The 128,475-nt window shown below is 43.8% G+C and overlaps 1 protein-coding gene across 2 annotated transcripts; it reads left to right on the plus strand.

Annotated features, from left to right (window-relative positions):
* Nucleotides 1-32,210: 32,210 nt before the first annotated feature.
* On the plus strand, nucleotides 32,211-118,270 carry LOC145360053 (NAD kinase-like). Of its 2 annotated transcripts, XM_080214966.1 has the most exons (12): nucleotides 32,211-32,248; nucleotides 34,101-34,322; nucleotides 68,283-68,366; nucleotides 98,994-99,123; nucleotides 100,095-100,200; nucleotides 103,157-103,242; nucleotides 104,319-104,421; nucleotides 105,948-106,105; nucleotides 107,592-107,691; nucleotides 110,092-110,249; nucleotides 111,731-111,813; nucleotides 112,704-118,270. In XM_080214966.1, the coding sequence occupies exons 2-12, from the start codon at nucleotides 34,135-34,137 to the stop codon at nucleotides 112,846-112,848; spliced, it is 1,341 nt and encodes a 446-aa protein (XP_080071092.1). In that variant the 5' UTR covers nucleotides 32,211-32,248; nucleotides 34,101-34,134; the 3' UTR covers nucleotides 112,849-118,270. The 2 variants fall into 2 exon arrangements, with proteins under 2 accessions (XP_080071092.1, XP_080071093.1); XM_080214967.1 differs by lacking the exons at nucleotides 32,211-32,248; nucleotides 34,101-34,322; nucleotides 68,283-68,366 and adding an exon at nucleotides 91,257-91,490.
* The last annotated feature ends 10,205 nt before the right edge of the window (nucleotides 118,271-128,475 follow it).

Consider the following 128,475-nt stretch of genomic DNA (forward strand, 5'->3'; position numbering starts at 1 on the left):
GCATACACAATAACATCACTCCCCAAAGCCTGTCCCCAGTGTTGCCTTCTGACCCTTTTGCAAGGCTTTTACTTGCTACTGCACAATATCATGTACACTGTACTTTGTTTGTTGCATGCTATGAATGTATTGTATGATTTCTAGCCAAAGAAAAATTGGACTAATAAAACAAATACTAACCTTAAGCTGTCAGTGTCAGAAATTCTACCATCGTTTTTTCTCTCATGCAATGGATTGTAGTTATTTTGTGTATCATTAAGTTTATTTGTTCCCTTCCACTCTTGGAAAATGGGTGATTCCTACTGAAATGTAGACTTAAGACGTGGTTGCCTAAATCATAGCCAGGCTCAGTCTTGTCTGCACAAGGGAGTCTCCTGGAGGTCATTCTGAAACTGACCTATTTGCATCTGTTTTCCCATTCTGTGTTTATCGAAGCAACTTCAGAAATTAATTGAACATAAATATTAAGCCACTTGTAATGTTTTTAATATTCTGTCGAACGAACATTTCATTTCCATTATTGTGAGCTTAATATTTCACTCTGGTGAGACATTCATTTGTCCAAGTTGAAAAAGTGGATGATTTGAATATATTTTTCTACTGAAAATTTGAACTGCCATCCAGAATTTGAGATCTCGTTTAGAAATATCTCAAAGCCATCACTCCTACTCTTGTGCCGAAATCTTAATGAGTAAAGATGCCAGCTTAAATCACTGAAATAACAATTGGTCTAAATGAAATCCAATGTCTTAAATAACAGTTGTAACTGTAGTGTGTACCAGTATTATAAGGGTGAAGTTCAGTAGTCATCCAGTGAGGTATTCTGGGTTTACTGGTAAAAATGCACCAATCTTGTTCAGTGTGAAGATTTCATTAAAGCTCTGCTTTGTTCTTCCTGGTTGTACACTTTGTAACATTTCCAGAAAAAATCAAGCTTTATACTTAAATATACAGTCTTACATTCGAAAGAGAATTGCAGAAAAACTTGCAGGTAACTGCAACATTGCATGTTCTTTGGTCTCTTGCTGGTTATGCAATTTAATATTTTTCCAAATTAAAATGGGTAAGTTGAAAACAGATTTCCTAGGTAAACAATTTAATTTTGTTTTTTTAAAAAAAACTAATTAACCCGTGGCTCAAAACAAGATTTCAGATGTTTTTGTATTGGATCCACTTGGCAATGTCATTGGGGGGGGCACTATTTCACCTGACGGCAATCCATTTCTTCCACAAGTCATTCAGTTTCCATTGTCACAAGCTTTTAAAACATGGGGGGAAAAAAACTTCAGCACAAACAGGCCCTTCGGCCCACAAGTTGTGCTGATCATATCTCAACCTACTAGGCTTATCTATAACCCTCAATCCTATTAAGTCCCCTGTACTCATCCAGAAGTATCTTAAAAGACACTATTGAATTTGCTTCCACCACCACCGACGGCAGCTGATTCCACTCACCCACCACCCTTTGCGTGAAAAACTTACCCCTGCTTTGTACCTACTCCGCAGCACCTTAAACCTGTGTCCTCTTGTGGCAGCCATTTCAGCCCAGGGGAAAAGCCTCTTAAGAATCCACCCGATCAGTACCTCTCAACATCTTATACACCTCTATCAGGTCATCTCTCATTCTTTGTCTCTCCAAGGAAAAAAGACCAAGCTCTCTCAACCTTTCCTCGTAAGGCACGCCACCCAATCCAGGCAACATCCTTGTAAATCTCCTCTGCACCCTCTCAATGGCTTCCACGTACTTCCTGTAATGAGGCAACCAGAACTGAGCACAGTAGTCCCAAGGGGTCTGACCAGGGTCTTATACAGCTGCAGCATTACCTCCCGACTCCTAAACTCAATTGCGCGATCTGATGAAGGCCAGTATACCATTCGCCTTCTTAACCACATCCTCTACCTGTGAAGCCAATTTGAGAGTCCTATGAAGCCGGACCCCAAGATCCTTCTGATCTTGCCCACTGCTGAGAGTCTTACCCCTAATATTCCTTCATCCCATTTGACCTGCCAAGATGTACCACCACACATTTATCCGGGTTGAAGTCCACCTGCCACTTTTCCGCCCAGTCTTGCATCCTATATATGTCACGCTGCAGCTTCTGACATCCCTCCAAACTATCCACAACACCCCTGACCTTCATGTCATTGGAAAACTTACCAACCCATCCCTCCACTTCCTCATCCAGGTCATTTATAAAAATCACAAACAGCAAGGGTGCCAGAACAGATCCCTGGGGCACTCCATTGGTGACTGACCTCCATGCAGAAAAAGACCCATCTACAACCACTCTCTGCCTTCTGTGGGCAAACCAGTTCTGGATCCACAAAGCAATGTCCCCTTGGATCCCATGCCCTCTCACTTTTTCAATAAGTCTTGCATGGGGGACCTTATCGAACGCCTTGCTGAAGTCCATATAAACCATATCTATTGCTCTTTCATCAACACGTTCAGTCACATTTTCAAAAAAACTCTAAGGCAAAAAAGCTCGTGAGGCACGATCTGCCTTTGACAAAGCCATGCTGACTACTTTTGATCACACTATACTTCTTTAAATGTTCATAAATTCTGTCTCAAGATCTTCTCCATCAACTTACCAACCACTGAGGTTAGACTCACCAGTCAATAAGGAACCACATCCACAATTACCGTTCATCTTTTTAGGCACATAAAATTTCCAAAAATTGGGAGCTCATTTATGTTGCTTACCAACAGCCTGGTTCCTTGTCAAGTCATTTGTGCTTAACTTCTTTCATAAAGTAAGTTTACTCATGGTGGGGAGTTGATTTTAATTATGATTGCCTTGGCTTTTGAGCTTCAAGGTAAATTCAGAATCATATGCATTTTACAGCATAAACAGATTCTATTCTGGTGGTTATGCTCCTCAGGAACGTAATCCCTGTCCAGTTATCTAATGCCCACTATTTCCTTCCATTTGTTTCTCATTTGTGTATTTAGTTAGTATTCTCTTGAATGCATCAAGTTATTCACTGTAAGTGCTTACTGTGATGGCATGTTACACCTTCTAACCAATCCGGTACAGAAGGTTCTCCTGAATTCTTTTAGTTCCTAGCTTTGCACACCACGCACAAGGGGGAAATCATCTCCCAAAGAGCCTTGGTAATTTTCAGTATTAGATTTTCCTGGCAAAACAGCAGGTGACACTTGAGTGTAAGAAAATAACAATCAATGTTGACTGAATTCTTTTAAATGTGAGGCCCTTTGGATTTTATAGACAGAAATTCACGTCACGTAGCAAGACAGCAATGACACGATGCACCAGCATTTTTAGATAACCATTTGCACTATTCAATTAGAAAACCCCCAGCATTTGGCCTCTGTTCTGAGTACTGTACAAGGAGTGCCATTTTGCCCAGTTTAATGTTTCTTAGGCAGTAGCTAGGAAAGTTTGCAGAGGCTTATTTTTTTTCACCTCAAGTTTTTTGAAGGCAAAAGTGAGGTGAATTTTGAGAGTTTAGAAACAGAAAATATGGGGCATTTCCATTGGTCAGAAGCACATGGAACAACCCTGCCATTACAAAGGGTTTTGCCCTTTCAATCAAAACGCTGCTGAACTGGAGGTGATGCTCGTCCATTCCCTAGCTTGGGCATCAGTTACACTGATTCACTCCCTGGAAGCATACGCCTTTATTGGGAATGGTCACTCATGCTTTCTCAAGCAGTGGTTTTGAATTTCACCTGTTTATACTGATTGTATCTTGTTCCACCACTGGAAATGATGAGAAGAATCATTTGTAGGCTCTGGTGATGTGCAGGCAAAATCCTATTGGTCAAGAAATTCTTTAAAATTATTGGGAAGGCCAAAGAGCAAATTTCTGCTAAATAGGAAACTCAATTTCACCCCTTTTCGTAATCTCTTTTAAAAAAAGGTATCTAAATTTACAGCCAATTCTAAATCTCTGTCAAAGACTATCTGAATCAAGTGCAAGTTGATTTTCAAGTGATGCAGCAAGGAAACATGGCCTGTGTTGAGTCAGAAATATGGAATCCCTACAGTGCTAAAGGAGGCCATTTGGCCTATCGAGACTGCACTGACTGACAAGTTTTTTTTAATCTAGGCTCTCTCCTCTGCTCCATCTCCGTAACCTTGCACATTCACCATGGCTAATCCATCTAACCAATACATCTTGGGACACTAAGGGGCAACTTAGCATACCTAATCCACCTATACTGCACATCTTTGGTGTGTGGGAGGAAACCCACGCAGACATGGAAAATGTGCAAACTCCACACAGTCACCCGTGGTTGTAATTGAACCTGGGTCCCTGGTGCAGTGAGGCAGTGGTGCTTACATATGATGAGATCAGAGTATGTCCACAAGAAAGGTTTAGTGTTGAAAGAGAAAAATATCTTGTATTTGTGAGCACTCCCCAAGGAACTTTACAAAAGGAACCACCATTATAGGAAACTGGTCAATTTACACAAACATCCACTACCCAAACACAAAGACACCGTCTTGGTTTCTGTTGATCCAAATACTTGGTGGTTATTTATGACATGGGAGGGGTTGTTAATGAGTTAATTACTTGATCAGCTGGAACTGCTAAAGCAATGATGGGCAGGTTGAATGCAGCCCGACAGGTTTCTGAATGGCCCATGAGACATTTTGCCCACACAAAGGCTTGCCAGACTCTGCTGCTTTTTACATACTAGTATTAATGAAGTGATGCAGATGGAAAGTGAGGTGCATGTCATTGTGAATGGTGACTGAGTCAGCTGTACACTCCCTCTGTGTCCAATCAAAACACTGCCACGGTTTAATTGGCACATTCCAGGTACACGAGCAGTTAGCAAAATTACACCCCCTCCCCTCCCAGACCATTTTGGTTACATTAGTGGATGTGGGAGTTTGCACATTTTAAGGTTATTTTTTGTACTTTAAGGTAAAGGTAAACAGATATAGGAATTAGGAGCAGAAATTGGCAAATTCAATCTCGAGCCTGTTCCGCCATTCAATCAGATTATGGTTGCTTGTGCCTGTTCCAACGAATCAATTATTTACCATTTGAAGTTGATGACCACTCTAACGATATAGTGTAACTCATTATGAAATGTTAGGCATGTATTAAATGAACTTAATCTTATTTATGAGGTCATTGTTATTTCACAAGCCCAATTTCAATCCTGCAACCCATTGAGATTAAGGAGGACCACCCGTGTAACCCACACGCTAGCCCAGATTGCCCATCATTGTACAAGTGTGTCTGACAAACACTTTGGATCAGCAGAAACCGAGACAGTGTCTTTGTATTTGGGTAGTGGATGTTTGTGTAAATTGACCAGAGCTTCCTTCAACAGTGGTTGCTTTTAACTCAGCTGGCTGTAAAGTGCCTTGGAGAGTGCTTACAATTGCAAGATATGTTTTCTACGTTGAACCTTTCTTGTGGACTTACTCTGATCTCATTAGTTGCAAGGAGGGTGGCACAGTGGTTAGCACTGCTGCCTCACAGCGCCAGGGACTCTGGTTCAATTCCAGCCTCAGGTGACTATTTGTGTGGAGTCTGTACATTTTCCGTGTCTGCTTGGATATACCAACTGTGGCACAGGCAATCTATTTGCCAGAATTTACTTCCTTGTAGGACAGTTAATGCTATTTGTTCCTTGAGATAGATTTACTGTAATAACTAGCTGAATGTCATAATCCATATGACATCTGAGCTGCCGACAATAATATATTCTGGGTGATAGCAGTCCACATAATGACCTATTCGTTATGCAAGCTCTTCACTGTACATTTCACTATCTCAATACCTTACTGTCAATGAGGGACTCCAGCCAAACCTGTAGATATGCCTGTGACTCCAAGCATCTCCTTGGTCTTATGATGCAATGACAGATACATCTTCCAAGATGGAGCCCCATCTGCAGGAAGTATAGATACAAATTCTTTTGAGTTTATTATCTAATGTTCTGTACGTAAAGAGGCTTCAGATTGAGTCTGAATGATTAGTGCTGGATCCACTGAGAGAAAATTGTCCCAATTAAGGTTATGAAGGTATGGCCTGACAGTATCGCTGGGATCTGCCATGTCGGTTGACAAGATGCAACCTCCAATCCATACACTAATATATCTGTAGAAAGTAATGGATATGTGCAGCAGATCTGGCAGCCTCTGTGCAGAGAGAAACAGAATTAATATTTCCAATCATAAACTTGAATTTCTCTTCACAGTTGCTGCCAAACCTGAGTATTTACAGCATTGTTGTTTCAAGTTGTCAGCACCTACAATATTTTGCTTTTATTATCATTTCTGCATTGTATTAAGGCTGTGTCAAACACTATCAGTATAAAACTTAGCAGCCAAACGGAACAAAATAACAATCCTGCTAACAAAGACAAAATGCATCTCAACAAGTACCCTGTTCAGAGATTGATTGTCAATAAAATATTTCCAGTCATTTTTTTAAATCCCTCTTGGCACAATAACAATAAATGGGTTACCATTCTTTAAGGGGAAATTCCTGAAAAAATATTTTCTCTTTTCCCTTAATATTCCTGATTACTGAAAGGATCTGGGGGGGAGGGAGATGACTAAATTCCTTGGGACTTCTGCATCTGCTATAGAAAATTTGTCTCTTGGAACCTCTAGTCAATGAACATCAAGAACTGTAAATATCTGAAGTTTTGGAGGACAAACAACTTCCATCCAGTCTGTTGGGGAATTCAAACAAAAACTTTTATCTAGAGGGAAACTTGGCGAGATGAATCTGAAACTGGCTTAGTAAAAGAACACAAAGAGTGCTGGTAGTAGACTGAGTGACTGGAAGCTGGTGTCCAATGGTGTCACACAAGGTTCAGTGCTGGGATCTTTATTATTTGTTATGTACATAAATGATACAGATGATAATGTGGGGGGAATGATAAACATGTTTGCAGATGCAGGGTTGTTTTAACGTTTATTTACTAGTGTCATAAGTCGGCTTATATCAACACTGCAATGAAGTTACTATGAAAACCCCTAGTCGCCATACCCTAGCACCTGTTCAGGTAAACACAGTAAGGTTAAACAGCCTGGCGTTGTGAGACTTCTTACTGTGTTTACTCCAGTCCAATGCCGGCATCCCCACATCATGACTACCTGTTCAGGTATACAGAGAGAATTTAGCATAACCAATGCATCTAATCAGCACATCTTTTGGATGCTGGGAGGAAACTGGAGCACCCGAAGGAAATCCACACAGACACAGGGAGAGCATTTAGACTCCACACAGACAGTGACTCAAGCTGGGAATCAAACCTGCATCCCTGGTGCTGTGAGGCAGCAGTGTGAACCACTGTGCCACGAATGGTTAAAAGGGAAGAAGGTTGTAGGTTGTGGGGAAGTATAGGTGAGTTGAGCAGTGACAGATGGTATTTAACCTGATAAGTGTGTGGTGATGTACTTTGGAAGAAGTTAAAAAACGTGGGAGTATTTAATGAATGGCAGGAGACTCGGAAACTCAGAGCATCAAATGGATCTTGGGTTAATTATTTACAGGTTTCTGAAGGTGGCAGAGCAATAAGGCCTAAGGGACACTTGCTTTCATCAGCTGTGGTACAGAGTATAAGAGCAAGGAGGTAATGTAGGAGCTGTCCAGGACATGGGTTACACACAGCTGGAGCACTGTGTGCAGCTCTGGTCATCTCACTACAGGAAAATGTGATCACACTGGAGGGGGTACAGAGGAGATTCACTGGGGTGTTGTCTGTGACAGAGAATTTTCACTACAGGGAGGGATTGAAAGACTTTCAATTTAGAGCAGAAAAGGCTGATGGGGAATATGATTGCGGTGTATATAATTATGAGGGGTATGGACAGAGTGAGTAGGGAGCTGCTGTTCTTCTTGGTTAAGGGGCCATTCACGTGGGGGCATAGTTCAGGGCAGGGGGGGGAGATTCGGGGGGGGGTGGGATCTGGACTGCACTGACTGGGAAGATAGTGGGAGCCAGAAACCTTACATGCTTTAAAAGTATTTGGATGAGAACTTGAAACATCATCACATTCAAGGATACGGGACAAGTGCAGGTAAATGGGCTTAAGGTGAATTTAAAGTAGTTATTGTTGGTGCAGACTCGATGGGCCAAAGGGCCTTTTCTGTACAGGATAACTCTCTGTGACAGAGCATGGTGGGAATGTGAAACTTGCGACTGCGTATGAGGTGAAAAATATTAATGCTTCGGGAGACAATGTAAACACGAGTGAGAAAGGAATAGAAGAATATGTTGATGGGGTTAAACAAAGAAAGATAAGAGGCCCATGTCAAGCATGGACAGCAGTATAGGCTTGTTGGACCGAATGGCCTCTTTCTGTGCTGCAAGTACTTTGTAATCTAGCATTGCAGAGGAGAAAAATATTTCCACAATTTATGCATGCTATGTTAGAATATGTCATTTTGTTTTGTACACATTGCAATGGCAGTGCTTAATAATTGCTTACTTACAACAGAATATCTAATATACCATTCCCTAATGTTCACCTGCTGTCTGAAGACCTTGTGTGACGATACTGTGCTTTTAAGAGATATATTTATATCATGTTTCTTGTAAGGGGTGTATTTAGGATTCAGATCTGTTTTGAAGAACGCCAATTTGTCTATCAAGACCTTTAACTTGGTAGTTGGGAAGATAGGAAGTACTAGTTTTAGACATGGAGTGTTTGTTTTAAGCAGAGCTAATGCATTTGTATTTACTTGGGTCTCACCTGGGGGTTTCAGCATAGACTTTTGATCAGGCTGATTGACAGGAATGGAGTCATGTGCTTAATGGGAGGAGCTAAGCTTTCAGGGAAGAAACACTTTCAGTTTCACTTTTAAAAATACAAGCAGTTGCTGTTTGGATTACCAAAAGAAACTGGTGTCTCTCTCTGCCTTTCTCTTTCCAGAGGTGTTCTGAAAACTCCAAGACTGTTAACCTGAGACAATCAAGTATGTCTGTGTTTAGCTAACTAATCTTAAAGCCAGATTTAAGTCTATAAGAGGAATATTGCTTGAATTGAAACTCAGTAATGTATTAGCAGTTAAGAATTGTATCTTGTCATTGTTCAACTATTAAATGTTAAACTAATTAATTTGTTATAGTTAAACTGTGTTGTTAAATTATGTTTGCTTTGATAAAATCTCCCTGGTCTGTCTGTAGAATTGCGCTTGGAGTGAAACATCACATCCTCGCATTAATACCAAAATAGTAAACTGTTGGAGCCTAGTCTGACTTCATAACATATCTCGGGGTTTCTGATCTGCCATCCTAACACTTGTTATAAATCTGGGGTGGTTCTTACCTCGAGTGAACCAGCGAAACAAACACATTAGCTCATCATCATTTATCTGGTTGCTATTTGTCAAATGTTGATGTTGCGAATTAGCTGCCCACGAAACAATGGCCATTGGGTCCCAGTGCACTGCTTCACTGTGAGCTCTTTCTGTTGTGTGATATCACAGGATAAACATGAGAAAATCAGAGTTTATTGGTGTGATTGGTATACGTGTGACGATTATTCAGAAGGTGTCAATTTTCCGTAATGGGTGTCAAACTATTAAACGGCGATTTATGGAAATTGGACTATTCTGATGTTGCATCATTTATTGGAATTTTGTATTTCACAGAATCCCTACAGAGCAGAAGGAGGCTATTCGGCCCATCAAATCTGCATCAACCACAATCCAACCCAGGCCCTATCCCCCTAACCCCACATGTTCACCCTGCTAATCCCCCTAAACTAAGGGTCAATTTAGCGTGGCCAATCCACCTAACCAGCACATCTTTCAGACTGTGGGAGGAAACCGGAGCACCCGGAGGAAACCCACACAGACATGGGGAGAATGTGCAGTCTCCACACAGACAGTGACCCGAGGCTGGAATTGAACTCAGGACCCTAGCACTGTGAGGCAGCAGTGCTAATCACTGCACCACCGTGCCACTCCATTAAGATAGCTAACTCTATTGTAACTGTCCAAAACATTTTAGGAATATGTAGCGTTTTGTCATTCGGCACATTGATATGTCACTTTGAGAAAAAAAAATTCCTTTCAGGACCTTAGTACATCCCAAAACATTTTACACCCAATTCTCTGTATCTGAAATATCGTCCCTGTTGTGATGTAGATAATCTAACAGTCGATAGACCCACAGCAACACCCCATGATAACGTGTTCATGTGTTTCAGTGTAGCTAGTTGAGGGATATATGTTGGCAAGGACAGCAGGGAGAATCATCTTTCAAATAATCTGCACCGTCCACCTGTGAAGAGGGATAGGCATTTCAATTTAACATCTCATTTGATAGGACGCGCCTCTGACAGTGCAGCAGTCCCCCAGTACCGCACCTAAGTGTCAGCCTAGATTACATAGTCCAAGTCTCTGGAATGGGGATTGTACCAATGACTTTCTGAGTCAGAGGCAGAGAACGTTAACCATTGAAACACGGCTGATAATCTGAGCTTTGTGTTATCTCTAAACCCTGTTACAAACTACTTAATTTCCTCATTTAAAAAAACCATAGGAAAATGTGCCATTTTAGGTAAATTACTGCCTACAGAATAATATTATTTCACCACTTATTTACTTATTACATTGTTGGCTAGGTGCATGAATATGGAGAAAAAGTAAATATGAATTTTAAGTAAGATTTATTAATTAGTCACAATCAGGCTTACATTCACACTGCAATGAAGTTACTGTGTAAATCCCCTTGTTGCCACACTCCAGCATCTGTTCAGAGACACTGAGGGAGAATTTAGCATGGCCAGTGCACCTAACCTGCACATCTTTCAGACTGTGGGAGGAAACCCACACAGATACGGGGAGAATGTGCAAACTCCATACAGACGGTGACCCAAGCCAGGGATTGAACCTGGGTCCCTGGCGCTGTAAGGCAGCAGAGCCTGCCACTGTGCCACCGTGCTGCCCCAGAATTTCACAACCTATTGGCAACACTGGCATGTCCCAGCAATCTGATTTAAATGGGACTGTGTGTGTTCTAGATGAAGAACAGTTGCCTCCATTTGAGGTGAAATGTCCTCAGAAAAGATTCACTGATGTCATTCCAAGCTGTGTGCAGAGCTGTAACGTGAATTCTGCAGCAATGCTGCTACATATCACACACTGAGGGCAGCTACTTCAGAGTTACACATTCACATTTCTGAACAAATATAGACTTTCCTGTGTTCTGCTCCTGTTACTTCAGCAGAAACAGGTTCAGTTTTTATACCAATTATTTCCTACAATTTATGTAGAGCGGAGAATGAGTTATTTTACACCTGGAGATAATGACACTGTCACCCTGGTCAGTGTGGAGGTGAGTGGGTTATTCCCCATCAGTCTCACTGGGAGACGACACTCCTGGAAGTGGCTTTACTGTTTGTATGAAAGTGCTACACACATCAAAGGCAGCAAATTTTCTTGGAGTCCTCACCAACTTCAACCAACTGATCATTCATCTTGCTGTGTTTGTGAAATCTTGCTGTGCATAAACAGAATATAAACTCTGACTACTGAGCAGTGATGTTATAGAGTCACAGAGGTTTACAGCATCGAAACAGACCCTTCGGCCCAACTTGTCCATGCCGACCCTTTCTTTAACCCCTAAGCTAGTCCCAATTGTCCGCGTTTGGCTCATATCCCTCTATAGCCATTGTACCCATGTAACTGTCTAAATGATTTTTAAAAGACAAAATTGTACCCACCTCTACCACTGCTGATTCCAGACACTTTCAAAGTAATTCTGACTGTGAGGCACTCTGGCACAGACTCTGTGAATGATGCTGAGGAACTGCACACACTTTCTCTTTGGGACACAGACTGAGATAAACATTAACCACAGCTGGAGAACCATCAACCTGGTGAAAGATGCTCTTTGGTTTGCCCGACACTTGTTGGTTTTTCCAGTGGAAGGATTGTTGCAGACTGGCACATTCCAAAGCTCAGGACTATGTGTGAAGGGACGCACTAAAGCTTGGGACAGCTGCCACAGAGACACAATGGGGAAAGTCACTGTCTAAGATGGATAAGGGGCAGCTGTTCCCCCTGGTTGAAGGGTCACGAAGGACATAGGTTCAAGGTAAAGGGCAGAGGGTTTAGGAGGGATGTGAGGGAAAACCTTTTTACTCAGAGGGTGGTGACGGTCTGGAATGCGCTGCCGGGGAGGGTGGTGGAAGTGGGTTGCCTCACAGCCTTTAAAAAATGCTTAGATCAGCACTTGGCACATCTTAACATTGAAGGCTATGGGCCAAGAGCTGGTGGATGGGATTAGGTGGGAGGTCAGGTGTTTCTCAGGTGCAGACTCGATGGGCAGTATAATTCTATGAATGTGCCACAAATATAGGTGTGCAGGATACTAAACACAAGTTTATTTTAACTGTGACAAGCAAAGCTGGTTTACCAATAAAAGAATATCACCAATAATGGTTACTAGCTTTTATATTTTGAGAAACTCCATTTGATAGAATGTTGATCAAGGAAAGCAAAATTTATAACTCAGCTGATTCTTGCACTGGGAATATTTGCATAGCAACAACAGCAACAACAACTTATGTTTATATAGCATCAATAATGTAAATAAATGTCCCAAGCTGCTTCATAAATAGACAGAAGGAAAACATGTTCAATTGACAAGGGACATGAGGACACAAACATCAAATGAAGTGATTTGTATGAGTCATGTGCATCATAAATGGTTCAAACCTGTTCTGAGTCTCAATGACAGGAAATTTAAGGATATTTCTTGCCAGTGGAGGTTACAATCAGAAGTTCTGAAAATATTCCAATTTATAACATGTCGGGTTCAGAATAAATGTGCAGAATTTCAACCACTTTATTTCAATCCCAGATTTTTATTTGTATTTAAAAATAAACCACTGTTGCTGAGGAGCTAAAACAAACTTTATAAAGCTGGCATTGGATTGCTTTTGTGTTTTGAGAAGGATTAGGGATTCCTGGGCACTGATCGCCAACAGGTTCTGCCAATGGGGCCTGAGCGCCACCTGGAGGTGAAAGAAATCACAATCGCTTCTTGCTCATTCCATGAACCAGAGCAGACACTAAATGAGAGTCTGAGGCCGAATTCGCTGCCCAAAATTAAGTGGCACGAACACCTTTCAGAAAAACAATGACATTTAACTTGGCCTACAATTTACTATCGTGCAAATAAACAAAACCAAAGAATTATTTGCAAATAACAACCCCAGTGTCTGAAGGTCTAATTCTCCAAGGGTTGTGATGAATTGGTGTAGGGCACACCATTGGGTTGCCATTATCGGTGACAATGGGTAACTGCCTTTTGTCCCCCTATGCATGAGAAGGCCAGACCGGTTCAACTGATTAGATTTGATTTATTATTGTCACGCCTTTTAGGATACAGTGAAAAATCTTGTTTCTAGGGTGCTACGCAGGCAAAGCATATAATTCATAAAGTACCCGGGGGGAAAGGAAAAGCGAGGATGCAGAATGTAGTGCTGCAGTTACAGATAAGGTGAAGAGAAAGATCAGCTGAATATATAATAAGTTCACAGGGGCGGCGCAGTGGTTAGCACTGCTCCAGAAACGTGGGTTTAATTCTGGCCTTAGGTCACTCTCTGTGTGTGGCATTTGTACATTCTCCCCATGTCTGCGTGGGTTTCCTCTGGGTGCTCCGGTTTCTGCCCACAGTCCAAAGATGTGTGGGTTAGGTGGATCGGCCATGCATGGTTAGGGTAAATGCATGGGGTTATGTGACAGGGCTTGGGGGGGGACTGTGGTCAATGCAGAGTCGATGGGCTGAATGCCCTTCTTCTGCACTGTAGGATTCTGCGATTCTATTCAAAAACATTGGTGAAGGAAATTAATTGGTTTAATTTTCTACACTGCCTACAAACCAATCTTGATCCAACAATGTAGGCTGGAAAAGGTTTGAGGTCCTAAAGTAGATTTTAGGGTGTTGGAAAGAGGTTAAGAAGCAGGACCTCAGAAGCAGTAATCTCGAGATTACTCGCAGTGCTTAAGTGCAGCGAGAATGGGAGTAGGAGGATTGAGCGACTGAAAACACGGCTGGAGGATAGGAAGGAGAGTACCAGATTTCTGAGGCATTGGCTTAGGTTCTGGGTCGGGTGAGACCCAGACAAGATCAATGAGTTGCAGTTTAACAGGACTGGGACTAATATCCTGACAGGAAGATTTGCTCGTGTTGTTGGAGCTGGTTTAAATTAGATCGGTGAGGGGACCGGGACCTGAGAGGGAACTCAGTTTCGAGGGAAGCAAAACTCGTAACAGGAAGTAGAAAAACAGTAAGCAAAATTCAAAGGCGGACAAAATGAAGGCAAGATTCGAATAGGATCAGAATGAGGAACTCCATCTGAATTCCTGCAGCATTCACAACAAGGTCAGTGATTTGAAGATTATTTTAGATTTAGTCCTATGTAATAAGAAAGGGCTTATCAATAACTTTGCTGCAAAGGAACCTTTAGGAAATAGTGATCATAATATGATAGAGTTTTACATTACGTTTGGAAGTGATATAGTTCATTCTGAAATCCGATCTTAAATCTGAACAAAAGAAATTATGAAGGATGAAGGTTGACTACAGTGGATTGGGAAAATACACTCAAATACTTGACAGTAGATAGGCAATGGCTAGTATTTAAACAAATATTACAACGTCTACAATAAATAAACATTCCTCTAACACACTAAAGTCAGCAGGAAAGGTGAATCGACTGTAGCTAACTGAAGGGTGGCACAGTGGTTAGCACTGCTGCTTCACAATGCCAGGGATTCAGGTTCGATTCCTGGCTTGGGTCACTGTCTGTGTGGAGTCTGCATGTTCTCCCCATGTCTGTGTGGGTTTCCTCCAGTTTCCCCCTACACTCTGAAAGATGTGCTGGTTCGCTGCATTGACCCGAACAGGCGCTGGATTGTGGTGACTAGGAGAATTACACAGTAATTTCATTGCAATGTTAATGTCAGCCTTACTTGTGACTAATAAATAAACTTTAAACTTTACTTTAAGAAGTTAAAGAAAATATTAGATCAAAGGAAGTGGTTTATAAAGTTGCCAGAAAAAGTGATAAACCTGAGGACTGGGAGCAATTTAGAATCCAAAAAGGACCAAGAAACTGATAGAGAAAAGAGAATACGGATACCAGCTCAATGAGAAACATAAAGATGGACAGTAAAAGTTTATTTAGATGTGTGAAAAGGAAAAGGTTAGCAAAGACAAATTGTGGGTCTACTACTGGCAGAGACAGGAGAATTTATAACGGGGAATCAGGAAACGGTGGAAAAACTAAACAATTATTTAGTGTTTGTCTCCACAGAGGAAGATACACAAAATCTCCCAGAAATACTCGGGAACCGAGGGGCTTGTGAAAATAGAAACTGAAAGGTATTGGTATTAATAAAGAGATAGTATTTAAAATACCATGAGATTGAAGGCTGCTAAACCCCTTGGACCTGAACAGCTCCATCCCAGAGTGTTTTTGGAGGTGGCTGCACAGATAGTGGCTACATCGGTGATTACCTTTCAACAGTTTTAGATCTGAAAAGTATCCGGCAGATTGGAAAGTAACAAATGTAACATCACCGGAGAGGGTGTCTCTGCAAGGTGGGGATGTGCAGGGGGGGCTATGGAGGAGGGAGGATATGCAAGGTGCAAGGGGGGGGGTTATGCACAGGGGTGGGTGGGCAAGGGGAGGGGGAGGGGGGAGGGGAGGGGGTGAAGAGAGTAGACGGGAATCACTGCTCTGTCAGACCTGTGCTTGTACGTATAGAAATAATATTAGTAACAAATCAATGATCACCTGGAGCCTCAACAGGTCACCTTTAAAGTTACTGCATCTATAATGTGGCGTTTTATTCAATATCTTTTGAAACTCTCTGCACACAACACCTGTCATCTCCATTAGTTCATTCAATCGCTCAATTAAGTTAATCAAATATTATTTGCTTTTAACGAATCTGTGCCTGGCTGTTATTTATTAACTTTTGTTCTTCCGAGTGATGATGATATTTTCCTTGGATTATTATCTCTGGATGTTTTCCCATCAGCAGCTTCAGGTTGACTGAGCTGTCGTTACCGGTTACTGGTTACTGACTTGTAGTTACCTGCTACTGATTACTGGTTACTGACCTTCTGTTACTGGTTATTGACCTGTATTTGCTGGTTACTGACCTGTAGTTACTGGTTACTGGTTACTGACCTGTAGTTACTGGTTATTGACCTGTAGTTACTGGTTACTGACCTGTAGTTACTGGTTATTGGTTATTGACCTGTAGTTACTGGTTACTGACCTGTAGTTACTGGTTATTGGTTACTGACCTGTAGTTACTGGTTATTGACCTGTAGTTACTGGTTACTGACCTGTAGTTACTGGTTTATTTCTCTTCCCCTCTTTCTGGAACAACAGTTTAACATTTGGAATCCTCCAGCCTTCCAGCGCCATCTCTTAACGAAGGACGTTGGAAAGATTTCCACTTCCCTATTTTGGCCAAGTGACCCTTTCATATTTTGAGTGCCGCTGGCCTTTCTTTGTGCCTCTTTCTCCATTTATTCCCTGTCCAATTTCTCTGTCACCTCGTTCTTCACTGTGGTAGTGTAGATTTATTAAAGACAGAAGATATATGTTTAGTATCTCAGTCAGGCACCACACCCACCGCCACCCCCCCCACCCCCCACCAATTCACAAGGAGATTTCCTGTCTTTGCTTGATATTTACCGAGCGTTATAGACTGCAATACTCTGTGGAATACTCACTCAGTTCCTCCCTCCTGCTGATATTTAGGCAGCTCCATCAACAATTGCCCCATTAACTACCAAACCAACCTGTAACAAGAACCATAAGAACTCGGGGCAGGAGGGGGCCATTCAGCCCCTCGAGCTGTTCTGTCACTCAATACGATCAGGGCAGATCTCATCTCAGCCTCAACTGCACTTTCCTGCCTATTCCCCATAACCCCTTCAAATTAAAAAGCTCTCGATCTCCTCCTTAAATTTACTCAAAGTTTACTCAAATTTATCCATAAGGATTTCTTTTGGGAAATTTGTTAGTAACAAACGTTATCTACTGAGCAGACATCCTCTTTAAGTGACATGTGTTACATTTCCATCTAGAAAGACGAGGGCAGCAGATACTTGGAAACACCAGGTTGTCCTCTCAGCCACTCACCATCTTCACTAGAAATTGTATCTGTTCCTTCACTGTTACTGGGACAAAACCCTGAAACTCCCTCCCTAACAGCACTGTGGGTGTACCTACACCATGCGGGGCTGCAGCTCACCGCCACCTTCTCAAGGACAACCAGGGATGGGCAATAACTCAGCTGCCGTGGAGACGGATTCGATAGGGTCTTTCAAGAGACTTCTGGATGAGTAGATGGGACTTAACAGAATTGAGGGTTATAGGTAAGCCGAGTAGGTAGGGATATCATCAGCGCAACTCGTGGGCCGAAGGGCCTGTTTGTGCTGTCGTTTTTCTACGTTCTATAAACGCTGACCAGTGACACCCACAGCCTGTAAATAAATGTTTTAAATGTATCGATTTATAGAATAAACTAATTTTTGATGCGATTTTATGTTAATTATTAGAAGTGATTTAAATAGTTTAATCAGGAGATTAAGAGAAGTTTAGAGATTATTTATTCTGGGATATCCCGGGGTGTTTAGGGTTCATTCAGCACTACATTAGTGAACAGTAGAGAGAACCTGTGTTTATAAAACACCTTTCCTACTAATGGAACATCCAAGAGCAATTCACAGACAACTGGCTATCTTTGGAATGTAGTCACTCATCTTTTATAGACAAATATCTTGCTCACAGCAAAGTCCGAGTGACAAAATGAACGTGCAGTTTGTCTTGTTTGAGGGAGCTCTGCACGATAGGGTGTGTATATTTAGTTTATTTGTTAGTGGGACATGGGCATCGCTGGCTGGCCAGCATTTATTGCCCATCCCTAGTTGCCCTTGTTCAGAGGGTAGTTGAAAGTCAGCCACATTGCTGTGACTCTGGATTCACGTGTAAGCCAGACCGGGTAAGGGCGGACAATATTTTCTATTAAATTCAAATTCTACCACCTGCCGTGTCAGGATTCGAACCCGGGAAGCCCCAGAACATTAGGTGAGTTTCTGGATTAATATTCCAGCGATAATACCCCTCAGCCACCGGAGAATGTGAAGTGAGTCCGTGGTTCACCACGTGGTAAATTCCCACTTTCTGGAGTTGCGATGCCTGCTGGGAATATCAAATTCAGGAGAACTGAGTGTAGAGATGGCAGGTTAACTCAGATGTGTAGATGCCGGCGATGGACTGGGGTAAACACAGTAAGAAGTCTCTCAGCACCAGGTTAAAGTCCAACAGGTTTATTTGATAGTAAACCCACAAGCTTTCGGGGTTCACCCCTTCGTCAGGTGAGTGGAGAGTTCTGGTCTCTGAATTACATGCTCTGAATTATATGCTTTATCAGAGACCAGAACTCTCCACTCACCTGACGAAGGGGCGAACCCCGAAAGCTTGTGGGTTTACTATCAAATAAACTTGTTGGACTTTAACCCGGCGTTGAGCGATTTCTTACAAGGTTAACTCCCTGCTGCTCCCTCTGCTGGACAATTCAACAATGACAAAACCGACAATTTCCAAACGTCACCTTCTAGTGTTCAAAATGTTCAATTTCCAGATTCTCTGAAAATGAAAATATCTGACGGATAAAAACATCAATTTACCCTAATATTTCTGTTTCTGTTGGTTAATAATAATAATTTAATATGTTTGAATGATTCCTTCATCATAAAATGGATGAAATGCACATTGATGAGGGTGAGCTGGCAACGTGGATACAAAACTGACTCGGTCAAATAAGACAGAGGGTGGCGTTGGAACGGTGCGTTTCCAAATGGAGGGCTGTGACAAGTGGCATTCCTCGGGGATCAGTGCTGGGACCTTTGCTGTTTGTAATATATATATATAAATGATTTGGAGGAAAATGTAACTGGTTTGATTAGTAAGTTTGCGGACGACACAAAGGTTGGTGGATTTGCGGATAGCGATGAGGACCATCAGAGGATACAGCAGGATATAGATCGGTTGGAGACTTGGGCGGAGAGATGGCAGATGGAGTTTAATCTGGACAAATGTGAGGTGATGCATTTTGGAAGGCCTAATAAAGACAGGAAATATACAGTAAATGACAGAACCCTTAAGAGTATTGATAGGCAGAGGGATCTGGGTGTACAGGTACACAGGTCACAGGCAACATATGTGGAGAAGGTGGTCAAGAGGGTTTACGGCATGTTTGTCTTCAACAGCTGGGGTACTGAGTTTAAAAATTGGCAAGTCATGTTGCAGCTTTATAGAACCTTAGTCAGGCTGCATTTGGAATATGGTGTTCAATTCTGGTCGCCACACTACCAGAAGGATGTGGAGGCTTCGGAGAGGGTACAGAAAAGATGTACCAGGATGTTGTCCTGGTATGGAGGGCATTAGCTATGAAGAGAGGTTGGAGAAACTTGGTTTGTTCTCACTGGAACGATGGTGGTTGAGGGGAGACCTGACAGAAGGGGTATGGACAGGGTGGATAGTCAGAAGCTTTTTCCCAGGGTGGAAGAGTCGATTACTCGGGGGCACAGGTTTAAGGTGCGAAGGGCAAGGTTTAAAGGAGATGTACGAGGCATGTTTTTTACACAGAGGGTGGTGATGCCTAGAACCTGCTGCTGGGGGAGGGAGTGAAACAGATACGGGTATGAGCGGATATGAGTTTTAAGGAACGTCTGGACAAATACATGAATAAAATGGGAATAGAGGGATGTGGTCCCCGGAAGGGTAGGGGGTTTTAGTTCAGTGGGGCAGCATGGTCAGTGCAGGCTTGGGGGGCCGAAGGGCCTGTTCCCGTGCTGGAATTTTCTTTATTCTTTGATCATCTTCCTAAACTTATCACCTATAACCAATAAACCAAGCAATCACTTACAAACATCAGATATGAAACTCCCACAAAGGAAATCTGCTTTATTCCAAGTTATTATCAGTGATGATGGAGGCAGAGGCAGGTAGAGTTTGAGGACAGGTATATCTGTATCCGAACCTGATTGCAGGAAATCGACTGAGCAGCGATAAACCAGCAGGATACCAGAAGGGATATTCCTGGATGCGTCATTTGTGGGCGTTTGTAGCTAAAAATAGATCAGGATCATAAATCTTGAAGAACAGAGTGGCACAGAGGCACAGTGGTTAGTGCTGCTGCCTCTCAGCACCAGGGGCCCGGGTTCAATTCCTCGCCTCGACTCACTGAATGTGTGGAGTTTGCACATTCTCCCCGTGTCTGTGTGGGTTTCCTCCGGATGCTCTCGTTTCCTCCCACAGTCCAAAGATGTGCAGATTGGGCGGATTGGCCATGCTGAATTGCCCCTTGGTGTCTCAAAAGATGGAGATTAGGGGGATTTATGGGGTAAATCCACGAGGTTACGGGGATGAGGTGGGATGCTCTGTCAGAGAGTCGGTGCAGACTCGATGGGCCAAATGGCCTCCTTCTCCACTGTAATGATTCCAGGATTCTATTCTATGAAAAGCAGTAGGGGGCACGGCTGGATTGTAGAGTAGTTAATGCGGGGAGGTGAGTGCTTTGTACATTTTGTAATTGAGATAAAGGAGAGAGTTCTCACTGCCCTGAATCATTATCGGGGGGAAGGGAAACATATCATTTCAAAGTTATTATAACAAAAATAAATATTTGGAAATTGTGATTTACTTCTATGTACTTTTAATAAGGAGATCTTTATTGATTAAGAGGATTGTCAATCTTTAGAAATCTTCCCTGCAGAGAGCTGTAACTGCTCCATCACTGAGTGGATTTAAAACCGGAATCAGTGAATGTTTGGACACTGAGAGAATCGGAGAATTTGGAGAAAGTTCAGAAAGGCGTACCCGAGGCTGGAGATTAACCTCGATCCCATTCAACAATGGAACAGACACAATGGGCCAGGTAACCTCCCCCCACCCTCCTGTTCCCTTTATTCAATATGTCTGTGTCAGGATTGAACATCATCAGTGAATGAAATTTAACCCTAACAATAAAATATCATCTTCTCCTGGGACTGAAATCACGAGGGGCCAAGAACAGAAATGATCTGTGAGGGTTTTTCTCTTAATTACACTCCCTGAATATTCGATTTGCACCAAGAGTGCGAAGGAAAGTTGAATCTGTTAAATGTCGCTTTTTATAGGTCATTATAAATATGTAGAAAGCAAGAAATAGGAGCGGGGAGTAGACCATTCAGCCCGTCGAGTCTGTTCCATCATTCAATACTGTCATGGCTGATCCTGGCTTTCAACTCCATTTTCCCACTGGCCTGAACTCCCCAAGAGACCAAACACCTGTCCATCCCAAAGTACCAATCCATTGTCTCTCAGAAATACCTCTTCAATCTAACATTTATTTTGTGTTAGAAGGTCAATCCTGGACCTTTTCTCAGTCACACATTCTGTTAAATGTACATGGAGAAAGATCATCCGTATCATCTTCAACAGGCAAAGCTTTCTCTGAATTCCCTTCCTACAGGATTTCCCTCAAAATGTTTGAAAAGTAAAATCCCAAATCTATCGCTTGTAGAATCTGGAATTCCTACAGTGCAGAAAGAGGCCCATCGAGCCTGCACTGAACACCCAGGCCCTATACCCATAACCCCATGCATTTACCCTAGCTAGTCCCTCTGACACTTAGGGGCAATTTGGCATGGCCAGTCCTCCCAACCTGCACATCTTTGGAGTGTGGGAGGAAACTGGAGCACCCAGAGCAAACCCACGCAGACACGGGGAGAGTGTGCAAACTCCACAGACAGTGACTCAAACCGGGCAATTGAACCCAGGTCCCCAGCACTGTGCAGCAGCAGAGCTAAAACCACTGGGGCATCAAAGCCAATCTTCCTGCAGCTAAGGTGCTTTTAACTATTTTTGTTCTCTTTGTTTCCCAGGCCAGTGGACAACATTTATTATGTGATAAACCCCGCTGTACTGGAATATCCATTTAGAAGATTGGCACATGAAACTTCACTAAAAAAGACTAATTTAACACCTTCTGGAACACCCAAGACTGGGAACCTGAGTGTGTATTTCTCTGAATTTCATTTCTTCAGAATTTTATTTGCTTTCAGAATTTCCTCAACTGCATCATGTTTCATCCTGGTACTCAGTTCCAACATGTTGCAACTGACATCAGCTCCAGTCTGAGTACAGTTCAAATTTCCAATCAGGCTTCATAATTGAGCTTTTATTTCCTTGGATGCAGGAACCAATTTATTGAATTGCGATTGACATTTTCTGAGTAAAATTGTTGATTCAAGTTCACTTCTGATTCCTGTTTAATGTCCAATCCTATGTATCTAAAAGCCTCCAACGTCTGACTTCCAATCTTAAACTCTTTCTTTATTCTTCTACGATGAACAATCCGCTTTCCAGTATGCTTAGGCCCCATCCCCTCCCCCTACTGGCAGGAATCAGATTATGCATCATTTTTGCATAAAGTGACACAAGATTGCATTTTCAAACTTGCCCAAGAAACAGGTCTGAAACTTTCCCGTTTTCACACTTGTTTGATGCTTAGAATTTTTTTGGTAAGATCTCCCCCAAAGTTTTCTATCATTGCTTATAACTTCACCTGAGCCTTTCCACTTTTTATCCTTTTTTGTAATATACTACGTCCCTTGGATTCAAATCTATTTCTGAATATTTACGCAATGCCATAAAACTCAAAAATCTTCTCTGAACCCTCAGTCTTGATAAATGTCCCCCCCCCCCGTGCATACCCGAGCATTGGCACTGTCACGTGAGTGTACCTTTAAGAAAGTTTTATTTTAAAAATCATGCAGCTTACAGCTTCAGCAATGTCATTGGGGGTGGAGCTAAGCTGAGAGAGATAAACATACAGATATTTCCTTAAGAGTTATACATTATTGGGGTTGTTGTGCTTCTTGTTTGTAATTGTTAAAGTTTTTGCTTTAAAGTGACCAGGTAATCCTTCTCTATGAATGGTATGTTTTGTCTGTATCGCATACAAGAAACAATACCTTTCATTGTATGTTAATACATGTGACAATAATAAATCACACACACTGGCACACAATACCAGGTAAACACAACACTGTGTTTACCCCAGTCCAACACCAGCATCTCCACATCACGACTATCATTTTCCCTGGGGAAACATAGAGTCAAATTGCCTGTAATCCCTTTTGGTCTATTCTGAAACAATGAATCTCACAAATCGCTGAGGTGTTGTCGATCTGCTCCTTATTAGTTGGAATTGGCCACACAGTCTATTGTCTAACACACCAAATGCCAAATAACTCACACGGTTTGCTGTAGCCACCTTACATTTTGCATCTAATTTTTTTTAAATAGGGCTTTAAAATAAGTAATCTCTCTCGGCCTGTCCTGGGTGTGACATTGTTACTAACATTATGTATTTAAAAGGTCAGTTAATGTTGCAGTTATGACATCTTCCCAACAGGGAGACCCAGGTGCATAGAAAATTCAATTAATTAAAGATCATAGTGGGTCTAAGTGTGCGGAAACTAGCCCTGAGAAATGAAATTCCCTGGATTTCCACAATTCCCAGACAGATCCCTTCATGAAATTACAATGAACAGAATAGAATATCAAAATTACAGCAACAATAACTGAGTAACAAACATTGCATTTTGCAGGTGTTGTGATTACTGAGGTTATCCCAATTTTGTGAATAACTCCTGCCTGACAGAGGATTTCTCTGCACAGTTCTTTTTCCGAGTATCTTTGTCCCTTTCCCTCCTCTCCATCCTGTGGGTGTCTCCCTGCTGCTGTGTCCTCGGAAGCTGTGTTTCCTCAGACACCTGCGCCCAAAGTGCCGATCTTCACACGTGAATCTAGACATGAGTATTTCCAGCCAGAGTTTTGAGATAATGAGCTGAGGTCACACTGCTCAGTGAACTGCAAAGTTATATATTTTGTTATATTTGCAATTGGAGGCATGAGTCACAAAGTAAGCAAAGGACATGTCTGTCCATGTCAAATCCCAGCCAGACAAGGCTATTACAGACCTGGCAAGGCGGTGTGGACAAAGGCTATTGGCCAACTGAGCTCATCCTTAAACTCACCTCGTATAACTGAGAGCTAAAACCCTGGCATTGGAGGAATCAATCCTTCAATCTTGACTCGAATCCTGAGTCAATACTCGATCTCACCAATGCCAAATTATCAAGATTTTGATTTGATTTTGATTTGATTTATTATTGTCACATGTATTTACAGTGAGAGGTATTGTTTCTCGCACACTATACAGACAACGCATACCGTTCATGGAGAAGGAAACGAGTGCAGAATGTAATGTTACAGTCATAGACTTTAGCACCAATTTTGCATTCTGCATTAATATAAAGACCTGATGATTATTGTACAAAGATATGTCAACAATGTTGTGTTCACCAACTTCAGTTTCAGGGTCCCTAAGGAGATTAGTGAATTTTCCAGAGGATAGCGAGAGGGCACAGATTTAAAATGATTCACAAATGAAGCAATTGCGATGTGAGAAAAACCTTTTTCTCACAGTGAGTGGTTGGGGTCTGGATTGCACTGCCTGGAGGTGTGGTAGATGCAGGTTCAATCGAGGCATTCAAGGGGGCATTAGATCATTATCTGAACAGAAACAATGTGCAAGGATACAGGGAAAAGGCAGGGAAATGGCACAAAGTGTTAATGCTCGTTTAGAGAGCTGGTGCTGACACGATGGGCTGAATGGCCTCCTTCTAACACAGCACAGGGACTGCAACGATTCAAGAAGGCAGCTCGCCACCACCTTCTCAAGGGCAACTAGGGATGGCCAATAAAAGCTGTGATGTGGAGTTGTTTAACAAGGGTGCCAGGCAAAAGGCAGGGAATTATAGGCCGGTTAGTTTAACGTCTGTTGTAGGTAAAATGTTAGAATCCGTCATCAAGGAGGAAATAGCATAAGAACATAAGAACATAAGAACATAAGAACATAAGAACATAAGAAATAGGAGCAGGAGTAGGCCATCTGGCCCTTCGAGCCTGCCCCGCCATTCAATAAGATCATGGCTGATCTGTCGTGGCTGATCTGTCGTGGCTCAGTTCCACTTTCCCGCCTTCTCCCCATAACCCTTAATCCCCTCTCTTATCAAAAACCCATCAACCCGCTTCTTAAAAATATTTAGCGAGGCAGCCTCCACCACTTCAACGGGCAGAGAATTCCAGAGATTCACCACCCTTTGAGTGAAGAAGTTCCTCCTCAACTCCGTTCTGAACCGCCCCCCCTTTATCTTGAGGCTGTGCCGAGGCATCTTGAGGGGAATTGCTTGATAGAGCAGACGCAGCACGGTTTTGTTAAGGGGAAGTCGTGTCTGACGAATTTATTGGAGTTCTATGAGGATGTGTCTAGGGCAGTGGATAGAGGAGAGCCGGTGGATGTGGTCTTTCTTGATTTTCAGAAGGCGTTTGACAAGGTACCTCACAAGAGGTTATTGCAGAAGGTCAGGGGACATGGAGTTGGGGGTAGGGTGTTAGCGTATCTGTATACGTGTGTAGACTATCTGTAACCCCCTTGACTTGCCTGGGTTTGCAAAAACCTCACTTACTGTCCTGTCTGGAGACAATACACATCTCTTTAACCTGGGCTTAATGCTCTTTCCACTCACATTGTCGGCCACTTTAGGATTTGAGCAGCAGGTGAGGTGTAAAGATTTGCATTCTAATCAGTAATCTCTAAACTGTCTGTGCTTTATATGCTCTGTCTGAGACCAGAACTCTCCATTCACCTGATGAAGGGGTAAACCCTGAAAGCTTGTGAGTTTACTATCAAATAAATCGGTTGGACTTAAACCTGGTGTTGTCAGACTTTTTACAATAAAAGCTGGCCAGCCAGCCAGTGACGGCCCTGTCCCCCGAATGAATAAAACAAACTCCTCAGAATTAAGGGGCCTCCTCAGGTGCCAATGAATCTTAGAATCACAGAATCCCTACAGTGCACAGGAGGCCATTCGGCCCAGCATTGACAACAATCCCACCCAGGTCCTATCCCTGTAACCCTGAGTATTTACCCTGTTAGTCCCCTGACACTAAGGGACAATATGGCATGGCCAATCCACCTAACCTGCACATCTTTGGACACCTTCTAATAGTTCAGAACATTACTCCACGTAACAGATGAAGGAAGAGATATACTAAAATCTGGCATCACAGGATACAAATATATAAAAATAATTTGCATTTAAATGACATCTTAAGCAAAGTAAAACATGTCAAGATTCTACACAACACCTTAACCAAACAGCAAGCTACAGAAGGACACCAGGGCAGATGACAAAAATCCCAATGAAAGATAGAGTTTCCGGATGGCTGTTAATAAGGACAAAGGGGACGGAGGTTAAAGAACGTTAGAATGTTTTATTCTTTTGTGAGATGCAGGCATCGCAGGCAAGGTTACCATTTGTTGCCCATCCAGGTTACATTTCAGCTTCATTTGAAGCAATTTTTTCAAGCGGCATCTGGGCCTTTGGGCTAAGATGCAAATGAGATCAAGCCTTGGAGGTGGAGCTACACCTACTCCAATCAGCTTGGATGATGTAGGTCAAGCCCAGGACAGGAGGTGAGAGCCCTGTCTGGTCAGCTCGGATCCCAACTTGTTGGGACTCTGAATTGGCTTTAATTTGAATTGATTGGATTGGAATAAAGTAAACAAAAAAAAATCCCGAATGGCCTTTGGACTGAGTGTTCAGCTAGTTTAGAGGGTACTTAAGTGTCAGCCACACTGCCATGAGTTTGGAGTCACATGTAGACCAGACAAGGTACAGAGGGCAGATTACCTTCCTAAAAGGACATTAGTGAACCAGATGGGTTTTTATGACAATTGATTCGTTGTCATCAGTAGACTTTTAATTTGAGATTTTTTTTATTGAATTCAAATTTCGCCATCTGCCATGGTGAGATTCTAACCCATGTCCCCAGACCTTAACCCTGGGTCGCTGGATTACTAGTGCACTAGTGACAATACCATTATAAGGACATAAGAACATAAGAAATAGGAGCAGGAGTAGGCCATCTGGCCCTTCGAGCCTGCCCCGCCATTCAATAAGATCATGGCTGATCTGAAGTGGCTCAGTTCCACTTTCCCGCTTTCTCCCCATAACCCTTAATCCCTTTGCCTACCAAAAACCTATCAACCCGCGTCTTAAATATATTTAGCGAGGCAGCCTCAACCACTTCAACGGGCAGAGAATTCCAGAGATTCACCACCCTTTGAGTGAAGAAGTTCCTCCTCAACTCCGTTCTAAACTGCCCCCCCCCTTTATCCTGAGGCTGTGCCCCCTAGTCCTACTGTCCTTTCTGAGCGGGAAGAGTCTCTCCACCTCTATCCTATCCATCCCATTCATCATCTTATATGTCTCAATGAGATCTCCCCTCATTCTTCTAAACTCTAACGAGTACAAGCCTAGTTTATTCAGCCTCTCCTCATAGCTCAACCCCCTCAACTCCGGAATCAGCCTAGTAAACCTCCTCTGCACTCCCTCCAAGGCCAAAATATCCTTGCGTAAATGCGGCGACCAAAACTGCACACAGATGTCACCACCTCTCCCATGAGTCACACATAGGCCACAGCAGATTTCCTTCCCTAAAGGACATTGGCTCAAATTGTCATGGTTACCATTACTAAGATTAGTTTCACATCTCACATTTATTCATCGAATTTAAATTGTAACAGCTGCTGCCGTGGTGAGATTTGAACCTATGTCCCCAGAGTAATAGTCTGGATCTCTGGATTACTAGTCCAGCGACAGTAGCACTACGCAACCATCTCATATGGTGGAGGTATAGGCCATTCAGCCCCTTGAGCCTAGTCCTGCTGATTTAATAACATCCGCTTTCCTGCTCTATCCCCATATCCCTCGATTCCATGAGTGTACAAAAATCTATTCATCACAAACTTGCCCAATGATGGAATATTCACTCCTCTGGTGTAGAGAATTCCAAAGATCCATAACCTTCTGGGTAAATATATTTTTATTTATCCCCTTATTTAACAAATGTCAAGATCTTTAAACAGTTGTTTCACATTTCCATCTTGTAAAATATCTCAAATTACAATAGCAAAATATTGGGGATGCTGGAATCTGAAATCTGATGAAGGGTTATCCAGACTCGGAACATTGGCTCTATTCTTCGTCCACAGAGGCTGTCAGACCTGCTGAGATTTTCCAGCATTTTCTGCTTTTGTTAAAATGACAAACTTCAGTTCATCCTGAAGTGACCGAACTTCCAACCAGTTCACCACCATCCTGACTCTCAGGAGTTGATGTGCTTTCAGCCACTGGTCCAAATCCCAGCATCTCCTGGAGCTTACTGAACGTGACAACAAGGGCAAGAGCTTGTTAAAAAACTGAAGTCTTGTAAACCTGAATTGAAGAATGATTTTTCCATCAAGTTCTCAAAAATAAGGCCGTAACAGCATGATACTTCAGAGTCTGCGTTCAGTCCAGAACTTTCCATCTCCTTGTACAATTATTCTTAGACACCCAGTCAGAAAAAGATATATGTTCAAAAGATATGAAGAAGATCCTCGAGCATTGTTTAAGAAGGGAATTCTAGATCTAGGAGCTGAATTAATGGTCACCCGTGGTGAGGCAAAGAAAGTGGTACTTGCATGAGACGCCTCAGTTGGAAGAGAGCCAAGTTTTCGGAGGATTGTACAAAGAAAGCCCACTTCCCTTTATTAATTTTGGAGGCTAACTGTATGTGGGGAAGGAGATGAGGCTCAATTCTTAATTGCGTTTTCACCTCCTGAGACTGGGATGCAAATAGATGGAAAATAAAACAATTCACCTCAAATACAGGCTGAAGTTCTTGCAAAGAACTAAAAACGATTCAACCAAACATCATTAACCTTGAAGTAATTTAATTCCAGAGCCAGTGACAAGAGTGGGGGTTTGTAGACCACATACATTTCAGATCATATTACCAGCCTTCATCAAATATGTATCATACAAGTATTAATATTACATTTATGCGGTGCGTAGTATAACTCAAAGATTGCTGTCGTTTGAAAATTTACACCATCTACTTTTCTTTTTCCATCAGGATTTCAGCTTTAGCTATAAAGGAAGAACAGGGATTTTAACCAGTGTCCAATAACATTCTTGCGATGTCCTAAAGCGTTTGACCACAAATGGATTATCATTTGAAGTACAATTACTCTTGTTATGTAGGTAAATATACCAACAAGCTTGAGCAAATAAGATCCCACAAACAGCAAAAGAATGAATGACCAAATAATCTGTTTTTGAGGGAAATGTTTGAAAGAAGCAAGATAGTCAGGACACCAGCAGGACTAACTGTTCTTTCAGGATAGTATCACAGATCCAACTGAACAGGGGGACTGGGCCTTGGATTAACATGACAGGCAGGATTTTCCAATCATGCCCAATACGAGACTGGAAATTCACACCCAGATGAATCTTTAAATGGTCCATCAAATCTCCCTCCCACCACCAATGATTCCCGTGGTGGGCAGGAATGGATTATCTCTCTGCTCATTCGACAGACAGGCAGCCCTCCCTCAGTATTGCATTGTTAAGATTGTTCTCCTGGTGCAGTTGAAACCCACATCCTTCTCACTCAGTGGTGAAGGGAAGTTGTAGCCTGGTGGTATTGTCACTGGACTATTATTCCAGAGTCCCAGGGTAATGCTCTGGGGTTCCAGGTTTGAATCCTGCCACAGCAGAAGGTGAAATTTGAATTCAATAAAAACCATCCAATGATGGCCATGAAACTACTGTTATAAAAAAGTCATCTGTTTTACTAATGTCCTTTAGGGAAGGAAATCCCCCACCCTTACCCAGTCTGGCCTACATGTGACTCCAGATTCACAGCAACTTAACTTGACTCTTAATGGCCCAGCCAGTGCTGCCCACATACTGTGAATTAATTTTAAAAAAGTACAACAAACTAAGCTGGTGGGAATTGTCATTTCTCATATATGTATAACTTACTGTGAAATAGTACAGTTTTACACAATAATCTTTCATAATATTCCCATTAGTTGTGAGGGGGAAATGATTCATTGCAATCTTACTGTTTTTAATATGAATTTTCCAATACTGACTGGACACTGGAGTAGAGAATAAACTAATATGGCTTGTGATTATGTTCTACTGTTAGACATGATTCTCTGATTGGGCAGCACTTGCTGGGCAATCCTGAGTGCACTAAACAACCTGCTTAAGATAATCTGTCAAGCTCAGAATGTGGCTTATTTATGGAACTCATTCTCTGCAAACATAAAAAACACATTCAAACCTTGCACTGATGTGCTAGCCCCTCCATTATTGGGGATGGGGATATTTGTGGCACCTCCTCCTCTTCTACAAACACAAATTTGAAACCAGGCTGCTGCTAGTCTCTAATGCCATTACATTTCAGTGGCCTGAAGGTCACAAATTAACAATCACCATTAATCTGAAAATAGCAGTCTAATGATCTCCAGTGAGAGATAATGGCAGATCAGTGGAAAAGTCCCAGGAAGTTATAATTAATAAAGTACTGAGGTAGTTAATGGAATCTTTCAATGCAAGCTTTCAGTAAATTGGGCCCATTTAATGGCATTAGTGCTGATCTGACAGTAAAAGCAGAATGTAAACCATTCTGGTGAGATAATGCTCGACGCCTTCAGAGGTACATATGTTACCTGGCTACTTTACAACACAGCCTGGGTGACAAACTGTCGTGTATTTTAAGGGTCTCTTGCTGCTTAAGGGTCACCATTTCTCCCATATTTTTCGGACAGTTTGTGGAAAACAGAAGCCTCCAGGGTGAGATCAGGTGATTCGATCGGAACTGTGAGTGAATGAGGTGATTAGCAGAGAGAGGACGGTGTTGTTGTGAGTCAGTAAGGTAATTTGTAAACTTTAGTTGATTTTGAACCCCATGCCTCCTGCAATTATTGTATCAAGTCCACCATTCTTTTATTAATTATTTTAAATTTGTGCCCCTGGTTCTCGATCCTCTCACCAATTTGGGAACAGTTTCTCCCATTCTACTCTGTCCAGGTCTTGAGTACCTCTATCGGGGTAGCATGGTGGCACAGTTGATAGCACTGCTGCCTCAAGTGCCAGGGACCCAGGTTTGAGTCCCGGCTTGAGTCACTGTCTGTGTAGAATCCGCACCTTCTTCCCATGTCTGGGAGTTTCCTCTGGGTGCTCCAGGTTCCTCCCACAGACTGAAAGACATGCTGGTTAGATGCACTGGCCATGCTAAATTCTCCCTCAGTGTGCCCAAACTGGCACCAATGGTGACTAGGGGATTTTCATAATAACTTCATTGCAGTGTTAATGTAAACCAAGTTGTGACACTGATAAATAAACTTTAAAAACAGATCTCCTCTCAGCCTTTTTTTCTCCAAGGAAAACAGTCCCAACTTAGAATCCCTACTGTGCAGAAGAGGCCATTCAGCCTATCAAGCCTTCACTAACTCTCTGAAAGAGCACTCTACCTAGGCCCATCCTAACCCTATAAACCCATAACCCCGCACATTGATCATGGCCAATCCACCTAACCAGCATATCTTTGGAGTGTGGGAGGAAACCGGAGCACCCGGAGGAAACCCATGCAGACACGGGGAGAATGTGTAAACTCCACAGTTACCCAAGGCTGAAATTGAACCTGGGTCCCTGGCACTGTGAGGCAGCAGTGCTAACCACTGTGCCCCTGACCCAGTCTAGCTTCATAACCTAAGCTCCTTCTGCCAGGAACCATCCTTTTGATTTTTTTCCCCACTCTTTCCAATGTGTTCACAATGCCCCAGCTGAGACTGAACCAGTGTCTTATATACAAGTTCGACATGAACTCCTTGCTCTTGTACTCTATGCTGCTATGAATAAAGCCCAGGATACTGTATGCTTTATTACCCATTCTCTCAACCTGCCCTGTCACCTTCAGTGACTAGTAGACCAATGGATGTCGCGGCTGCAGTGTCCCTGTGCAGGGAGCGGTGGGGGGGGGGAGTATTGGGGGTATTACGGTAGAGCGGCAGTGCGCTGGAGCCGGGCCCGGCCCAGATGCTGCCAGTTGTGGAGAGCGGCCTCGGGGAGCGGCAGCGGCGGCCTCCGCTCTGACGGGCAGATGTATTGGGCCGGAGTGAAGGCGGCGGCGGCGGCGGGTTTGCGGAGGGTGGCGGGCGGCAGCGGCTCGGTGCGGCTCCGGTGTTGATGCGGCGGAAGGCCCGGCCCGGCCCGGCCCCCCGTCAGATACATTGTTACCGAGTAAGTTTCAGCAAAGTAACAACTCGCAGCTTCCCCCTGGATACTGAGCGGATCCAACAGAACTATCGGCAATCCCAACTCACTGCATTGAACTTTGTAAACTAATTTATACATTAATATCTCCTCTCTCTCCCCTTCCTTTCCTCCCCCCCTCCCCCCCCACCCTTTCCTCCCCCACCCCCCACCCCCCCTCCCCCCCCCCTCTTCCCTCTCCCCCCCCTCTCTTCCCTCTCCCCCCCCCTCTTCCCTCTCCCCCCCCCCTCTTCCCTCTCCCCCCCCCTCTCTTCCCTCTCCCCCCCCCTCTCTTCCCTCTCCCCCCCCCTCTCTTCCCTCTCCCCCCCCCTCTCTTCCCTCTCCCCCCCCCTCTCTTCCCTCTCCCCCCCCTCTCTTCCCTCCCCCCCCCCTCTTCCCTCTCCCCCCCCCCTCTTCCCTCTCCCCCCCCTCTTCCCTCTCCCCCCCCCTCTCTTCCCTCTCCCCCCCCCTCTCTTCCCTCTTCCCCCCCCCTCTTCCCTCTCCCCCCCCCTCTCTTCCCTCTCCCCCCCCCTCTCTTCCCTCTCCCCCCCCCTCTCTTCCCTCTCCCCCCCCCCTCTTCCCTCTTCCCCCCCCCCTCTTCCCTCTCCCCCCCCTTCCCTCTCCCCCCCCCCCTTCCCTCTCCCCCCCCTCTCTTCCCTCTCCCCCCCCCTCTCTTCCCTCTCCCCCCCCCTCTCTTCCCTCTCCCCCCCCTCTCTTCCCTCTCCCCCCCCCTCTCTTCCCTCTCCCCCCCCCTCTCTTCCCTCTCCCCCCCCCTCTCTTCCCTCTCCCCCCCCTCTCTTCCCTCTCCCCCCCCTCTCTTCCCTCTCCCCCCCCTCTCTTCCCTCTCCCCCCCCCTCTCTTCCCTCTCCCCCCCCTCTCTTCCCTCTCCCCCCCCTCTCTTCCCTCTCCCCCCCCCTCTCTTCCCTCTCCCCCCCCCTCTCTTCCCTCTCCCCCCCCCTCTCTTCCCTCTCCCCCCCCCTCTCTTCCCTCTCCCCCCCCCTCTCTTCCCTCTCCCCCCCCCTCTCTTCCCTCTCCCCCCCCCTCTCTTCCCTCTCCCCCCCCCTCTCTTCCCTCTCCCCCCCCTCTCTTCCCTCTCCCCCCCTCTCTTCCCTCTCCCCCCCCCTCTCTTCCCTCTCCCCCCCCCTCTCTTCCCTCTCCCCCCCCCTCTCTTCCCTCTCCCCCCCCCTCTCTTCCCTCTCCCCCCCCCCTCTTCCCTCTCCCCCCCCCTCTCTTCCCTCTCCCCCCCCCTCTCTTCCCTCTCCCCCCCCCTCTCTTCCCTCTCCCCCCCCCTCTCTTCCCTCTCCCCCCCCCTCTCTTCCCTCTCCCCCCCCCTCTCTTCCCTCTCCCCCCCCCTCTCTTCCCTCTCCCCCCCCCTCTCTTCCCTCTCCCCCCCCTCTCTTCCCTCTCCCCCCCCCTCTCTTCCCTCTCCCCCCCCTCTCTTCCCTCTCCCCCCCCCTCTCTTCCCTCTCCCCCCCCTCTCTTCCCTCTCCCCCCCCTCTCTTCCCTCTCCCCCCCCTCTCTTCCCTCTCCCCCCCCTCTCTTCCCTCTCCCCCCCCCTCTCTTCCCTCTCCCCCCCCCTCTCTTCCCTCTCCCCCCCCCTCTCTTCCCTCTCCCCCCCCCTCTCTTCCCTCTCCCCCCCCCTCTCTTCCCTCTCCCCCCCCCTCTCTTCCCTCTCCCCCCCCCTCTCTTCCCTCTCCCCCCCCTCTCTTCCCTCTCCCCCCCCCTCTCTTCCCTCTCCCCCCCCCTCTCTTCCCTCTCCCCCCCCCTCTCTTCCCTCTCCCCCCCCCTCTCTTCTCTTCCCTCCCCCCTCTCTTCTCTTCCCTCCCCCCCCCTCTCCCAGGTGGTTTTCCTGTTGACTCTCTCCCTGTGAATCCATGACAGTGACAATGATGGACTGCACCCAGGAATTATCTCTCAGAACAGAGCCCCTGGACACGGAGCGAGAGTTGGGTTGTTACTGCTCCTGCAGCGAGGGCTTCAGTGGGGACTCCCAGCTCAGAGGGAGAGCCAAGTCCAGGAGTCTCTCAGCTTCCCCTGCATTGATCAGTGGAAAGGTGTACAGGTAACTATCATGCCCAGTGCCAACAACCCCTGCCCCTCTGAAATTGGAATTATTTCAAGGAAGTGAGAAGGGCCAGGCTTGTTCCAGCCTTAAAATGTCTTTAATATTTTAGAATGAATGGGACACAATGTTTACCCTGTTAATCCCCCCCGCGAAACTAGGGTCAATTTAGCCATGGCCAATCAACCTAACCTGCACACCTTTGGACTGTGGGAGAAAACTGAAGCACCCAGAGAAAACCCATGCAGACACAGGGAGAACATGCAAACTTCACACAGACAGTGATCCAAGCCAGGAATCAAACCCTGATCCTTGACATTGTGAGGCAGCAGTGCTAACCACTGTGCTGCCATATTTCTATTCAGAAGAACTTAGATTTAGCTCTTGGGGCTAAAGGGATAAGGGGGGAAGGCAGGATCAGGATATTGAATTTGATGATGGTGGAGCAGGCTCGAAGGGCTGAATGGCCTCCTTCTGCTTCCAGTTTTAATAGATCTATGTAGGTGTTTTTGATTTCTAGATTAATCTAGCTGGTTTTGTTTCTCTTTGTATTGACGATCTCTAGTGAGATTGTTATTTGGGGCCTGGGATATTTTACTGTCCCACCTGCCATGGGAATCGGAGCAGACGAGGGGTGGACCATGGAAAGGTCCATTGACCTCGGGCAGAATTTCCTGGTTTCAGAGCAAGCGCAGCTGAAGAATCTCACCCACGATGTTGTTTTGTGACAGAAGGCCTTATTGTGTCATTTGATGGAAATATCCTAATGTCCACCCTCCCACAGACTGCACAGGAGAGGGGATGGTCCAAAGGCTGAGTCGAGATCAGTGCCTTGAAACAACCAGAGTGAAGTTTGCATCCAAAGCACAGATTTGGTCCAGTGGCCAAGCAAGGCTGTTGGTGTCCTCTTCTGAGTCACCCTTAGCCCACATAATTAGAAAGCCGATTAGTTTATTCTCTGGAACGAATGACAGAGCATCCCCTTTGTTACTGGAGTTTACTTTCCAAGGCTCAGTTTGTGAGTTATCACGGAAAGATGCTGTGTGGGATGCAAGTGTATTTTGTTTAACCTGTATTCCAGGTGTTTGTGGTGTTCTTCCGGGTCAGACTTGATGTAAAACTTTTTATCAAATAGTCTCAGTATTGGCAGGGTGGAGGATCGAGCAACTTCCCACTTTTCTTGATGTTTTGGCTCCAGTTGGTCTTTGATGTAATGGAACAAGCTGTATTATTGAGAGACAGTAATGATTCTGTAATTTAATCAGAACTGCAAGGGTTGAGTGGTTTGCAGTTTTCTGAATTGATTTATAGCATTCTGCTAAGAACGGAATCGTAGAAAACTGGCAAAATGACTGAAGGCCATTGTGATTTTTACCAGCGTTGTGGACCTGTACTGATATTCTAATAACCTCATCACATCACCTGAATTCTATCAATTATTTCACCAGTTTTATTGTTCCTAACTATAACTCTTTATTAAATTTCTCATTACAGTTAGAATCTAACCGAGTGTAATTTAATAAAACGTGCAATATGAATGTCTCCATCCAGTAAGACTCCAAATTAGTGAAGAGACTCCTATTGTGTGGCACTTGCTTATGTCTCATAAAGACATTATTTTAGTAGCATTTGACAGTTGTAGAAACTAAAAGCAGGAGGAGGCCATTTGACCCTTCGAGCCTGCTCCACCATTCAGTTTGATCATGGCTGATCATCAAATTCAATGCCCTGATGGCCCCCCCATATCCCGTGATCCCTTTAGCCCCAAAGGCTATATCAAATTTCTTGAAATCAGGCTATGTTTGGTCTCAACTATGTTCTGTGGTAGTGAATTCCACACATTCACCACTGTGTGGGTGAAGAAATTTCTCCTTGTTTCAGTTCTAAAATATTTACCCCTTATCCTCAAACTATGACCCCTAGTTCTGGACTCCCCATCATTGGGAACATTCTTTCTGAATCTACCCTGTTAGAATTTTATAAGTTTCTATGAGATCCCCTCTCACTCTTCTAACCTCCGGTGAATATAATCCTAACTGACTCAGTCTCTCCCCATGACAGACCTGCCATTCCAGGAATCAGCCTGGTAAACCTTCGCTGTGCTCCCTCTATAGCAGGGACATCCTTCCTCAGATAAGGACACCAAAACTGTGCACACTCCTCCAGGTGTGGCCTCACCAATGCCCTGTACAATTGCGACAAAACATCCTTATCCCTACACTCAAATCCTCTCGCTATGAAGGCCTACATACCATTTGCCTTCTTTACTGCCTGCTGTTCCTGTGTGCTTACTTTCAGCGACTGATGTACGAGGACTCCAAGATCTCATTGCGTATCCACCTCTCTCAATTTACACCCATTCAAATAATAATCTGTCTTCATATTATTGCTACCAAAGTGGATAACCTCACATTTATCCACAATATATGGCATCTGCCGTGCAGATACCCACACACTCAGCCTGTCCAAATCACACTGAAGCATCTCTGCATCCTCCTCACAGCTCAACCTCCCATCCAACTTTGTATCGTATGCAAATTTGGAGACAATACATTTGGTTCCCTCTCCCTCCCTCAACTCTGATGCAAATAAATTAAACAGTATTTTGCTCACAGCAATGTTACTTCAACAAAAGCGATGTGAAAGGCCAGTTACTCTGTTTTGGGTGGGGTTGCTTGAAAGAGGAATATTGTCAATGATATCATAAAATTCCTACAGTACGGAAGAAGGCCTTTTGGCCCATTAAGCTAGTACCACAGACAATCCCACCCAGACCCCATAACCCCATGTATTTACCCTTCTAGTGCCCCTGATGCTAAGGGGCAATTTAGCATGGCCAATCAGCATATCCTGCACATCTTTGGGAGGAAACTGGAGCACCTGGAGGCAACCACATGGACACGGAGAGAACAGTGGCACAGTGGCTAGCGCTGCTGCCTCACTGGTCCAAGGACCCGGGTTCAATTTCGGCTTTGGTTCACTGTCTGTGCACATGCTCCTCGTGTCTGCGTGGGTTTCCTCCGGGTGCTCCGGTTTCCTCCCACAGCCCAAAGATGTGTTGGTTAGGTTGATTGGCCGTGCTAAATTGACCTTAGTGTCAGGAGGATTAGTAGGGTAAATATGTGGGGTTATGGGAGTAGGGCCTGGGTGGGATTGGGGTTGGTGCAGGCTCAAGGGGAAGAATGGCCTCGTTCTGCACTCTGGGATTCTATGAACGTGCCAGTTCCACACAGACAGTTACCAAGGCCGGAACGGAACCCCGATCCTTGGCGCAGTGAGGCAGCAGTGCTAACCACTGTGCCACCATGCTGTCCATATCCAACAAGCTGGATTTTTTATTGTGCCTTGAGATACTTGAAAATGGTGGGGTTGGGTTTAACATTTCTTCTGAAAGACACTTTCAGCCTTGAAAGTTCCGACCAGACAGTTTCAAATATAGACGTTTGGAAAAGACAGTCTAACTGATATGTTGTTGGCAGTAGGTTTATTGTAATGGCAGTGGAGTACAGTGTGTGCAGGCAGCAACATCACTTCGTTGACAGCACCCCAGTCCCATCAGTCCCAGTGTGGGAACCAAGGACCTCCTACAGAGAGCAGCAGTATCCTAGTGCAATAAAGACCTTTAGACAGCTGATCGTGGATCTCTGTTTGAAAATCACTATTGATGAAACCAAGCACAATTACGCAAAATTTAAATTCTTTTGTAAGTTCACTTTTTTAAAAACTCCACGGTCCTGAATGACATTTTTTAAAAATATCTTTCAACTTATTCGCATCTAATTTTAAACTGTAAAGCTACCAAAATGTTGGGAAGAGCTTTAATATTACGGTACTAAAATAAACTCAATTTTAAAAATGCCTCAGCCCATCCTGGAACATTTCCCAAGCCCTTTGCATATTTATTTTCATGAAGCAATGATGATTAATTTGTCAAATGCTGCATTAAATCTGCACTAACAATGCCCCTACAAACAGAAATGAGATGACTGGCCAGTTATTTGATTTTGTCAATGGTTCTGTTGTGGTCAAAATGTCTGTTTTCCTTTAGCGCATTGCCAGTTTTTCAAAAAACTCCACTTGGACAAAAAAAAACCTCTGGGTGAAATTAGAAGGCACCGAGACAGAGTCTCAGAACACGAGAGAAAATAGCAAATGACTGGAAGGATGGCAGAGTGGAGAGGGGAACGTAGGCTGCTGCCAGCGGGAGCCTGAGAGATATTTAACAGGAGAAAATCTGTCGGGTGCGGTGGTTTGAGGCCCAGCTGCAATTTAGAAAAGAAGTTAAAGGCATCGCGATCCAGTGGGACACGGCGCGGGGGGGCTGCGTGGGAGTCTCACACGGCAATTGTGGTTAGGAGAGTTAGACATTGTTATCGTTTGTACCACACTTGCAGTGGACGATGAGAACGATACTAGAGAAGTCCTCTCTTTAAGTGATGAACTGAATGAGGGATTTGGAAATAATTAGAAAGATATAATATTGTGTAAGAAAGCAGTCTTCCTCTTGATAATGGATCAACTGTTGGTGAAAAGTTGACCATTATCCTCATTGGTTCCTCAGAATGTTTGATGGGGTTGAGCTCAGAGACTGTTAAGTGCGGGTTAGAGAGTGGGCCTCAGCTTGCCCGGGTTGGGATGGAGGTTATATCACCTTATCCAGGGCTCTATTGGACAAGACAGTCGGGAAGTTTTAACCGAGTCAGCGATGGAGGTGGTCAGGTGACGTACCAGGCCTGAAAATGATTTGTAACAAGCAACATTTACCTTTATTGTCTCAGGCTGTCTCTAAGTAATAGCAGTGTCATGGAAACCAATCTGATTGAAATATTGTCACTTGTCAGTTTACTGTCAGCAACAGTTTTCATCTGTAGGAAGCATCCCAAAATGATTTGCTCATGGGCAGTGGTTAGCATGGCTGCCTCACAGCGCCAGGTTTGATTCCCGGTTTGGGTCGTTGTCTGTGTGAGTCTGCATGTTCTCCTCGTGTCTGCATGGGTTTCCTCCGGGTGCTCCGGTTTTCTCCCTCGGTCCAAAAGTGTGTAGGTTAGGTAGATTGGCCGTGCTAAATTGCCCCTTAGTGTCAGAGGGACTAGCTGGGGTAAATACTTGGGTCTAGGGCCTGAGCGGAAATGTGATCGGTGCAGATTCGATGGGCTGAATGGCCTCCTACGCTATAGCAATTCTATGATGCTAAGCAAGTGGGGGGAATTGTGGGGATGGTGGGATTGGGATGGGGGATTATTGAGGACGGGGTGGGGGGGATTGTGGGGATGGTGGGATTGGGGTGGGGGATTATTGAGGACGGGGTGGGGGGATTGTGGGGTGCAGGGAGCAATGGCTGGAAGATAATTGAGGGAAAGATTAGTTTAATCAAGGTCTGAGAAGCTCTTTGAAGCTGAAGACTTGAAGGGATTTGGGGTTGAGTTTGGATTAGGATCGAGATTTGCGAAGGTTTTAACAGCGATGTTGGGATAAAGCAAGGAGAGTGTGGAAGGAAGATCAGATGCTGTTTTCTTTTACTCTTTTATAGGAAGTGGGCATCACTTGCTGGACCAGCACTTGATGCCCATCCTAATTGCCCTTGAGCCATTTCAGGGCATTGAGAGTTAACCACATTGCTGTGGGCTTGGAGTCCCTGGAAGGGCCAGAGCTGGTGAGGAAGTTGCAAAGACTGGATTTGGGTCATTGAAGGATTTAAAGCTGTGGGTTCTGGAAGTCTGGATAAGTCAGTAAAGTCAAGAGAAAGGGATAAATGTGACTTAGTATTGGACAGGATCCAGTTGGCCTGTTTATCAGGCTGATTAGAGCCTTGTGGGAGGCTGAAGGATGCGCCCATCAATTCGGGTGTTGGAGGAATCCATTTCAGAGCATGGTTCCAGTGATGTGATGATGGAATAAGGAGTTGGTGAGCAGTACAAAGTCGGGTTTGCACTTTGGCTTCGCTGGAACGTGTGATAAGGTTTCAGTAGCGTCGGGGGGTGCGGGGGGAGGTGGGGTGCCCTAGAAGATCTTCAGTTGGAGAGAATTGACTTAATGTGATACTGACTTTGAAATTCAGACAAGGAGTTAGTCTCCGGACGACTTCCTTATGGTATACTGAATTGATGTTAGTGACTGCGGTGCAATAAACGTAATAATCTAAATGAGGAAATTTTCGGCGACCAGTGATAACCATAAACACTTTACAGTGTGGTTTAACTCATTGACGTTTTGGCTATAGGGTGAGGTTTGGATTGTTGAGATTGCTGCTAAAGCTGGAGACATTCCAGCAATGTTAAAGTCCGCTTTTCCGTGTTTGTGTGTTTCCTGGAAGCAGACCTTGTCCCTGTGCTATCTGAAAACTCTTACTTTACACAAACTGCCTTTGCAAACCTTGAGTGATCCAAAGCTAATAATTGCACCAGATGACCCAGAGTCAGTTTAATTCCAGTTAACCCTATACATGGACTTGGGTAAACAAACCTTTGACAAACTGCTTGCCCCAATCAGAGCACTCTCAGGCTAAAGTAACTCTGGTCATTAGTTACAATTCAAAGAGCAAACGAAAGCATTAAAACTTGAATTGTGTGATATTAGATTCATAGACTTTTCCAGCACAGAAGGAAGCCATTCAGCGACACGGTAGCACAGGGGTTAGCACTGCTGCTTCACAGCTCCATGGACCTGGGTTCAGTTCCCGGCTTGGGTCACTGCCTGTGTGGAATTTGCACGTTCTCCTCATGTCTGTGTGTTTCCTCCGAGGGCTCCGATTTCCTCCCACAGTTCAAAGATGTGCGGGTTAGGTTGATTGGCCATGCTAAAATTACCCCTTAGTGTTCTGAGATGCGTAGGTTAGAGGGATTAGTGGGTAAATATGTAGGCATATGTGGGTAGGGCCTGGGTGGGATTGTGGTCGGTGCAGACTTGATGGGCCAAATGGCCTCTCTTTGCACTGTAGGGTTTCTGTGATTCATTCGGCCCATCATGTCCATGATGGTCAACAAAGATCTGACTACACTAATCTCCTTTTCCAGCACTTGGCCCATCACCCTGGAGATTATGGCAGCACAAGTGAATATCTAAATACTCCTTAAATGTTATGAGAGTTTCTGACTCACCCACCCTTTCAGTCAGTCAGTTCCAGACTTCCACCACCCTCTGGGTGAAAAAGACTCTCCTCCACTCCCCCCCTTAGCCTTTTACCTTCAGTCTACACCCCTAAGTTACTGACCCCCGACTAATGAAAAAAGTGCTGCCTTATCCACCATACCTGTGCCCCGATTATCCTGTAAGTCTCTATCAGGTCCCCTCTCCACCTTTGTTGCTCTTAGGAAAACAGCCCAAGCCTACCCAATGTTTTCTCATAGCTCAGACGGGTACAATGGATCAGTACAGTAATCAAACATGATTGTCCTTTGCAATGTCTGCAAGGAATAAATTACTCTTTTGATTTGATTTATTATTGTCACATGTATTAGTGTACAGTGAAAAGTATTGTTTCTTGCGCAGTATAGAGACAGAGCATACTGTACATAGAGTAGGAAAGGAGAGAGTGCAGAATGTAGTGTTACAGTCATGGTTAGGGTGTCGAGAAAGATCAACTTAATGCGAGATAGGTCCATTCAAAACCCTGATGGCAGCAGGGAAGAAGCTGTTCTTGAGTCAGTCGGTACGTGACCTCAAACTTTTGTATTTTTTTCCCGATGGAAGAAGGTGGAAGAGAGAATGTCCAGGGTGTGTGGGGTCCTTAATTATGCTGGCTGCTTTTCCGAGGCAGCGGGAAGTGTAGACAGACTCGATGGATCGGAGGCTGGTTTGCAAGATGGATTGGGTTTCGTTCACAATCCTTTGAATGCTGTGATGAAGCAGTGAAGATGGACAAGTTTTGAACCATGAAAGTTCTTGATGGATGAGTAAATGTGAAGAATCTGTTTTCACTTAATCATATTTCTTTCCTTAAATGAACAGTTTTCTAGAGAATTCACCAGCCATTCAAACTAGAAAACCTCCTTTCAGTTAAAATATATTTTCTTTTTAGTTTCTTGGATACCAAGTCCAATAGCCATAGATCAATTAACAAATTAACCATCAAATTAAAACTTATTGGTTACTGGAGGCAAGTGAAACTTGTGCTGTGTTGAATTTGCTTACGTTCCTGGAATGTTAATAGTTACGGATTTCCCAATAGCCCAGTTCCCTTAATGCCATTTTCTATATTACAGTGTTGAATTGAGTGTTCAAGATACATAGATTGAAGAATATTACCAACTTTTGGATAGACCTGCTGTAATCCTGAGCTGCTTTTTTAATCTTGTATCATTTTTAAGAGTTGTATTTCTGGGAACTTTGTGTTCATTTTCTTTTACGTTCCTGAAAACAGATGTGTTGCTGAAGCTTTTTGTCTTTCACTTATCAGGGCAAACACCATGCCAAATTTCAACCAATCACAATTTATAGTACAGAAGAAAAAGATGTTGATTTGTTGAAAATGTGACTCTGGCCAAAGTGTTGCAATTGAGCAAACAACGGGGAACGACATGGCTCATTGACAGCTGCTAGAAACAACATCCATCCCTACGTGGGGATCTGCTCCCTGTAAACAAAAGGAATATGATCAAGCCTTGTGACTTTTTGAATTAGCCAGGAGCTTGGAAAGCCGGTAGTTCCCTGTTGCTTGCTCAATTGCAACACTTTGGCCAGAGTTGCATTTTTAACAAATCAACATCTTTTTCTTCTATAATATAAATTGTGATTGGTTGAAATTTGGCATGGTGTTTGTCCTGATGAGTGAAAGACAAAAAGCTTCAGCAACACATCTCTTTTCAGGAATGTAAAAGAAAATGAATACAAAGTATCCAGAAATACAACACTTAAAACGATACAAGATTTAAAAAAGCATAGAACGTAGAAAAACTACAGCACAAACAGGCCCTTTGGCCCACAAGTTGCTCTGATGATATCCATACCTACTAGGATTACCTATAACTCTCAATTCTATTAAGTCCCATATACTCATCCAGAAGCCTCTTGAAAGACCCTATCGAATTTGCCTCCATCACCACCAGCAGCCGATTCCACTCACCCACCACCCTCTGAGCGAAAAACGTACCCCTGATATCTCCTCTGTACCTACTTCCCAGCACCTTAAACCTGTGTCCTCTCGTAGCAACCATTCCAGCCCTTGGAAAAAGCCTCTGAGAATCCACCCGATCTATACCTCTCAACATCTTATTAACCTCTATCAGGTCACCTCTCTTCCTTTGTCTCTCTAAGGAGAAAAGACCGAGCTCCCAACGTCCTTATAAATCTCCTCTGCACCCTTTCAGTAGCTTCCACATCCTTCCTGTAATGAGATGACCAGAACTGAGCACAGTATTCCAAGAGAGATCTGACTCGGGTCTTATAAAGCTGCAACATTATCTCCCGACTCCTAAACTCAATCCCTTGATCGAAGGCCAGTTCTATCCAAAAGTTGGTAATTTTCTTCAATCTATGTATCTTGAGCACTCAGTTCAACACTAATATAGAAAATGGCATTAAGGGAACTGGGCTATTGGGAAATCCATAACTATTAACATTCCAGGAACATAAGCAGATTCAACACAATCACAAGTTTCACTTGCCTCCAGTAACCAATAAGTTTTAATTCAATGGTTAATTTGTTAATTGACCTATGGCTAATGGACTTCATATCCAAGAAACTAAAAAGATAATATATATTTTAACAGAAAGAAGGTTTTCTAATTTGAATGGCTGGTGAATTCTCTAGAAAACTGTTCATTTAAGGAAGGAAAAATGATTAAGTGGAAACAGAATTTGACATTCAGGTTGTCAGTGTAGCTATCAGCGCACTCAACATTGTTCAGCAAGTGTTGCCCAATTATGAAATTGCATCAGTGGATGGGAGGCTGGTTTGCATGATGGACTTGGCCATATTCATGACCTTTTGTAGTTTCTTGCGGTCTTAGGCAGAGCAGGAGCCATACCAAGCTGGGATACAACCAGAAAGAATGCTTTCTATGGAGCATCTGTAAAAGTTCAATCAATAATTAAATTTTATCAGGTGTTAGTTCAATTAATGAAACATGCTGTGTCTCTATCAGTGCTGACAAAAAGAGAAAATGCTAGAAAGAGTGTCATGTTTCAGACCAAGCTTTCTGTAGCCATTCACACATTGTGTTCAAGACAGAGTTTTTGAGGGGTTAGATATTACTATCCAGTTGTGATAATTAGTTTAAGTTTATTTATTAATATCACAAGTAGGCTTATGTTAACACTGTGAAAATCCCCTAGTCGCCACACTCTGGTGCCTGTTCGGGTATACCGAGGGTGAATTTAGCGCAGCCAACCAGCACGTCTTTGAGTACCTAGTTTCAAATTTATATTGGCCAAATTATATTAGCACCCATTTTAATTGGAAATCTACAAGTCCTTTTCAATTATTCATATGAAAAACTTGCTAAAATCAGGAGAAATGCTTCTGACATTGAAGTTTTTGCCTTAATGAATTTTGGCTTTGAGTGATTTCTGTGAATGCTTTCACTATTATGGTGAAGAAGGAAGCCATCTGGCCCATCATGTCTCCACCAGCTCTCCGAGTGAGCATCGTGACTTAGTGCCATTCTCCTGTCTTTTCCCTCCTGCGTAATATTTCTATTCAAATAATCACTCAACACCCTCTTGAATGTGATGACGGAACCTGCCTCCACCATACTTCCAAGCAGCACATACCAGATCCCAGTCACTCACTGAGAGACAAAGATTACTCTTACATCAGATTTGCCTCTTTTGTAAACAGCTTTAAATCTGCAGCCTTTCCTTCCTGATCGTTTTCTGAGCGGGGACAGTTTCTCCCTCGCTGCTCTATCCAGTCCCCTCATGAACATCTCCATCAAATCTCCTCTGAGCCACCTTCTCTCCAAGGAGAACAGTCCCATCTTCCACAAGTCCACAACAGAAATAAATGTGATGAATCCAGTCACTATCTCCTTTTCTCAGTCACCCAGTTAAACGCAAGATGCTGGCAATATTTGGAAAGTTGTGCAGCAGCGTTTTAGGTCAAAAGCCTCTTGTTAAAATGAGAAGACGATGGAGGTGGACCAGTTTATAGCAACTGCAGAGACGGGGAGGAAATTAGTTTAATAGAATTTTGAAATAAACCAGTTCCTTAAAATTCAAAGTGAAAGGAAGAGAGAAGTCCGCGCCCAGGTCGATGATGTAGCTCCATGTCCTTTGGGTTTGCGATTAAATCAATACCATGAGTTCAGTTCCCCCTTTCAGCTGTGGTGTTTCCATTTTGGAAACAAATAGATACTTCCCTCTCATTTCAGTGTCACAAAACTGGAAATTCTTGGAGGCTAGTTCAGAATTCTGTGCCTGTGGTTTTCTGGGTGTAAGGTATGTGCTGCTTTCATAGAATTATTAGGAATGGGAGACCATTCAGCCCATCAAGTCTATGCCGCTTATTGAAAGAGGTATTCAAATAATCCTACACTGTCGCTGTTTCCCCAGAAGCTGTGTTCGTATTTTGCTTTGTGTTTTAAGTGGTGACCGTGTGTTTTGTAGGTATCTTTATGTCACTCCATGTAATTTGATTGGGAGGTAGGGGTGGTGGTGTCCTGTCTATTTGTGGAGTGTTCATGTGTTTTAACAAGGTTTGAATTCTTTGGAATCCTACTTCTTTCCTCTGATTACCTCCCAGTTTTTGCCTGCTCATAAAATCAACCCATTGATAACACCCAAATAGTGAGTTTTTAAATTGCCAACAGAAATGTAATAATCCCCTGCCCCCACAGGCCTGCGCTGACATTCGGTGAGAATGTGGCTGATGTGTCTGTGTTTCCACTTCCACTTGCCCAAGACTGTGACCACAGAGGCTGAACAAAGTTCTAAATTGATGCGGAGACTATTTTAGTAAAAATATACCGAAAGTGATCTGAAATCAGTTAGCTGATGTTGCAGCTGAAGAAACTGGGTGGACGAGGAAGTGGTGACTGTTCTCTACAGTGTTGGTTACTGAGCCTTTTTAAGAACTTCTAATTTGGCAACACTCACGCCAAAAGTTGTAAACAAGCCAATTTATACTTTTTCTAAAGCTAATTGTATCGATAAAACTTCCTTAAGTTCAGCCCAGCCCCTGCAATGCTTTTTTGAGATAATCAGGATTTTCAATATCACAATTTCTTGAGGTTTGGCCGTGTGTCAGTGACGTTGCTATTATGCAAATTAAATGTAGTGAGTCAGAGATCTGCATTTAAACAAGGTTGTAAAACCAGGGACAAAGCTTTAAACGTTGCAGTGGTTAAAAACCCCATGATATTAGGAGGAATAAAAACCATAAATGCAGATGCAATGAGAAGGAAGGTGACAGGTGGTGATGTTTTTCACAGAATCCCTATAGTGCAGAAAGTGGCCATTCGGCCCATTGAGTCTGCACTGACTCTCTGACAGAGCACTTTACCCAGGCCATATCCCTGTAGCCCCACATATTTACCCCACTAAACCCCCCCTAACCTATTCATCTTTGGATACCAAGGGGCAATTTAGCATGGCCATCCACCTCAGCTGCACACCTTTGTAGCGTGGGAGGAAACCCACGCAGACACGGGAAGAACATGCAAACTTCACACAGACAGTGACCCAAAGCTGAAATTGGGTCCCTGGCACTGAGAGGCAGCAGTGCTAACCACTGAGCCACCTTTAGTCTGCAGCAGATAATATATGTAAGGGTGAATGAATAATGAGCTACTGGTGGAAAAGGGGTTGCCAGGACCACCTCTGTCTTTGCTAATTAATGAAACCATGATGTGGAGATGGACTGTGGTGGACACGGAAAGAAATCTCTCAACAACAGGTTTATTTGGAATCACGAGCTTTCGGAACGCTGTCCCTTCATCAAGTGAGTAGCACTGCCTGCCTAATGAAGGAGCAGTGCTCTAAAAGCACGTGATTCCAAATAAACCTCTTGGACTTCAAGCTGGTGTTGTGCAATTTCTTACTAATGGGTGGAGAGCAATACACTTCACATTGATATGGTGGGGAATTTGATTGGTTTCTGAGATATTTACCCGGCTGTTTCCGTGTTTTGAGTTCCTGTGAAGTATAAACTGAGTCAGACTTTCTGCCTCACTCAGACGTGCTTACCGAGAGATGAAGGACCACCTTACATTCCTCACCTTTAAACTGAGGTCGGCAGCTCCGGGTCAGAGTGAAAACTGTCCTGGGAAAGTGATGACAGAAGTGCAAGGAATGTGATTGGAGTTGGGATGGAAGCTTTAGAGGAGGATTTTTCCTTTACGTTTGAACTGAGGCACAATGTGTGATGTCTTACCAAGCAGTAGACATTCCTGTAGCTTATTTTTGACATTTGGAGATGAAAATGTGCTACGTGTAAAAGTTGTTTTGTTTCTGGAAATACTTGGCAGCCCTGGGTTCATGAACGCAGTCAATAAAACCCTTTCCATGAAGGTGTTTACCTCCTAATGGTGAGCATATGTTGGCTTATTAGTAATTATAGACTGGATTAACTACATTTTTCTTGTGTCAAAGGACCCACACAGTGCAGGAGGGGCACATTCGGCCCATCGAGTCTGCACCGACCACAATCCCACCCAGGTCCTATTCCCATAACCCCACATATTTACCCTGCTAATCCCCCGACACCAGGGTCAATTTAGCTTGGCCAATCAACCTAACCCACAAATCTTTGAGCTGTGGGAGGAAACCAGAGCACCCGGAGGAAACCCCCACAGACCCAGGGAGAACATGCAAACTCCACACAGACAGTGACGTGAGGCCAGGAATTGAACCCGGGTCCCTGGCACTGAGAGGCAGCAGCGCTAAACATTGTGCCACCGTGCTGCCCCAGGTCCCTGGCGCTGTGAGGCAGCAGTGTTAACCTCATGAAAACAATGTCACCTTGCAGTTGAATGTTGAGAAGTACTTGAGTATCCTGCAGTGAGGTTGGAATTGAAATCGATATTTGCCCCTTCAGACTGGAGACAGAAACCCAGGCGTTCTGATGGTCTGCAGGACTGAACACTGTCCTTGTGCTCTTCCTTTTCAGGCCTTCCTGTCTGACTGAGCAACCCCTAATCTCCAAAAATAAAAGCCAAATAGTGCGGATGCTGGAAATCTGAAACAAAAGCAACAAATACTGGAAAAACCGGGCAGGTCTGGCAGCTGCTGTGGAGCGAGAAACACAGTGAATGTTTTGAGTCAGCATCGTTTGGATTAGGTGGGAGGTCAGGTGTTTCTCATGTTAGTGCTGATGTGATGGGCCGAAGGGCCTCTCCTGACTCTGAGCTGCTGCCAGACCTGCTGAAGTTTTCCATGTTTGTTTTGTTCCTAATATCCCCCTGTGCGTCCCAGTGTCATGATCTGATTGATGACACTCCAGTGAAACACCTCGAGATATTTTGCTACGTTGAAAGCGCTGTTTAAATGCAAGTTGTTGTAGCAATGATCAGAATTTAATAAGCGGCAATGATGATCGATAATAAGAGTGTGAGGACAGTGTTACACTTTGCCCAGGAACTGATACCCAGGTGCCCTGGGGAAATATTTAGTACAACAAATGCATCTCAGTGAAGATTTGTGTGTGTCGGGTGATCAGAGGGTGTGGTGAATTTGAGGCTGTGTGTGCGTGCCTGTAATTGAAAACACCCTTATTTTCAAATCCCTCCACCTTATCTCTGTAATCTCCTTCAGACCCATGGTCCTCCTAGATATCTGCAATGCTCTAACTCTGGCCTCTTGAGAATCCCGATTTCCATTGCTCCATCATAGCTGTTGTACATTCGGCAACCTGGGTCCCAAGCTCTGGAATTCCTTCCCAATTCCTCCCTTGTTCTTTCAGACGCTGCATAAAACTGACCTCTTTGACCCAGCTCTAGGTCGCCTGTCCCAGCTGCTTCGGTGGCTAATGTTCCTGTGAAGCACCTTGGGATGTTTTAATGCACTGAAGGTGCTATATAAGTTGTTATTTCAAAAGATGTCATTAAACGAGGGTAATTACGTCTATACTAACAAACCTTCAAACCTCTAGCAGAGTTTCCAGCTCTGACGAAGGGTCACCCTGACCCTAAATGGTTTTCACTGGAAAGATGGAGGGTGGATAGTCAGAGGCTTTTTGCCAGGGTGGAATTACAAAGGGGCACAGGTTCAAGGTGAGAGGGAGAAAGTTTAAGGGAGATGTGTGAGAGAAGTTTTTCACACAGACTGGTGGATGCCTGGAACGCACTGCCAAAGAAGATGGTGGAAGCAGGCACTTTAGCAACATTTAAGAAACATCTGGATGGGTACAGGGATAGAGGGATACGGACCGAGTAAGGGCAGAAGATTTTTTGAGTTAGGGCAGCATGATTGGTCCAGGCTTGGAGGGCCGAAGGACCTGTTTCTATGCTGTACTTTTCTGTTCTTTGAGATGTTGGCTGTATTCTCTGTCCACAGACACTGACAGACCTGCTGAGATTTTCCAGCGTTTTCTGTTTTTGTTTCAGATTCCAGCATCCACAATATTTTGCTTTTATCTTAGGGTTTATGGAATTGAATTTCACCCACGGCCTTGTTCAGCTCCAGTGACTCCTCATTTGACAATGTAGCCCATCCAGCCTACAGCAGGACCTGGTTAACACTGGGACTTGAGCTGATAAATTGCACGTACCGTTGTGCTGATGGGGATAGCTGAGAGGGTAGGGAGAAGGCTGGTGTAGCACATAGACACTGCCGTGAAGCAGATGGGCCAAATGGCCTCTTTCTGTGATACAACGAGAGAGCAGCCACTGATATTTCATGTCAAATTTTGCATGCATTTCCCATCATCCTTATCCATCTCAAAGGAAACAGCACCACCTCTCTCTGACAACCATTTCAGGTTAGCAATATTAGTCAGATTTTATTTACTAGACTGAAAATTACACAAGTGTTTGAGACAACAAGCAGTGTGTAATGCAATACGTAACGTCAATCTCTGGAGCCTTGCCCGTCTCGCGGAACGTGAAGACAGAGTTATCTCAGGATTTTCGGACAGAATAGGAACAACTGATTTCTAATATTTGGATGAGGGGTAGTGTTTATAGAGAGTGCTGGATATGGGGCGGGGGGGAGGGGGGTTTGAAGAACTTGCTTCCTGCCTCCATAACCCCCTCGACGTAACAGCTCCTCGAAAAAGTATGGAGATGGTTTTGAGAGTTGTATCATGTCGTTCATTGAGAAGTTCAAAGCACTGTCTTCACTTCCTGTTTAGCAAATATTGTGTTTGTGTCGCTGAATCCAAATTCTCCCTCTTTTCGATTCTCCGAGTTGGGCAAGGGTTAAAATTCAAGAGGGTGGTCACTCTGGGGATTAGTTTGGGGATCAGATCTGAAGGGAGGTTTCCTTTTCAAAGGGCATAAGACTGTAAGACACAGGATCAAAATTAGGCCACTCAGCCCATCGACTCTGCTCTGCCATTCAATCATGGCTAATTTTTTTTGTTCATCCCTATTCCCCTATCTTTTCCCCATAACCCCTGATCCCCTTATTAATCAAGAACCTATCTATCTCTGTCTTAAAGACACTCACTGCCCTGGCCTCCACAGCCTTCTGCGGCAAAGGGTTCCACAGACTCACCACTCTCCGGCTGAAGAAATTCCTCCTCATCTCTGTTTTAAGGGATCGTCCCTTCAGCCTGAGGTTGTGCCTCTGGTTCTAGCTTTTCCTGCTAGTGGAAACATCCTCTCCACTTCCACTCTATTCAGGCCTTGCAGTAACTTGTAAGTTTCATCCTTTGAAATCCAACGAGTACAGACCCAGAGTCTTCACTGAGGCTTCTGCTGATGCGTTGCATAATTTACCCCAGTTGTGTACTGGATTTGAGCTCTTGGAGATTAACATAGTTAAATGACACCACCCACCCCCCCAATTTGTCCATCGATGGTATCAACTTTGGGAAATGTCAGCTTCATCCCATCTTCCGATCAGACCAAGAGGAAAGATGGAAAGTCCACACAAACTGCAGTGAGAAGGGAGGAGAAAGTGGCAAGAGGATTGTAGAGTGCCAACTCCAGTAGAGGGGGCATGAGAGCCAGTATAAACTGGGCAGGTGGCAGCCAAGAGGGGGAAGGGAGTTACGCAGGAGCTGTGGGGTGGGGTGGGGGGGGGGGACAAAATGATGAGCGTGAGGAAGGGAGCAACAAGGGGCAGAGAGTGGGGTAAGTTTCTGTCAGCAAAACAATTGAATGATCAGATTCGTAGTCAACAATTTAATTACATTAAAAAACAGGAGAGGAATAACCCCCGCAATCCTACCCCACCTTCAATAAGATCATGTCTGATTGTGGGCTGAACTTGCTGTCCCGCCTGACCCCCTGCACCCTTCAATTATCCACAAAAAAGGGAAAAATTTCTCTCAAACCTTGCTTCATTTTTCCTGCACACAAGCTGTGGAACAGTTGGAATACCTGAAAGTTTTTAGTTCGGATAAATTCCCAACCCCACAACACTCTGTGGAATTCTGTGTTAGGCCAGGACTAGGGACTGTTTGGTCCAATTGTTAATCAGCTTTTGTGTAGTTTTTAGTTGGCGAGCCTAAGGAAGATCTGGGTGAAATGTAGGAGTGCTGCTTAATGGTGAATCATTCTATATTGTGACCATAAGAACCTCAGAAACCTTTCCCATCATTAATTCTGATGTGTCCAAACTCATGGGCACAAAGTTGGATAAAATTGCAGCTAAAATGTGCAAAGTCTGAGACGCCCTAATGGGAATGTAGTTTGTTCGTACCCCCCAGCCAGATGTTTGCTTACTGCAGTGATGGGTGACGAGAACTGATTAGAGCCAGCAGTTTGTTGTAATCGGCATTCCTGGGTGTTTGTGTGAAACCACGAGATGCCAGACATTTTACATGCCACAAAATGCAAAATAATTAAGGTTTTTAAACCTTACAGTTTGTTGTTTTTATCAAGCTTCAGTTAACTTCTCATACAGATGAACTTGAAGGAGCTCCTGGTGATACATAGGAACAGATGTAGGCCATTCAGCCCATCAAGCCTGCTGTGTGACATGATCATGGCTGATTTTTCACTTCAGTGCCTTTTGCACACACTATCTCCACAATCTTTTTCCATTATTGTTATCAGAAATCTAACAACCTCCACCTTAAACATACTCAGTGAATGAATTTCCATAGGTTTCTAGAGAGTGCCAAACATTCACAACACTCTTGTGTTTAGAAATTCCTCCTCTACTCGATCCTAACTGGCTTCCCCCTTTAATTTGAAATTGTGCTCCCTGATTTTAGTCTCCTCAACCAAGGGAAGCATCTACTCTGTATATTTTTTTGGCAGATTTCAATGAGATCACATCTCATTCTTTGAATCTCTAAGATACAGGCCCAGTTTGCCCAATCTCTTTCCACAGGACAGTCCCATCATCCCCGGAAAAAGTGTGGTGTTGTTGTCTGTGGCACTGATATCCTTTCTGAGCTGTGGGAGCAAAACTTTTCACAATATTCCAGATGTGGCCTAACCAAACTTCTATACCGTGCAGCAAGACTAATCCTCTTGTGAAAAGGGCTATCGTTCCATTAGCCGTCCTAACAGCTTGCTGTACCTGCACGCTAGCCTTCAGTGACTTATGGGCAAGGAAGCCCAGGTCCTTTTGTACACCAGTATAATACTGCTTTAAAGGCTTTGACAAGTTCATGTGAAAATGATAGATATGGGAAAGGACTCACTAATTCATCCTGCCTGTCCCATCTAGTTGGGATGTTCTCCCTGACATGGTCCAGGCTTGAGCCACCTACAGCCGTGTGATGACCTCCTGACAGGGGTGAACAATCAGTTACTATAGCCAGGCCAATTTGGGCAGAGAAGTTCTTTGGGAATGTCTCTCTGACCCTTTGAGGTGCTGACCCTGATTTGTATTGGAGGGGCCAACTACTTATGCAGAATAACATTGAAACCAAACCAGAAACTGCTTGCTCGTGGAGAAATATATCAAACACCTTCACCTGCACAAGTTTATAAACCGTTCAGTGACAGTACAGTTCTCCACTAAAAAAATAAGAACATAAGAACATAAGAAATAGGAGCAGGAGTAGGCCATCTAGCCCTTCGAGCCTGCCCCGCCATTCAATAAGATCATGGCTGATCTGCCGTGGCTCAGTTCCACTTTCCCGCCCTCTCCCCATAACCCTTAATCCCCTCTCTTATCAAGAACCCATCAACCCGCTTCTTAAAAATATTTAGCGAGGCAGCCTCCACCACTTCAACGGGCAGAGAATTCCAGAGATTCACCACCCTTTGAGTGAAGAAGTTCCTCCTCAACTCCATTCTAAACCGCCTCCCCTTTATCTTGAGGCTGTGCCCCCTAGTCCTACTGTCTTTTTTGAGCGGGAAGAGTCTCTCCACCTCTATCCTATCCATCCCATTCATCATCTTATACGTCTCAATGAGATCTCCCCTCATTCTTCTAAACTCTAACGAGTACAAGCCTAGTTTATTCAGCCTCTCCTCATAGCTCAATCCCCTCAACTCCGGTATCAGCCTAGTAAACCTCCTCTGCACTCCCTCCAGGGCCAAAATATCCTTGCGCAGGTGCGGCGCCCAAAACTGCACACAGTACTCCAGCTGCGGCCTCACCAATGCCCTATACAGCTGCAGCAAGACCTCCCTACTTTTATATTCAATCCCCCTCGCTATGAAGGCCAGCATCCCATTCGCCTTCCTGACCACCTGCTGCACCTGCAAGCTGGGTTTTTGCGACTCATGCACAAGGACCCCGAGGTCCCTCTGCACCGTCGCCTGCTGCAGTTTTTCGCCACGTAAATAATAGTCCTTCCTACCATTCTTCCTACCAAAGTGGACCACCTCACACTTGCCAACATTAAATTCCATTTGCCATTTCCTGGCCCATTCGCCCAGCCTATCTAGATCCTTCTGCAGACTCTCCACACCCTCCGCACAATTTGCCTTTCCCCCAATCTTGGTGTCATCAGCAAATTTCGACACCCTGCACTCGGTTCCCTCCTCCAGATCATCTATATAAATGGTAAATAGCCGAGGCCCCAGCACCGACCCCTGGGGCACCCCACTAGTCACCAACCGCCAATCCGCCAAATAGAATCACATCATCCAACATTGTCCCTCCCTTGACATGCCTCCTAACCTAATGTGCAGATTCCACATGGTAGGTTGTTGCATAAGGTTAAATCTCACGAGACCCAGGGTGCGGTAGCTAAATGAATACAAAATTGGCTTGATGACAATGTGGAGATGCCGGCGTTGGACTGGGATAAGCACAGTAAGAAGACTAGTAATAACCTGGTAGTGTGAGACTTTTTATTGATGACAGAAGGTGGTTGTCGAGGGTTGTTTTTCAAACTGGAGGCCTGTGACCAGCGGTGTGCTTCAGGGATCAGTGCTGGGTCCACTGTTATTTGTCATTTATATTAATGATTTGGATGAGAATATAGGAAGCATGGTTAGTAAGTTGCAGATGACACCTAGATTGGTGGTGTAGTGGACCGTGCAGAAGGTTATCTCCAATTGTAATGGGATCTTGATCAATTGGGTCACTGTGCTGACGAATGACAGATGGAGTTTAATTTAGATAAATGCGAGGTGATGCATTTTGGTCGATTGAACCAGAGCAGGACTTACTCAGTTAATGGTAGGGCGTTAGGGAGAGTTACAGAACAAAGAGATCGAGGGGTACATGTTCATAGCTCCTTGAAAGTGGAGACAGATGGACAGAGTGAAGGAGGCGTTCAGCATACTTGGTTTCATTGGTTAGAACATTGAATACAGGAGTTGGGACGTCTTGTTGAAGTTGTACAAGGCATTGGTAAGGCCACACTTAGGATACTGTGCACAGTTCTGGTCATCCTATTGTAGAAAGGATATTATTAAACTAGAAAGAGTGCAGAAAAGATTACTAGGATGCCACCAGGACTTAATGGTTTGAGTTATAAGGAGAGGCTGGATAGATTAGGACTTTTTTCTCTGGAGCGTAGGAGGCTGAAGGGTGATCTTATAGAGGTCTGTAAAATAATGAGAGGCACAGATCAGCTACATAATCAAATCTTTTCCCAAAGGTAGGGCAGTCTAAAACTAGAGAGCATAGGTTTAAGGTGAGAGGGGAGAGATACAGAAGTGTCCAGAGGGGGAATTTTTTCACACAAAGGGTGGTGAGTGTCTGGAACAAGCTGCCAGAGGGTGTAGTAGAGGCAGGTACAATTTTGTCTTTTAAAAAGCATTTAGACAGTTAGATGGGTAGGATGGGTATAGAGGGATATGGGCCAAATGCGGGCAATTGGGACTAGCTTTGGAATTTTTTTTTAAAAAGGGGCGACATGGACAAGTTGAGCCGAAGGGCCTGTTTCAGAAGAACATAAGAAATAGGAGCAGGAGTAGGCCATCTGGCCCTTCGAGCCTGCCCCGCCATTCAATAAGATCATGGCTGATCTGTCGTGGCTCAGTTCCACATTCCCGCCCTCTCCCCATAACCCTTAATCCCCTCTCTTATCAAAAATCCATCAACCCGCGTCTTAAAAATATTTAGCGAGGCAGCCTCCACCACTTCAACAGGCAGAGAATTCCAGAGATTCACCACCCTTTAAGTGAAGAAGTTCCTCCGCCTAGTTTATTCAGCCTCTCCTCATAGCTCAACCCTCTCAACTCCGGAATCAGCCTAGTAAACCTCCTCTGCAATCCCTCCAAGGCCAAAATATCCTTGCGTAAGTACGGCAACCAAAACTGCACACAGTACTCCAGCTGCGGCCTCACCAATGCCCTATACAGCTGCAGCAAGACCTCCCTACTTTTATATTCAATCCCCCTCGCTATGAAGGCCAGCATCCCATTTGCCTTCCTGACCACCTGCTGCACCTGCAGGCTGGGTTTTTGCGACTCATGCACAAGGACCCCGAGGTCCCTCTGCACCGTGGCCTGCTGCAGTTTTTCTCCACATAAGTAATAATCCTTCCTACCATTATTCCTACCAAAGTGGACCACCTTGCGCTTGCCAACATTAAATTCCATTTGCCAGTTCCTGGCCCATTCGCCCAGCCTATCTAGATCCTTCTGCAGACTCTCCGCACAATTTGCCTTTCCACCAATCTTGGTGTCATCAGCAAATTTCGACACCATACACTCGGTTCCCTCCTCCAGATCATCTATATAAATGGTAAATAGCTGAGGCCCCAGCACCGACCCCTGAGGCACTCCACTAGTCACCATCCGCCAATCCGAATAGCACCCATTGACCCCCACTCTCTGCCTCCTATTTGACAACCAATCCTCTATCCACGCTAACACCCTACCCCCAACTCCATGCCCCCTGACCTTCTGTAATAACCTCTTGTGAGGTACCTTGTCAAACACCTTCTGAAAATCAAGAAAGACCACATCCACCGGCTCTCCTCTATCCACCGCCCTAGACAATCCTCATAGAACTCCAGTAAATTTGTCAGACACGACTTCCCCTTAATGAAACCGTGCTGCGTCTGCTCTATCAAGCAATTCCCCTCAAGATGCCTCGATATTTCCTCCTTGATGACGGATTCTAACATTTTACCTACAACAGACGTTTAAACTAACCGGCCTATAATTCCCCGCCTTTTGCCTGGCACCCTTCTTAAACAACGGCGTAACATTAGCCGCTTTCCAATCTTCCGGCTGTGACTGTAACTCTATAACCTCTACGTTTGAAATGATTGACAGCACAATCTAGTCCCCTCTTTTAGAAACCTTGTTGAAATATCCCCTGATTCAAAGATTAGTCCAGAAGGTGATTTGGTTAAGGAGCGTCTGAGCTCAGGAGGCTATGTTATACCTATTGTGTTTGGTTAAATTTTACCTTGCCAATTCTCTCTCCAACTGGCTTAATCCTGTTATCTTACTTTTGACAATGTGGCCTCCTTAGCCATGAGACTGCAATGTACAGAGATATCACAGAGTTTAGATTCCAGCAGATTTTGTTCTGCATATTATTATTTCTCAGTATTTTTATAGATTCGTAAGTATTTGCAGCTCAGGCAGAGACCATTTGGCCTATCATGTCCATGCTGGTCTACAAAGATCTGACTGATTACACTGATTCCATTTTCCAACACTTGGCCCATCGCCCTGAAGGTCATGGTAGCACTTGTGTATATCTAAATACTCCCTAAATGTTAGGAGAATTTTTGACAACCATCCTTTCACTCTGAGTGAAAAGGTTTCTCCTCCAATCCCTCTTAGCCTTCTATCTACCTCTTACCTTAACTCTCTGCCCCCTGGTTACTGACCCCTTGACCAGTGGAAAAAGTACCTTCCTGTCCACGCTATTTATGCTCCTCATAATCTTATCCACCTCTGTTGGTCCCTTCTCAACATTCGCTGCTCCAAGAAAAACAGCCCCAGCCTATTCAATCTTTGCGGCACAGTGGTTAGCGCTGCTGCCTCACAGCACCACAGTTCAATTCCCGGCTTGGGTCACTGTCTCTGTGGAGTTTGCACATTCTCCCCATGTCTGTGTGGGTTTCCTCCCACATGTGCAGGTTAAGTGGATTGGCCATGCTAAATTGCCCCTTAATATCAGCGAGCAGGGCCTGGGTGAGCTTGTGGTCGGTGCAGGTTGGATGGGCTGAATGGCCTCCTTCTGCGTGGTAGGGATTCTATCTATTTCCTCATAGTTCAGACCCTCCAGGCCAGGCAGCACCCTGGTAAACCTCCTCTGCACCCACTCCAGCGCAATCCTACCCTTTGTGTGGTGAACTGCCCACTTGGACACGTGGCGGTGCCAGAGGACAGCAAGGGATAAACTCAGCGACGACCAGCCCCTCAGTTTCACCTCAGTGACGTGGGAGCCAAACAATATCTGCAACAAAATCCATTGTCAGAGGAAAGCCAGCGCAGGTTTGTTCAAGGCGAATTTTGCTCAACTTAAGAGTTTTGAAAGGAGGTTAAAAACGGAAGATCAGAGTAATACAGTTAATGTGGTGTACAGAGACTATCAAAAAGCACTCAAAGTTTTACACAACAGACCCGTCAGCAAAGTTCAAAGCAACAGAATAAAAGAGAGAATGACCAGAGGACAGTGTGGTGGTGAATGGCTGATTTTTGGACAGGAGGATAGTATACAATGGTGGATATTATTATTCTGTACTTCCAATCAAGATAAAGGTGGATATCGGCGGAGCCTGAGAGTTCTATACACTGAGTTGTTGTTTAACTGAGTGATTGCAGGTTTCCTGGTATTGAATCCTGAAATGAAAACGCATTGTCCAGAAACAGGATCACTCCATTGTAAATGGATTAGGGAAGGTGAAAGAACTGGATGTGTATCCATTCTGTACGCACCTTATATAATTACTGCTGTTTGAGAGATTCTTCATCAACCTCTGAGTGAATCAAAATGTAAAGAAACTGGGCGGGGTGGGGGAGGAGTGAGTTTAATTTCTGAGCCAATTACATACCTGTTGAAATCTCAGTATTTGAGGCCATTGACCTTGACTGCCAGCAGGTGGATTCTGGCAGGACTTCTGTACATGTGATCCTTAAACAGCTGAATCATTGTGACATGATATAATATCACGCTGAGGTGTAGGAACGTTTGAAAAATGATTAAGTGGTATGAATTAGAATCCCAGTGAGGGCCAGTGTTGATTTGGTAAGAACCAATTGACTTTAATTGGGCGCTTTAGATTGGAAAATAATTTGGTGTGATTGAAAAAGGAACAACATGAAAGGATGATGATTTAATTTATTGTCACGTGTTTGTATACAGTGTATGTATTTGTATACAGCGTATGCATTTGTATATATTGTTTCTTGCGCGCTTTACAGATAAAGTATATCATTCATAGAGAAGGAAAGGAGAGAGTGCAGAATGTAGTGTTACAGCCACAGTGAGGGCGTAGAGAAAGACCAACTTAATGTGAGGTAGGTCCACTCAAAAGTCTGACAGCAGCAGGAAAGAAGCTGTTCTTGAGTCAGTTGGTACATGACCTCAGACTTTTGTATCTTTTCCAGACAGAAGACATGGGGAGAGAGAATGTCCAGGTGGGTGAGTTAGTCAAATTTAGATATAGAAAGAGGAATTGAGAAAGGCAGAATGCTTTAATAACCTGTGAAAGTGACATTCCACGGTTAGTGTTAGTGTTCCAAGTTTGAGAAATGACACCAGGGCAATGAATCACATCATCAAAGTGTTTTGATCACATGAATTACTAACCCTGACTGAGATTAATTCTTGTTATGGTGCAAATCCAGCAATTTTATCTCACGTTGTGGGAGGCGAGATGTATTTCTTTTATTTGTTTAATGGGGGAGCAGTGGATATCATTTAGTAATGTGTGCAGAATCCAAACTTATCCAACAACAGTACGCATTTATTACTGCCTACAACAAGGGAAAGCATCTATTCATGAGAATCATTATTGATGGGAAGACTATGGACAGTTGGTCAAAAACTTGATCAAGGATGTAGGTGCTAAGTAGCATCTTGAAAGAGGGTGGAGAGGTTTTGGGGGAGAATTCTGGAACTTAGCTCCCAGGTTACTGAAGATATGGCCATGTTCATTGGAGTGATTAAAACCAGGGATGCTGAAAAGGCCAGACTTAGAAGAGCGCAGAGATCCGGGAGGGTTGTAGGGCTTCAGGAGATTGAAGCGTTAGGAAGGAGTAGAGCCGGGGAGAGATCTGAAAACAAGGATGAGAATTTTAAAATGAGTATACTGCTTTATCAGGAACCAGTTTGGGTCGGGAAAGGGATTGATGAGAATTTTGCTGAGATGTTGGGATGGTGGTGCAGCCAGAATATGCTACTGGAGTTGGTCGTGGAAGGTCTTGGGTTGGATATGTTTGGCTTCTCTTCTCAGATTGCCTGGTTTTTATAAACAATAATGGCGGGAACCTCAGACTCGTTTTCCAGCAGTTTCTGGACCGTGAGGTCCAGATATTAAAGACTGGGGGTGAATATTGTGCCGTGGGGAGCAGTGGGATCCGTTGAGGTTGGTTTCATTAGAAATGGAACCAAAACAATTTTCAGCAATGGTTGTACCTGTGCAGGTGATAGGTCAGAGGATTTGGGGTTGGAGAAGACACGTGGAAGGGAATAGGGGTTATCGTTTGAGGGACAGAAAGGAAGTGATAAGAGCTACGAGATGTGTGGAAATCTGAAGGAACAGTCAGCTGTTTGATGTACTTGGAAATCTATTGCCGTGTTTGTCTCGTCAAGCTAAAGCCCAGAGAATCCACTTAACTATTTAATTCTGGATGTAATCCAATGCTGCCAATTTCCACCTGTAAAACCTCCAACACGTGTTTTAAATTATCTGGATTAAACTGAGCACAACATCTTTTCACAATTAACATCTCATTGCATATTGAATTACTCTCACTAATCAACATGGCAATAACTGTCAATCTTTGATGTATCTCAGCTTTTATTTCTGATGATTTGGTTTATTTTTGAGTAGTTCTGTTGTCATCTGTGTATTCTGCCTTGGGCACCATTTCTCCATTTATGAAGTGAGGGCATCTCTGTTTATTGCCCATACTTGATTACCCTTGAGAAGATGGTGGTGTGTTGCCTTCTTATCGCGGTGGCCCATGTGATGTTAGGGAGCAAATTCCAGGGTTTTGACCTAGTGACAGTGAAGGAGCAGTGATATAGTTCCAAATCGGAATGGTGTGTGGCCTGGAGGAGAACTTGCAGGTGGTGGTGTTTCATGTGCCTGTAGTCCTTGCCCTTCTGGGTGGTAGAAACTATGGGGTTGGCAAAGAGACCAAGAGGTGGCAGCACACAAACACAGGCTTGTTAGCATGTTGGGCAGATTGATGTGAGGAATGGGAAGGCAGTACTCATGGAGGAAAGTATCAGGGGAAGAGCATTTTTGGATAATGTGTTGAATTGTAAACTTCAGAAAAAGTTACAATCCCAGCTGATCATAGCGAACGTCTCAGATCCCAGAGTTAAACCTGACTTGAATAGATCCTAACTTTGTTTGAGGGGGAAGTTACTGAACAGGTTCACAGGAGTTTACTGATAAATTATTAAAGGGGGTAAAAGGGAACTACATTACCCCAGACATTAAAGTTGGAAAGATCTCAATACAAATGCAGGGAAATGATTTAAATTTACACAATTCCTTTATATCCTAGCAAACTCTTACAGACATGCAACCTCAGTGAAAATTTACCATTATCTAAATGCCAAGGCTTCTTTCTTGGGTTGGCCCAGTTGCAGTGGTTTTCTTTTGGTGGGTATCTGAGCATTCATTATAGGCTTTTTTCCCCAGCTGGTGTATCTCCCTGAGACCCTAAACCTGTAGTCTAAACACACTAACTTCAACTGCAGAGCAAACAGTGACAGGATTTCTAATCAGAACGCTTAAATCCCTGTCTTCCGTCTCTGTGACCAAAAATTCGAGCTACTTTTTTGCCTTTGTCTGTCACTGGAACCCTCGGCAACAGCAGTCTTTTCAACTTTGTTTTTTCCCCAAATCATGAAACTGCTAACCTCTTAATTCATCTTTTCACTTCAGTGGTTGTAAAACCTCGTTAAAATGCATGCACACCAAAAAAACCGGCCCTTCAGACTTCCTGACACCAGGCTAACACAAAATTAAGTGAAAACTTTGTTCCACCTTTCTTACCACATCGATGTAAATGTGAGTTAAATTGAGTTAGACTTTGTTCCTAACAGCGTACACGCATATACTTAATGATGCAGGTATGTTGATCCTTAAATGCCAGAAGCATATTCCTGTTGGGAACTGTATGTAGCTACGTAAAAGCCATGGAGAAGGTGCCAAAGATATTAACTTTGATACTTGGAGAAAATTTGATTACAGCAAAGATTAAGAATAGATTTAATAGTGATTTTGAAATACAACTAATTATAATTTTTAAAAAGTGCTGAGTCCTTGTGTAGAAACAGGAAATGGAACTGTAAACAGCTCTTTGAGAACAATTATGGACTGGATGGCCATCACCTCGAGCAATGTTCCATGATTTACAGATGCGCTGTTTCTCTATATCAAAATTCTTCAGTCTGCTGCTGTCGTCATCAGTTAAATTGCTCTTCAATTATCAAATTTTAATTGAACGTGACACCAGAAGATCTGAATCCTGTGGGAAAATGAATGGTTGGTGTTCTGAGCCTTGTGTTAATTAAAGATACATTCTGTAAATTAAAGCAAGTGTCTGTTATGGTACAATTTCTCAGTGTATTCCTTGATAGAAGTAGCTGTTAGTGGCAAGCATTGAAGTAAATTAGTTAATTTACTTTGCAATAAGCTTCATAAACAATCCACTTCTGATGTTTTATTTTTCTTGCTCTGAACATAGACATTTAGTGTCTCAAACTGGTTCTGTCACACGACACAGTCAAGATTGAATTGTTTCCTAACCTATACCTGAGGGTTGATAAGCCCTCTGGGCCAGATGGGATACATCCTAAGATACTTTGGAAGGCAAGGAATGAGATTGCGGAGCCTTTAGCTTTGATCTTTGGGTCCTCACTGTTCATGGAGATTGTGCCAGAGGACTGGAGAGTGGCAAATGTTGTTCCTCCCTTCAAGAAAGGAAATAGGAATGACCCTGGTAATTATAGGCCAGTTAGTCTTTCTTCAGTGGCCGGTAAGTTAATGGAAAGGGTCCTGAGGGATAGGATTTATGACCATTTGGAAAGATGCAGCTTAATCCAGGATAGTCAGCATAGTTTTGTGAGGGGTAAGTCCTGCCTTACAAATTTGTTGAATTCTTTGAGGAGGTAATGAAGTGTGTAGACGAAGGTAGAGCAGTTGATGTCGTATACATGGATTTTAGTAAGGCGTTTGATAAGGTTCCCCATGTAGGCTCATGAAGGTAAGGTGGTGTAGGATAGAAGGAAATTTGGCTGATTGGATAAGTAACTGGCTATCTCATAGGTCAGACTTTTTACTGTGTTTACGCCAGTCCAACGCCGGCATACCCACATCATATCTCATAGGAGACTGAGGATGGTGGTGGAAGGAAAATTTTCAGACTGGAGGCCAGTTACCAGCGGTGTACCACAGGGATCAGTGCTGAGTCCTCTACTATTGGCGATTTTTATCAATGACTTGGAAGAGGGGACTGAAGGGTAGGTTAGTAAATTTGCTGATGACACCAAGCTTGGTGGAGTAGTGGATGAAGTGGAGGGCTCTTGCAGGCTGCAAAGAGACATTGATAGGATGCAGAGCTGGGCAGAAAAATGGTAGATGGAGTTTAACTTTAAGTGCGAGGTAGTTCATTTTGGTAGGACAAACTTGAATGCGGATTACAGGGTCAAAGGCAGGGTTCTGAGGAATGTGGAGGAACAGAGAGACCTTGAGGTTCATACCCACAGATCTCTGAAGGTTGCCACTCAAGTGGATAGAGCGGTGAAGAAGGCTTATAGTGTGTTAGCGTTTATTAACAAGGGGTTTGAGTTTTAAGAGCTGTGGGGTTATGCTGCAGCCCGGACGTTGGTGAGACCACATTTGGAATATTGTTTTCAATTCTGGTCACCTCACTATAAGGAGGATGTGGAAGCATTGGAGAGAGTGCAGAGGAGATTTACCAGGATGCTGCCTGGTTTGGAGGGTAGGTCTTGTGAGGAAAGGTTGAGGGAGCTGGGACTTTTTTCTTTGGAGTGGAGGAAGATGAGAGGTGACTTACTAGAGGTTTATAAGACGATGAGGGAGATTGATAGAGTGGGCATGCAGAGACTATTTCCTCGGATGTAGCTGCTACTAAGGGGCATAACTATAAGGTTCATGGTGGGAGATATAGGAGGGATGTCCGAGGTAGACTCTTTACTCAGAGTGGTTGAAGTGTGGAATACACCGTCTGCTGTGATAGTGGAGTCGGATACTTCAGGAGCTTTCAAGCGGTTATTGGATAGGAACATGGAGCACACCAGAATGATAGGGAGTGGGATAGTTTGATCTTGGGTTTAGACATAGCTCAGCACAACCTTGAGGGCCGAAGGCCCTGTAGTATACTGTACTGTTCTATGTTCTACATATCTGCCTTTGCCCTGTACCCCTCCGTACCCTGGAGAACAATAATCTATCAGCTTCAGATTAAAATGTTTTAAGTGTGATATTCCTGCCTAATCTAGATGGTCTCTAATTCTAAATTGTGATCCTGTGTGGGCAGGATCACCAGCTTGGTGTCAGTCCCGTTACTCTGTTCTGTGCCGCTGTTCATGTTGAACTTGTCATGGTGCCTGTACACAAGGCTCCAAAAATAACTCCAAAGCAGTGGTGCTGGTGGAGTGGCTCAGATAATTTATACTTTTTCTTTAAACAAATTTATTTCCCCTGCCTTCTATTTCTGAAGTTCCCCAGCAGGCTGATTGGCCAGTTTTACCTGCTGTAGCATGAAACCTCCAAGTGCTTGAGTCACATCTGATTTGCGAGGCAGTGTGTGAAATAATGCACAACAAGACTGCACTCATTACAGTGACAGGCTGGGGCTGTTGAAGAAATAACTAAACAAGACATGTTTAAGTTATTTGTGCATCGAATTGAAATGCTTAAAAGCAAATACTCTTTCCTCAGTGCCATGATTTTGTAAGTATTTGTGTAAGTGTGGTGGTATATTGTATGTGTTGTATTTGTCTGTATTTGTAGGTATGTGTGTTGTGTGTATTATAGTTATGTATTCTAAGTGTGTGTCTGGTGTGTGTAATGTACATGTGTGTGTTTGTGTGTACCTCTAGATGCATGTGTTATGTATATTGTTGGTATATATTGTAAGTTTGTGTGTATTTCAGAACCAAATCACAACGTCATTTTGCCCAAAACAGGTTACTTTCTTACCATTCAGTGCAGTTGGGGATTGTTAGCAATGATGGGGTGTCTTAAAAACTGGGTCAAAGCTTGCTGGAGCATTAAGAGGAAAATTAGTCCTGGCTAGCAATGGATTCATTTTGTGGCAGCAAGAACTAAATGCTCTTCTAAATTTAGTGTGTTGTGAAAATCTTTGCATAACTGCTGCAGGTTCCCTATCTGTGGCTGGGTGAGGTGTTGGGTTAGATTTCCTATTTGCTATTTTCATAACTATATCACACTTGGTGCATACAGTGAACATACCTACTGCTTCCTGGGTCATTTCAAATTCAGTTCTGTTCATTGAATAATGTGGCCCAAATATCTTTGACCTTACATTGGGTATTTATTAACGAAAGATATGGTTTTTCTGTTTATTTACATCACTGATCTAAATTTTAGCTACAATATTGATCTCCTTTTGGCGATTTTATCCAGTGATTTGGGAACATGGCTGATTTTTTTTTTCTGGATCAGAAACAGTACAGACTTGAGTGTTAATCCTGTGCGATATGACAACACCTTTGCTAATTTCTATCTGGTTGTTTGTTCCATTCCATGTTCAAGAATCCCTTAGCTCTTCTATTTATTCACAGGATGTGGGCGTTGCTGGATAGGCCATTGTTTATTCCCCTGGAGAAGATGGTGGTGACCTGTCTTCTTGAACCGCAGCATTTCCTGAGCTCTATGTACACCCACAGTGCTGTTAGGGAGGGAGTTCCAGGATTTTGACCCAGCAACAGTGAAGAAACGACAATATATATTTTTCATTCATTCATTGGGCATTGCTGGCTGGCCAGCATTTATTGCCCGTCTCTAGTTGCCCGAGGGCAATTGAGAATGAGCCACATTGATGTGGCTCTGGAGTCACATGTAGGCCAGACTGGGTAAGGATGGCAGATTTCCTTCCCTAAAAGACATTAGTAGACCAGATGGATTTTTCCTACGATTGACAATGGTTTCATGGTCATCGGTAAATTCTTCATTCCAGATATTTTTTATTGAATTCAAATTCCACTATCTGCTGTGGCGGGATTTGAACCTGGGTCCCCAGAACATTATCTGAGTTTCCGGATTAATAGTCAAGCGATAATGCCACTATGGAGCTGGTGGTGTTCCCATGTGTCTGCTGCCCTTGTCCTCCTTGGTCACTGGTGGAAAGACTCGGTTAGTGAGTGGGCTGATTGAGTGGCCCTCCATCTCAGTGGGCTGCAAAATTGAAATCCAGCTCGTTAATTAACCGTGACTCCATGAATACGATTAAGCATTTTCACCCAGCGATCCACAGTAATGTTCTGAGGAGCTGGATCTGACTCCCACCATGGCAGATGGTAAAATTTGAATTCAGTAAAAATCTGGATGTAAAAGTCCATGAAACCATTGTAAATTGTTGTAAAAACCCATCTGGTTCATAACGTCCTTTGGGAAAGGAAATCTGCTGCTTTGCCCGGTCTGGCCTACATGTAACTCCAGATCCATAGTAATGGGATCAAAGGCCCTTTGAAATGGCCAAGCGAGACACTCAGTTCAGGGGCAATTAGGGATGGGCAATCAATGCTGGCCCAGCCAGTGGTGCTCACATCCTGTGAATGAGTAAAAGAAAGTACACACTGAATATTTTGGAATGAGTTATAGGAAGTACTTGCTCATATTTGTACATTAGTAGAACCATAGAACACTACAGCACAAAAACAGGCCTTTTGGCCCTACTTGGCTGTGCCGAACCATTTTTCTGCCTCGTCCCACTGACGGGCACCTGGACCGTATCCCTCCACACCCCTCTCATCCATGTACCTGTCCAAATTTTTCTTAAATGTTAAAAGCGAGCCCACTTTCACCACTTTGTCTGGCAGCTCACTCCACACTCCCACCACTCTCTGTGCGAAGAACCACCTCCCCCCACCCCCCCCAACCCTCAATGTTCCGTCATCAACTTCAAGTGGTAAAACCAAAAGAAATTGACACTTTGACCCTGAGAGCCGCCTGCCCCCTCTGTCTGATGTTGTGAGCAATCAGCACACATCTCATCTCACTTGCCCGAGCTTTGTACAGACAACACTTTAGTCATAATGGTAGGAGAAAAAACTGTGGATGGAAATTAGTGGAATGTGACAATGTGTTCAACAGTCAGCAAATGTCTTGTGGGGCACACTCAGAACCCAGATGGGCCGCATGTAGCCGTGCACCACAGTTTGGTAGAAGTCACAGGTTCGGAAGGTGCCGTCTCAGAGTGTTGGTGAGTTCTTGGAGTGGGTCTTGTCGATGGTCCAGGGGGCTGATTCTTCTTTCTTCAGTGCACATTAATCTTCAGCCTTTCACTACGTTTCAGAATGCTTCTAACAATGGTGCCGAGTGACATTACTGATCACTGTAAAGGAATGAGGAAAATTTGGTGGGCTGGATATGACCTTCTAGTTCCATATTAACAGTTCCTGATTAATGAGTTGATGTATGTTGGTTAAAAGAGCAGCCTGAAGTGAAACCTGCACTTTTCTAATCTTAAAATCAGTGTTGACCTGAATAATTTATTGAGATTTTGTTTATGAACCATCTACCAATGAAAACGCTTCAAAATAGCCTCAGGATATCTGTGTTGTGGTGGCTTTTCCACTTTGAAAAGGGATTATTCTTTCCCAGGGGAAGGAGGTATCTTTCCCAAACTCCTGGTTTGATCTCCCGGGCAGTGTATTTGTATATAGGTGTAAAGATGTACCGTCTGTGCCCACAGTCAGGTCCTAGTCTGACTGTAAAGCTGCAGTACGCAAATTCTTTCAGAGACTATTGTGTCACCTGTGGTTTCTAATCACATGGCAACAATTTGTTGTCTTTCAAATCTCTCTTTACATCTCCAGGCATTTTCTAAATGGAACTTGTTTTGAATCTGTGCCTGTGTGGCCACGTGCTTCCCAGAGCCCTGGGAATGGGGAGTAAAAGAAATTAGAAAGCGACATGCCTATTCTCCAAACTTCATGTCACTTAATGTGAGAAAGCGAGTTCTTTTTCTTTAAAGCAATTATTGAAGAGATCACCTTGCATGGCTCAACCTTGCTTCCTAACCGAGTGTGGTGTACATTGTTTCCTTCAGCGCTTTGAGAATTTTAGGATCAAAGTGATTTACTTTTAAAGCCATCTACATTTATTATTTTGAATGACCCCAGTTTTGCTTTAATCACCAGGAGGACGCGATCACTTCATGGACCAAGTCCGGCAACAAAATTTGGACCAAAGGCTTGCATGCTACAGAATCCAAAAGCAATAATGTAAGTAGTATGTTTCTGCCAGTCCTATCTCAACATTTGCAAACAGCTCTGTTTATTTTCACATCAGTGGCTGCACACTTCTTATGTACATTTGATCTTATTTTAACGGCAACTCTCGAGGGCAAACTTCACATTTTTCAGAATGTTTTGTTTGCTCTGACAGTGAACTTTGGAAAAGGATGTTTTACATATTAATTAATGGAATGCTCTGGGCAAATTTCAAGATACATTTTTTTTTCCGCAAAGCTCTGTTGATGACCTGGAATATGATATAAAGCATGTCATTTAATATTGCAGCTTGGCCAATGTGCAAGAAAGATGTTGCTGCTTTCATGAAGTTTGATGAAAATTATGTTCTGGTCAGTTCTTGCACATAAACTCGAACCAGCTCTTCCAAAATGAATGGAGCTCAAAATTAGGAACATTTTCCATCCATAAAGAGCAAGTTTAACTAAATCTTGGTATTTTTGATATGGTGATGATGTAATAGGTTGATACCTTAATGTTATGCTTACAAAATGGTTAAGAATCTGGTTAAGTGCCTATGACCACGCTTAAGAAACTTTCCATTCTGGCTGACTGGGGAGAGAACAAAGGGACAAAAAGCGAACTAAATAAAAAGGGAAATTAACCAACTAAACGAGAAAGAGAGGAAGCTTCTCAGAAGCAGCCAATTTGGAGAAGTGTATGAATACTTGACGGACGTGATGGAGAGACAGAACAAGATGACATGTTGGCAGGTTCTCTGATTGAAGGGTAGTGAATGTTTACAATTGGGGATTTGCAGCCAGGACATTGGACTCGTTTAAAATCTGCTTGGGTCCAGAGTATTAGGAATGGGTTAAAGTCACCTTCTGCTTGAGTACTAAAGTGGTGCTAATTATTTAATAGATGTCACTGGGATATGTAAGGGGGTTACAGGTGGCACTGGGTGTTGGGGATGTGTATGTGGAGTTGAATCAGAAAATGAAAGGAATCTCTGAAGGAAGCAGGACTTGCGTTTCCATTTCTGGGCTGCAACTGAGGCTCAAACATTGGTTCAATGGGTATTTTACCTAAATCCCTGAACCCGCAAATTTCTGTTAGTATCTGGAATATGAAGAAGACTGCCTCTACAAGGCTTACTTTCTCAGCAGCCAGTATGCTTTTTAACCACTCTTCTGCTTCCCATACAAGAGAGCAACATTTACCATTGTCCTCCAAAAGGAAGATTATAAAATTCCCATGATCGAAAAACCGTCACACAAATTGGGTCTAGGATGCCTCGCTATAAACTGAGTTTCAGGTGTCTCACATCACCCAAAAACAGGAACCACAAAGCACACACCTGCGTTTTTAGTTTGCCCAATGTTTTGTTTGCTCTCATTGTGCCTTTTCAAAATTGTAACTTGCAGCCCTTCATTTGGAACCAGTAACCATCCTCAATCCAATGTTTGAGCCTCTCAGTCGCAGTCCAGTAAAACAAATGCAGGTCCTGCTTCATAAACTCCCTTTAACTTCTGATTCAGCTCCACACACACACACACACATCTCCAACACCCAGTGCCACCTGTATATCCCAGTGATGTCTATTAAATGATTAACATCCAATTTAGCACTGAAGTGGCAAGTAACCGTGAACCCGTTTGTAACACAGAGCTGGAGAGAGTAGAGTTACATTTCTGGAGGGAAGGACAAAAGGGGTTTCCTTTCAAACCTCCTCCAGAGGCCTGGCCTGGCCTCCCCCCCCCCCCCCTCCTCCTGGGGTAGAGAGGAGAGAAATGCTCACTTAGATCCTTCACTCTGTGAGGTGGATGAGGTCACATCAACTTCTCAGCAGTTGAAGTGATTAGTTTGGACTCTGAAGGAGATGCTCACTCTCATCGTTATTAAGTACAGGACCTTCCTGAAAATACCAACGTTTCCTAGCCTCTGGTTAACTATTGATGAGGACTTGATAATGGAAATATTTAGTATTGCCATTGCAAACAAATTAACTCCCTTTGGTCCTAATCTGCAGCAGATGTAAATTAAGTATTGAACTGAGATTGAGCTGTCAGTCAGCATTACATGTGTAAAACTTCAGTGGCATATTTAATTTGATCTAATCATAGCTTAAATTGCCGCCAGTGTTCTGTTTCAATGCAAAGATGCCAACGCATCTATCTGTGCAGAAGATTTATAATTACCTCCCATTTTAACTAATTGCTGTATCACAAATCATCATTTTCACTTTTGTTGCTCAAGCGATGAGGCATCAGACGTGAAACTGGTCAGAATCCAATGTACCAGTTAAGATGGCGGGGAAGGACAGCTGTCACGTTGTACTGGGGTAGGTCCCACAACCAATAATCAAATAAGAAAATGGATAGTTTGATTTAATATCCATTGAGCAGTAAGTCAAGAACAGAACAACAAGTGGGAACTTCCTGGCACTACTCCAAGTTGTCAAATCAATTATTCACATCTCCCTAAGATGTGGAGGTGCTGGCGTTGGACTGGGGTGGGCACAGTAAGAAGTCTCTCAACACCAGGTTAAAGTCCAACATGTTTATTTGGAGTCACGAGCTTTCGGAGCACTGTTCCTTCCTCAGGTGAATGGAATCTCCACTTTAACCTGGTGTTGTGAGATTTCTTGCATCTCCCTAAGAGGGCAAACGGAGACTCAGTTAATGCTGCGACTTCCTACCCCAGAAGTGCTGCCTCTGAGCTGAGAATGGCTCCAATAACTTTTAAAACTCCCATTATATACTGTGGGACATGTCTGGTCCAGGAATGTACTCTGAGTGAGATTTCCAGCACTGATTCCTTCAAACATTTTTATAGAAAATGGCAAGCTATAAATGTATGACATGATTCTTGTGGGTGGATGGTGGTGTAATACTTATTGTTTCTGTTTGCTTGATGGCCTCTTTGTTTATATTTGAACATTGAGTTGTAGACTGAATGTAGACAGTAGATCAATTGCAATGCCTGCCAAGGGATCCCTGTCACCTCAATCAACAAACCATTTCCAGATGGATTACAGTGTGGATTTCCAAGCTGGATTGCACTGTGCCATCGTGCAGGGGTGACCCAGTGGTCGTAAAATACTACCGTGCAAAAGGCCATTCGGTCCATCAAGCCTGCACCGACAATAATCTGACCCAGGCCTTATTCCCGTAATCTCACACATTTTACCCTACTAATACCCCGACACAAAGGACAACCAATCCACCTAACTCACACATTTTCTTTTGGACTGTGGGAGGAAACTGTAACACCTGGAAGAAACCTGCACAGACGTGGGAAGAACTTGCAGACTCCACACAGTCACCCAAGCTGGGAATCGAATCGGATCCCTGGCGCTGTGAGGCAGCAGTGCTAACCACTGTGCCAATATGCCGTCCCAGTCAGCACTGCTACCTCACAGTGCCAGGGACCTGGGTTCAATTCCAGCCTTGGATGACTGTCTTGGAGTTTGCATATTCTCTCTGTGTCTACATGGGTTTCCTCTGGTTTTCTCCCACAGTTCTAAGATGTCCAGGTTAGCTGGATTGGCCATGCTAAATTGTCCATTGGCGTTCCAAGATGTATGGGTTAGGGGGATTCACAGGGTAAATATGTGGGATCACGGGGATAGGGCAGGAGAGTGGGGCTGGGTAAGATGCACTGTCGGAGTGTTGGTGCAGACTCGATGGGCCAAATGGCGGCCACCTGCACTGTAGGGATTCTATGAACTAATCACTGATAGCAACAACAAACCTGCACTAAATCAGGAGCTGGGGAATGTTGCTAACAATCAGAGTTACAGAGATAATTCATTCATCCTCTTTTACTCACTCCCTCCAAATGCCAGTTTTTGTTGATGACCAGGTGCCATCTAGCTGCTAGTCATTGTGACCCTTATATTCAAAAGATGCCCTTTTGTAAGGGAACAAATTTGATAAGTGGAGTAACCCTGAACGGGAAACCCTGCCAGTAATTGAGTAAAAACACTTCTGTATCTTTGCTGAATGATGTGGAGCTTCAGTATTGGAGGGGATGGGCACAGAAAGAAGTCTCTCAAAACCAGTTAAAGTCCAACAGGTGAGTGAAGGAGCAGTGCTGTGAAAGCTCATGATTCCAAATAAACCTGTTGGACTTTAACCTGGTGTTGACACTTTTACCTGTTTTCTGAAGTTACCAGAAGAATATCGGCTGCCAGCAAACACTGTAAATAGTTTATAAATGAGGTATTTCCTGTTGGATTTACATAATTGGAGCAGAGCACATACCTGCAAAAGTTGACACATTTCTGATGAAACAGTGCAGAACTCTGACAAAATCATCCCAAAAACAAACATCCTCACCAATGTAAGACCCTGGTTTTTGACTAGTTAAATTGGAGAAGATTCATCTGGGAAGACAGACACATTGAGAGATTTCAGGAACATGCAGAGAGTTTTTAATATATGTATTGTGTAAGGGGCAATTTGATTATTTTCATCAGTTTTGTCTGGACCCTGTTCCGTGGAGCTTGTAAGAAAGGTGCAACGTTCTTCTTGCATCTAACCTGTCTAGTCCTGCTAGAATTAAATAGGTGAGTTGGAAAAGATTCTCTCCAGGCACAGGTTGTTAACTACCTGCCAAGAAAATCACCTTTCACAGTGATGTCACTGATATATTGTGTACAATTTTACATGCTTTATTTGTGAACCCTCCCCCTATTCCACCCTTTATATTAGGAGGGCAAAGTGAAGGAAGTGCTTTGAGAAAACATTCTGTTAAATTGGAAGTTGTAGCAGAAGCAAGGTGTCCACTTGTAACATTGCACCAAAGCAAAGGGATGTCGAAGGTTACTAGCAGCGTGGAACCTTCCTTGTGGAGCAGTCGGGATGTACAGGATTGGTGAGGGATAATCATTGTTCTTCTCCAGTGATTTCAAAGTTTTTTGTCAGTTCTATATAGGTTAAAAAAAAACTGGAATTTCTAGGAATATGAAGCTAAAGCAAAAACAAATTTAACTGGCAGTTTCCTGGCGTTTGAAAAAAGAAAAGACAGGTTCATGTTTTGAGTGGAAATCTTGAACAGAACAGAGTGTTCATTGCACTGGATGTTCTGAGAAAAGGTGCTTTTCTCCCCCCTTTTTATGGGATGTGGGTGTCGCTGGCTAGACCAGTATTCATTGCCCATCCCTAATTGTCCTTTGAGAAGGTGGTGGTGAGCTGCCTTAAACCACTGCAGTCCATGTGGTGTAGGTACTCCCGCAGTGCGGTTAGGGAGGGAGTTCCAGGATTTTGACCCAGTGACAGTGAAGGAATGGCTGATATATTTCCAAGTCAGGATGGTGAGTGACTCGGAGGGTGAATCTCCAGGTGGTGTCTTCCCATGTGCTTTGCCGTTCTAGATGGGAGCAATCGTGGGTTTGGAAGGTGCTGTCTGAACCTTAGTGAGTTGCTGCCGTGCATGTTGTAGATGGTTTCTGAAAATATTGCTGCAGACTGGCCTTAATGTACTTCATGCAGTCTTAAGTATTAAACTTATTAATATTGATTGAACTCCAGGTTTCATAATGATAATGTATTAATACGAATTGAATCATATATTTATTGTAAATCATCTCTTCCCATTTAATTGAGACCTTGCACTGATGGGTTTTTAATACACATATTGCATAAGGGGGAAATTTGATTATTTTTATCAGTTTTGTCTGAATCCTGTTTCGTGCAGTTCCAAAGTTTGAATAAAGCTGGAATTGTATTGGATGATGTGGTTCTATCGTGATGGACAGATGCTTCTATCAGATACTTTACTGCCAGTTCTGCCAAACATGGTCCATTTATTAAATATCGGGGATAGTTTTATTATGATAACATTGGCTGTAGATTAAACACATTAAACAATGACATTTGCATTAATGTATTTGAACACCCAATTTCTGTCCCATTTCACATTCTCTAACCTATTTACTCTTGCCTTATAATTACTCAAACACTTCCCTCTTTAATTATTCTTATGTTTTATTTTAACAAAAGATCCTTTGGAAACTTAAATAAAAATTATGTTTCAGCTGCTTGTGAACAAGGAAACATTCCTTCATTTGATTTACCTGTGGAGCAAGTTGCTTTATATTTCACTATAATTGCTGCATTTGGAATTTATAGTGCATGCAAAATTGGAATGCATTCCTTTTTCTACACCCAACCAATTAAATTAAATGCCCTGAATAGGGTGGCCAGGTGGCACAGTGGTTGGCACAGTGGTTAGCACTGCTGCCTACAATGCTAGGAACCAGGGTTCGATTCCAGCCTTAAGTCACTGCCAGTGTGGAGTTTGCACTTTTTTCTCTGCGTGGGTTTCCTCTCGCAGTCCAAAGATGTGCAGGTTAAGCTGATTGGCCATGCTAAATTGCCCTTTGCGTCGGGGGATTAGTATAGTAAGTACGTGGGGTTACGGGATGGTGTCTGGGAGGGATTGTTGTTGGCGTGGGCTGAATGGCCTCCTGCACTGTAGGGTTTCTATGATCTCTGAGCAAATCAATGCACTCCAAGGCTGCATAAAAACCAGTTTAACTTCCTCCAGCCGCCCATACCCTATCCTTTCTCCCCCCATTCAGTGACTGGCAAATAAGTGAATGTGGACCAAGTGGTCTTTCGGTTTTGGATGTAGAGTATGGAGTTATAAATTGGTAAGGCGATTAAATCAGTGGAGGTTATGATGGGCTGATTTGAATATGATCATTGGGATGGTTGAATTTGGGTCACATGGTCTCCTTGGATGCTGATTTCTTGCACTCAACATTTGATATCTTTCTGGAACCAGCGAGTAACTAAGACAAGATAGAGGAAACACATCACCAAGACAACAGACCGCTGAGAGTGGAGTCCTTATAGGAGGGAACTTTTTCTTTCAACTTTCCTAGAGAATTTTTTCTTTGAACAATCTTGAGGAGAGAAAGGAATTTAAAACCGATTAAAGGAAAAAAGACAAATGATTACTTGGCTGAGGCATTGAACAGGTATTTTGTATGGGTCTTCACAGTGGAAAACGCATATAACATGCCAAAAATAGATGACAGGAAGGCTATGGCAGGTGAGAACCTAGAAACTATCATTATCATGAAAGAGGGCAGTCTTGGGCTAAAGGTAGACAAGTCTCCTGGTCCTGATGGAATGCATCCCAGGGGATTAAATAGAAATAACAAATGCACAAGTAGTAATCTACCAAAATTCGCTGGACTCTGGGGTGGTTCCCGCAGATTGGAAAACAGCAAATGTGATGCCACTGTATAAAAAAGGAGGTAGACTAAAGGTGGGTAACTATAGGCTGGTTAGCTTAACTTCTATAGTAGAGAAAATGCTTGAATCTATCATCAAGGAAGAAATAGTGAGACATCTGGATGTAAATTGTCCCATTGGTAAGACGCAGCATGGGTTCATGAAGGGCAGGTCATGTTTGACTAATTTGGAATTCTTTGGGAACATTATATGTGCGGTGGACAGTGGGGAACCTGTGGATGTGGTGTATCTGGATTTCCAGAAGGCATTTAACAAGGTGCTGCACCAAAGACTGCTACATAAGATAAAGGTGCACAGTGTTATGGGTAATGTATTAGCATGGATAGAGGATTGGTTAACTAATAGAAAGCAAAGAGTGGGGGTAAATAGGTTTTTTTCTGGTTGGCGATCAGTGGTGTGCCTCAGGGATCAGTTTTGGGACCGCATTTGTTTATGATTTATATAGATGATTTGGAGTTGGGGACCAAGTGTAGTGTGTCAGAATTCGCAGATGACACTAAGATGGGAGGAAGAGCAAAGTGTGCAGAGGACACTGAAAGTCTGCAAAGGGATATAGATAGTCTAAGTGAGTGGGCGAGGGTCTGGCAGATGGAGTACAATGTTGGTAAATGTGAGGTCATCCGTTTTGGCAGGATTAACAGCAAAATGGGCTATTATTTAAATGGTAAAAAATTGCAGCATGCTGCTGTGCAGAGGGATCTGGGTGTCCTTGTGCAGGAATCTCAAGGAGTTGGTTTGCAGGTGCGGGTAATTAAGGCAAATGGAATTTTGTCCTTCATTGCTAGAGGGAGGGAGTTTAAAACTGGATATTATGCTACAGCTGTATAAGGTAGTGGTGAGGCAGCATCTGGAATACTGTGTACAGTTTTGGTCTCCTTACTTGAGAAAGGATATACTGGCACTGGAGGGGATACAGAGGAGATCTGCTAGTTTAATTCCGGAGTTGAGAGGGTTGGGAGGAGAGACCGAGTAGACTGGGACTATACTCATTGGAATTCAGAAGAATGAGGAAAGATCTTATAGAAACATATAAGATTATGAAGGGAATAGATAAGATAGAAGCAGGGAAGTTGTTTCCACTGGCGGGTGAAACTAGAACTAGGGGGCATGGCCTCAAAATAGGGGGAAGCAGATTTGGGACTGAGTTGAAGAAGAACTTTTTCACACAGAGTTGTGAATCTGTGGAATTCCCTGCCCGGTGAAGCAGTTGAGACTATCTCTCGGAATGTTTTTAAGACAAGGATAGATAAATTTTTGAACAGTAAAGGAATTGAGGGTTTTAGTGAGCGGGTGGGTAAGTGAAGCTGAGTCCACAAAAAGATCAGCCAAGATCTTATTGAATGGCGGAGCAGGCTCGAGGGGCCAGATGGCCGACTCCTGCTCCTAGTTCTTATGTTTGTATGTTCTTACTTGAGTTTTGACTTTCATTATGTAGATGCACATCCCATGGCAGGAAGAAATTATCTAAAATTCCAAATAGAATTGTGTTATTTGGGCAATTTTTCTAATAATGTCAATACTGAAACATTCGAATTTGTGTAGACTTTTCTGTCACTATTAGGAGTCTTGTTCTGTCTGATCTATTTAAAATCTTGAAGCACATTCCATCAGAATGTTTGTTATCCTGGCTCTTCAGCCAAAATATTTTCATATTGCAGTAACATTAAAGTATTCTTTTAATCAGCAATTTGTTCAAAGTTTGAACTTGAGGAGCAGAGTCCTTGACTGGAAAGGTTGATGGAGACTGGCCCCAGTTTTCCAATGCAGACCAGTTTTGTGATTTTTTTCCCTTATTTTATGTAGCAGTTTTAAACTTTTTTTCTAAACTGTCAGGATAGTTGTTTGAAGGTGCGGCTTTATAACATTGTTTTGAGGTATTTTGACATTCAGACATTTTAATGCAGAGTTATTGAGAGAGGTTTTCCAACAAGATGACTTCCTGGTGGCTATTTGTATGAGTCACCTTGAATTTAGGACTGTAACTCATCACCTTATTGGATTGTTTGGCAATGGTGTATTTTCCCCATCAACTAATTACCTGGAACAAAATTGCTTTTAAATCTACAGTATGCACATTTAGCAACTTGTAAATGTGACTCAGTTTGGTTTATTTTGCTGTGTGCGTTTGTATGTAATTCACCCAAAGACTGTGCCCCAGATTTCCAAAGGAACCAACTTGTTTACTGCTTCCTCCTGTGTTGCAGTTGAACAAGCTGAACATTCTGTTGAGTCACAGGAGCTGAAAAAGCTGCCTGTAACTCCTGTCCCTCCCATCGCTGTAACCGACATAGGGATGGAGGGTTGTAGGAGACTCTTTTAAATAAGGATCAGAGCCTCGGGACGTTCCTGAAAATCAACTGTTACATGTGTTGATGTTTTGTCTCTTTTACTCCGCAGCTATGTCGGTCCACCTTGTTGTTTAACGAGGGGCATACATGCGGTGGGTCGTGCATGGGCTGCTCTTGAAAGTTCGAGAGTAGCTTAGTACTTCGCGTTGTTTGTGTACGCTTAAAACTGGACCAGCAGATGGGCACCACAACAGCTCAGTGACTATCACTGTTTGCTGTGCAGATACATGGATTTGGGCCAGTGTCTATGGGAGTTTGCGCATTCTCCCCGTGGTTGCGTGGGTTTCCTCCCACACCCCAAAGATGTGCTCTTAGGCTGATTGGCGTAACAGATTGCCCCTAAATTATTCTCCCCTTAATCTGGTTTCCAATGGGGGTACCATAAGCATATACATGGGTCAAGGGTGGAGGAGGAAAAACACAGATGGCGGCGCAGGCTTGTTGGGCCGAAGGGCCTGTTTCCCGTGCTGTTTTGTTCACCACTGACTTCAAAAGACCACCTTGATAATTCAGCTACTTTAGTTTGCGGTCCCAATGAAACGGATAGCACTTCCCTAAAGACTGGTGGTGTTCTTGATGAGGACGTCAAGGTAGGGTTTTGTAGGCAAGGGAGTTTGAACCCTCTTTACACATGATGGACCTGGCCTCCGTTCTCTGCATTGGAGCTTTTAAATCAGGTGAAAATCTGCTTCCCGCCAGTAAAGAAGATTTGGCGGAGATTTGATGAAAACTAAGAAGTAGCTGCTTCCAGGGGCAGGATAATCAATAATCCAGAGAATTCAGATTTAAGGTGATCGACAAAAGAACCCAAGGTGACATCAGGAAACATTTCGTAAGAGTTGTTGTGATCTGGAACATGCTGTCTGATAGGCAGTGGATGGGGGGTGAAATTTACAAGGCCTGGAGGAAGGGACAGAGGAGTGGGACCAATTGGATAATTGGATGGTATTATTAAAGAGCGAGCACAGACACAGTGGGCCGAATGGCCGCCTTCAGTGTTGTATCTTTCCATAATCGATCCTATCATTCTGGTTTGGAATGGGAAACAGTGATGGAAGATCTGATTGACAGCATTCAACTCACTCGAAGCACGGTTCTCATCAGATTACTCTCCTGCTGTGTAAAGAGGTCCCTTCACTGTCGCTGGGTCAAAATCCTGGAGCGTTCTCCCAAACAGCACTGTGGGTGTACCTACACCTTGGGGACAGCAGCCGTTCAAGAAGACAGCTCACCACTACCTTCCCAAGGGGCAATTAGAGATGGGCAATAAACGCTGGACCACCAGATGATGCTCGCATCCCATAAATTAACTTTTAAAATTCAGTAAGCACCCAGCTGAGTTGTTGGCGAGTTTTCCTCTGGTTAGTTCATGCACACTGTGCATGTGAAGTGCGCACATTGAAATCATGACTGCCAAAATCGGAATGATTTTGTATCGGGCCTTACCTTCTCACCTCTTGTCTTCAGGGTTGAATTGTGTAGTTTTATTCAGGTGACTCCTGTTCTGACACAGGTACCTGAGGGCAGTTTTATTTGTTGTGCAGGTTGTATAGAGTGTCACTGGGTTCTCTTTGTCCTCTGTGAATTGGTGATTCTCAGCTGAGGGAAAGAATCTGAGACTTTGCCAGAACTGCTGGATATCAGCAGCAAAACATCAAATATCCCAATGAAGGAATTCCTAGTCATTTTTAACGGGTGGATTTTATTTTGGAGTTGGGGGGGCGGGGGTAGCAGGGGGTGGAGATTGTTGTCTCATCTCTTCCCAGAACTTCAGATTTTTATTGTTTCCCTAAAAAGAATTTACACATTTTAATTTCCTTATGTATTCATTATTTTTTCCGAAACAACATGAGAGTAATGTGACAGCTTTGATTCTGTCCCTCTTGGTTTTTGTTCACCGTGTAATCGTTTCTCTTAAACGTTAAGTTTGCAGCTGGGAACACTGTGTGGTGTTTGTGGGTGGATTTTCTGATTTCCTGGAAGCTTTACCCCAGCGCGGACTGACTCTCTCAATCGGTGCGTCTTGTTGAAGACAAAAATCCTATTGTCTCCTCGCTTTTCAAAAAAAACACACTGTATGCTTAATAGAATGTAGTGGCGATTGTAGTTGTGAACAGACTGTCCTTTATACAGCCCAGCAATGTCTTTGAGAAGGTGAAGGCTTCACTTCTCTCCTGATCACATATTTGGGTTATTAAAGGACCTACTTGAATAATATTGCTCCAGTTTTACCCCAACAAATGACAGACGGTAACAGAGTGATGCCTGTCTGTCAAAATCATTGTCTGCTGGTCTGTCTCTCTGTGTCTATCTTCTGTCTCTCTCTTTCTCTCACTCTCTACTCCATCCCTTTACATTGAGATAAAGAATTCTAAAAGGGAACAAAATTTGAAATGACTTCCTGCCACTCCTGAAGAAATATCTCTCGCTAATCCAATACACATTCAAGTAGATTTAACTTTTAACATGGCAGATGTCCCTCCACGCTTAGGGGGTCAGATCTCAAACAATAATGAGACAGAGTACAGGAATGAAATAGAGAAGCTGGTGAACTGGTGCAACGGCAATAATCTCTCCTTCAATGTCAACAAAATGAAAGAGCCAGTCATTGACTTCAGGAAGTGCAATGGAGGACATGCCCCTGTCTATATTACTTGTGTCGAAGTAGAAATGGTCGAGTTTTTAGGTGTTCAGATCACCGACAACCTGTCTTGGTCCCCCCACGTGGACACTATAGTTGAGCCCACCAACACTTCTACCTTCTCAGAAGACTAAGGAAATTTGGCATGTCCACTATGACACTCACCGACTTTTACAGATGCTCCATTGAAAACATTCTTTCTTGTTGCATCACAGTTTGGTTTGGCTCCTGTTCTGCCCAAGACCGCAAAACATTACAAAAGATCGTGAATGAAGCCCAGTCCATCACGCAAACCAGCCTCCCATCCATTGACTCTGTCTACACTTCCTGCTGCCTCAGCAAAGCACACCCCGGACATTCTCTCTCTTCCACCTTCTTCCGTTGGAAAAAAGATACAGAAGTCTGATGTTACGTACCGACTGATTCAAGAACAGCTTTTTCCCTGCTGCTGTTATCAGACACTTGAATGGACCTACCTCGCGTTAATTTGATCTTTCTCTACACCCTAGCTATGACTGCAACACTATATTCTGCACACTCTCCTTTTGTTCTCTATGAATGGTATGCTTTGTCCATGGAACATGGATGGATAGGTGTCAAAATATTAGAAATAGTATTGTAACTCTCTGAATGAATTCTCAGCCCAGAGTGAAGAAATGCCTCCTCATCTCAGATGGCACGGTGGTTAGTGCCGCTGCCTCTCAGCGCCAAGGACTCGGGTTTGGTTCCCGGCTTGGGTCACTGTCTGTGCGGAGTTCAACCTCCTCCCAGTGTTTTGTTTTTCTCTCTCCAGCCATCCAACCGGCTCGTACTCTCTGCATTTACTGAACAGAACACAGAGCCACAGCTTTCCAATTTACTGTTGGCTAATGGACCAATAGATAAAAGCAGTAGATATTGGCTGGGATCTTCCAGTCCCTTGCCGCGGGTTTCCTGGTTGTGTGGGGTAGAATCAGTGGGAAATCCCGTTAGACAGCGATGGACCAGAAGATCACATCTCCAGTTGGCAGCCGCTGCCCATCGCCACCCAGGAAAGTGCTGATGGGAGGTCAGAGAGTCCCTGCATTGTCTCCTGATGTAGAACTTGATATTTAAATATTTTTACTGGGACCTACTTCATGTGATGTGGAAAAGCTACTGGCTTTGTCCCTTTTATAGAACATAGAACATTACAGCGCAGAACAGGCCCTTCGGCCCACGATGTTGCGCCGACCAGTTACAAAACAATGACCCACTAACCTAAACCAATCCCATTTCGTCCATAAACCTATCCACGGATCTCTTAAACGCCCCCAAACTAGGCGCATTTACAACTGCAGCAGGCAGGGCATTCCAATCCCTCACCACCCTCTGGGTAAAGAACCTACCCCTGACATCCGTCCTATAACTAACCCCCCTTAATTTAAAGCCATGCCCCCTCGTGCTAGATTTCTCCATCAGAGGAAAAAGGCTATTACTATCCACCCTATCTAAACCTCTAATCATTTTATATGTTTCAATAAGATCCCCTCTTAGCCGCCTTCTTTCCAGCGAAAACAACCCCAAATCCCTCAGCCTCTCCTCATAGGACCTCCCCTCCATACCAGGCAACATCCTGGTAAACCTCCTCTGCACCCTCTCCAAAGCCTCCACATCCTTCCTGTAATGTGGGGACCAGAACTGCACACAGTACTCCAAGTGCGGCCGCACCAGAGTTGTGTACAGTAGCAACATGATGCTGCGACTCCTAAATTCAATCCCCCTACCAATAAACGCCAAGACACCGTATGCCTTCTTAACTACCTTATCTACTTGACTCTCAACTTTCAGGGATCTATGTACACATACACCTAGATCCCTCTGTTCATCCACACTATTCAAAGTCCTCCCATTAGCCCTATACTCGACACATCTGTTATTCCTTTTGCAGCTTGCCTGCTCTTTTCTATCCACATTCATCAAAAAATCAAACCATCCCAAATTGCCTGCATTTGGCCCAGAGGGATATAGCCCCAAATGCAGGCAATTGGAACTAGCTTTGGGGTTTAAAAAAAGGGCAGCATGGGCAAGTTGGGCTGAAGGGCCTGTTTCCAAGCTATAAACCTCTGACTTCATCCGTTACCGTAACCTGGTTCAGTCGGGTCTTGTAGTCTGAACTTCTGGTTTTAATGGAGTTAAAAATAACAGATGCAAAGTTTTGGATTGGCACCAAAAGCACTCAGAATAAAATTCAAGGCTAGAAAGATGGCACAAGTTTCTAATCTCAAACCAAAAATCAATCCATCCAAAGATCAAAATCAAACATCAGCCTATGTGTAGTTTTTCTCCTTTGTCCTGTGTTAAATCATTAGTTCTGGAAGGTTCTGTTTGTGAGTGGGTCTCGCACCAGTCACTGTCATCACTCCCTGCCCAATAAACTACAAGTTTGTGAAATTTCAGTTTTTGACTGTCTGAAATTACAAGTAAATCCTCAAAATTAAGTGTTTGGAATTTCAAAACACTCATTGACTGTTTACACTTAAATACCAAACATTTATGGTACATTAGTTGTTTGGGGGAGGTGGTGGCCTTGTGTTTTTATCACTAGACTATTAATCCAGAAACACAGCCAATGTTCTTGGGACCAGGATTCGAATCCCGCCACTGCAGATGGTGGAATTTGAAATCAATAAAACAAATCTGGAATTAGTCTACTGATGACTATGAAACCAGTGTCTATTGTCAGAAAAACCCACCTGATCCATTTAGAGAAGGAAATCTGCCGTCCTTACTTGGTCTGGCCTACATATGACTAGGTAAAAAGTCTGACAACACCAGGTTTTAGTCCAACCTATTTGAGAAATAGGTTGGACTAAAACCTGGTGTTGTCAGACTTTTTACTGTGTTTACGCCAGTCCAACGCCGGCATACCCACATCATGACTACATATGACTATACAGCAATGTGATTGACTCTGAACTACCCTCGGGCAACTAGAATAGGCAATAAATGCTGGCCAGCCAGCGATGCCCATGTCCCACGAATGAATAAAAAATAAAGCTACTACATTAGTAATTCAGAGGCCTGGACTCACATCGTGATCAATCTTCTCTGTTGCAACATCAAATAATTCCATTAGATTGAGTCAGACACTTTGAACCTTCAACAAGTCTCCTTCATTGACTCATTGCCTTTCTAAATTATAGCTTCTTTGCTTCCTGATGATGTGCAGATTGGGCTGATTGACCATGCTAAATTATCCCTTAGTGTTCAAAGATGTGCAGGTTAGGGGAACTAACGGGGTAAATATGTGGCCTCTGAGTGGAATGCTGTATCGGAGAGTAGGTGGAGACAGGATGGGCCAAATGGCGGCTTCCTGCACTGTAGAGATCCTATGATAGATCCTATTGTTTCCAGCAATGTAGCAAGAGCCTACATTCAGCCCTTCGAGCCTGCACCACCATTCATTATGATATGGCCAATTGTGCACTCAGTGTCTCATTCTCACTTTCTCTCCATACCCCTTGATCCCTTTAGCTACAAGGACCATGTCCAGCTCCCTCTTGAATATATCAAACACACTGATCCCAACAGCTTTCTGTGGTAGAGAATGCCACAGGCTCACAACTGAGTGAAGGAGTTCTTCCTTATCTCAGTCCTGAATGGCTTCCCCTTGATTCTTACCCCTGACTAATAACCACCACCTTCATGTTACCGTGATTGATTTCTGGTTTATCTCTCTCCTATGTCTTGAATAGCAATTCTCCACTACCCCTCTATCCAATGAGCACTGGAAGTTTGTGTCCAATGCCCCTGCTATTTCTGCTATCGCTCCTTGTAGCAGCCCACATTACACTCCATCTGCACCAGGTGACCTACCCAGTTTCACTGATGTTAAACTTATCAATACAGAGTGTCTTCTCTAGTACACCCGTTAGTCCCAAGGTGTGTACGTTAGGTGGATTGGCCATGTAAAATTGCCTTCTAGCGTCCCAAGATAAGTGGATTGGCCCTGGTAGATGAGTGGGGTTATGGGGATCGGGGCAGGGGAGAGGGTGTGGGTTAGATGCTCTTTCAGAGTCAGTGCGAACTCAATGGGCCAAATGACCCCCCTCTGCACAGTAGGGATTCTATGGTTCTTTTCTAGTTTAGTGTAATCCTCAAATCTTTCACTTCCTTTGTGAAGACAGATGCAAAATACCTACTGGATATTTTAACTTTGTCTTTGGCCTCTTAAGATTTTCTTTTCAATCCTTGACATACCCAGCCTTTTTTCCAGCTAAACACTAATGCTGTGTTTATAAAATGTTTTTCATTTTACCGTTGTCGGATCATTCCGTGTAACCTTTCTTTGCACCTTGCCTTAACATTTTCAATTTGCTCATAGGCTTCCAATAATCCTCCTGATTATTGACTGAAACTTGCTCCCGACGCTTCTCGTAAACTATGAAATTAAAGTGCGGAGATGCTGGTGTTGGACTGGGGTGGGTACAGTAAGTATTCTCAACAACACCAGGTTAAAGTCCAACAGGTTTATTTGGTAGCACAAGCTTTTGGAACACTGCTCCTTCATCAGGCACTCACCTGTTGAAGGGGTGGCGCTCTGAAAGCTCGTGCTACCAAAAAAATCTGTTGGGCTTTAACCTGGTGTTGTGAGAATACTTACCATGAAATGAAGGTATATTTAAGGGGAAGGATATCTGAGAGAATAATGGAGTTGTAATCTAATCGAGGGTTTGTTGGATCAAGATCTTGCCTGTATTTTGAGCTCCACCTGTTAAAGGCTCACTTTGTTTTGGCTTCATGGGACTTCTCCCTATCTCTGTGGCTCAGGTGACTGTTTGGCTGGAAGTGTGTACACGGCTGCCTGTTCCTGTGGATTTCCCTCTATCATGGAAAAGTTTGGTAACCGCTCTGTGCCTCACCGTCATTTGAGAGTGGTGACTTACCGTGTTGGGAAATACCCAGTTCAACCGATCCAAACTCTGTAGTGGAATGTGTTGAAACACCAGTGACTTATTCACTTAGTTGTGTGAAAATCAGTGGTTTCACTGAAGATTTCAAGAGGCAATTTAACCTGTGTTTTTAATTTGATTTGTTATTGTCACATGTATTAGTACGTAGTGAAAAGTATTATTTCTTGTGCGCTACACAGATAAAGTATTCCATACATTGAGAAGGAAAGGAGAGAGTGCAGAATGTAGTGTTACAGTCATAACTAGGGAAAGATCAACTTAATGTAAAGTATGATGGCAGCAGGGAAGAAGCTGTTCCTGAGTCGGTTGGTACATGATCTCAGACTTTTGTAGCTTTTTACCGACAGAAGAAGATGGAAGAGAAAATATCCAGGGCGCTTGGGGTCTTTAATTATGCTGGCTGCTTTGCCGAGGCAGCAGGACGTGTGGACAGAGTTAATGGATGGGAGGCTGGTTTGCATGATGGTTTGGGCTTCATTCATGACCGTTTTCGTGGTCTTGTACAGAGCAGGAGCCATACCAAGCTGTGATACAACCAGAAAGAATGCTTTCTATGACTCACCTGTAAAAGTTGGCGAGAGGTGTAGTGGGCATAATCAATCAGTGTCCCAAAAATCAGGCCATAGCTTTGATTCCCCTCTCTGATATCCATTGTATTTCTATGATTGTGGGGAGTACATTGCCCCTGTAGATGGTATCTTCCTTCAGCAGCAGTAGATAAGGAAGCCCAAAGCTAGCACTCCATGTTCACCCATGTGCTTAATGTGCATTCATTGTGTCTAATAAAAATATTAGGAAATAAAAATCAGTAAATATTATTCGGCAATAACATCACTGTACATTCTGGAAGTTTGACCTATAAATCCAACAAACAAATGAAAGAAGCTTTCTGACCGGAAAAAGAACGGCATTTTCCGAAAGATGACCAGAATCAGAAGCTGGATTGTCCTTCACAGTTCCAACATTAACACGAGCACTCATTCTGTAAAGGGTAAGATTTTAACTTTGAAAGCTTCCAGTCATTTGAGGAAAGCTGTAATTCACAAAGAACAGACTGAAGTGATTGAATATCTGACTTGATATTGAACCTTACAACACCAGGTCGAGGTCCCTCAGCCCCCAGAAGGTGTGCTTTAGACCAACTGTATACTGGAATTCTTAATACAAGAGCATTACCTGGGATGCAAAGGCATTTTCCTGTTGAATCCGATTTCTTTCCAGGCACTGTTCACATTAGGATCACAGAACCATAGAATCCCTACAGTGTGGAAGAGGCCATTCAGCCCATCGAGTTTGCTCTGACTATCTGACAGAGTATTTTAACCAGGCCATCTTTTCCTCCAATCTATCCCTGTAAGGCCACACATTTACCCTGGCCAATCTGTCTAACCTGGACATCTTTGGCATGTGGGAGGAAACGCACGCAGGCACGGGGACAGTGATTATTCCCCTTAGTGAACTTTATCCAGTTTTGACAATGATACAAATATCCAAAGCTGACTCTCTTGCCAGCCAATACCAACATGAAGTTATTTACAACCCAGACATAACCCTAGCTGTTCGTGTTCCACAGATGATATTTCAGACACCCGAGTATGAAGTTGGATGCTTTGGATTTCATCAGGTGTGTGGGATTTTGGTGAATTTAGAGAAGTTGGCAGGAGTGTTGGAAAGCACAGCAGCTATAATTGGTAATAAGAATTTTATTTTTACGTAATCGGTTATGATCTGGATCATGCTGCCTGAAATGTTGACCTCAGCTGAGTCAATAGGAATTTTTAAAAGGGAAGTGGACAAATACTTAGACAGGGGAACTTTGCAAGACTGTGGGGAAAGAGTGAGTGAGACTAATTGGGCAGCCCTTTCAAAGGGCTAGTACAGACGTAGTAGGCCAAATGGTCATCTCCTGTGCTGTAAGATTCCACGTATGTTTCACCAGATATTTACTGACTTAATTTTAACTGAGTTAAGTGGCATACATAAGAACATAAGAACATAAGAAATAGGAGCAGGAGTAGGCCATCTAGCCCTTCGAGCCTGCCCCGCCATTCAATAAGATCATGGCTGATCTGTTGTGGCTCAGTTCCACTTTCCCGCCCTCTCCCCATAACCCTTAATCCCCTCTCTTATCAAGAACCCATCAACCCGCTTCTTAAAAATATTTAGCGAGGCAGCCTCCACCACTTCAACGGGCAGAGAATTCCAGAGATTCACCACCCTTTGAGTGAAGAAGTTCCTCCTCAACTCCGTTCTAAACCGCCTCCCCTTTATCTTGAGGCTGTGCCCCCTAGTCCTACTGTCTTTTTTGAGCGGGAAGAGTCTCTCCACCTCTATCCTATCCATCCCATTCATCATCTTATACGTCTCAATGAGATCTCCCCTCATTCTTCTAAACTCTAACGAGTACAAGCCTAGTTTATTCAGCCTCTCCTCATAGCTCAATCCCCTCAACTCCGGTATCAGCCTAGTAAACCTCCTCTGCACTCCCTCCAGGGCCAAAATATCCTTGCGCAGGTGCGGCGCCCAAAACTGCACACAGTACTCCAGCTGCGGCCTCACCAATGCCCTATACAGCTGCAGCAAGACCTCCCTACTTTTATATTCAATCCCCCTCGCTATGAAGGCCAGCATCCCATTCGCCTTCCTGACCACCTGCTGCACCTGCAAGCTGGGTTTTTGCGACTCATGCACAAGGACCCCGAGGTCCCTCTGCACCGTCGCCTGCTGCAGTTTTTTGCCATGTAAGTAATAGTCCTTCCTACCATTCTTCCTACCAAAGTGGACCACCTCACACTTGCCAACATTAAATTCCATTTGCCAGTTCCTGGCCCATTCGCCCAGCCTATCTAGATCCTTCTGCAGACTCTCCACACCCTCCGCACAATTTGCCTTTCCCCCAATCTTGGTGTCATCAGCAAATTTCGACACCCTGCACTCGGTTCCCTCCTCCAGATCATCTATATAAATGGTAAATAGCTGAGGCCCCAGCACCGACCCCTGGGGCACCCCACTAGTCACCAACCGCCAATCCGAATAGCACCCATTGACCCCCACTCTCTGCCTCCTATTTGACAACCAATCCTCTATCCACGCTAACACCCTACCCCCAACTCCATGCCCCCTGACCTTCTGCAATAACCTCTTGTGAGGTACCTTGTCAAACACCTTCTGAAAATCCAGAAAGACCACATCCACCGGCTCTCCTCTATCCACTGCCCTAGACACATCCTCATAGAACTCCAGTAAATTTGTCAGACACGACTTCCCTTTAATGAAACCGTGTTGCGTCCGCTTTTTGAAGGAACTTTATCTCTCATTTCTATTTCCTTTTACTACTTGTAATTTCTGACTCCCTTTCAATGTGTCAGCTCAATATTCCCCGCTACTTATCAAATCCTAGATTTCTACAGAGTGGCTGGAGGTTTTTGAAACAGACTTTGGAAACCGTTCTAGATCCAGTTTGTTTAAGCTGCTTAAACCATCTCTCCAAAAGTCTACCCGTTGCTACAAAAGCACTTAAACTGATCTTATTCCTGTCTGAAGCACTTGTTATGTTTAGAATCCTGATGCTACCCTAACCCCTGTACATTATTTCTAGGTACCTCTTGTTTAGTGTTACTTATTTTGTTTGTCTTGATTAGACAAAAGTATTTGTAATGCCCCCATCAGCTTCAACATTTAATTGAAATATACTTTTGGTCTGTACAATTTATAAGCTCTCAGTGGGTCTACAGAATTTTTCCATCTATTTCAAGTTCGTATAAAGATACAAAAGTCTCAGGTCACTTACCAACCAACTCAAGAACAGCTTCTTCCCTGCTGCCATCAGACTTTTGAATGGACTTAGCTTGCATTAAGTTGATCTTTCTCTACATCCTAGCTATGACTGTAGCACTACGTTCTGCACTGTCTCCTATCCTTCTCTGATTTGTATGATTTGTCTGTATCGTGTGCAAGAAACAATACTTTTCACTGTATGTTAATGTATGTGACAATAAATCAAATCAAAAAAGGTTCTGTAGGTTTTCAGTATATGTTTGTGTGTAAAATGTGTCACAGCTCCTGAATCATCAGGATTACTTTATTACAAAATAATTCAAAAGAACCTTGATTTGATTTATTATTGTCACATGTGAAAAGTACAGTTTTTGCACACTGTACAGACAAAGCATACCGTTCATAGAGAAGGAAATGAGAGATTGCAGAATGTAGTGTTACAGTCACAGCTAGGGTGTAGAGAAAGATCAACTTAATGCAAGGTAGGTCCATTCAAATATCTGACTAGCAGGGAAGATGCTGTTCTTGAGTCGGTTATTACGTGAATTCAGACTATTGTATTTTGTTCCTGATGGACTGGAATACAAAAAGCACAATTTTGTATAAGCAACAAAAGGTGTAAAACTTTCAGGGCTAATTTTCCAACTTTGCATTCCTGGCAGGATTGCTGCAGAGGGCATCCCGTTGAGAAATCAGGATGAGTGAATGAACACAATCTTCAGATAATTGACTTCATAGTGGAATTCCCAGCTACTTACTCAGTCTGCAAAGTTAAACAAGTTTACTCCACCTCTGCTTAATCCTCTTACCTCTGCTCCCTCGTTTTCTCCTCTGCCTCTTCCCGTTTTTGGTTTTTTAACTTGAATTTTTTTAACCTAAATTTTACTTTTTTCCACTGTTGAATCTGTTTCAGGAGTGGGAACCAGTTTAAAAAGATGCTTTTTTTTCTCTTAAACCTGGCATCAAAGTGCAGAGTTTTTCAGCCAGTTGAGAATTGAGATAAAGTTCGACACCGTTGCGCCCATGGCTGGGTCAGTCTTTGATACATCAGCATAGCTTTAACTTCGCTGCTTTGCCATTCATCATCGTGCCGCTTCTCTCCTCATCATGACCCTTGGATAAGGCAGAAAGCAGCTAGTGTCCTTCTGTATCTGTGGAGAATAGAAATAAGGGGAGACCATTCGGCCCTTTGAACCTCTTCTGGCATTCAGTCAGAGCAGTGGTGGGAACCTGCAGCCGGGGTGCCCCGTGCGATCCATCTGGGATCTGAGTGCGGCCGGCGAAACATTTTGTTGGCTGTTGTCCGTGCGCAGGATGTCACATTCCACTGATTCCTGTCTGCAGAGCTTTTTCCTATCCGTGTGACTGAAGTGATTTGAACACTTGAGCCATCTATTTTCAGTCTGCTGGTTTTGTTTGCACAGAATGCTGTAACAATCCTCAGTCTCCCTTCAGGGAAAAAAATACAAAAGTTAGAGGTCAGGTTCTTACCTGCTGCCATCAGACTTCTGAATGGACCTACCTCACATTAAATTGCTCTTTCTCTACATCCTAGCTGTGAGTGTAACACTACTTTCTGCACTCTCCTTCTCTATGAACGGTATGCTTTGTATAGTGTGTAAGGAACAATATTTTTCACAATATACATTTGACAATAATAAATCAGAGTTAAACTTGTAGCATTTTTACTGATGAGTAAAACACTGCTGTAATGGAGAGCAGATTCTCTGCAGCTTTGCTCTGATACAGTGCTGTTCTTGACCATTCTGCCACAGTTTTACTGTTAAGGGGTTGGCCTGTGATATTTCCTGCTTCCTTTGTTGTGAGAGTAATGAGTGCTTCTGGCAATCGAGGCTGTCTCGCTGTGAGTCGCATTGTGGCACCACCTGATTTAAGGAGCTGGCTCCACCTCCTCAGCTGAATGGTTTAATTTTTAACGTAATGTCTGATCCTCCTATTCCTTGGACATGCTTGCCGCATAACAGAGGCCGTGTGGCTGCTGTAGAGAGTGTTTTATTAGCAGATGGGTACAGGAAGGATGGTGTCTTAGACTCGGGGAAGTCAGTTTCTACAGGAGATTACAGTATCGCCTCATCTTGAAGAATGCCGATGAGAGAGACCATGAGAATCATACATTGTATCGGAAATATTAACAGTCCAACAAGAAATGGCAATTCTTGGCAATGGTAAATTGTCTTATTAATTTTTCTCTTGGAGATGACCTTGCCGTGGTTTAAAGTGCGGTGTGATTGAAATGATGTTTTGGTGCTAAAGCAATTGCCTTGTTTTTCTGCTGACTTCCTGAAATCTGAGCAGGTGTGTGTGTGTGAGAGAGAGAGAGCTGCCAGAAAATGTGCTCAGAAATTGACCAAAAAGGCAAAGCTTGCTGTCGGGCAGAGAGTATTATTGTCAACTGTAAACCTGGGTTCTAAATGGAACTACTTAATTGGAAAAGGGCTAACTTCTGTGTGTGTGTGTGTGTGTGTGTGTGTGTGTGTGTGTGGGGCGGGGTGGGTGGGTTTGTGCTGGAAGGCAAGGTAAAGTGGAATCAAAGTTTGATAGGAGAAAATGTAACAGAACAATAGAACTACACCAGGGCCCGGGTGAGATGTGATTTAGAGATGATGAATCGAATAAAAAGGAGGAGGGGGGGGACAATGTACGCCAGGTAAATTCTTCGAGAACTAGGTTAGAGAACCCAAAGCTTGTCCACCGGTGTGTGATTAGTAAGATGGTGAGTGGCAGGAAGGGGCCCATTAGGATGAAAGTAATATCTGCTTGAAAACAGGGAGCCAGGCTAGAATATTTGATAAGCATTTAGTATTGGCCTTTACACAGGAGAAAGACTCTGACAAAGTATTGTAGAGACAGTAAAAAGTCTGACAACACCAGGTTTTAGTCCAACCTATTTATTTGATAATATACTCACTAGCTTTCGGGGTTACCCCCTTCGTCAGGTGAATGGAGAGTTCTGGCCTCAGACAGAACATATAAAGCACAGACAGTTTAGAGATTACTGATTAAAATGCGAATCCTTACAGTTAGGTGTAAGGATTCGCATTTTAATCAGTAATCTCTAAACTGTCTGTGCTTTATATGTTCTGTCTGAGGCCAGAACTCTCCATTCACCTGACGAAGGGGGTAACCCCGAAAGCTAGTGAGTATATTATCAAATAAATAGGTTGGACTAAAACCTGGTGTTGTCAGACTTTTTACTGTGTTTACGCCAGTCCAACGCCGGCTTACCCACATCAAAAGTATTGTAGATGCAGAGATGGATGAGGTACTGGATGGGGTGGAAGTTGATGGGCAGGATGTAGTGGAGAGGTTGGCAGTGCTGAGAGTAGGTAATTTGCCTGGTTTGAGTGGCCTGCACCCCAGGTTGCTAATTTGGCTCACCTAGATATAGCTGATTGAGAGGATTGGAGAGTGACAAATGTTTACAGTCTTGTTCGTGAAAGGATGGAAGGACACTCCCAGTAACTACAAATCAGTTAGTTTGATGTCAACAGTAGATAAGATTTTAGAATCAAAGTCAGGTTAAAACTGAAAAGGCATTTGGAGAGATTTGAATAAAAGGATTAGCTGGCACAGATTCACAAATGGCAGGTAGAGATTGCCAGATATTTTAGTGACCGTATTGCAGAGGTTGTTTATATCAGCGGCAAGAAAAACCTTTTTTACACCACACGTGGAAATGAGGTGGAACACTCTGCTTGCCACAGCGGTGGAAATGGAGACAGCCAATGATTTCCAAAGGAAATTGAATGGACACTCGTGAGAAATAAAGTTGCCAGGCTCAGGGAGATAGAACGGGAAATGGGACTGAGTGGGATTGCATGGAGGCTTGGATTCAATAGGTTGAATGGCCTCCTTTGTGTCTGAATGCTTTCTACCCGGAGTCTGTGTGTTGGTGTTTCAATATTCCGGTCAAATCAATTGGACAATGAGCAGAAAATATTGGAAAAGCTCAACAGGTCAGGCAGTGTCCATGGAGAGAAACTGAGTTAATGGCCAGGATTCTCCAGTCCCGTGTCTCTCCCCCTGCGCACACACGCGCACGCACACACGCACACACACAGTGAGAACAGAAAATCTGGAACTCTGCTCAAACTCCATCCACAGCGGCGAGTCCAGAGAATCCCAGTCAGAGTTTGAGGTTGGGGGGTTCCCAGAATGCATCGACTTGCATTTGTCACTGCACCAGTAAGAACAGTGAGGAAAACAACAGTACCCACTGTTCCTCCTGGCTCCCGGAGCTCGTACTTCTGTCTTGTTAATACAAAAATCTGAGGTCACGTATCAACCAACTCAAGAACAGCTTCTTCCCTGCTGCTGTCAGACTTTTGAATGGACCTACCCCACATTTTGATCTTTCGCTACACCCTAGCTATGACTGTAACACTACGTGCTGCGCACTCTCGTTTCCTTCTCTGTGAACGGTATGCTTTGTCTGTATAGCGCACAAGAGACAATACTTTTCACTGTATGTTAATACATATGACAATAATAAATCGAATCAAAAACATCATAATAAAGTTCAGCTGCGGCTGCTCCTGCAGTGGGAGAGTAGTCGATGACTGGCACCTTCTAACATTCAGACTATACACTGAGGAATATACTAAACTTTGGAGCAGCCACCACAGAGTCCCAATGGGGAAAGATCAGTGTGTAAGGTCTTCCAGCTGCAGTACACTGCGGGGCTGGAACACCCCCGAGGGCTGTATAAATATTGTCAATAAAAGCTGCAATTGTTCAGGCATCTTAGAGAGTTTTGTACTGGATTCAAAGAACTGATTTCACATCATGTTAAGTATAAGTTGTTACGTAACACACCTTTCAAACACTTTACGGATAAAGCATATCTTTGGGGAAAAAATTTAGTGCCTTAAGCCCTTGCATTTCTGACACCACTGCAGAGACTTCAGCACTGAGGAAGTGCTGTGCTGCCAGAGGTGGTGTTTCTCACGGGCAGCAAGTTATCAGGTTGTTTTACCTCTTTGTTTCTGGAAGTGTGCTGTGGGAGAATTATCTGTATGTTCCCGTAAGGGTTTAAAAAGTTAAAGTTTGTTTATTAGCCACAAGTAAAGCTTACATTTAGTGAAGTTACTATGAAATTCCCCTAGTCACCACACCATGCTGTTTGGGTGAATGCACCTAACCAGCACGACTTTCAGATTGTGAGAGGAAACCGAAGCACCCGGAGGAAACCCACGCAGGCACGGGGAGAATGTGCAAACTCCACACACAGTGACCCAAGCCGAGAATCGAATCCATGTCCCTGGCACTGTGCCACCCCAGTAACTGTAGCTTAAGATCAAAATAACTAATTTGCTGTGAAACGCATTAAAACATTCTCAGGATGTCAAGGAAAACCCCATGCAGGCTTGGGGAGAATGAGCAAACTCCACACAGACAGTCACCCAAGGCTGGAATCAAACCCGGGTCCCTGATGCTGCGTGGCGGCAGCTGATCAGAAGCATTTAGAAGGCTTGATACAAATAATAGGAAGTGGGTATAAGGAAATAGGGCAGGATGGGGTGCAGTGATTGGAATCAGAGCAGGTGTATGTGGAATACAAATACTAGCATGGATTGTTTGGGCCAGATGACCATTATATCTGCTGTAAACATCATAATTCTATATAGTTAGAGAAAGAAGCAGGGAAGTGTAAGGGTACAGATAATGAGGTCTTTAATCTTAGCCGTGCTGATAGATAAGAAGAGACTGGATTTTTCACTCGGGTTATTGAATAGATCAGGAAATGACTGATGTTTGGTCTGTGCGCTGGTTAGTCTGCCACTGGATAATTAAACAATTCTGGGCAGTGTGTTCCAGGAAGGATGATGGGAAAGATGAGAGTTTACTCAAGAGTTGGAAGCTGTACTTGAAACAAAAAAACTGGGACTTTTCACAAGAACAAGAAAAGGATCATCTAATAATAAATGTTAATGTTTTGAACAAATGTTGAGTCTAAATAGTAAGAGTATTTACAGTCCTTGTGTATTGGAGGCAGACTGAGGGCTTTTCAGGATGAATATAGAGAAGCAGTTCAGGAATATTTTTCATGTAGGATTATTAAAGCTTAGAAATAGCTCATGATGTGAACTCAAACGTACGCTGATTGGAATTGGGTGCTGATTTGATGTAAAGGGGTGTGTGAGTTTGGAAATGAAACGGGATTGATGTACAACACCAGGTGCAAGTGTTAGAGCTGTATGGCCTCTTGTGGTGGACTTTGATTGTATGAACACTTTCTTGCGAGTTAAACGATATGTTGTATTGGAACATTAGCTGTTCTGTTTGTGTTCAGATTTCGAGATGATAAAATCTCACATTGTTTCATTTGAGAAATGTTGGATCATCCTTAAAAGGATAAGAACTGAACCATCTGCTGTCCTTGTTCCCCATCAGAAAGAACAAAAATAGTGAGTGGCACAGTGGCAAAGTAGTTAGCACTGCACTGCTGCCTTGCAGTGCCGGGGAGCCAGGTTCAATTCCGTGCTTCCCGTGTCCACCAGGTTCTCCAGTTTCCTCCCACACTCCAAAGATACGTGTGTGGGTTAGGTTGATTGGCCATGTCAGGATGAGTAGGAAGGTAAATACATGGGCTTGTGGGGATAGGGCCTGGGTGTGGGATTGTTGTCAGTGCAGGATTGATGGGCTGAATGGCCTCCTGTTGTACTGTAGGGTTTCTATGATGGATTTTATTTGCTGAATGAGCTGCGGACGCACGCTTTCTCCTGTTGTATTCTGGTTTCAGGCTGTCAAATCTAAAAAAGGAAACCATTCTCCACCTCGGGGGTGGTGGGGGTACAGTTTTAAAAATAAGGCGCCCCACAATTTAACTTTTAATTCCAGGTGCAGGCTAAACTATCAAAAATAACTCGCAGCTGAAAGTCATTGAGGAGGCTGTGGGTGACTTTGATGTTTATGGGACTTTCAGACCTTTTTGCAGGTGACAGGTGTTGGCCACTGTGAGAGAGTCATTGGATAATGCTTCCAAAAACCTGACCCAGTCACTGAGAGCAGTAAGCAGCCTTCTCCTGTGTGACTCTGAGAAAGGGGAATTCCTTGCTTTGACCCTCTCCACTAATTGGTGAAAACATCTCCATCAGAGAACGCAATAGCGCAGCCATTTGGCCCATCCCATCGAGCTTGCACCGGCTCTCTGAGCTGTCCAATTAATCTTTCTGACCCGCTTCCCCCCACCCCCCGATCCCGCTTCTCCCCCCCCAATCCCGGGATATAAAATTCCATTTTGAAAGTAACAGTTAAACCTTTCGGTTTTGCCTTTTGTGGCGATACCTTCCAAATCATAACCTGTTGCTGAACTATAATAAAATCCCCTCATCAGTCACTCCTGCTTTTTGTTATTCATTCCTAAATTCTTGCTGCCTGGGTTAGTTAGTTATTAGAGTGAAATTTACCTGCAGAGTATAAACTGATGTGGTATTTTAGTAGGAGGGTTATGTTATATGCAAATCACTGTACTTCAGTGTGTATAACTAGTTTGCTGTAGTTCTGGTATTTATTTGCCTGCTGGTACTTCCACTTTTACTCGTTTTGGAAACCTGTTTCAGGCGTAAGAATTTTAGAATGAACAGCTCGTGATCACAGTTTTCGAACTTTTCCGCCTTCCCCCAATCAAACCGTATTTGCATTAATCTCAGAATGTAACTTTCCTGATTGTTCCCAGTTTATCTTATTTGCAATCTCCTCCTCTATTTATCTTCAGCCAGATAAAAACCCCAAACAAGTTGCTGTCAGTGATGGACCGAGACAGAAGTTGAGGTACTTTGACCGTGAAGCAGTGGAACAGAAGCAGTGATGCTGGAAGGGATGAGTGAAGGGAGATATAGTCTGAAGAGGCAGAAAGCAAGATGGAGTGATAACGTCCTGGTATTAACCAGACTTGAATTTCCACGAGGACATCGAGAGTGACAGGAGGAGAGTTCATGGTGCCACAGAAACAGCCCCCCCACTAAATTATCTGCACCATCACGCAAGCAATCAAAAATTGCTTTGCTTTGATTCAAGCAGATTAATGAAAGTGAAATGGGGGAAGAAATATTAGAGAGATTTCTGACCTGAGCAGCATGTGTTGATGTTGCAACTCACGGTTTGGTAAGAGGATTGGAGAGGTTACGGTGAGTTGGCCATTTTAGTTAATGTTTTGGAGTTCTGCTCCACTGGATCCGGTAGAATGTTGTCCCAGTTGTCTTTGGAACAAACTGAAAACTTGCACTTTGTGACATGAGAACAGATGCAAGATACAAGGAAGGTTTTTAAAAAGGCATGATTTCTGTAGTTCCCATCTTCGGTGATGTCATTGTTGCCCACTTGATGGGAAATGTCCTTTTATTGTTAAGTGGCTTAAATGGGGTTGTTTGTGTTTACTCCGGGATTAGTTTCGATCCTGCATTGTTAGGACGGTCATGTGTTTTTGGACAGTTTTTTTTTGTTTTCAGTTTGGAGTTGCAAGTTCCAGTTTTTAGCAAGTTAAAAAGAAGTGTTTTCCCTAATGTCAGGGGGATCAGCAGGATAAATGAGGGTTATAGGAATAGGGCATGGGTGGGATTGTGGCCGGTACAGACTCAGCAGGGTGAATGGCTGCCTCCTGTACTGTAGAGATTCTATAATTGTAAATCGCATGTTGAAGACAGTGCAATATGAGTGGGCTCTGAAAATGCACGACATTGCAACAGGTGCAGCCCATTGTTTTTAAGACTGGGCAAACAATTCGGGACGATGGATCACTGGGAGTTTCTCACTGTCGGTTTGAGCGCTGATGTAAACCTACGTCCTTCCTTTGGTCTGAATTTGTCATTTCTGTGTTCAGCATTGCACAGTGTGTATATTATTGGGATTAAGTACACAGATATCAGAATTTGCATTTGGATTGTAACAAGCCTCTTACATAATTGATTTGCATGAGGAATGTGACAGCTATCCTTTAGCACACAGTCAACACGGACTGGCGATTGGAGTTTAGAACGTTAAACCGCATTACATACAAAATGTCCCACACTGGGAGCATTGTACACATTAAAAGCAGCTTTTTAAAAATTCATTAGTAGGACCTGGGCATCACTGGCTGGTCAGCATTTACTGGCCATCCTTAGTTGCCCTTATTCAGAGGGCAGTTGAGAGTCAACCACATTTCTGTGGCTCTGGAGTCGCATGTAGGCCAGACCAGGTAAGGACGGCAGATTTCCTTCCCTAAAGGGACATTAGTGAACCAGATGGGTTTTTCTGACAATCCACAGTGGTTTCATGGTCATCAGTAGATTCTTAATTCCAGATTTTTTTATTGAATTCAAATTCCACCATCTGCTGGGGTGGGATTCGAACCTGGGTCGCCAGAACATTAGACCTGCTGAGATTTTCCAGCACTTCTATTTTTGTTTCAGATTCCAGCATCCGCAGGATTTTGCATTTAGCCCCAGAACATTAGCTGAGTTTCTGGATTAATAGTCTAGCGATATTAGATCATCACCATCCCTTTAGACTCTGAACTAAGTTGCTCTGGAATACTTTGGGAGTAACTAATGCTGTGAATTTCTTATCCTGTTTGTCACAGCTGCTTACCTTCTCTTTGCAGAATAATGGAAACCCCAACCTTCGATTTACCTGATGATTACAACCATTAAACGCCATTAACTAACAACCACACTCTTTCATTCCAGGCACATTCAGGATCCAGCTAGTCAACGGCTAACATGGAGTAAGCCTCCAAAGAGTATCCTAGTTATCAAAAAGATTCAAGATGATCGGCTGCTTCAACCATTTAAGGATCTTTGCATCTTTCTCATGGAGGTAATGTGTGCCTGGGAGGCATTCACTCTGTCCGAGCTGCAGGACAATGCTGGGTTTATAGAACAAAGAAAATTACAGCACAGGAACAGGCCCTTCTGCCCTCCAAGCCTGCACCAACCGTGCTGCCCGACTGAACCAAAATCTCCTACCCTTCCGGTCTATTCCCATCTTATTCATCTATTTGTCCAGATACCCCTTAAAAGTCACTACCGTATCCATTTCCACTATCTCCCCCGGCAACGAGTTCCAGTCATCCACCATCCTCTGTGTAAAAAATCTGCCTTGTACATCTCCTTTAAACCTTGCCCCTCGCACCTTTAAACCTATGTGCCCTGGTAATTGACTCTTCCAGCCTGGTAGAAGGTTTCTGACTATCCACCCTGTCCATGCCCCTCATAATCTTGTAGACTTCTATCAGGTTGCCCCTCAACCTCCATCATTCCAGTGAGAACAAACCAAGTTTCTTCAACCTCTCCTCATAGCTACTGCCCTTCATACCAGGCAACATCCTGGTAAATCTTTTCTGTACCCTTTCCAAAACCTCCCCATCCTTCTGGTAGTGTGGCAACCAGAATTGAACACTATATTCCAAGTGCGGCCTGACTAAGGTCCTATAAAGTTGCAACATGACTTGCCAATTTTTAAACTCAGTGCCCCAGCTGATGAAGACAAGCATGCCGTATGCCGCCTTGACCACCACCTCCACCTGCGTTGCCACTTTCAGTGACCTGTGTACCTGTACACCCAGATCCCTCTGCCTATCAATACTCTTAAGGATTCTGCCATTTACTGTATTAAATCCCAGTTCAGTTAAATAGTCAATCAATAATGTGAAAGATTGCTGGATTAATATTCCCGCAATCTCACCAGCTGCGAGAGATACAATGCTAAAAGTTACTTAATGTTTTCTATTTTGGCTCAAAAGAGAAATCTGATCCTCAATCTTCCATTTCTGTTTTTTCCCTATTTAGAAAAAAGACATGATTGTTTACGTAGAGAAAAAAGTACTTGAAGACCCCACCATAGCTAACGATGAGAGTTTTGGACCACTAAAGAAATTATACACGTTTCGGGAAGGTAAAAGTGTTGCTATCTTCAAAGCATAATTTGACAACTTTGCTAACTTTGAATAAAGCTTACTTTATAAAGCATTATCTTGAAAACTCTATTCCAACTCCTTAATGCTGTTAACCTCAGCTGCTGAGGGGCAGAGAAATGTTCATTCCCCAACAGACATCTTCCCTGGTGCTGATTTCCTGTTGTAACCACAGCCACTGCCTCATTCCACTCTCGGTTCTCGCTAGAGGACTTTCCCATTTTAAGTTGTTAACTGTCCTCGAACGTGAATACCACCGCTTTAACATTTCGCTTAATCCCCTTCAAATTCCTCTCATCCGCCTCCTGTTTCCTCCGTGGCAAGGATTGTATCAAGACCAGGTCATCAGAAGCCCAATGTCATTAACAATTTAAATAGGCCATTTTTCTAAATGAGACTACACCTCCGATACTGCATCCAGTTCTGCTTGCCAAGAAACCTGTGAATGTTCACACTCTTCAGGAGGTCCAGCGAGGAGCTGAAAGAATGATGCGCAATAGTAACTGGCCTGAAGATTTGTGGTTTCAGCTTCAGGTGGGCAATCTCTGATGTTTGGTCCCATAACGGGTGACCAGGACAAAGATACAAGAAAAGGTTGCATTTTGCTCAAACTGTGGGAGACGTGCTAGAGAATAATCAGTTATTTTAGGGTAGATTATCATGAAATCTCCCTGCTAATACAGAGTGAGTAATGTGTGAAATAAACTTGCAGATAGCATGGTGTAGGTAAAAACACTAAAATTCTTTGCAATATAACTGGACGCTGCTCTCTGATGAATAAATTGCTGATTTTCGGTATATGATCTTGTAAGTTTCTGTGTCCAGTTGCCTTTTAGGAAAGACAGGCTCCTTGTTACTTCTGTCCAAAAGTTATGTATGGGCTTCATCCTCACTGAGTGGACATGCAGAAGGAGGTTGAAGAAATGCTGTGAAATCACTTACTTTTGATATGAAGCTTTACACTTAATAAACAACTGATTTTGAACAGTTGTATTTCTGCCTGGCACCTGAAGCAGCTTCCACTGAGTAACATTACCACCATTCTCCTTATTGACACCCAGCGTATGATTTACCACGATCTGAACAGCCGTTCCACTAACTTGGAAAAGATAAATTGCAAAGATACTCCAAAGCACCACAATTTCAAATTGAATCAAGAGAGAAAAAACAGAGGAAAGTCCTCTGCCAAACATTTTGGGGATTCTGTTACCCTAGCAACCTGTCTCTCTGTGTATCCTGCAACAGCTACACCGAGGCTTAGAGTTAGAGGAATGAAAGCAGAAATGACTTTTGAAGTGTAGTGGCACCCAGTCAGTGCACAGCAAGATCCCACTCACAACAATGTGATGATAACCAGACCATCTGTTTCAATGATGTTGATTGAAGGATAGATATTGGACACTGGGGAGAAATTCCTCCTCCTTCTCAATAGTTTTACATCCACCTGAGATGGGAGATATCTCATCCAAATGTCTGCGCCTCTAACACTGCAGCGCTGACCCTCTGACGGGGCGGCGTTCCCTCGGCCCTGACCCTCTGACGGGGCGGCGCTCCCTCGGCCCTGACCCTCTGACGGGGCGGCGCTCCCTCGGCCCTGACCCTCTGACGGGGCGGCGCTCCCTCGGCCCTGACCCTCTGACGGGGCGGTGCTCCCTCGGCCCTGACCCTCTGACGGGGCGGTGCTCCCTCGGCCCTGCACTGGGAGTGTCAGCCTGGATTTCTGTGCTCCAGTGCTGTGAGATTTCTACTTAATGCACAGAGTTCACCCTACACTGGAGAGTGACTGGAAAGTTTATGAATATACTCATTGTTAATGTTTTGCACAGACAACTTCTGAGTCTTTCGTTCCCCAAAACACACAAAGTAACCAGATTTGACCATAGTTGTACAATGTGCACTAATCGGACAGGACTGCAAGCCGTAATCCAGAGTGGAATTCCTGCCTGGTACAGAGGGAGCGCTGCATTGTCCTTTGTTGACGTGTCAATCCAAGTTCCGATGGGTTGGGTAAATGTTATTCATTCCATGCCAGTGTCAGCATTCAGTTCATTGCTGTTTGTGGAATGTTGTTGGTACAGAATACTTGTAGCAGTCACGTTTGTATACATTAATTCATGGGATGTGGGTGTTGCTGGCTGGGCCAACATTCATTGCCCATTCCTGAGGGCATTACTATGGCTCTGGAGTCACATGCAGGCCAGACCGGGTAAGGATGGCAGATTTCCGTCCCTGTGAACCAGATGAGTTTTTCCAACAAGCAACAATCATTTCATTGACTTTTAATTCCAGATTTTTATTGAATTCAAATGTAACCATCTGCCATGGTGGGATTTGAACCCAGGACCCCAGAGCATTACCTTGGATGTCTGGATTAGTGATCCAGTGACAAAGCCACTGCCTAATCAAAACCCTAACTCCTTAATGTGAAATGTGTGTGAAGTTCTGATACAGTAACAGAACATCTGTTATGTTCTGTTATAACAGAACATATAATTCTGGATTATATGGATCCAGATATAATCTGGATGTAAAACAATACCAATGTTTGTTTCTATGTGGGTGCTGACGTGTACCTCACCTGCAGTGGGATATGTGGCTCCCACATAAACAAGCACAAAATACCTTTCTGCTGGCAAACCTTTTGAAAGTTAATGAACTCATTCTCAGCATTACTAATTGTGAAAATCCCCATCACCTGGTCTTCCTCCTCCCACTTGGATTCTAAAACCCAGCTTTAATGATTATTGGGAATGTTTGACCTGCTCAAACACTTGCTAAGCACTTACTCTGTCACTGAGGGCAATGGACACAGTTTTGTGTCACTCTGATTCCAGCACCAGTTCAAGGGGAAATATTTGCTGCTATTTAGTCAGTCATCTCATGTAATTCCACATTAACAATGTTGTGCAAACTGTAACATTTTGGATTTCTATTTAGGCCTCGATGATTTATCTGATCGGATAGACTTTATCATCTGCCTTGGAGGAGATGGCACCTTACTTTATGCATCTTCATTATTCCAGGTAAGTCCACTTTTAGCTCCAGAAGGAGATTCATTTGCCTGGATTTTCTGGTCAATGATGGAATCCGCCACTGATCTCCAAAGGATGTCCAAAAATATCGAGTGATCTCTGTGATGAGTCCCGTTTCCTGAAGTTAATTTGAATTTGATGCCAATTCAGGGGGAAGCTCCAGGCATCCAACAACATTGATGCCATCAATCACATTGAAGCATTCTCATAGACAGCAAACCAGGAAGTGCACTTAATTTAGACACGTTCAAATCATTTTTGCAAAGAACACAAAATATTGGACCATACGCATGGGATTAATGGAGAAACTGAAATGTAATAAATGTTTTGTAAATGTAATTTTTTTAAATTGTTTTTATATTTGGAATTTTTTATAATGGAGAAATTTGTCATTCCACACATTTTTTGAGGGCTGGAGAGGTTGTTCACTCATGATCGCAGAATTACGATGCTTGTAAAAGCCCAGTTATGTCTCAGTGTAACTTTTTAGTGGGATTTTACAGCAAGACTGAGAGTGTAAAAGACCAAATTCCAGTCAATTCAGTGGTTTCTTATTCAGAGTTTGAGAAGTTTCAACAGAGAACTTGCAGAGAAGTTATTGTCAGCAGCGTCTGGATTTCACGGGTTACCTTCACATGTCTGAACTCCGGATTTGGCAGTTTGAGGAGCTGTGAGAGTGAACGCTGTTATTATCAGTGAAAAATCCCAGCCGTTTGCTTTGCACCATGGAAAAGTGGGGTAGCAGGTGAATTTAACAACCCAGAGACAATCTGTTTGCTATTGGAGGAAACCACCTGTATTTTCCAAGAAACACGGTCCTCTTGTTTTCATAATCTAGCACTTTTGTACAACCGCTTCCCTCCCTGTCTACGAAGGATCTGATAAACTGGTGAAATATGTAGCAGCACGGGATTCCTGAGCTCTGTTGCTATAGTGATGTTAGACGAGTTTACAGTTGTGCAATTGTAAACACAGTTTACAGTATATTAATTAAAAAGCAATTGTCCAGAAAGGTGATGCAGTTTGTTGTGAATGAGAGACTTTATGTTGTGTTTTGTTTTAAACAGGGTAGCGTACCCCCAGTGATGGCATTTCATCTTGGATCACTGGGCTTCTTAACGCCGTTTAACTTTGACACGTATCAGTCACAAGTCACACAAGTAATTGAAGGTATTTACGGCTTTCTTTGTCATGTAAGGAATTGTATTTTACAAATATGGCAATGCACGCAAACGGCATCTTCACAAACTAGGCTTGAACCTAAATGAATTAATCCAGATAACCCAGGAAGGCACTGCATACATCCATCCATACATTGCCTCCACCCAGCATGACCTGCATTCACAGCGTGTCTGTAACGTAAATTGGGCTACTCTAAATTAAAACTCATTACTTTAATTGCCTAAAGTTCATCAGGCTGAGAGCTGTGTCCAAAGGGATTAACATTGACAGTTCTCTCCTGCTGCAATCTCGTTCTTTCACCTACACTTTCCTTTGAATGCAGCTACTTGCCAAGTGTATTGGATTGAATTCACCCCTGTACACCCCCAACAACAACTTGCATCATTATAGCGCCTCTAATGACATAAAACATCCCAGTCTGCTTCGTAGGAAGGTCATAAAGCAAAACTTCACATCAATCTGTATCCGGTGACACGAGGGCAGATTTCCACAAATAAATGGGAAATAGTACTTTTAAAGCTTTGTAAGTTATCAGCAAATCATTTCCTAGAATCCCTGCAGTGTAGGAGGAGGCCATTCGGCCCATCAAGTCTATACCGACTCTCTGACAGAGTATCTTACCCAGGCTCCCTTCCCCAGCCTTTCCCCCTAACCCCATTTACCCTGGCCAATCCATCGTTGAAGTGTGGGAGCAAACCGGAGCACCCAGAGAAAACTCAGGCTGATAAAGGGAGAACATGCAAACTCCATACACAGTGACCCAAGGCCAGAATTAAACCTAGGTCCCTGGCACTGTGAGACAGCAGTGCTAACCACTGTGCCACCCTGGCCAAATAATGGGAAAATATATATTTTCACTGACTGTGAACCTCTCCTACATTGACCCTGCTCACTCCCGCTTGGAACAAGCAACCACAGCAGAGGAATATTTCTTTTTCTCTTTTATTTGAGAGCAATGACCCAACTCTTGAGCTAATTGTGATCTGGTTGATGAATGGAATGTAGATTAATAGGCATTGGCAAACTGTTCCATGACAGCAATTTAACCCAGTGGCTTTGTAAATGAACAAACAGGAGCATTGTCTTTAAACAGTGGTTAACAAGAGTACCCAAGGCTAAATTGGAGTTTTAAATAAACTCACTCATTGTATTTTTTATAATAAAATTGTATTTTTTCCAACTTTGAAATTTGTTTTGAAACATTGTGAATCTACAGAACATGGTAGAGGCAGTGAGAAGTAATTGGAAGATTAACAAGGTTGAGAAACTATTGGTAACTCTACTGTTAATAAATGGTGTTTACTGTGATTGAAATTGAATGATTTTTAATGATTGCACTATGGGTGTAACTGAAATGTGCATGATTAAACTTCTTTCTGTAATTTTTGCTTATCTGTGTCTTGTCAAATTGGATTTGGATCTTTTAAAGTCACTGATTATAATTTTCAATTGTGTTTTGCGTCCTTTTGGTAGTTGGGTTAATACAAACAATTTCGCAATGCCTTAAATTTCAGGGAATGTGGCCATTATCCTGCGAAGCCGTCTCAAGGTCAAAGTGACTAAAGAAAGCCGGGAAAAGAAGGTTGGTCAGGAGCACCTGGTGGAGGGAAACGGACTGATTGTGGCCACACACGGGGAGAATGAGTTGGGAAAGCAAGCAGTGCAGTACCAGGTGAGCCCGAGCTCGGCTAGAGTTGGAGGCAGGTGACTTGTTTTCCAACAAGACGGGACCTGAATAACCCCAGGCAGCGATGCCCAGCTGTGGATCCGAGTTTGGTTTTTTAAAGAACAAAATTACTGCGTCTGGCCAATTGCGCTGAGAAGCAAAAGAACGTTATCTCTCGCTCCATTCCTGCTGAAATCTTGGTGGCAACACACTGCCATCTTGGAACTAAAATCTGAGTGTGGGAGGGCACAGGAAGAGAGAGCGTCACTTTCTGTCAGAACCCCACACAGTTCCAGTTTGATGTAATTGGATGATGAGCTGTGATCAAAGGACAGCACAGATTGAAGGGTTCAATGGCCTACTCCTGCTTCTAGTTGCTGTGATATAAGCCCCATTCGCTTCTATATTAAGACAAGGGCTAAAACATTAAACTTTGCAATGTTCAGGATGTAAAATTGTGACAGTGTGTAATTGCGATTCAGTTAAATAACAGGTACCCAGTGGGAGGGGATGAGGCAGTGATTTGGACTGGAAAGGCTTCACAAAGCCCTGGAGTTTGAATCCGGGTTTTCCAGTTTCTCCCTCTGCAGTTGCTGACGTCAGCTGGACCTTGTAAAAGATGTGCCACCTCTATCCTCACTCCCATTGAGTGTTGAGTTTTCTGAGGAAGCAGTTGGTACATTTCTGAGGTGCCTGTTGAATACGGCGGGTGAATGGACTCTGCATTCACAACACTTTGCTCCTAAACATGGTTCAAAGATGTGTGTTTTTGGGCAGTTCTGTTTTCTCTGGCTATCATGGATAGTTCTCCTATGCCTTTACCATATTGTCCTTTAGAATGACAATATGAAAGTATTGTTTGTACGTAAATTTTCATTCATAGAATCACTACAGAGCAGAAGGAGGCCATTCGGCCCATTGAGTCTGCACTGACCACAATCTTACGCAGAGCCCTATTCCGTGTAATCCCACACATTTATCCTAGCTAATCCCCCGACACAAGGGTTAATTTAGCACGGCCAATCCACCTAACCTGCACATTTTTGGACTGTGGGAGGAAACTAGAGCGCCCGGAGGAAACCCACGTAGACACAGGGAGAATGTGCAAACTCCACTCAGACAGTGACCCAAGCCAGGAATTGAACCTGGGTCCCTGGCGCTGTGAGGCAGCAGTGCTAACCACTGTGCCACCGTTCATTTTGCTAACTGTGCAATAGTTGAAACTTTCCTGAATTCTAATGTAGGATTTTAGTTTCTTGACAATTGGTTATCCATTGCTCTCTTCCCGTCTCCTGTTCAGGACCCCACACTCCCCAGTCCCAGCTCTTTTCTTCCCTGCTTCTGGGGAATTAAACTGTTCCCAACTCGAATCAACTCCCCAACCGGAATAAAATCCTGAACAGAAGTCAGGAAGTTGTTGCCTCCGGTCTCTGCAGCTTGTAACTTTGGGGGAAAATGGTTAACAAACTCCTTCTTTTCTCCAATTGCTTAGGTCCTGAATGAGGTGGTGGTTGACCGAGGCCCTTCTTCGTATCTCTCTAATGTAGATCTGTTTCTGAATGGGCGTCTCATAACAAGTGTACAAGGAGATGGTAAGTTCTGAGCTTAACTCGGATTTCAGAGTAACAGATTGCAAATGGCCTTATTTTTGAGAATTTGTTCCAAAAACCATCCGGTGATTGATAACACACTCCCAAAATGGCGGTGGATTGACTGGGAGTCCAGTCACTTCAGGAGAAAGAGAATTTCTAATTTTTTGACATTTTGCAATTAAAAATCAGCCTGACTGTTTAAAGATCTTAATAAATAGTAAATAACGGGTCAGAATTTAGACTGGAGAAGAAACTTCTTCCCTCAGAGAATTGTGAACCTTTAGAATTCCTTGTCCTAGAGGCCGGTGAATAGTCAGTTGTTGACCGTGTTCAAGGCACATCAGTGAATTAAGGGGATTGGGCAGGAAAGTGAAGCTGGTGTAGATGATCAGCCAATGGCAAAGCAGGTTCAAAGGGCCGAACAGCCTTACTCCAGATTTATATACTTGAAGCATCTTCAGATCGATGTTAAAGCTCCTGCCTTATACCAAGTACAACAGACCTGTGTCAATTTTCAACTACCATCCAAAAAAAGAAATACTTCCCACTAAATAAGATTGCTGTTAGATTAGTCAGTTGGGGTGCCATGGTGATTAGCACTGCTGCCTCACAGCACCAGGGACCCGGGTTCAATTCCAGTCTCGGGTCACTGTCTGTGTGGAGTATGCATGTTCTTCCCGTGCCTCCTGTTTCCTCCGGGTGCTCCGGTTTCCTCCCACACTCCAAAGGTGTGTGGGTTAGATTGATTGGCCGTGCTAAATTGACCCTAGTGTCTGAGGAATTAGGAGGGTAAACGTGTAGGGTTATGGGGGGGAAGGCCTGGGTGGGATTGTGATCGGTGCAGACTCAATGGGCCAAATGGCCACCTGCACTGTAGGGATTCTATCAATTCAGCCAGTTATTGATGGTGGCCCATAGCTGGGATTGTGGTGCTTTATTTCCTGAAATTTTCAACTATCGAGTGCGGCTGAAAGGGAGCCAGAGAGATTTTCCAGAATGGTCTGAGGAGGAGAAACGACAGTAGTTTGGAGGCCCTGGGTTTGTTGTCTTTGGTGCAAAGGAGACTGAGGGGAGATTTGATCAAGATGGACAAGATTGTGACAGGTCCTCTTGTGCAGAACTTGGCTATCAGTTTCTGCTCAGCAACGGCCTCAGCCAGGATCTTGGGTTCATGTCACACTATCTGTAACCCCCGTGACTTGCCTGGGCTTGCAAAATCACCAACTGTCGTGTCTGGAGATAATACACATCTCTTTAACCTGTGCTTAACCTTCTCATTGTCTGTACCTTTAAGACTTGATTATCTGTTAAGACTCACATTCCAACCATTATTTTGTAAATTGAGTTTGTGTCTTTATATGCCCTGTTTGTGAACAGAATCCCACTTACCTGATGAAGGAGCGGCGCTCCGAAAGCTCGTGCTGCCAAATAAACCTGTTGGACTTTAACCTGATGTTGTGAGACTTCTCACCAATTGAGACAACAGGGTCCCCACTCAAAACCTAAACTTAAATCACACGAACAGGAATTGACCAAACAACAACAACTTGCATTATGTAGCACCTTTACAGTAATAAAATGTCCAGAGATACCTTATAGCAGATTTATGAGAGAAAAATTCACTGAGCTGCATTAGGAGATTGTGTTTTGTGACGAGAGAGAGATTTTAAGGAGCTTCTTAAGTAGAGGTTTAGAGGGGGTTCTGGAACTTAGGGCCTAGGTGGCTGAAGGTCAGACTGCCCCTGGGCGAACGATGGGTGATCAGATGTCAGAACTGAAGGAATGCTGAGGTCTTGGAGGGTTATAGGGCTGAAGGAGGTTTCAGAGATAGGGAGGGAGAAGGCCATTGAGTTGGGTGACCTGAGTTGAGCTGGCTATGGGAGTGCTGGCCTTGTTAAATCTGGGGGTAAAAAGGCTTTGAAGGGGGTCTCAGCAGCAGATGTTGAATTTGATGATCAGCCATGATCAATGTGAATGGTGTAGCAGGGTCAAAGGGCCGAATGGCCTGCTCCTGCTTCTAGTTCCTGTGAGCTGATGCAAGGACAGAGATGTCCAATCCTTGTGTTGACGCTTGTTTTTATTCATTCATGAATTCTGAGCATCATTGGCAAGGCTAGGATTGGTTGCCCTTGAGAAGGTGGTGGAGAACCATCTTAAACCATTGCAGAGCATCAGGTACAGCCCCAGTGCTGTTAGGGAGGGAGCTCCAGGATTTTGACGCAGCGACAGCGATGATAGTGCTCTGTCAGGAGGCTGTGTGGCTTTGAGAGGAACTTGCAAGGTGGTGGTGGTCCCATACATCTGCAGCCCTTGTCCCTCAAAGAGGTTGTAGTTTTGGAAGGTGCTGTTGAAGGAGCCTTGGTGAGTGCCACCTAACGCAGCTGGACTTTACTGTTTCAGGAGTGATTGTTTCCACGCCAACAGGGAGCACCGCCTACGCTGCGGCAGCAGGAGCCTCCATGATTCATCCCAATGTTCCCGCCATAATGATAACACCCATCTGTCCACATTCCTTATCCTTCCGACCGATCGTTGTACCAGCGGGAGTGGACCTCCAGGTAAACACCAGCTTCTGTCATTTACCAATGTCTGTAATGTTACTCACTCAGGGTCTTTACAAATCTGTCTTCAGCAATGATTCCTGAAATAAAAATATTCAATAAAATAAACTCCAGATAATCATAAGAGCAGGGAAATGTCTGTGTTTGCAGGGCTTCAGTATAAACTCATCCTCACTGTATCATGTTTGCAATTTATTGTCATAATGATGACTATCGTTCTTAGTTTGACCCTGAGAGAGGAGGCCCTAGGCTGGTATCAGACTTCTCCCCACCACAGCTCAGGGCTTTCAGGGACTGGCAAGAGCAGATCAGAGACTAGGAATTCAGCAGAGAGTAACTCATCTCCCAACTCCCCAACGCCTGTCCTCCACCAACAAGGCACAAGTCAGGAATGTGATGGAACATTCTCCACTTGCCTGGATGAGTGCGGCTCCAACAACACTCCAGAAGCTCAACACCATCCAGGACAAAGCAGCCCCGCTTGATTGGTACCCCAAACATTCACTCCCTCCACCACCAACAAACAGTGACCGCGAGTGTGTACCATCGACAAGAAGCACTGCAGCAACTCGATATGCCTCCTTAGACAGCATCTTCCAAATCCCTGACCTCTACCATCTGGAAGGACAAGGGCAGCAGATAGCTCAGAACACCACCACCTGGAGTTTCCCCTTCAAGCCACTCACCATCCTGACTTGGAAATATGTTGCCGTTTCTTTACTGATGCTGGGTCAAGATTTTGGAATCCCCTCCCTAACAGCACTGAGGATGTACCTACACCTCAGGAACTGCAGCTTCTGGAGGGTGACTAGGAACGGGCAGTAATTACTGGCCTAGTCAGTGACACTCAAATCCCATAAATGAATAAAGGAAAATCTGCCCGATCACTTTTGAGTATCTGATGTGTCTCTGTAACACACGGTGACTGTCCCCTGAAAATAAATGTTGAATTATTTTCAGTCCATCACGAGGCTTCAGTTTGCAGACTGAGAATTGCAGTAACTGGGACAAGGGGAAGGAAATATTTTGCAGGATTTGTTGTGAGAACTGGCCCTTTGCCTGAGTTTGGAAATGGAATTTTGGAGCCACCAGCCAATGGCCTGGGTCCAGTGAGGTGGCATTCCCAGAACCGTTTAACAAAGAATTAAACATGTTAAACTGAATTACGTTGAATGCATAATTCCTCAGAATGTATGAGTGAAGCAGGGTTGTTGCCACAAGGGATATAATATTTGGTTCCTGCATTTGGTGCAAAGTTCAGGCAGGATGGTGCCAAAATCGATCAGAGTTTGTAACGTTCTGACTTTCCTGAAACCGGTTCTGATGTGTCCTTACCTCATTCTTAACGTACTTTGCTCAGGTGTGTAGGTTTTCCGTGGCTGTTTAGGACAAGGTATGAGGGTAACCATTTTTCCCCAGATTTAACCCCAGGTGATTTCATGGATTTAATTCGGATACAATTTGGACTTTATTTTCAGATTATGCTGTCACCTGACGCCAGGAATACAGCATGGATTTCATTTGATGGTCGGAAACGGCAAGAGATCAGCCATGGCGACAGGTAATCAGGGCTAGGAGTCACCAGGCACAGTGAGCAGCAGTCACTGTGAAAGCGAATCGTCCGGGCGGGGGATGGGGGTCCGGGCGGGTTTGGGGGGTGGGGGGGGGTCCACTCTGCCCGGGCGGGTTTTGGGGAGGGGGGGAGTGGTTCCAGTCTGCCCCGGCGGGGTTGGTTGGGGTGTGGGGGTGGGGGGGTGGTGGCTGGTTCCACTCTGCCCGGGCGGGTTTTGGGGAGGGGGGGAGTGGTTCCAGTCTGCCCCGGCGGGGTTGGTTGGGGTGTGGGGGTGGGGGGGTGGTGGCTGGTTCCAGTCTGCCCGGGCAGGGTTGGGGGATGGGGGTCCACTCTGCCTGGGTGGGGTTGGGGGGTGGGGCAGTTCCAGTCTGCCCAGGTGGGGGGTGCTTTTTAACTGGTCTGCGAGTGGGGCTTGTGAACCTGAATTGAAATAACGTTCTCCGAGTGAAGGAACCTGTGAAACCCGGAAATGACATTGCGTTAGTTTTGTACTTTGCAAAACGTTTAGCAGAAATTTTTATCAAAGGCATTTGCTTCCATCAGGCCTTGTCGTCTTCTCCAACTTTACCAGTTGTAAATAAATAAGATTTCTCACTGTTTCCCCCAGTTTCCTCCACAGACATTTCTAAGCTGCTGATCCTCCTATATTTGCTTGGCGGTCAGAGTTGGCATCAGGAGGAGTCCACTATTGATGCTCACACTCTGCATTATTGAAGCAATGTATCTGGCACAGATAGTGTAGCTGATGGTGACAGGAGCCAAATGAGAGAGCTTAGCTGGAGTAAGATAGTGGAGGCAGGAGTGGTTAAGCAAAGGAATGTCAGATGCTGCGAGAGAGGTTTGCTCTGATATTAACTTGCCTTCTTTTCCTCCAACAGTATTACCATTACTACCTCCTGCTACCCGGTGCCGTCGATATGCTTCAGGGACCCGGTGAATGATTGGTTCGACAGCCTGGCTGAGTGTTTGCACTGGAATGTGAGAAAGAAACAAAGTCACCTGACCGATGTGGAGGACTACTGAGAATGGAGTGGCATCTTCAAGCTCTGTGTTCTGCCTAAAATCCATCCTTAATGATATTTCTTCAAATTGGCAACATTGCAAAGAGCATTCCAACAAATCTCAAGAACCTGTCCCTGGAACGGTCAAAAAGAGGCTTCCTCACTCCCCCAGTTGGTTGTTAAATGTTGAGGTTTAAACAACTGGTACAGACTTGCTAAAGACATCACGAGAGTACCAAATACAGACACTAGTTCAGGAGGGAGCATGTCGATAATGTTGCAGCATTTGGTGCTCAAATATAAGAATTGCAGTTATTTATCAAATGTTTATTTCTTATAAGGATTGGAAGAAGTTTCTACAAAGAACACAAGTAGGTTACCTGTGGTTACAACACGGAATTATTTGGAAGAAATGCACTAAAATATGAATTTGTTCCTGAAACAGGTTTGACTTGGAACTGAGGCAACAATACTTGGCAAGCTGTCCCCTGCCCGCTGATACCTGAGGAGAGCCTGGTAAACCATTCTTTACAAACACACTCTCCTGCTGCTGCTCCCCACCACCCATTTTCTCTCTCCTTTTTCTATCTGTTTTTTTTAACGATTTAAAAGTGATCTTTTTTTAATAAAACAAGAACAATGAGCCTGTAATCTGATTACCAACATTGACTCTGCAGAGTGTCAGGGGGAATTTACTGAGTCAGCACAAGATTGTGGACAGTTTTACCTTTTGAGCTAAAGTTATTCCTGACTTTGGAAAAACTCTGGTATGAGCACAAACCAGGTTTGTTATCACTTAAATAAGTCGTTTCTCTTGAATGTCAGAAGTAATGCTATACGTAACATATTCTTTGAGACTTGAAGAGTAATGCAAAAATTTGCTTTATTTTAGAAAGAAATCTGAAATCTTGTGAAGTTGAGAGACCGAACAAACAAAAATCATGTCAGTTACATAAGGGGATCATTTGTTACCTCCCATATGTGTCTCCATTCACCTCTGCAGTTTTTAGTACTTATTGACGAAATGTTCCTACGTTGCTGTTTGTGAGGCAGGTCTGGCTGTTTGTCCAGTGTCCTTGCTCGTCTGAGATCTGAATGTGTCATAAACTGGTCTCCTGTTGCTCAGAGTGCCTGACCATGGGTTTACCCTGAGTCCAAAGCAGTTTGTCAAATTGTCCATCCCTTCTCTCTCGGCCTGGAGAACTCAAGTTTAAGATATTGCTACACATCAAATGGCATGTTCTCCATGGCATGGTGCCTTTGAGTGTTATCTAAAGAGAAGCATGCACAGTGAGCAAGCATTTCCAGTCCTTAAGAGAGAAGCGGCAGTTGGAAGAAAAGATTGAGCCATGAAAGTGTTTTGCTGCTTTATTGTAATGTTTTGAGAGTTAGTTATTCTGGTGGAGAAGCTGCGTGACTTACGGCTGACAGGATTGATTGTATCAAAGCGTGAGTTGCATCCTGAGGATTTGCCTGTCAGATTCTTGCCCAAGTGTGAACACTGAGTTCGGGCGTGGCTGACCTTGTTGCCAGCTGCTCAAAGCCATACCTCCTGACAGCTGCTTACAAAAACGCTGACTCTTACATTTCAGGCGTTCCTCTGGTGGTTTGCACCACCCTTCGTAACATTCAGTCTCACCTCCATGAGGTGCCAAATGTCTTTACGCCACCGGTAAGCATTCTGCTTCCACTCGAGCTCCAAATGTAACCAAATTAGATGATAAATGGGAATCTGCAGTTGTTTTGAATATTAATGAGCTGTGGAGGTGACAGCGTTATCAATTCTGAAACAATGCACTCATCATAGAATTTTACAGCGCAGGTCTCAGTAAATGCATATCCTTTTGATCACCGCTTGGTGCAGGATGTGTGTATATAATGTGGCGAGGACGAGGTGCGGTTTTAATTCTCTGTTACTCTGTGTGTTCATGGCAATAACTTCAGTTCAGAGTAAAGATTTTAATTCTGAATAAAACTAGTTCACCTTTTAATCTCCAGCAAATCCTAGGCAATGTTGTGTGAAAGCTGCAGTATTTACTGTAATGAACCGTCACTGGGTTGTGTTCTGGAAGATGCTTTGGAAGCCTTGTTGAGTGGTTACATTAACATTGTGGGTGTTATTCACTTTGCAGAGGGAGTAGGTTTATTGTTTAAGCAGAAACATGTCTCGCAGTGGGACAGTTTAGCTGCAACACAACATTCCAAATCCAATTTGCATCCTTTAATACACTCACACCTTTTACAGTTCAGGATGGTGACCTGCACTGGAACTACACATTTAGAAAGCTAAATCTGATGTATTTTGAATGCTTTAACCTTCCACAGGTTCCACATTGGTTAATGTTGCTGAAGTAGGAAAGTTCAAATTATTTTTATTTTAAATAGAAGAAGTCCCAAAGAAAGCAGATTGTAAGTGGGCAGCTAAACGTAGCTTACTGACACATCAGGCATTGCATTAGGTCCCACTGTGACCATGAAGATTTATATTGGGTCCAACCACTGTATGCCAAGACCAAATCAGTAACTGTGTTACAGAAAGGCTTGCATTTATATAGCACTTTTCCTCACCTCAGCATGTTCCAATGTGCTTTACACCCCCAGTGAAGTACTTTGAGTCCCTGTGTAATGTAGGAGATCCATTGTTTGAGGTTAGATGGTCGGAATCGTTTCCCAAACACAAGGGGATAGGGTGGCACTCCAGCCTGATTCTGTCCTACTGTGTTTCCATACCTGTGCACTCCCCAATCCAGTTCACTGGATAATGATTGGAAGCAGGAGTTTTGGGTTGTTCTGTCTTTCGTTCTGTAACTCTCAGATACTGAGAACATTCTTTGCCCCTTGTACTGGTTGCACTGGCTAAGATTGATTCATTGAGATGCAAGATGAGTTTGCAGGGGACGAGTATCTGGAGGTCTCCCACTGAACTATACAGTCAGTAATGTAGAATAATATTTCATTTCTCTGCCTTTTGTGCAGTAATTTGTTAACAGCAGTCATTGGCTGGATGTTTATTGCTGGTATGAACCAAATGCACTTTAGGAAAATACCTGACAATATATTCCAATTTTGAAGAAACTTATTTTTATTTTGTGAAATGTCCAGGCACACTGAGATTGTCATCATTGTTACTGCCATTGGATAAATACTAATAAAAAGAGAGAACTGGAAATGCACAGCTTTGTTGAGTAGCCTTTGAAGGAGAATGACGGGTTGTGTGGAGCTGTTACAGAGGGGTGGTGGTGTAGTGGTAATGGTACTGGACTAGTAATCCAGAGACCCAGGCTAATACACTGGGGACGTGGGTTCAGATCCCACCAATGCAGCTGGTGGAAGTTAAATTCAGATGAAAAAACTCTAATTTAATTCTAGTCTCATGAAACTTTGCTGCAAAAAGAACCATTCAGTTCAGTAATGTCCTTTAGAGAAGGAAATCTTCCCATTTTTACCTACATGTGACTGGCAGTAATGTGGTTGACTCTGAAACGGCCTGGGGGCCACACAGTTCAAGGACAGTTGGGGATAATGCTGACCTTGCCAGCGATGACCACATCCCATGAAAAGAATTTTTAAAAAAAGTAAAACCCCACAAGTTCCACAGTTAAATTTTCTTTATCTTTCTGATGTTTATCAGCCAGCTGTGAACCTCCAACAATTTCACATTTTTTTTCCCTTTCACCATCAATGACTCGGAATCTCCGCTTGTGACCCAGTGTTGGCTCTCTTTACCCTGAGTAGTTCCCCGCTTGCTGTACCACGCACTGACTGAGGGTGTAACGCCGAAACTGTGTAGTTTCAGCATGTTGTACAATGGGCGTATTTATGTGAAATTGCGCAAAAGCGAGGGCCAATGGCAAACTGAAGCTCCAGTGGGACTTGGTTTGAAGTTGGACATTGTAAATGGCCTGAACACAGGTTTACATCGATATCCCTGATTATACACTGTTTTCATTGCTGGAATCAAAGTTTTCCATCAAGGTGTCTTTATAGCAGTGATCAGAGATAGCACTTATTTTAACACAGACCATGTTTTGTCTTCACCACTGGCTATTGTGAGTTGCAGTGATTTTATTTTTTTCCCCCGTTCCTCTCGTAGCTTGGGGCAGTGGAATGAACTAATTGAATCTCTGCATGGTTGTAGTATAGGGAAGGGGTCATGGAATGGTACATGTTTAGTCCTCAATCTGTGGTTTGCGTCAGGAGCTTGCTAATCTGGGTTTAAAGCAGCTTCCCCGTTTGTGCACCAGCCTCATCTGAATAGTGGATCCTCCAATCCAAAAACGCGATTCTGTCTCGTTCTTGCCTGTCGTATGCACTTTCCTCCCACCTTCAGCCATGGAAACTGGTTTGTGTGTGTGTGTGTGTGTGTGTGTAACCCATCCAGTTTGACAAGGTTGCAATGTATCATCACTCTTGCACTTTTCATGGGTTCTTTGTTATATTAGAATGCTACCTGAGGTGTGTCTTGATTCAAAAAGATTTTAACTTCCAAAAGGTTTGCTGGTTGAATCTTCTTTGATCTTGTATTGTTAAGTAATTTATTGAGAAGGTCTATATGTTATTAATCAAACTTTTTAGCTGCCTTTTGGGTGGGATACTGATGTCGTTATCCACTTCAATCTCTGACCTTGGCATATTTCCTGGTGAACTGTGAAGTGTCTTCGCTTGGGGATTAAATTTCTTCCTGGGACATTAAACTAAACAGTAAAACAGAACTAAATTTCCGAGTAAGTTGTCTGGATCAAGGATGAGCTTGTCTTTGCCACTCGCTGTTGACCATTTTTTCAAACTCCATGAAATCTACACAACATTTTATTAAATTCCTAACCGGTTCCACTTATTTTCCTTATGTTAGTATGAAATGCAGTGGAATGTGCCCTCATAGACTTCATACAATTAACATCAGAATATTTAACAGGAGCCCTAATGGACTTGGAAATGTTTAAAATAAAACTACACCGTAAAACCAACTGCCTCTTCTAAAATATCATTAACTGCGCAAATTTTATGACATCAGAATTTCTACTTAAATGTAAATATCTGTGATTTTTTTTGCTGACTGATTTAACTGTCTTTTAATCTTCAATTGTTCCTCGGAACTTCTGTTTCATTTGAGTTTTGCGAATTATAACCTATTTGTAGCGATTTAAGTTCATTTTTGAAAACCAGTTTGAAAAATCCCAGTGTTTCTGAAGTTTCCTTTGTGTTTTTACACTCTTTTGGATTTTTTTTTAAACTGAGAGGGAGTTGTTGAAGCTGTACTGAAAAGGTTCAGATATTGAGCCAGAGATTACCAGCAAATCGAATGAGTGGTTTCTGAATTGTAACTGGGATCATAATGTTTTCTGTTTATAAAACTTGATATTTGTTGAACATTAGTAAAATTGTTATATGTAAGACACTATTTTTCAAATCTTTTACTAAATAAATTAACCTGCGTTTTATAGATGAAAGTTTTTGGTGGTCTTTATTCTGTTCACATTGTTAATTTCACATCGTTTCCAATGTTAACCAGTCACAGATTATGATTTGCCAACGCTGCTGGATGTTTTCCAGAGGTTTCATTCCGTGATCTTAGCCTTCAACTACCCCATCTAATTAAAAACAACTCTTTCCATCTCCCAAGATTTTTAAGATTTAATAAATGAAATTGTTCAAAGTTGTTGAAAAGTCTCACTCTGATGTTTCCAAGTGTTGAATAACGGGTCTGGACTCGTTGGAAGTTTAGAAGGATGAGGGGGGATATTATTGAAACTTACAGGATACTGCAAGGCCTGGATAGAGTGGATATGGAGAGGATGTTTCCACTGGTAGGAAAAACTAGAACCAGAGGGCACAACCTCAGGCTAAAGGGACAATCCTTTAAAACAGAGATGAGGAGGAATTTCTTCAGCCAGAGAGTGGGGAATCTGTGAAACTCTTTGCCGCAGAAGGCTGTGGAGGCCGGGTCATTGAGTGTCTTTAAGACAGAGATGGATCGGTTCTTGATTAATAAGGGGATCAGAGGTAATGGGGAAAAGATAGGAGGATGGGGATCAGCGATGAATGAATGGCAGGGCAGGCTGGATGAACTGAGTGGTCTAATTCTGCTCCTATGACTTATGGTCTTATGTATTCTTCCCTCCTGAGTTTCTCCCAGTAAAATCCACCTGATAAATTCCTGGAAACTTTGGGACAACCCTATTTACCCTAATAAAGTGACTGTAGTGTGGTGAATGGCCCACGATTCTAGAAATGAATACATTTCCACAGCAGCTGAAGAGCTGACCAAAGGAGAAAATTTCAGGAAGGCTGAAGATTGGGAGACAGGTACCAAGGCTAAAGGAAGACTTCCAGATGTAGGCCTGAGACAGCTTGCCCCCAGCACTGACAGTGAAGTGAGGGGTGGTGGGCCAGAGATGGAAGTTTGTTAGAGCCAGGGCTGACAAGGCTGGTAAAGATTTATAACTGAAGACAAAAAAAAATTGAATTCAGCAGATTGGATAACTTATCCCAATTTCCTGCCTCTTCCCCCATATTCCTTTCAATGTCTTTGAGTATAAAGTTTAAAAAAGTTTAAAGTTTATTTATTAATGTCACAAGTTGGCTTACATAACACTGCAATGAATTTACTGTGAAAATCCTCTGTGAACGAAAGGTGAGCATTTATGGAAAAAACCTTTATGTGTAACAAAAAAAAACTTGAACAGAGACATCTAACAAATTGTTAGAGCATAGAACAGTACAGCACAGTACAGGCCCTTCAGCCCTCGATGTTGTGCTGAGCCATGTCCGAACCCAAGATCAAGCTCTCCCACTCCCTATCATTCTGGAATGCTCCATGTGCCTATCCAATAACCGCTTGAAAGTTCCTGAAGTGTCCGACTCCACTATCACAGCAGGCAGTGCATTCCACACCCCAATCACTCTCTGAGTAAAGAACGTACCTCGGACATCCCTCCTATATCTCCCACCATGAACCTTATAGTTATGCCCCCTAGTAACAGCTACATCCACCCGAGGAAATAGTCTCTGCACGTCCACTCTATCAATCCCTCTCATCATCTTATAAACCCAGTCACCTCTCATCCTCCTCCGCTTTAAAGAGAAAAAGAATATTCTGATGTGATATTGTTTATTTTATGAAGCGAGTTATTCCCTGCCTGGGTAAAGGGATTAAGCGAATGGCCTCCCCCAGCTCATCCGAAAACTCACCAGTTTAACTCCCAGGCCTCTGTGGTTGAGTAAATTCTCGCCTGGTTCCTAACATATCCTTTCCATTCTGTAAGACCAAGAACCCAGCCTAGGCTGATGTCAGAAAATACCCTCTTTTTCATTCTAAAGGTTCTTCACAAAATAGTTTTCATCATTCTTGTACTCTCTTGCAGTGCAGAGACCATTCAGCCCACTGTGGCTATACTAGCTCTATGAAAGAACTATTCACTCAGTCCCATTGCCTTGCCTGTTCCCCATACAATTTAAATATTTGAAAAAATAATTTACTTTGTAATCTATAAATGGATTGCACTGGCTCTTTCTGATTGGATATTCCACAGCCTTGAAACTCTCCTTGAATTCATCTACAAAACCAAGGGAATTGTGTGATATATTGCAACAGTTAACCTGTTATTGGCTGATCTCTTGTGGTTTAGGATTGGGATATTTGGGATTTCTCTCTCGAGTTTTCACTGAGGCTACCTAATGGGTAGATGGAGGAGTTTGATGCTTTGTGTCCCCCCCACCCAGCCCCCCAAGACGCTGAAACTCTGCAACATTCCACAGATAAAGATTTGGACTAATTCCTTACCTGAGCTGTTCCATGTTAACAGAATAATCTACAGCCACCAGCACCAGGGGGTTAATGTAATCCTCCATTTCTGTCCTGTTTGGCAGTGAAAGACCTAGAGTAAGATTGACCTTAACAATACCTGTAGCTGATGAAAAGATTGTGCTGAGTGAAGGAACAGGAAAGATTTTGGACGGTTCCCGTAACAGCGAAACACGTTTTATTTCCCATATTATATATACTTGTAACTTAGAAACACAGAATCCTTACATTGCAGGAGGCCATTCAGCCCATTGAGTCCACATTGACCACAATCCCACCCAGGTCCTATTCCCGTAACCCCACACATTTATCCTGCTAATTCCCCTGGTGATAAGGGGCAATTTTGCATTGCCAAACAACCTCTGGACTGTGGGAGGAAACCAGAGCACCCGGAGGAGACCCATGCAGACACGGGGAGAATGTGCAAACTCCACACAGACAGCCAAGGACTGAATTGACCCTGGGTCCCTGGCACTGTGAGGGAGCAGTGCTAACCACTGTGCCACCGTGCTGGCCTGGCAACAAATATTTAGGTATTTGGCTTGTGCAGTAACCATGTCACAGTGCAGTGAGGGAATCGGCTAGAATTTGGCTAAAGTATATGCCAATGATCTGCGTGTTTCCCAGTCTGGGTCAATGGCTTTGGAGGTTTATCTACTCGAAATCACAGAGCAATGGTGTCCTGTTAGCTAATGTTTCCTGTGGTTGTGATATTTGGGGACATGGAAAATAACATTATTATTTTATTGAGTTATGCATTGAGGTGAACAAGGTAATAGAATTGAAGCTTCAAAATGTAAGAATGTTCCTGAAGCCTGATTATATTTGCATTTTGAATTTATATGGTTCAATCACATGTGGCACCAGGTTACATGAAGTGCCCTTTTATGTCAGTCTGAGGGTCAGAAATAGAAATAAGAAATACTGAAGTAGGTCAAATGCTGCTTTTGTGGTTCATCTGTTTATGACAGATTAGGTTCAGGAGTCATCAGGCTGGTCGCAGCACCTTTAGTTCAAGAGGATTGTTTGTCAGTGTTAAGTAAGCTCGGTCCAACTGCGGGTGGTCGTCAGACTCCAATAACCCTTCAGTGTGAAACTGTTAGCGTAATCCCCCCACCTGCCCGCACCTTGACCAGAGGAAACAGTATACTGGCGCTAAACTCATCACACCAGCACCTGAGCAGCAGTTAAAATTCATTGTGAACCAGGTGTAAATGGGACAGTCATATCTTTTGTGATGATGCTGTGCCTTTAAGAAGTGTATTTGGATCATGTTTCTTGCGCAGGGTTTATTATCGGTGCTATTTTGTCTGTACCCACCAGCCCATGTTACAGCAGCAGCATAATTGATCTCAATAAATCTTAATGAGTTGAGAGGCAGTAGATTTAAAACTGAGCTGTGAAGGAACTACTTGCAGAGGGTGGTGAATTTGTGGAACTGGCTTTCCCATTACGCACTGGAATCCGAGTCATTAAATGGTTTCAAGAAGGGGATAGATATATTTCTGATTTTTTAAAAAAATGTGTTAAGGGATATGGGGAACAGGTGGGGAGGTGGATTTGAGACCAGGAATAGATCAGCTATGATCTGATTGAATGGCGGAACAGGGTGGAGGAGCTAAATTGTCTACTTGTGCTCCTAATTCTTCAGTTAATTGCTAAAATATTTGTTTTAATCTGGACTAATGCAGGGCAGTTTGTGTAGTGTTTTCCCCTGGGGCTTTTGAGTGGGGTTTGATTAGGTTCTGACAGGAAATGTCATGTGACTGGGTGGGGCTAGGCTCACAGAGAGAAACCCAGTTCAGCTGAGCATTGGGAGCTCTATAAAAAAGTAGCTCTGTCTCTCTCTGAAGTTTGGAGACTGGATGGAAGGAAGCTAGGTCTCTTTCTCTGAGGTTCTCCTACTCGAAGTTAGATGTTTCTCTGGAGACTGCTGTACGGGAGTCAGAAGGCAAGTGTCTTTCTGTTTTTGTCCAGAGGGGTTGATAGGTGTGAGGGGTTAGGGTGGCGCTGCTGTCTCACAGCAACAGACACCCATGTTCGATTCCTGTCCTGGATGACTGTGTGGAGTTTGCACATTCTCCCCAAGTCTGCATGGTTTTCTTCCAGGTGCTCCAGTTTAATTCCAGTCCATAGATGTGCAGGTTAGATGCACTGGCCATGGTAAATTGCCCCTTAATGCCCAAAGATATGTAGGTTGAGGGGATTGGTGGGGTAAATGTGTGGTGTTGAGAGATGGGGCAGACCAAGGTAAGACACTCTGTCAGAGAGTTGGTGCAAGCTCAATGGGCTGAATGGCCTCTTTTTGCACTGTTGAGATTCTGTGGATAGTCTGAAAGTCAAGTCTCCACATAAACATATCTGTTTAAGGTACTAATTGGTTCTGAGGAGGGGTGGCATGGTGGCACAGTGGTTAATATTGCTGCCTCTCAGTGCCAGGGTCAGTACTGTGTGTTAGTACAGTGTGGTTAGTACTGCTGCTTCACAGCACCAGGGACCCAGGTTCAATTCTGGCTTGGGTGACTGTCCTGAGGAATTTGTTTGTCCTCCACGCGGGTTTCCTCCAGGTGCTCAGATTTCCTCCCACAATCTGAAGATGTGCGGGTTAGGTGGATTGGCCAAGCTAAATTGCTCGTTAGTGTCCCAAGATGTGTAAATTAGGGGGATTAGTTGGATAAATATGTGCGGTAATAGGAATAGGGCAGGGGTGGGCTTGGGTATAATGCTTTGTCCAAGAATCAGTACAGACTTGATGGGCCAAATAGCCTCCTTCAGCATTGTAGGGATTCTATGAGAATGATGCATGTCTGTGGGGATATTGGAGTTAGAGAGATAACTGTTAAGAACTATACCTTATGTTTAAGTATTTTAATAGATAAATGTTATGTCAGTTATTTTTGTTATATTCTAATTGTTCTTAAATAAAATTTGCTGTAATAAAAGCTTCCTAGTGGTTCAATAGAATCACAGCTGGAATGAAACACTTTATCCTCACACTAATGCCAAAAGAGAGAGAGCTGGAGCTTTGTTAACTTCATAAAATTCCGTGAGTTTCTGATCTGGTCACAAACACTTTGCTAACAAAAAGAAAGAGTAAAGAACGAAGGAAAGGTAACGAGTGAGTCTGAGAAGTTCCAGGGAACAGTGATGTGAGTAGGGGGGTGCAGGGGATGGAGTTTCACTCCGGGTGCAGTTACCTTCCAACCAGGGTGAGGTTATGACCCTGGAATCGTTTCAACACAGGAGCCCAGGATGAATCCACAGAATGTAATTTACAATTAGTTCTGTTGGAAAAGGATTAAATTCAGGACTGGATTAGAATGTACACGCTCACCACTCCGTATATGACTTTACAGGAATTTTCCCTCCAGCGATGTGGCACTTCTATTTAATCTCCCAGTCAAGTTGCTCCTGCACTTTGCACAGAATTAACAACATTCCCTCCCAAAGTGCCACTGTTAGATACATTGGAATGCACGTCTACTAAGACTGAGCCCTTTCTGTGTAAAACATGTATTCTCAGCTGTTTCACGGTCATTTACCATCTAAAATTAAAGCTTTCCTTCAACAGTGCATTATAACGTCCAAAAACAACTTTCATAACTTCCATTGAAATCTTTGCCCTGAATCTGTCCCAGTTACTCATTCAGGCAGTGCCCAGCCTGCTCAACCCCAAACCTCCAAGCTGTAAACTTCCACCGGCTGGAGAGACAACATTGTGTATCTCCAGCCAACCTCATCCCCACAACTGCCGCAATCTTTGTCCATCAACGGGTGAATCCAGTCCCAGCCACCAACAGGATTGTAACCAGCAGGACAGAAACTTTGACGGATCTTTTAAAGGTCCGTTGGCCTTGAGCGGAATTTATGGTCTTGGGACTTTTATAAAAGTGGTAAAGAAGTTAATGAGTAGGAAAGAAGCTTCAGCTTTGTATGCCACTGAATTGTTAAAGATCAACATGTCGGGAAACCTGCATTAAACTTCTCATTCCTAAATGCTTGGCCTATAACCAGTGTTAGAAACACTTATCAATAGACAGTATCAAATGAACAAGGAAGTTCACAACCTGCTTTGCAGCTGTTGCCAATTCACCTGTTGATGTGACACGATACTGTTACAAGCAGCAATTTTCCAGGGGCAGGAACCATTCACAGCCCTGAGCTGCTTCTCTCTCACATTGTGTGCCCTAGATAAATAGAAAACTGATCCTGGAGTTACCTGTATCTTTCATACTCTCTCACTTTCACCTTAGAAACATAGGCTTTAGGAAGAGGAGGAGGCCATTCTGCCCTACTAGCCTGCTCTGCTATTCCATAAGATCATGGCTGATCCGGTTATGTCTCATTTCCACTTTCCTGTCTGCCCCCTTTAACCCTCAACCCCCAACCCCCATCCCCCATATCTATCAAAAGTCTGTGTAACTCAGCCTTGTATAAATTCAGCGGCCCAGCCCCCCCCCACTGTTTTCTGGGGAAGAGAATTCCTCAGACTAACAAATCCCAGAGAAAAGAAATTCTCCTTGTCACCATCTTCAAGTGAGACCTCTGATTTCGCACCATCACCTGGTTAGTCTCTCCCAGAAAAGGAAACAGAATCTTTTATGTTTCAATGAGCTCACCTCTCACTACTGGATTGTCATGGAAACACATGATTACGAGGAGCTGGCTGGTTGGATGCTTTACAATTTTTTGTATTTACAAATTGATGCTTTACAAATTTACTGGAGTTTTATGAGGATGTGTCTAGGGCGGTGGATAGAGGAGAGCCGGTGGATGTGGTCTTTCTGGATTTTCAGAAGGCGTTTGACAAGGTACCTCACAAGAGGTTATTGCAGAAGGTCAGGGGACATGGAGTTGGGGGTAGGGTGTTAGCGTGGATAGAGGATTGGTTGTCAAATAGGAGGCAGAGAGTGGGGGTCAACGGGTGCTATTCGGATTGGCGGATGGTGACTAGTGGAGTGCCCCAGGGGTCGGTGCTGGGGCCTCAGCTATTTACCATTTATATAGATGATCTGGAGGAGGGAACCGAGTGTATGGTGTCGAAATTTGCTGATGACACCAAGATTGGTGGAACGGCAAATTGCGCGGAGGGTGTGGAGAGTCTGCAGAAGGATCTAGATAGGCTGGGCGAATGGGCCAGGAAATGGCAAATGGAATTTAATGTTGGCAAGTGCGAGGTGGTCCACTTTGGTAGGAAGGACTATTACTTGGCGAAAAACTGCAGCAGGCGGCGGTGCAGAGGGACCTCGGGGTCCTTGTGCATGAGTCGCAAAAACCCAGCCTGCAGGTGCAGCAGGTGGTCAGGAAGGCGAATGGGATGCTGGCCTTCATAGCGAGGGGGATTGAATATAAAAGTAGGGAGGTCTTGCTGCGGCTGTATAGGGCATTGATGAGGCTGCAGCTGGAGTACTGTGTGCAGTTTTGGTCGCCGCACCTGCACAAAGATATTTTGGCCTTGGAGGGAGTGCAGAGGAGGTTTACTAGGCTGATACCGGAGTTGAGGGGGTTGAGCTATGAGGAGAGGCTGAATAAACTAGGCTTGTACTCGTTAGAGTTTAGAAGAATGAGGGGAGATCTCACTGAGATGTATAAGATGATGAATGGATGGATAGGATAGAGGTGGAGAGACTCTTCCCGCTCAGAAAGGACAGTAGGACTAGGGGGCACAGCCTCAAGATAGAGGGGGGGGGGGGGGGGGGGGCGGTTTAGAATGGAGTTGAGGAGGAACTTCTTCACTCAAAGGGTGGTGAATCTCTGGAATTCTCTGCCCGTTGAAGTGGTGGAGGCTGCCTCGCTAAATATTTTTAAGACGCGGGTTGATGGGTTTTTGATAAGAGAGGGGATTAAGGGTTATGGGGAGAGGGCGGGAATGTGGAACTGAGCCACGTCAGATCAGCCATGATCTTATTGAATGGCGGGGCAGGCTCGAAGGGCTAGATGGCCGACTCCTGCTCCTATTTCTTATGTTCTTATGTTTTACTCAGAGAGGACAAAAGATAAATGTGATCCACCCAATCGCCTCTGCCCACTAACCACACAATTGAGAACTGAAGATCCAGGAGCTGATCAGATGCAAAACATTCTCCCAGGAAACACAGACTGGGACATAACAGGACTATAGTTCTGGAATATGCATCTAGCTTTTGAGGGAATCCCTGGTGGTGCTGATGAGGGTGGTGTATCTAGGGGCTACAGATCGAGTTCCTTTGGAAATTTAACTTGTGCGGCACCCGATCACTTTAAGTATCAGCGCTCACCTGGATTCCAACCAGGCCCAGGTATAAATCACTCAGCGCCGTCTTGTCAAGGACACATAGGGTGGGCGGCAGTGCCAGCCTAACCATTGTGTCCAGCTCCAGGAAGGATAAACCGGAGGATGGTGAAGAGACTTTCTAATTGGCTTAGGAAGGTGGGACTCCATGAGGATTTGCTGTAACAATAATGGTTTGGTTCAAATCTTTGGGCTGTCCTTGTAAGATAAAGGAAATGGAGGGAAAATGTTTCCATTGGTCAGTGAGTGAGTTAACTGGTTGGAATAAATTCAAGATCATTGCTAAAAATGAAGAGACACTGGGGCATTTTTAAACCAAAGGACCTCAGCTTTTTAACCACAATCAGCGTTGGGAGCAGAATCCATATCGAATTCCAATAGAAACCTGGGGCAAATAATGTGGAAATGAAAAATGGGATGAAGGGTTTAACTCCGTGCTAGCTCTCACATCTTGCAGTTGGAGGGATTGCTGCAGTCTGGGATGACATCTTCCTGATACAACTGCAAACCACAATAATATCAATCCAAACTTGAAAGATTCCATCCTATTATCAGAAGAAGAGTGAGGAATTTGATTCCTGGGTGTTCAGGATATTACCTACCCCTCAATCAATACCAGCAATGAAAGTTTATTCATTTGTCAAAAGTAGACTTACATTAACACTGGAATGAAGTTACTGTGAAAATCCCCTCCTCACCGCACTCTGGCACCTTTTCGGGCACACCGAGGGAGAATTTAGCACAGCCAATGCATCCAACCAGCATTTATACTCGTAGAACCCTACAGTGCAGAAAGAGGCCCTTCAGCCCATCGAGTCTGCACTGAACACAATCCCACCCTGACCCCAGCCCCACATATTATACCCACCAATCACTTCTTTCAGACTGTGGGAGGAAACCAGAATGCTCGGAGGAAACCCACACAGACATGGGGAGAACATGCAGACTCCATACAGACAGTGACCCAAGCTGGAATCGAACCCAGGTTCTTGATGTTTGTAAGGCAGCCGTGCTAGCCACTATGCTGCCCCAACAACTGCTCATTTTCCTCATTGTTATTGGTGGGATCCTCCTGTGCATAAACCATGTTTGCAGCAGTGACTGCACCTCAAACATAATTCATTTGTTGTGATGCAATGAAATACGTACCGAGGATGTGAAGGTTGCTATGTAACTGGATATTCTTAATGGAGAAAGGACAGTGAATAGCTCAGGAAATTTGCTGCTGCTGGCTCAATGGACTAACTGTGTGACCTTGGGTAGCATGTTGACTGGGAGAGAAATTACAGCCAAAATATTTCTGTTCTCACTAACATCGAATAGTGTTTCTTATTCCCATCTCAATGTAAAATCAGTCAGGTCTCCAGCGGAACTACCTAACCTCAGATGGCCACCCATGTCCAGTTAGCTCAACTGATGTGACAGTAACTTGGGGCCATCATGTTCCATGTAATTTCCTGTGTTATCTTCAACTGAACTTAACCCTCAATCAATGTAAGCACAATAAACTACCCCAAAAAATAAACTTTAATAAGAAATCCAAGTGCGCTTGGTCATAATTCTAAAGAATAGAT

Source organism: Carcharhinus amblyrhynchos, chromosome 30 (assembly GCF_965287045.1).
Source record: "Carcharhinus amblyrhynchos chromosome 30, sCarAmb.v2.hapA, whole genome shotgun sequence".
NCBI lineage: Eukaryota > Metazoa > Chordata > Chondrichthyes > Carcharhiniformes > Carcharhinidae > Carcharhinus > Carcharhinus amblyrhynchos.

Bases quoted from the DNA above. Each gene is read 5' to 3' on its own strand.
- LOC145360053 (XM_080214966.1), top strand. From the start codon at position 34,135: ATGACAGTGACAATGATGGACTGCACCCAGGAATTATCTCTCAGAACA. The intron at 106,106-107,591 runs GTGAGCCCGAGC...CCAATTGCTTAG, and splicing joins AGCAAGCAGTGCAGTACCAG to GTCCTGAATGAGGTGGTGGT. The intron at 110,250-111,730 runs GTAAACACCAGC...CTTTATTTTCAG, and splicing joins CAGCGGGAGTGGACCTCCAG to ATTATGCTGTCACCTGACGC.